Source organism: Elgaria multicarinata, chromosome 2 (genome assembly GCF_023053635.1).
Source record: "Elgaria multicarinata webbii isolate HBS135686 ecotype San Diego chromosome 2, rElgMul1.1.pri, whole genome shotgun sequence".
NCBI lineage: Eukaryota > Metazoa > Chordata > Lepidosauria > Squamata > Anguidae > Elgaria > Elgaria multicarinata.
The window spans coordinates 165,371,960-165,516,138 of record NC_086172.1 but is presented as its reverse complement, the minus strand read 5'-3'; the positions used below and the strand labels follow the sequence as shown (position 1 = coordinate 165,516,138).

The window sequence follows — 144,179 nt, the reverse complement described above, 5'->3', positions numbered from 1 at the left end:
TATTTTTTCTCTTCTCCCAGGCATTTAACAGCATTTAACAACACTAAGGTTTTTGTTTTTTTAACGGACCCCAGAACTGTTGTTTTTAAATGGATACTGTTGTTTTTATACTGTTTATGTTTTTGATGGTTTTAAATTTTGTATACTTTTTAATGTTCACTGTTTTTAACTTTTGTAAACCGCCCAGAGAGCTTCGGCTATGGGGCGGTATATAAATGTAATAAATAAATAAATAAATAAACCTACTATGAAGTGTAATAACTGTAACTCTCTCCCATCTCTTTCCCCACTCCTCCCTTTGCTATATGTAAATACTGTGTTAGCTTTGTTACCAGATATACAAAAGGTGAGTAAGGTCATATTTGCTCCTTTCCCCATGATGGGACTGCTTCCCAAACCTGTGCTGTATGGCGTGAGCCACTGGACATTGCTCCTGCCTGTGTTTTTGTGGCTGCCTGTCCTGACCCCTTCCTTTGGCTGCATAGCAAAGAGTCTTTCCCTCCCTGGCTTTTGAACCTTGTCCCAAGGACAATGACATGCACTCTCTGCCAGCATCCTGCCCAAGGAACTACATGGGTGCTATGTAGGGTGACCATATGAAAAGGAGGACAGGGCTCCTGTATCTTTAACAGTTGCATAAAAGAAGGAATTTCAGCAGGTGGCATTTATATACGTGCAGCACCTGGTGAAATCCCCATTCATCACAACAGTTAAAAGCTGCAGAAGCCCTGCCCTCCTGACCAGATACAAAAGAGGGGAAGGCTCCTGCAGCTTTTAACTGTTGTGATGAAGAGAAAATTTCCCTGGGTTCCCCATATATACAAATGACACCTGCTGAAATTCCCCTTTCTATGTAACTGTTAAAGATATAGGAGCCCTGTCCTCCTTTTCATATGGTCACCCTAGATGTTGTATCGGTTCGTCATTCTTCTCGTGGTGTGTATTGTGTTCCAAAATGGTGGTTGTGAGCAGCGTGATGGGGGCTGAACTCCCTGTTTTCAGGCATGCTTGGGAGCTACCAGTACCAGGGCTGTTGCTGCCTGAGCCACCATTGGAGTTCATGAATGTGTGCGTGTGTTTGTGTGTGGGTAATCTAACGTTGTTTTGCATGTGTTGTGATGCAGGGCTGTGTGCTTGGGTAGGTCCCTGTCAACCTGAGGTTATTGGCTTCCTCTGTGTGTAACTACCATCCTGCCACAGTTCCTGATTAGTGAGTATTGGCAGTCTTTCCAAGGACGCTGGGCATGTCTCTCGTCATTTTGACACTGTTGTTTAGTTTTCTGATTGTGTGTTCTGGTTTATTTTCTGGTTTATTTTACTGGTTGTGCCGTCCCCTACAGGGCTGAATATGTATAACAGCTTCCCCTAACCTGGGGCTCTCCAGATATTTTGGACCAACTTCCAGCCATCACGGACAGCGGTCAGGAAAGCTGGGAGTTGTAGTACAAAACATCTGGAGGGCACCAGTTTGGAGACAGCTGGTGTGTAGTCTAGGCTTCTCCAACCTGGGGTGCTCCCAATGTTTTTAGACTACAATTCCCAGCATCCCTCCAGCCAGCTAAATTCAGGTACATGCAAAGCTAGATTGCCCGTGTGTGTAACTGCTAAAACTGCCCAGTAGGTGGTGCTCGTAGAGCCAGTTTTTCAAGCTCTGCTCTGTCAGATGGCAGAATGAGTTGTTTAAGGAGGCTTAGGCAGAGCAGGTTTTTCTCAAGGAGAAATATTGCCTAGGCCGTGACTACACGAAGTCGCATTGGTGCCTCATGATCTGACATCCCGCACTTGCGCTCCTCCCTGGTAATCCCCATGGAAAGGAGCGCCAATGCAGGGTTTGAAACCTCATGGGGCCGCCACCGACCCTAGCGCCCCATTCTTCCCCCCCATTGTTTGTGGAGGGGAAAGTCGGCTCCTTGCTCCATCTTCTTTTATTTATTTTTAACTTTTTTGTTGTCATGTGCAGCCCCATTGGCCCGTGGCTCGCTGGGCCACCCCGCCACCCCCGTCCTGGTGTGCCTGTGCCTGGCTCCAGTTTTTCATTTTTAAAAAAACTTTTCATTTAATTGCGATGCTCCGCTGGTCCGCAGAGGCGGTCCAGTGGCCTTTGGCTCGCTCATCCACCCCCTCCCCATGTCCAGGCTGACAGCAACCAATCAGGCATCATCATTGGCCAGGCCACACCTCCGCTGTAACACCTGAGCAAGGCAACAGATGGCAAATGTGCACCTGCGCCCTGCTCGGAGGAAAAAGTCGGGGTAAGTCCCTGACTTCTTTAAAGTGGAGCTTTGGGGGAATACCCTGGGATGGCTCTGCAATGGCTGCTGCGTCACGTAAATGACCAGCCGCCATTGTGGATCCACCCCGGGGCTTTCCCCTCGTCAAGACAAGCCACAGTATTTCATCCTAGCATTCTAGATCCTTGGATTTGGAGAGGAGAGGACCCAACAGCAGCTGGGTTTTAGTATTTTTTTTCAATGCCCTGTGGACTGCCAATTGGAGTATGAGTTGCACCGCATGCAGAAATTCAGCTAGTGTGGCCTTATGCAGCTTGGAGATGCAGGTTTAGCTTTTCATGCAGTTTTCCAGAATGGTGATTGGCGAGGCAGAGAGGGGGAGAGAAATGTTAGTTGTACGCTGCAAAACTAAAGTAATACACACGGCCTTCTAAAAGGGCCCCCGTAAGACCATTACGTCCAGAGTCTAAATATAGAGTATAGACTAAGGCTAGAGTACTCTGATGCCAGAGCTGCCTCTTCCTGCCATTGGTGTAGCTCCCCTGATATCACAGAGATACTGATCAGCCTTGGACCAAGCAGGTGAATGCAAGGGTGGACTTCACTTGGGAGACCTTAGAATCAGAATGAAAAGGCTCACAACTTGTATTAAATGAAGGGGGCAATCCTATGCATGTTTAGATAGAGAAAACATGCATAGGATTTCATCCTAAACCAATAATAATAATAATAATAATAATAATAATAATAATAAAAAATTTATTTCTTACCTACTTCTCCCTCTGGATCGAGGCAAAGAACAACATTAAATACAATATAATACGTAAAACTAGTTAAAAGAGCATATAAAACCAATACAATATTAAAATAACAATCACAACATCTTAAAATTCTTAGGTTTAAAATTCATCTGGGTAGGCCTGCCGGAAGAGACTAGACTTTATGGCTGTCTCAAACTCAGAGAGAGCATTAAGCCAACGAATGTCTCCCGGCAGGCCATTCCACAGTCTGGGGGAGGCAAAAGAAAACGTCCTCTGAGTAACAGTTGTCAGCTTAGATATGGCTGACTGGAGTAAATTCTTCCCACAGGACCTGAGTGTGTGGGGCGGATTGTATGGGAGAAGGTGATCCCACAGGTAACCTGGACCCAAACCATGTAGGGCTTTAAAGGTAATAAACAACACTATATATTTGCCCAGAAACTAATTGGCTGCCAGTGAAGTGATTTTAAAGTTGGTGTAATATGGACACCCCTAGGTGTACTGGTTGCCATATTTTGCACTAGTTGCAGTTTCCGGACTAGGCACAAAGGTTGCCCTTTGTAGAGAGCATTGCAGAAGTTGAGCCTCAAAGTTACCAGTGCATGCACTACTATATCTTGTCCAGACACTACAGGCTTCCAATATCAAACCTGATGCCTACTTTGAGCCATTCCAGAACTTTTCAAGGGAAACCAGCACACTGAAAAAGACATCCGTTGCTCCCTGTCTGCGAATGTTACTGTCATGCTGCTTTGAGACACACGGGAGGCTTTCCACTCTCTATCTCACTCGTTGTGCTGATCTAATGCTTCCACTCTCTCTTAATTAAAATGCTCCGCAGGTATAAAACGTTGTGAAACCTGCTGTTCTATAGCCAACATTTTTGCATGCCTTACAATACAGAGGAACTCTGTACCAAGAGCAGCCCTTCCCTAACACTGAGCAAATAAAGGCTCATTTGTGCTCATATTAAACAAAGTGCTAATAGGCAGCTGTGCCGCAAGCGAGTGGTCAAGGAAACATTACCCAGTCCAGGAGCCAAAACAGGGACAAACTCCTGCAGAGGAAAGCGCCCGCCCCTCCTGGTAACCCTTCACAACAGGATTCAGTGCTTCTCTGGCAGCCCGTCGTTCTATTTAGCGATTATAGATGATAGTCATTGATACGAACCGATCAGAGAGCTTCAGCCATTGGGTGGCATAGAAACGAAACAAATAACGCACAAGACACTGAAACAAATTTCCAGAATGACACTATTTATTTATTTATTTATTTATTACATTTTTATACCGCCCAATAGCCGAAGCTCTCTGGGCAGTTTTAAACAAAAATTAAAACCATAATAAAACAACCAACAGGTTAAAAGCACAAATACAAAATACAGTATAAAAAGCACAACCAGGATAAAAACCACGCAGCAAAATTGATATAAGATTAAAATACAGAGTTAGAACAGTAAAATTTAAATTTAAGTTAAAATTAAGTGTTAAAATACTGAGAGAATAAAAAGGTCTTCAGCTGGCAACGAAAGGAGTACAGTGTAGGCGCCAGGCGGACCTCTCTGAGGAGCTCATTCCACAACAGGGGTGCCACAGCGGAGAAAGCCCTCCTCCTAGGGCTTCCTTTGGCAGGGGCTCACGGAGAAGGGCCCCTGTAGATGATCTTAAGGTCCGGGCAAGTACATATGGGAGGAGGCGTTCCTTCACTATATAAAATCCTAACCCAAGCCCAAAATACAGGACACAGCGGGGTAATTTTAGACCCTGGACTGAATGGTCTCATGGGGAGGGGGCTTTTGATAGCCATCTGTATTATTTCAGTGGTGAAGCACGCAACTAACATTTTTCTTTCCTCCCCCCGCTCTCAAACTACCATTCCATGCTTTACAACTGCTTCTGCATTCCTGATATGTTAGAATAACAAATCTGTTTGCCGACCCTGATGATGATGATAATAATAATAATAATATACTCTGAGCATTGCAGTTTTCCATTTTAAAGTCACTTAAATAATAGCTCTGTCACGAACTACATGGATAAAATGGAGTTCTGCTGTCCTGATGCCCTGATCACCTGCTGCTGTCTGGGTGTTCATTTGGGGGCCCCTCGACTTTGACTCACAATCTAGCTCTAGCTGCACCCCTGAATGTCTTGTGCCCAAACTCTCCAATATTATAAGAATGGAATTTCTCATTCTGGCCTAAGGAAGCTCAAGTTCTGTCTTTTGACAGGAACGGGAGCTAATGATTATTTACATGTTCAACTTGTACACACTCCCCTGCCTTATCCTCACAATAGCAGTGTGTGTTTATGTGTGTGTGAGAGAAATTGGCCCAAGCTCACTCAGTAAGTTTTGTGTGCATGTGGAGATTTTAATCTAGCTCTCTTAAGTCTAAGTACATTGTTGTACCTGAAACCTTCTGCATGCAAAAGATACTTAATGCCTCTACTGCTATGATGGGAACAGGGTTATTTGTTTGAACATTCTGCCAGAAGCTTTAATGCAGGAGTGGATAGGGTGACCATATGAAAAGGAGGACAGGGCTCCTGTATCTTTAACAGTTGCATAAAAAAGGGAATTTCAGCGGGTGTCATTTATATATGTGGGGAACCTGGTGAAATTCCCTCTTCTTCACAACAGTTAAAGCTGCAGGAGCTATACTAGAGTGACCAGATTTAAAAGAGGGCAGGGCACCTGCAGCTTTAACTGGTGTGATGAAGAAGAAATTCCACCAGGTTCTCCATATAGCCGGCTGAAATTCCCTGCTGAAATTCCCTTTTCAATACAACTGTTCAAGATACAGGAGCCCTGTCCTCCTTTTCATATGGTCACCCTACTTGGAGTGGACAACATGCAGCTGTCCTGACCTTAACTGCATCTCCAGCTGTGAAGGCAGCAAATCATTTTTCCAGAGCCTCCTGAAATTTTGTGCAATTGCAATAACATGTCGTACCTTTTAGCCCCTGAGTGTACTCTGTGATTTTAGACGGATTTGTTGATGTAACTGTTATGAACTCTGACTCTCTAGATGTTAGTAGATTTAATGTGTTAATGTATTTTGTATAGAGTGTGTGTTAAATGTACTGTTGTTATTGGTCAATGACCGTAATAAAATATATTTATTCAGAGCCTCCTGAAAACAGCCTCTTTCCAGGAAGCATTCCTCAACTTTCCAGCCACTGTTTTTATTGGTATTCTGTTTTAAATTGAAGACTTTTAATATGCTGTTTTAATCTTTTTATTTTTTTACTGTTTTATTCCTATGTTCATTGCTCCGTAATCTATTTTAGATATGGAGAGGTATATAAACATTGTAAATAAATAAATAAATCCTGTAGTTTGCTTCTGAATTCCAGCAGCAAATCATGATAATGGTCTAAAAAAGCCAAATTTAACTTTAAAGCAAAGTGTAGGCCTTGTTTTAAAGCGAACTGTAGCCTTTTTAGGCCAATGTTATCATTTGCTGCTGAGCTGTGGTGGCAAACCATTGCCAGTTATTTTGCTGCCCCAGCCACCAAAATTCAGCAGCAAGGATGTGGCTTCCCAGGTGTGAAACTGGCCCCTGGAGCTGCCAAAGTTGCCCACCCCGACTTTAGGGGGTTCTCTAATCATAGCGTGCTACTTTCAAGGTGGATTCCTGCATTGAGCAGGGGGTTGGACTCGATGGCCTTATAGGCCTCTTCCAACTCTACTATTCTATGATTCTATGGAGATTGGAGCCTTCAAACTACTATCAAGCCAATAAATCACATTGATTTACTGATTAATATGTCTATCACTATAGTTGTATTCTTTAAGTCTGCCTGGATTTGTTTCTTTGCCACTCGGTGGTAAACTTATCCTCATAGCAAAACAATGAGGACATTTTAAATTTGCACATATATAAGTGACAGATCGTTTGCAAATCAGAAAATGTTGCAACCCTAGCCTATAATCAGGTGAGTCCCAACTCTTGAACCTAAAGAAGAAAAGTTCTTGATCTCATAACTGCAGTAACTTAAGTTGTCTGTAGAGGGTAATATTTTGCTACTCTTGCAAGCATCTGTTTTGTTTACGCAAACAGAGAAAATACTGTAATGAATCGAAAGTTGGAACAAACGAAAGTGACTTCAAGGTTTTTGAATCGAAAGCTTTTCTTTAAAAATTGCATTCAAAGAAGAGGGAAACCCAGAAGAATGATATCACTTGCATGACAAGCTACAGCTGCTGAAATTTCCTCTTCTATACAACTATTAAGGGGGAAGGAACCCTGTCCTGTTTTTCATGTGGCCACACTACCGGTGGAGAATTTCTTATTTATCCAGATGGCTTGATATGTGGAGGATGGGTATATATTTGATCAATAAATTGGCTTGACCAAAGTTAAGGGCCTTTATAAATGAAAAGTAAGCTAAATAAAAAGAAGGAAGTATTGACTCTGAGGACAGAGAAAAAGCTAAGTAACAACTAGCACAAAGGTGCATGAAGTCAGGAAAGAATTAGGAAAGGTTGTGGCTTGCAAGCTTGCCATGCAAGATAGTACAAAGCTGAGTCATCCTGTGCTTAAGACTGGGATAAATAAACCTAGCCAGCGTGCAATTCACTTGGTGTGGACTGTTGGGTTATTTTGCCAGAACTTTTCTCCTTCTGGAACTCTGTTTGTGCTCAGAAACAAACACACATCACGCAGGTCTTACACAGCAGAGCTGGTTTATTTCCTTCAGGCTTCTGTGCAGTTCAATTCAGATCAGTTCAGATCAGCACACTGAGGCATACACAGAGAGCAGTGATCATAGAGCAGTGATCAGAGAGCAGTGATCAGTTCCATTTTACAAAGTGAGAAACTATATACAGATCTACACAATTCTTATCTACATTACATACAGCTGTGATGAGGCTAACTTAGAATCTTGGCAAGGTTCCCAGAACAGCCTCTATCTCAAGGTAATTGCCCACAGATAGACTTTCTCTGTTTAACCCTGAGATAGCCACACACACACAATTTTAATGACTAAGCAAGTATTTCTTTTCATATACTTAACAGTCCTCCTCTTGCGCATGTTGTTTAAATTGTGTTACAATCTGAGACCCAGCTTTAAAAGCATCTCTTTGTGTTTTACCATTGATACTGGTTTTGTGAATAAATCAGCCAACATCATTTCAGATGGACAATATTCAAGCTTAATCCAGCCCTTATATCTTTCACATGAGAATAACGAACATCCACATGTTTAGTTCTTGGTTTACACTTTTCAGATGTAGTCATCCTAATACATGCCTGATTATCCTCAAATATGGTTACTGGTGTCTCAATTTCCAACCTTAGATCAGCAAATAATTGTTTATACCACTCAATCTCATTACAAGCCAGAGATAAGCTGATATATTCTGCTTCTGCACTAGAGGTTGCTACACAATTTTGTTTTCTTGTAACGTTCCACCTGTCCTTTCTCATTTTGTTTTACTTTGAATACCCATTTACAGGTAATGGCTTTACGACCTTCAGGTAAAGGTACTAGCTCCCACGTTTCATTTTTTTCCATTGCTCTGATTTCCTCTGACATTGCTTCATGCCAGCCCTGAGCTTCTGTAGGTTCCATTTCCTGAATTTCCTCAAATGAAGTAGGTTCATAGGCTATTAGTAAAGCTCTATGAGAAACCTGTTTGCTTTGGTATTCATCTGAGTAATGAATTGGAGCTTTGCGTTCCCTTTCTGATCGTCTTGGCATAGTTACAGGCATAGTTTCCTCCTTTACAGTTTCTTCCCCCTCCCTCTCTTGCTGAGATTGTTCAGGAATTTCTTCTGTTTCTACAGCTTTCTGTTCTACAGGCAAACTTACATACTGTTTTGTTTCCTGCATTTGTTCATGAAAAACTACATCTCTGCTCACAATTACACTTTTGTGATATGGAGACCACAAACGATAGCCTTTTGTTTGTGTATCATATCCCAACAGTTTACATTCCAAACCTCTTTGAGCTAGCTTTCCTGGTCTGTTTTCTTTCTGAATATGAGCAAAACATTTACTTCCAAAAACCCTTACATGTGACACTCTAGGTTTTCTTTTGTAAAACATTTCATATGGGGTTTTTTCATGTACAGAGTGGTAAAGCCTGTTTAACAAATAATTTGAGGTGGACAAAGCTTCTGCCCAGAACAGATTAGACAATCCTGACTCTTTCAATAGAGCTCTTAACATGTTCTGCAAGGTTCTGTTTTTCCTTTCTGCAACTCCATTTTGAAATGGTGAATATGGAGCAGTAAGGTCATGTTGTATACCTTCATCACTGAGGAATTTTTTAAATTGGTTGCTGAGAAATTCACCTCCCCGGTCCGTTCTTAGATTAGCTATAGGTTCTTTAAATCTATTTTTACTCCACTTAACAAAGGCTTTAAACTTTCCAAAAGTTTCACTCTTCTGTTTTAACACATACACAAATCCAAATCTACTGTAATCATCAACAATAGACAAGAAAAATCTGTTTCCTCCTTGACTTGTCTCAAAAGGACCTGCAAGATCTGCATGAATTAATTCAAAAATTCTTTTTGTTGTTCTCTCACTATGTTTTGGAATGTTTGACTTATGACACTTGGTTTCACTGCATACATTACATTCTAGATAGTTAGAACATGGTTTGATTTTCACCCCTTCACACAATTCTGGAATCTTAGAAATTGTTTTATAGTTAGCATGACCAAATCTTTTATGAGTTAAATGGATACACTCTTGGTGTGGTTTGCAATTGGCTATTGTTTTTGTTGTGACTTTGCTGGCTACAACTTCATTTTTTGTACAAGTATTAATCACATACAAAGAATCTTTCATTATTCCCTGCACACACACCTTGTTTCCCTGTTTTATAGTACAATTTTCTTCAGTAAAACAAACCTCATATCCCATTTCTGTTAACTGAAACACACTTAGAAGGTTTGTTTCTAATTCTGGTACATATAAAACACTTTGTAGTTCAACTCCCAGACAATCAAAATATACATTACCCACACCACAAATCTGGATTTTTGTTCCATTTGCAAGGGTAACACACTTTTGCTTTGAAGTAGAAGTTTCCAAGGTTACAAATGAAAGTTTGTCTTTTGCCATACTTATTGAAGCCCCAGAGTCCAAAAACCAAGGATTCATTGTTTCTTTGACTCTTGCTAGAAGACACTTCTTTGTTGATTCAGCTTCATTCATGTTGTTTTCTTCTCTCCACTTTGCTGTCGACTGCTTTTTCTTCTTGTTGTTGCAATCCCGCCTTAAGTGTCTTGTGGAACCACAATTAAAGCATTTCCTTGCCTTTAATGCAGCCACCACATCAGAAGATTTATGGCTTTGTTGAAATTCAGCCACAGGAAGTTTAAGGCTCTGTTGTTTTGAAGCTTGTCTTCTTTCATAGGTTTCCAGTAGTTTTCCAGCTACATACTCGAGGGTTAAATTTTTCTCCTCTTGACTTTCCATCATGGTGACAACCGCGTCGTACGATGAATCAAGACTTGACAAAATCACATAGACTTGGTGTATAGTTGTAAACTCCATCCCTCGTGCCCTGAGTTGATTGAAGATTTCTCTCATGCTTTTCAAATGGTTTGACATAGACTCCCCTGGTTTTAGCTTCATTCCATACAGCTTCCGGGTTAGAATTATTTTACTGCCCGCTGTTTCTCTTTGATATACAGCTTGTAGCGCATTCCAGCACTCTTTTGATGTATTCAAAAACTGAATGAAGGAAATTTGAGAGTCTTCCACAGCTAATGCAATAACTGCCATTGCTTTTGCATCGTCCTTAAACCATTTAGCATTCTGTGGATCTGCTCTATCTGGTGGATCCTCTGTGACTACATACCACAGTTCAGCCTGAATCAGATACATTTGCATTTTGTAAGACCATAATGCATAGTTAGAGTCATTCAGCTTTTCCAACAATTGATGCAAACCAGACATATTAGCTCCTGCCATTTCCTCTGCTTTAGGAATTGGTATCTCACCGTCCTCCTGCTCAGAGTCCTCCTCAGAGTCAGCCGACTGAGATTTTTCCTCACTTTGCAGCACTGGCTTTAGCTTGACGTCTTCCTCCATCAACAGTTTTCTGTTTTAGCAGACTCCTGGTTCTGGTACTGCACCGTTCCCACCAAGTTCTGGTTCTTCTGCCTGGGTTAGGCTGGCGTAGGCTGGTCTAGGCTAGACTGGACTGGGCCCATAACCTTTGTTGGGTTATTTTGCCAGAACTTTTCTCCTTCTGGAACTCTGTTTGTGCTCAGAAACAAACACACATCACGCAGGTCTTACACAGCAGAGCTGGTTTATTTCCTTCAGGCTTCTGTGCAGTTCAATTCAGATCAGTTCAGATCAGCACACTGAGGCATACACAGAGAGCAGTGATCATAGAGCAGTGATCAGAGAGCAGTGATCAGTTCCATTTTACAAAGTGAGAAACTATATACAGATCTACACAATTCTTATCTACATTACATACAGCTGTGATGAGGCTAACTTAGAATCTTGGCAAGGTTCCCAGAACAGCCTCTATCTCAAGGTAATTGCCCACAGATAGACTTTCTCTGTTTAACCCTGAGATAGCCACACACACACAATTTTAATGACTAAGCAAGTATTTCTTTTCATATACTTAACATGGACAGAGGTCATTAGGAGAAAGGAGTAACAAACGAAGTAATGGGTATTATGTGAATAGGAAAGAGTAAAAGAAAGGAGTAACCAATCGCAAAATATATCATGTCGAAGTGCAAAACTTTAAAAGTAAAAGATACTGGGTGAGGTCTCTTATAAGAACATAAACAGACCCATGCTGGATGAGACCAAGGTTCCATCTTGTCCAGAATTCTGTTCACATAGTGGCCGACCAGCTGCCTGTGGGAAACCCTTAAGTAGGGCATGAATGCAATAGCAACCTTCTGCTCATGTTGCACTGTAACTGGTGTACATAAGCATCCTGTCTCTGATACCAGAGGTAGCATATAACCATCAGGACTAGTATCAACCGATAGTCTTAACCTGCATGAATCTGTCCAATCAACTTTTAAAGCCATCCAAATTGGCGGTCATCGCTACATCTTGTGGAAGTGAATTCCATAGTTTAATTAGATGCTGTGTGAAGAAGTACTTCCTTTTTTCTGAGCAGGTGCAGGAGCCCTTTCCTCTTTTCCCATGTCAGCTCTAATTTCCAATATGTGAGGCATTATACAGAGAAACTATTACACGGAACGTACATTCTTAGCAATATAACAGAACAAATGCTAGGACTTTTCTGTTAATTAACCATTATTAATTGAAATGATGTATCGTTTCCGTTGTGGCTAACTTGAGATTAATGGAGGATGGGCACGAAAGAATTAATGGCATGAAAGCATGGAGAATATACACAAATGGAGAGCAACGAAAGAATTCCATATGTTGCCTGCACTATATGCACAGGCTCCACCACTGCTTGGAGACAACAGAAACACTCATTGCAATGAAAAGAAGCCGTGCATAAACATAAGGCTTCCTCTGCTATCATCAGCTAGAAAATTGTCTTTGCTATCAAAATAATAATGCTAATACTACACATGACTCAGAGAGCAGGGAAAGCCCTATCGTGCTGGTAGCTGTGTATGTGAGACCTTTGGTTGGGTATCTTAGAAGTTTTCATGGTAAGCAAGAAAATGTGCTTAGGAGTGCAGTTTGAGGATATGGGCTGATCCCTTGGCCTCCGTAGACTTTGCTTACCTATGCCAAGGCCAGGTCGCTGACCTCTTGTGATAAATGAAGACTTGCTTAATGCTGTTAAGCAACCGGCCAAAGCAAACATGAATTTGCAATTTTCAGAGGGTGGCTGGACTAGTCAGTTGCAGCAAAATACAACCAAGAATCTTGTGACACCTTAAAGGCTAACACATTTATTCTGCCATCGTTTGCAAGTGCAGACTCTGCAACTGTGATCAGACCCCTGATCTCCTTTCTTATGGTTCTTTTCCTTTTAAACTGGACCTGGACTGGACAGCCCTTTCCTTGACTGCCACGGTCCTGCCCTTGATTTTGAGGAATGTAAAAAACAAAAAGAAATTAATCAATGTAAGTGTTTTTAAAAATATGCCCCTTGATTAACTGGGAATAAATATTTAGGACATAGTCCTATATATGTTTAGACAGGAAAATGCCCTACAACTCCCAGGATGCCCCAAACGCTATGGATAGCCGAGGCATGCTGGGAGTTGTAGGATTATTATTATTATTTTTGTCTAAACATACATAGGATTCCCCCCCCCCCAAGTGAATCAAACATCATTAAACTGACTGATTAAACACTGAATTCTCCAGGGATTCATAGTCCAAGGAAACAAAACACAAGAACAGCTTAGATAGGGTGACCATATGAAAAGGAGGACAGGGCTCCTGTATAACTGTTGCATTAAAAAGGGAATTTCAGCAGGTGTCATTTGTATATATGGAGAACCTGGTGAAATTCCCTCTTCATCACAACAGTTAAAGCTGCAGGCGCCCTGCCCTCTTTTAAATCTGGTCACTCTAGTATAGCTCCTGCAGTTTTAACAGTTGTGATGAAGAGGGAATTGCACCAGGTTCTCCATATATACAAATGACACCTGCTGAAATTCCCTTTTCTATGCAACTGTTCAAGATACAGGAGCCCTGTCCTCCTTTTCATATGGTCACCCTAGGCTGGTCGGTGCCAGAAGGTGGTGCTTGGGGAACATTGCTCGGCTCCATGGATTCACCAGTATGGGGTTCCGCAGGGTCAGTCTTGTCCCCTGTGCTGTTTAACATTTACATGAAACCATTGGGTGTGGTCATCCGGAGTTTTGGAGTGCGTTGTCATCAGCACGCTGATGACACACAGCTCTATTTCTCCTTTTCATCTTCATCAGGTGAGGCTGTGGATGTGCTGACGTGCAGCAACAATGGACTAGATGAGGGTGAATAAACTGAAACTCAAAAAACATCCCAGAAAATACTGAGATGCTATTAGTGGGTGGTTTTTTAACTGACCCCACAATAGTTGATTTAAATGGATATTGTCTGTTTTTATGCTTTTTATGGTTTTAAATTTTGTATATTTGTTTTTAATGTCCACTGTTTTAATTTTTGTAAACCAGCTTTAATTATTGTGATGAAGACAGAATGTTCACCAGGGGCTGCATGCATACAAATGACACCTGCCGAAATTCCCTTTTCTCTCCAACTGTTAAAGGTACAGGAGCCACATCCTGCTTTCCATATGGCCACCCTAAACAATTGGTACTTGGAAGAGGAAGAGGTGAGACCGGGGAAGGGGATGTGGTCTTCTGGAGAACCCTGGAGGGCCAGATTGGAAACTTGGCTGGGCCAGTTAGTCCCTTTGAACTCAACAAGGCTTATTTTTGAGTAGATGTGTATAGGATCACATTGCACATCTTTGCTACGCATGGTGAATGGGTTTACTAACAGCTACCCTCAATAAGCCAATGGGATACACATGGAATGCCCTGCAATAAATAGCAACAGAGCATGTTTGCTGCTTTTCCCTGGTACGTCTTGGGTTATGGATCACAGATGCCTCTTCTGCTTGGTTGTTTTGCTTCTATATTTATGCCAAGCCTTAGGCTCAAAGTGTTCCAGTCAGTTCAGTCTATTTTCACTAATATATATCTAATGCAACACTGGTAAGAAGCTATATTAAGATGACAGTAGGAACGCCAGGCATCTATTCTCGTAAAAGGTTATCCCTTATTTAAAAACCCACACACATCAGAGCGCTGTAAGGAACAGAGGAGATGTTCCTTGCTACAGAATACCACCCTTCCTTATCCCTAAATCAGGAGTGGGAACTTGTGGTCCTCCATATCTTGTTGGATTTCAACTCCCATCAGGCTTAGCCAGCATAGCAAATGGTCAAACATGATGTGATCTGGAACCCAACAACATCTGGAGGGCCACAGGTTGCCTACCATAGCCTGGTTCCTGGATACCTAAAGGCGGAAGCCTGCCCTTGTGAACTTCCTCATATCCAGAGATCCTCAAGAGAAATCCTGCCCTGAATATCATTATCTTCAGGCATTACGAACCTGTTTCGATGACACGCTAAGCCATGGTGGTTAAGCATTTTGAGTGAAACATTATGGGTTAGCGTGTTGTGTGAACCATGACTTAGCATGTCATGTGAACCATTCCTAACCATGTTGGCTACATAACCACAGTTTAAACACAATCACTAACCATTTGCTGCAAAAGGGTTAGTGGCCTAACCATGGCTTAGCATGTTGTCTGAATGGGCCTTCTGTTGCTATCAACACATAAGCAGGACCTTTTCAGCAGTGGAATGGTTCTTATGGAACTCCACAAAGAACCTGTTGTCCTTTCTTTCTTTGGCCCTGTTCAGAAGACATCTTAAACCACGGCTTTAACCACAGTGGTCAAGCCAGAAAGCCAGGCTGTGTTCAGAAGATACCTTAAACCATGGCTTTAACCACAGTGACTAAGGCAAAAAGCCTTATTCAATGTGGTTAAAGCTGTGGTTTATGGTGTCTTCTGAGCAGGGTCTTTCTTTCTTTCTTTCTTTCTTTCTTTCTTTCTTTCTTTGGTTTATGATAATATATAAAGCACCCTATATTCTCAAAGGTGGGGAAACCTATGACCAGAGCTCCAACTGTTGCTGGACATCAATTTCCATGAGTCCCAGTCATGGCCAATCGTCAGGGCTGATGGGCATTCTAGTACAACAACACCTGGAGCACTATAAGTTCCCCATTCCAGCATATGCAAACAGCGCTATATGAACGAATAAAGAACAGCTCTGCTGCTACTAATACATAAATAAAACACAAGAAAAGCATGATTTTTCTAGTACCTCTTCTGACCATCTTTGCCCTGCTGCAAGTAGATTCAATGGGAAAGGAATTATGCTCCTCATTCACGACAGTGGAATCTTTATGGATGCAGGACAGCTGTGGAAGAACTCCAGGTTGGTATAGATTTCGTCAGATCTCAAGACATGTTTATTCTTGGAACGTTGCTGGATAGAGTTGTTTCATGTAAAGATGGGGCAAAACATTTTTATTCTGGTGTTGTGTTTTTATTTTAATATTTTTCTTTTTTTTTTAATTTGGTTGTTCAGGAATACAATCCTATAGTCCACCGGGTGGGCCTCCAAGGAAATATAGGATATTGTGGGCCTCCCCTCCATGGGTAGAGAGGAAGTTCTGCCCACTAGAGAGGTCCTCCCTTGACCAGCAGGTCTACCCAACTGATGGTGCTCTGTGGGTAGTAAGGACAAAAAGGGTGCATGCTGAAGTGTGTCAGTGGCAGATTGGGGGACTGGATCCCAAGCCTTCTTGGGATACACCCCAGGAACAGGGGTAAAACTGTGCCATCCCAGGGGAAAAGCCCAGTAGGGCTTAAGAAGGATGCAGACACGTCAAGAAGGCTGCAGAGAAGCTGAAGCCTGTTCAGAGGAGGGCAACAAGGATGATCAGGGGTCTGGAAACAAAGCCCTATGAGGAGAGACTGAAACAACTGGGCATGTTTAGCCTGGAGAAGAGAAGATTATGGGGAGACATGACAGCACTCTTCAAATACTTGAAAGGTTGTCACACAGAGGAGGGCCAGGATCTCTTCTCGATCATCCCAGAGTGCAGGACATGGAATAATGGGCTCAAGTTACAGGAAGCCAGATTATCTCTGGACATCAGGAAAAACTTCCTGTTAGAACAGTATGACAATGGAACCAAATACCTAGGGAGGTCATGGGCTCTCCCACACTAGAGGCATTTAAAAGACAGCTGGACAGCCTTCTGTCATGTGTGCTTTAATGTGGATTCCTGCACTGAGCAGGGGTTTGGACTCGATGGCCTTATAGGCCCCTTCGAACTCTATTCTGTAATTCAAAGGACTCCTCCAGCCTTAACCTCCATAGGATTCCTCTGCTTGAGAACTTTGTACAAGCAATTTTGCAAGTCAAAAAAGAACTAATATATTTGTACATCCAATTAAAATGCACACACACCACAGATGTGGAATTGGTTTGACTCAAACCCTACTGCTTTAGATGTTTGGTGTTTTATTTCCGAGCTAGGTCCCAACCCTGCATTCTATTAGGCATGTCATGCATGCGTTCCTCTGAACCCAATACTACAGGCAAGATTGTAACGGAATAGATTGCATTCCTGGTACCGTCTCTCAGAATTTAGTAATGAAATAATATCTATTATTTATGAAGTGTCTCAACAACTAGGCATTGTACAGTAATTACATTCAAAAAGAACAGTCTGTGCTTGAAGATGTACAACTAAAAATAACAACTGTTACAGCCTTAATGGCTAACAACCTGATGTTTTAGCTATGCACACTGTGGTGTAGTGGCTAAGGTGTTGGACTGGGAGTTGGGAGATACGGGTTCTAGTCCCCACTCAGCCATGGAAGCCCACTGGGTGACTTTGGGCCAGTCACATCCTCTCAGCCCAACCTACCTCACAGGGTTGTTGTTGTGAGGATAACATGGAGAGGAGGATTATGTACGCCACCTTGGGTTCCTTGGAGGAAAAAAGCCGGGATATAAATGTAATACATAAATAAATAAATTTACTTGGAAGTGACTCTCGCTGACTTGGTTCACACAACATGCTAACCCATGATCGTTTATTTTCTGGAACAACCCATGATGGGTTAGTGTGCTATCTATGGGATATTCCTCCCCCTCATGGTGTGTTATTTCCCCCAAATAAGCCATCCTGAGAACACACGGTCTGCAGTAACGATTATTTTACCTACGGGTGTGTGTGTGTGTGTTGTCTGTCGCACAGCATGGGTTACAATCGCCTACAGAACTGCTCAGCAAGAGTGGCCCAAAATGCTGCTGCTCTTCTCCTCTCAAGTGGTCTCTATTCCTGCTGCAAAGGAAGCTGAGATACCTGCCCAGATGGGTGGAAGGACTACAGGAGGAGGACGCATGAGGGTGTGTGTGAAATAAACTACTCTGTGTAGCTTGTATGCCTGATTGTCTGATGGAAGCATAGAAGGTTGTTTGCATAACCACCTAGCCAGTGTAGCGTGGCATCCACCATGGGTTAGCATGATGTGTGAACCCAGCCACTATGTTCAGTGGCATTCACTTGCAAGTAAGCATGTATAAGATTGCAGCCTTAAGCACACAGATAGTGGCTGGGGAATGCTGGGAACTGTAGGATTTTTTCCTGTCTAAACATGCATAGGATTGTGCCTTCAGTTGCATGACTTTTTGCTGCACTGTGCTCTGTATTTCTACATCATTTCATGTCCTTCATATGACCTTAAGAACAAGATGCTTGGCTTCAATAGCTTGGGGGTGTTACCAGAGGCGGCTTTTATGGGGCCATTGCTCTGCTTCATTCACAGAAGTTCTTCTACTCATGATTCTCCTGTGTTTTCCTACTGCTTCTTCCATCTTTTTCCCTTAACACAGAAAATCCGTTAATGAGAAAAACAGGGATCAGCTGCAAAATACCTTCCGATTGCAAGTACTGGAAGCACTTACGGTTTTCTGGCCCATGCACTGTGTTTTACGTAATGAAATAGCAGAAAGTATCTCCCTTTGAACATTTTATTATATTTACATGTGAATGTAATGTGAAGGAGAATCTATTCCTTTTCAGGATCCTTGTAAGCTTGGACGTTTCATAAAGGTTGCCTGGAATGTTTTGATTCCCAGCCCACATTTTTATTTATTTATTTTTGAAAGACAAGATTCCTTTGATTCTCCAGATGTCATTTGGAATTCAGCATGTTTGGGCTGAAGCCTTTGTTAATTCCAAACTGAACAGGCTTCAGGCTCCAGGAAGCTCAAGTAACAAGAGCCCAGCAGCGTCAGCCTCTTGTTTATGTCATTGTTTCCAATTCATGTCCACAGCCTGAGTCACTGTGGAGTTTCCAAATGAATATAGCAAACACAGAGAAGCAAGAACAGAAACCATTGTTAGTGCCAATTATTGTGGCATGGTGCAGTGCAAAATTATGGTTAATGCTAACCAGGCATTTTGCCTGAATAAGCCCTTCTCACTGCAGGTTGGGTCTCCCCAAGGTAGTTAAGTCAGAGCAAACACTGGAACAAGTGGAAAGACAGACTGTGCACACAGCATGTTTGTGCACAGCATGTTTGTGCACATCACCGGCGAGGTGATGTTTGCCCTGTCCTGGACGGGGTTGCACTCTCCCTAAAGGATCGGGTCCGTAGTTTGGGGGTGCTCTTCGATCCAGAACTGTCACTTGAGGCACAGGTGAACTCAGTGGCAAAGAGCACCTTTTATCAGCTTAGGCTGATATACCAACTGCGCCCTTATCTGGACAGTGATAGCCTAGCTACAGTTATCCATGCTCTGATAACCTCTCGTTTGGATTACTGCAATGCGTTATACGTGGGGCTGCCTTTGAAAACGGTCCGGAAGCTTCAGCTGGTACAAAACAGGGCAGCCCGTTTACTAACAGGGACTGGCTGGCGAGATCACATTACGCCAGTCCTTTTACAACTTCATTGGCTGCCAGTCCAGGTCCGGGCCCGATTCAAAGTGCTGGTATTGACATTTAAAGCCCTAAACGGTTTGGGGCCAGGTTATTTGAAGGAACGCCTCCTCCCATATGTACCTACCCGGACCTTAAGATCATCTACAGGGGCCCTTCTCCGTGAGCCCCTGCCAAAGGAAGTGAGGCAGGTGGCTACTAGGAGGAGGGCTTTCTCCGCTGTGGCACCCCGGTTGTGGAATGAGCTCCCCAGAGAGGTCCGCCTGGCGCCTACACTGTACTCCTTTCGTCGCCAGCTGAAGACCTTTTTATTCACTCAGTATTTTAACACTTAATTTTAACTTAAATTTAAATTATACTGTTTTAACTTTGTATTTTAACCTTATATCAATTTTGCTGCGTGGTTTTATCCTGGTTGTGCTTTTTATATTGTATTTTGTATTTGTATTTTTAACTTGTTGGTTGTTTTATGATGATTTTAATTTTTGTGAACCGCCCAGAGAGCTTCGGCTATTGGGCGGTATAAAAATGTAATAAATAAATAAATAAATAAATAAAATAAATAAATGTTGCACCGCAGTGACTGGGAGTCCAACGGGACACTGGTGCTGTATTTCTTGAGCAGCAAAGTTACATCAATGGCCCTGTTCAGAAGACACCTTAAACCATGGCTTTAACCACGGTGAAAACCATGCCTTTTTGCCTTATTCATGTGGTTTAAGGTGTCTTCTGAACAGGGCCACAGTCTCAGGCCTTTGCTAGACCTACCTGAAAATCTGGGGGAGAGGAGAGGAGATGTCATGTTGTGAATAACACAAGATCGCACCCTCATTTACACGCAAGGTGCAACGAGCTCAAGAGAGGCATCGCACCTGCCATTTTTAATATATTTTCTTAAAGGGCTGGTTGCACACGAGCACTGGAGCGGAAAGGTAAGGGTTTTTGTTTTGCTTTTTAAAATTGATTTCCCCGCTCTCCCCCCCCAGCCCCGATGGCCGCAGCGCTCCTCAGGAATGCTGTGCCCCTTGCACGGCTCATGGCTCCACGCGAGTAATCACGCAGAGGCAGGAAAAGCTACGGAAACGGGCCTGAGACTGCGGGGAAAACTGGGCCCAGAGTGTAGGGCTTTATCCCGGGGCCAGGGAGGGATGATCCCTCCCTGATCCCGGGATCCCCTGTGCGTCATCTGGTCACACAGGGGCGATCCCGGTTATCAGCCCGGGATAACTGCTGGTCTAGCTAAGGCCTCAGACTGGCTTAATAGCCATTCCTTCTTCACAGGGAACTTTGGGAACGGTAACTCAGCGGCAATTACAGCCCAGGGAAAGCCTGTGTGAAAAGGTATGTTTTCAGGAGGCATTTAAAGGATGTTACATTTTCTGCCTCCACAACCGCATGAGGGTTTTCCAGATGGTGGGTGCCACTACAGAGAAGGCCCACAGTTGAGGTTCTTCATGGAGACATTCTGTGTGTTTGGAATGACCAGCAAGACTTTGAGGGCTGTCCTTTACTTAATGTCAACTTTGATCAATCAAATGAGTTTCAATCAATTAATTGGATTTGCATATTTTTGCATATGTCTAAATCATAGTTTCAAAGGGAGGAAAGCATATTTTCCTTTAAAAAAAAAAAGAGGTGCGCATAATGTTGCAGCAGGCACACATCTTAATAAATGACTTGACTGTTTAAAGGTTACAATCCAACTTACAATGCTTAGGATCATGCTGTAAGAATGTTTTCATAAGCGATGCTAAAAACACCATTTGGGCTGCAATCCTATATCCATTTACCTGGAAGTAACCCCCATACCACTCAATGGGATTTACTTCTGGAAAGACACACATCCAATTGAGCTGCTAGTCCTCAGTACAACACTTGTGGACACTTGCGATTGAAAGTGGAACAGAATTAGTGTTAGATCAGGTTCTATTAGTGTTAGATCAAGTTCTATGCTGGCATCCCCAGGTGCTCCTGGGGATGCTGGGATTTGTAGTCCAACACATCTGGAGGGCACCGGGTTGGGAAAGGCTGAGCTAAAATATGTAGGTTTATCTCCGAATTTCAGACAAAAGAAAAGTACACACAAAACCCCACAATAAAACTTTTTTTAAAAAGCGTCATTCGTGAGCACAGCGCATGCCATCTAATAATGAATTAGGCCCACTCCAGATTTCGAAGTGTTCGCTTTCAGACACGCCACGCAATGCTCACGAGGAATCCGGAGCACCTCCCCCCGCCCTAAGGGCACCTCGGCACGTTTCCATGGGTAGAGGTCAACCGCTATCCCCGCTCGTCCCGAGGCAGACTTCGGAACGCTTGGAGGTCACGCTCATGGATCGAGAACCTTCTCCATTGAGACTTGCAAGGGGACGCGCGCACCGATTGCCTCCTCCCACCCTACAAGAGGCGCAGGGGAGTTTTAGAGAGAAAAAGAAGGGAATGTGGATTTGGAGAGACAAGGGCGAGAGGGGGTTTAGACGCGGCTGGAATGACTGGACCCCTAAAGGGAGCGAGCCCCACACTCACCCCCTTCCTCCTCCTCCCTCCACTTCTTTCTTCTTCTTCTTCCAGACTCTCCAGCGCCCGCGCGCACACCCACCCCAAAACAAGCAGCCCAGTCCAGGCAAGTTTCTTGGAACTTTGCCTCCCTCTGACGCAAACAATGGTTCGCGAGGCCCCATCCTCTGGGCGCAACCAATGGGAAGCCGGGGGAGCCCCGGCGGAGGCCAATCACGACGCGCTGGACAGTTCCCCGGTCCTGACCGACCTTCACCAGGCGGGAGCGGGGAGGGGGATAAAAGCGCCTAGAGGAGGCAGCTGAGGTTTGGCTGCTGCTGCTGCTGCGCTGCGCGGGACTGCGCCTGCTGCCTTGGCGTCGCGCGCTCTCCCTCGCTCGCTTGCTCTGGGAAGGAGCGCCGACCTAGCCGCCCCGCGTGCGTCCGCCTTTCCTGGCGCAGAGGGAGGAGAGCGCGGGCAGCCGAGAGGCGCACGGGAACTGCTGCTGGGCGCACTCTGGGCAGAGGGCGGAGAGAAGCAGCAGCTGCGAGTCGGGCAGCGGCTCATTCATTGCAGCAGCAGCAGCAGCAGCAGCGAGGAGCCGGCGAAGCGCGTCGCAGCAGCAGCAGCAGCAGCAGCAGCAGCGAGGAGCCGCCCAGGCACAGCCGAGTCCTGCAAGGCTGCATTGGCTTGCGGCGCAGAGAGGTAAGCGGCTTCTTAGGGGCACCTCCTTTCCCCGCAACCCTCTTCCTGCTCGGCTTGGCCCGGGGTCTCCAGATGCCGCCGCCATCCTTCCCCCCGCCCCCCAGGCCCCAAACGGGCCGCTCGGTTCTTTTTAAAAGGCAACAGAGGTGGGTGGGAGGTTTAGGGTGGAGACATGTGAGGTAAGAGATTTGGGGCGTGTGAGGCAAAGCGAAGGAGATGGAGAACTGGGGAAAGAGAAGGAAGGGAAGGCGGACAGGGAGGAGGGGTCGACATAGAAGCGTGTCAGAGCAACACTGGGTTTATATTTTTAAAATGTGGGGAGGTTTGAGGGAGAAAGGGTGAACCATTGTCTTCAGGGCAGACCTGCAGAGCTGGGTGTTCTGAACTCAGAGTCCCCCATTCTCCTCTCTGGCCTAGGGATAAGGATCAGGCCTCTAACAGTCAAGAAAACCAAGATCTTGCTTAGAATGAAGAATAGCGTTGTCTGTGTGCCACTTGCAATGGGACAGGAAAGGTTTTTCAAAGAATTGGATGATAATTTTGCCTCCATCAATGAGTTTGGAGATGAGAAGGTTTAGAAATGTGGAGAGAAGAGATGTGGGGGGTGGGGTGAAAGGTCAAGCTGCCCATCAAGAAGAGCCAGGGAGCAAGGTGAAGAGATGGGCTGGGAGAGGTTAGAAGAGATTAGATTTCCAGGGAGGGGTGCTGTAAGAAGGAAGGGGGGATCTGGAAAGGGTCTGTGGGGGTGTGTGTGTCATGTATTGGCGCTTTGGGGCACTTAGTAAGGCCAAACTGGCATATGGAGAGTAGAGATTGAATGAATCCCTGCAGGGGTCAGCTATGGTGAATCAGGCTGTGTTGTGATTATCGAAAGGGACCCAGTTTGCAATTCGGACCACTTCTGCCACAGCGCCAGAATGCAACCAAATGGAGTTTGACCAGTGGTGGCTGAGAAAACATAGTTTACAACATGAGCCAGGCGTGTAAGAAGGGGCAGCCCCACAACCACCTCACAGCATGCCGCATTTTTGCATGGATCCACTCAACTAGTGTTCTCCACAGACCGACTTGGTCATGTGAGCTGAGACTCTGTTTGCAGGCAGATCTGTCCACTGATTCACTGTGACAGGTCTTCACAGCTCTTGGCCTGGCTTGGAGGAAAGAAACAGCGAGTTTGTTCCAAATGAGATGAGGAGGATTCCCATGTTTCATAATGAGCCTCCCTTGTAACTCTTCTGCCTTTGTAAAGAAGACAAAACAAAGATGAATTGTTTCACAGATTCCAGAAGGTAGCTATGTTACACCTATTGTAGCAAAAGCAACAAAGAATCTTATGGCACCCGAAAGACCAGCAGATTGATTCTGGCATAAGCTTTTGTGGAATATAGCCCACTTTATTAGATGCTTGGAGTGTTATTGAGAGTTTCAGGATTATATACTGGACATATGGGGTAGGAGAGAGTTGTAAACACTGAGATCAGAAGAGGTCAGAAGGAAATTAAATGCAGAACTTGCTGTTTCGAATTCTCTCTTCTGCCACCACAGGTACTGTATAGATTTCTGAAACTCTCCATTACTCTCCATGCATCTGATAAAGTGGGCTATGTAGTCCATGAAAGCTTATTAATATTTAAGGTGCCATAAGACTCTTGTTTTTTTTATTAATTTATTTGCTTAGCTCTTACCTTAAGAGACATTGCTCTGATATTCTCCCGAGATGGACTCAAAGGATATGGGGATGGGAACACACTTCCAAAGTTGCAGCATTGCTCAGTTAGTTGCCTGGCAAATGCATTAACCCAAAAATCCATAGAGGAGGCTCAGTGAAGAAGTCACAGTGCTGCATATAGCTGGGGATAACACAGATTTCTACTTTGCTGAATTTAAAGTTGACCTGAAATCCGGGGCTCTTAAACTTTCTGTTAAAATAGACCTAATTACAGTACTTAAAAAAAAAGTTAGCTGTGCTGGTCCACAAGAAAAAAAAATCCTAAAATCCACAGTTGGGCAATGCCTTTACTAGTCTAGGGTTAATCAAATTTACAGGAAAATGTGCAAGCTTTCAAATTCTCTAGAACTTTTCATCAGGCCAGGTAGTACAAAAAGCAGGAGCAAAGTCCAAAAAATTGGTCTTTAAACAGTTGGCGTTAAATGAGAACTTCATTGTAATTCTTGTTTAATGTTTGATCTGTTGCTTGTGCCTCCCAAGTTTGACATTCCTAACCTGCTTTTGCCTGGGTTAGATCAAAATGGAAGAGTTTAATAAGCTCCCTGTTTTTGGACAGAGTTCAGTGCGATCTAAGGCAGTCCAAGGGCATGTGCCCTTCATTCCTCCCCCAGCAACCTTCAGTCAAGGTGACGTAGGCAGCCTTGTTAATTAAATCCCCCCAAAATCTCATGCGGCATTAAGGAAAAATGTATTGGGCATATCCCTGATCACATCCAAGGAGACCTCAAGGACAGTTAATGTCCTTGATGAGCACACAGAGGTGGTCGGATTCCAGGTGTTTGGTAAGCAGCTGACTCTGCTGTTCTCAGTTTCACCTGCCTTGAGAGGAAGATGGTTTCTGTCTGGACCAGATTTAAGTTGCTTGGTTTGTTCAACACTCCCCCTTTTTTTAAAAAAAAAAAGAAAAAAGTGACAGACCAAAAAAAAGTTAATTGCTAACTGTTGTGCTGCAAATCAGGACTGGAGATTTATTTATTTTTAAAAAAGTGAAAGGATCAGGGAGAAATGTTTGGACTTCATACAGGCTACATTGGAGATATAAACAGTTATTATCTAGCTGAGCTGTGAGGCTTTACTGCTGAAGGAAGATTAGTACTGGCATTGGTTAGGCTGAGCATGGTTAGGCTGAGCATGGTTAGGCTGAGCATGGTTAGGCTGAGCATGGTGAGGTGAATCCATGGTTTTGCTGGGGGCAGCAGGAGATTGGGGCAGCAGAATTCTTTGGGAAGCGAAGGGAACTGAATGACTAATCCCCATTGAGCTGTAAAATGTTCCACTGAAAGTTGAGGGATTAGTAAGAAGGGAAGAGATGGTTGACCGGGATGCTACTCATGGTTTTTTGCTTAAAAGGGGGAGAAAAAATGGCTGGGATGAAATAGGAATGCAGGAACGTGGCAAGCTGCCACTATCCAAATAAGGCTAGTTGTCCATCCAGCCTAGCCTTCTCAAATCTGACACCCTCCAGATATCCTGGACTACAGCTCCCATGCTGGCTGGGGATGGTGGTTGTAGTCTAATATATCTGACTGGCAGAGATCTTTTCCATTAACTGCTACTTGAGATCCAAGAACCTAGGAGGATAACTAACCTTCTCAAGACAGCGGGCTTCTTTAGAAATCGTGTTGCTTCCTGCTTCTCTTGTGCAGTTGTAATGGGCTGCATTACACGAGCAGAGCGGGGCAACCACGTGGTCTATAATTGAAAACTTCCCCTCTATTCAGTGCTCATAATCTTGAATGGGACAGTGCTCTCTAGTGGATGCTTTGTAGCGCTACTTCAGCTGCACACAGTAGGAAATCCCGTGATATTTCAGCAGAATTGGGATATCCAGTTTTTCTTTACTTTTTTTAGAACGGAATAACTGGGGTAAGGTGTGAGAGATGTACAGGAGGTTGTCGTTGTCGTCAAAAGGACCCGCAAACTTCCGTGGGTGGCCAGTCACAAGTGTGCCTTATTTCACTCATGTGAAGAACCCTAGATAGTCTACAGCCCTTGTCAAAGGACACACAGAGATACTCCTGGCAAGGAGAACCCCTTTCCCCTCCTCAGATCCTCCTATGCTGGGTGAAAATACTGCTGATGAAGTCAGAGGTGAGGTCTGGAGCTGATGCCACCTTTGGCATTGCCAAGCTGTATGAACATTGTTATTTTGAGAATGCTTCTTTCTGAACCACACAAAGAGCTTCTTGGTGAAAGGAGAGACTTGGGGTGCAACTCAGCAAACACATGACTAAGTACCATTGAACTCAGCAGGGAGAATTAGGTTAGTCATGACTTAGGACCAAAGGGTACATTATAGGGGTGTTCTGTGATAAGATCTCCAGATATTTCTGTATTCGTTTTAATACAGCCATAGGAGGGCTCTGAAATTTGACTGGAGTAGTGGCACTTATGAATGGGCCCCCCTTAATCCTTTTTCACCATGTTATTTTCCGGATTTAAATTGCCCCAATCCCAAAGATGCTGTTTGCTCTGCAAGAGGTGGTGGTAAAATACCACTTAAACACTCACATTCTGTCGCTTTCTGTGCAACTGGTTGCAACTACTTATTGTGGGTTGTGTGTTTTGCATTCTGTGTGTGTCTGTGTGTTTATTATAGCCTTGTATTTAAGGTACATTGATGGCCACCTACTTGGATGGCTTTAAAAGGTGATTAGACAGATTCATGGAGGACAAGGCTATCAACTGGTCCCAATGGCGATATATTGACTCCAGTATTGGAGGCAATACACCTATGTACACCAGTTGTTGGAAAGCATGGGTAGGGGGTTGCTGTTGCACTCATGTCCTGCTTGAGGGTTCCCTGTGGGCAGGTGGTTGGCCACTGTGTGGAAAAAATATTGGACTAGATAAGACCCTTGGTCTGATCCAGCATGACTCTTATTATGTTCTTGTACTGACTTACCTAGTAGCCATAGGCAATAAGGGATGGCATACAAGTAAGTAAATGAGCTGGCAGAGGAGGGGCACAGTGCTCCAACCTTCCTTTGCCAACCCCCAGCTGCCCAGTACATTTTTTTTGCTGGCTAGAAAGTTTTGTGGGGTTATTTACAAGATTGGCTTATAAACGTTTTATTAACATTCGTATGGCACTTTTGAGCGTTCAAAGTGCTTCATGTGCATTATCGTATTGTATTGTACATCGTATCGTATTGTAAGGTACAGTAGGTCAGTATTATTATCCTCCATTTTGCAGATGGGGCAACTGAGGGCCAAGGGAAAAAATGGCTTGCCCAAAGCTACCTAGTGAGTCGATGACAGAGGCAAGATTCAAACTCAGGTCTTCCTGATTCATAGCCGTGTTTGTTTAGCTCTAGGTTACACCAGCTCTATATAACTTCAGTTGGGAGCGGAAAGGTGAAGACTAGTAAAGTGATGTGTTTGCGCAAGACTTTGAGGAGAATTGACTGATGGACAGAGCCACACAGGGCTTTGCTGAGGAGGAATGTCTGAACGTAAGGCCTGTTAATATGCTTGTGGGATTCTGGTTGTTTACAGTGGTTGTTTTCCTTTTAAAGCATTCCTGTCGCTCTTGGGTCTTCATGAAGAAGCGTTTTGGTGGCCAAGAGGGAAGAACTCCTCCTTGAAACCCTAACCCCAGCGATGCCCTGGAACGTCAAATGGCTGAACAGCTACAGCGGCCACGGCTCCCAGGCCCAGAAGCAATGCAAGAAGTCCTCCTTTGCCTTCTATCAAGCCGTGAGGGACCAGCTGCCTGTGTGGCTCTTGGAGGACATGAGGCGCATGGAGGCCTTCCACTGGCAAGAAGGGGGCACGGTCAGCACCTACTCCCCTTCTGAGGCCCTCCTCTACGCCCTGGTGCACAACCACCAGCCTTATACCCGTTACCTCCTGAGCAAATTCCCTCAGACTGCCCTGGCAATCCCCAGCCTGCACTTCAGCTGCTGCCATTCGTCAGCGCCTCACTTGGCCATGGCCGTCCGGTACAACCGCATCCACATCCTTTTAGAGATCCTGAAGGCCATCCGAGACTTCCCGGTAAGCGATCGAGCCGCCTACTTGGACCGCAGAGGGTGCAGCCGGGTGGAAGGCGGCAAGACTGCCCTCCATGTGGCCTGCGAACTGGCAAGGCCTGAGTGCTTGCTTCTGTTGCTGGGCCACGGAGCCTCGCCTTGCCTTAGTGACTGCGCCGGAAACACCCCTTTGGACCTCCTTCTGCAGCAGATCTGGGAGAGCCCAGCATCAAACCTGCGCACCAGGCTCCTCCTCCTGGACTCCCTCTTCCTCTTTATGCCGCTGGGCTTCCATTTCCCCATGAAACAGCAGCTGCTGGATGACCGACAGCAGTGGCAGGAACTTTTGGGTAAGAACAGGTTCCAGTGGCTGGCTGGCTTAGCCCCTTCCTCCCTCTTCGTCCGATCCATGCAAGTCTTAATTGGGACCATTGCGCCAGATCAGTTCCCAGAGGCCCTGGATGATCTGCCTTTGCCACACTTCCTGAAGCCTTTGGACCTGAAACTGAAGAGTTAAAAGAACCCCCAGCGCTAGGGACTTCTTCCCCCTCTCTCCACTCTGCGGTTCCTGCTTGTGTGATGAAAATAGGTTTTGACTGTTGTGCGGAGAGCCCATGTGTTTAATATATGAAATTTGCGTGGGAGAGGGAGAAGTGTTTGTTTTAATTAGAACTTGTTTTTAAAAAGACCGGCTATGGCATTGTCCTTTATTTAAATGTTGTTGGGCTAATACTTCTTCACATGGCACATAAACAGTGGCATTCGCTACCACAAGATGTAGTGATGGCCACCAATTTGGATGGATGGATGGATGATATTCTGGAGGTGACAGACTTGACCTTGGGGGAGCTGGGGGTGGCGACGGCCGACAGAAAGCTCTGGCGTGGGCTGGTCCATGAAGTCACGAAGAGTCGGAAACGACTGAACGAATAAACAACACCAAAAAAAGGGGGGTGGGTGAATTCCTGGAGGAAAAGGCTATCGATGGCTATTAGTCCTGATGGCTATATTAGGGTGACCATATGGAAAGGAGGACAGGGTTCCTGTATCGTGTATCTTGTGTGAGCAGAATGCTGAACTAGATGGACGCTTGGTCTGATCCTGCATGGCCCTTCTTCTGTTCTTACTAGGATGAAATGCCTATAGTGCATTTAGAAGAAAATATTTTGTTTTATGGTAGGATGCATAGGGTGACCATAATCAGATCTTTTGTATCTGATCATTGTACTATAGCTCCTGCTATACTAAGGTGTGTGGTTCTTCATGCAGCTACGAATAACCACATAGAAAACTATCAAAGAGGCCCACCAGTGGAGGTCTGTGGGTGTCCATAATGCTCAAAGAGTGGCAAACTGGCTAAACTACCAGCTTGAAATCTCTGTCACATGAGAATCTACAGCTGCAGAAATTCCCTCTTCTATGTATACAACTATTAAAAGCACAGGAGCCTTGTCTTCTTTTGCATCTGGCCATCCTGTCCTCATACCTGGAACTAGCAATTTGTAAAAGAGAAGACTGGACCGCAGGAGAGATCTCGTGAATGATCAGTGCAGGTTAATTGGGGGCTTCTGAAAAGTTACACTGAGAAGTCCGGCAGGCCTCCACTAACCGGAGTGCTTGTTCTCTCTCCACCACTCTGAACTTTTGTAGCAGGTTGCAAAGGGAGGAGCAGAGCTCCTGTACCTTTAATAGCTTTCTGGACAGGAGGATTTCACCAGGTGCAGGGTGTTTTTTTTTACCCCTGCATGGCAAACTGAACCTGCTGAATTTCTCTTTTCTACATAATTCTGAATGGTACTGGAGCCCGATTTCCCTTTGGAATTGATATCTGGGGTTACAAACTGTTTAATGCAACCTTCCCAAACCTGGTGTCCTCCAGATATGGTCTACTACAACCCCATCCTTAACCATGTTGAGTGGAATGATGGGAGTTGCAGTCCAACAAATCTGGCGGAAAGTGGATGTCATGGCTTCTCTGTGTTATTCAATTGGATGCATGCTTCCAAAAAATGACAAGATTCTTAGACCCTGTAATGAGCTCCACCCATTGTTGCAAAATCAGCATCGTCACAGAGTGCCTTTTTCCGACATGAAAGAAGGAAAAAGAAAGTAGTTGGCAAAAGAGAGGCAGCCTTCTGTGGAAATAGTTGCAAACAGGAAAAAAAAGCCTTGAGAAAGAGCTGTAAACCTTGAAATATGTCAGGCCATTAAAAATAGCAACAAGTGGAACCTGCAACAAAACGTTTGGAGAGCTTCTGTTCTGTTCCCCTATGCTCCCACCCAAAATATTCCATTCCCCTTCCTACCTGGTTTTCAATTTCCTACCTAACAGTCAGTCAACATTTCTTCACTACTCAGTGGTCATGGGGCTAGGTGTTTTTTTTTTCTTTCCCCAGGGGTGTGTCCGTCTGATTTAGTTCCCCCACCCCAAATTATTTTTATGCTGCTGCAAAAAGTGGAGCTCCACTGAGCCTGCTGATAGCCCTTTCTTGTGTGGGGGTGGTACCATTTTGGCCACATAAACGTTGGCACGCAGAACTGGACATTCGAAATAGAGGGAATCGTTATGATTTAAAGTCAATGTTCTACAGCAGGTTTGAATGTTTTTATCTAGTGTCCTGAATCACAGCTGAATCAGAAACAAAAGTGAATCAGCAAGATTACTTTATTTCACTTCCTTGTTAATAACCTGGATTCATCATTGCTTTATAGCAAGTGCCGGATTGCCCCATTGCTTGGAACAAGGGCTTGCTGTTCAGTCACTTCGTGTTACCTCACAAGCAACCATTTTGTTTCCTAACACTTGACAGCATGCCCATGACAGGCCTTCAGAAGTGGTCAGTGTGTTCATGCCACTTCAGTCATCCCCATTCTGGTGGCTGTGCTGCAGCGATTGGCTGACTAAATAAATAAACCCCAATTAGAGTCCATTATGAAGATGCTGTCATGCTTAATAAAGCAATGTGGGATTGCTATGCCAACCAAACTAACAGGCAGCAAGCCTGGATTCCAAAAAACGAAAAGAAAAAAAGGCAGTAGCAGGGATAAAGAAAAAGGAAAAGATCCAGTTGAGGTTTTCACCTGCAAAAAAATAAAAAATAAAAAAGCATACATGGAATTTGGTTTTAGACAGAACTCTTCAAGAGTTCGTTTAAATCCTATTTTCAATTAATTTAGCTCTGTAATATATGAAGAAGAAAGTGACTATGGTCATGTGCAGAGTGTCTTTCTTTCACCACTGAATAATCATAGCCAAGCTTTTGTAAACCGCCCAGAGAGCTTCAGCTATGGGGCGGTATATAAATGTAATAAATAAATAAATAAATAAATAAAATAAAACGCCCCAGAGGTAGAATTAGTGCAGACATTTCTGCATCCGGTGCAGACTTAATACTTTATGACTCTTTCCCCCGCCCTACTCTACCCTGTTTAATTTTTGAGCAAACTAGACAATGGCAATTCTAAAAGGCTACATTTTGGCTCTGACCCTATATGAAAGTTGAAGACATTTTGAAAATCCAGTTCCAAACAACATGGATGGAGATTGGAAGGCCGTAAATAGGTTATGGCCTATAACACTTACATCATACCCACAAGAATGTAAGAAACTCCTCCTAGACCAGACTGAAGGTCCATCAACTCCAGTCCTGGAACTGGGGCAGCTAGAACTAGTTTGTTGTCATGGATCAACACAGCTGCCTGAATCTTTGAACTGTCCTTGGGGTCAGGGCTATGGGGCTGTCATGATAAGCAAATTTGGCACTATACCAGACAAGCAGGTTTAAACAAATGTACCTGCCAACATTACAGCTAGTTAGGCCTATACACAACACCACATACACTCAGAAATGTATCCGTGGGATGGATATTGGGGTTAGCCATATGTCTTATTTTACTGAAGATTGTCTTCTATTTTAAGGGCTGCCAGACAACCATCCTCTATTTTGCAGGCATCCTCTATTTGAAAGGCAATTCAGCTTGAGTATTATAAACAGTGTTGGCCTAAAACATTTTGCTGCCTGAAGCCAAGGATAAGATAGTGCCCCCCCCCACCGCTCCATGTACAAAAGCTGATTGGACTGCCAGTTGAATCTTTCTTTGACACTGGCAATGAAACAGCATCACCCACCTCAAATGAAGGCAGATGACTAGCTGAGGAGTGCAGGGCAGGCCATGCAGCTCACAGTTCTCCCTCCTCCAATACCTTGCTGCCACCTCCCACTAGCTGTTGCCTGAGGCAACTGCCACATTCTGTCTAATGGTAGGGCCGGCCCTGAATACAAATAGCCATTTGACGGAAGAGCTGGGCGGTGAAGTTGCCCGTCAACAGCACCTGGACAGCAGACTGAGCATGGCACACAGGTGGGAAAGAGTCAGATAGGATTACGTCTGTACCAGATGTAGAAACGTCTGCACTAATTCTACCTCTGGGGAAGTTTGGCCATATTTATTCAGTGGTGAAAGAAAGACACTCTGCACATGATGCATTTCTATTTAAATTATAATAATGTCTAAATTTGCATCAATACATATATATGAACACATCCAAATATTATGCAAATTGGCATCCTTTTGGGTCCTCTTTTCTTGGTGATGCATTTCCTCTCTTTTTTCCCTTTTCTTTTTTTGTGATTCATAATGGCCACTGTGGCCTCCCACTGATGAAAGGCCTCCTTTCATCAGCAGGCAGTTTTTGATTTAGCGGACCTTCCCTTCTAACTGAACAGGGGGGAGGGGGGAGGCAATCTTTACCAGCTCCTTCTTCCTGCAGTCCTTTATATTGCCCCCCCCCCATCTACTCTGGCATAAATCAACTCATTCCCCATCCTTCTATCCCCGCTTTCCACCGGTGGGAGCTTTTTGAGAATCATTCCGCTCAGAAATCCTCTTGCCAGTGGAATAAAAATTCAGAACTCCACCCATTCTGGGGAGTTTCCCAGAAATGCTGAACACTTTGCCTCATGCCATTTGCTCCCATGACATTTTGCAATCATTTCTACACAGTCTGGGTGGGCCATCTGCCTTGGGTCGGGTCTGGCCTTGCCTTGCTGAGAAGTATTCAGGATAGCTGGTTTCAGAAAGCAGTTATCTTTCTAGGCCACAAGGTCTTGCATCAGTCTTCCCCTTCTATCATATTCTGAGCAAAACACAAACAAAAAAAGTAGAAACAGCAAAGCATTGAGATCAACAGGCAGGCACTGAGGAAAATGGATGTCACCCACAACCCAGCATGGAATCGAGATGTACTGAGGCCCATTAAAATCACCTGGGTTAAACACATTTGACTCTGCTGCATTGTTACCAACGCCAGGTTGAGGTTTTGCAGGGCCCTTGGGCAAGGCGCACTCAATGGGGACCCTCCCTCAGGGAGTCTACCTTCTCACAGCCATGGTCACCATCTGCTATTGCTCCACATTCTCTTTTTCATCACTGCTACCACTTCCTTGCTTGCCAGGCAGAGAGCAAAGGAGCAAATTGCTCCTCCTTCTCAACACTGCCATTATCTGGGCAAGAATGAGAGGCAGGTGAACAAGGAGGTTGCCATGGTGAAGAGGGGGAGCTCTTCTCATTGGGCCCCTGCGGAGTTGTGGGCCATCAGCAGGGGTCCAACCATGCCTACCCCTGATGGTGTCCAAGATCGTCACTGGTGTTCATAATTCTTGAGCAATGATTTATAGTTTTTCAAATTACCTTTTTCTAAAGCCTACTTTTCAGAATGTTGTTTTCCTTCCAGTTTTATACACTAGATGGGGCAGGATAGAGATGTAAGGGGAACTATTTTTATAATGTGGGAAGGCGAACACAGCTATCACAGTCATCGCAATGCCTGATGCACCATCCACATAGTATTCAGCATGAAATCACGCCAAATGTTAGAGCAAAAAGAATAGGATCATTTCTGACTATCATGATTATTTTAAAAAAAGAAAAGAAAAATGCTGTTTCTGAATGGACTTATTTTAAGTCAGTCTTTCTTTCCACGTACTCACAGCTGTACTTTTTGAAAATGATTCCTAGCCATTTTGCTGTCTTGGTCTCCCTCCTCCCATATCACATATGGCAGTCAGGTTTTTAAAGGTATAATAATAATTTAAAAAACAACAACCCAAAAGTGTTTGAGGAATAAAACTGAGGTTTCTTTGGTGATTTTCAAGTAGGCTGCCTGAACCTACACTGCTGTGGAATTTTGTCTTCCTTTCCAGTCTAGGGTGGCCACTTTCATATCACCCCAAAAGAGGATGTATTTGCATAAAGTTGCTCATTTATATTGCTATGTGTTTGGGAGTCAGTCTAAATTACCTCCACAGGCCCTTTATAACTCAGTGTCTCTGGGTAGAAGAGATTGAGGATTCCCTCCCCCCTCCCCACACTCACACACTGTAATTCCTAAATAGGCAACTACAAGGCCCGAAGGGTTAGGAGAAAATGAATTTGGGGGAAGGCCAAATCTGACACAAACGGAGAGCAGATTTTGTCTGGCAGAGAGAGATCTGCTGGGCATTTGAGAGGAAGCAGGGTTTGCTCAGTGTTGGGTTGTTGTAGGCCCAAACACCATGTAAATCATAAAAGAAACACAACTTCATAAAGAAACTTCATAAAAGAAACACAAGCCTCAGTGCACTCCTTCTCAGAAACTGAAGTCTGAGTGGGTGCTGAAGCCCTTGCAAGTTCACCCCTCGCAGGACTGGGGTGCAGGAGTGTGAAAATATAGATAGCTCCAAATGTAGAAACAATGACTATAATTCAAATAGAAATTCAATACCTCTCCCCATCGATGGAAAGAGTGTAACTAAATGACTTCTGTGCCAGCTCAGTCTGCTGTTCTGATACTAACTGAAGGTGGGAAACTTCAACCCCACCGCATCCTGAATAGCAGATCTCTCTTCTGTTGTTCTTTATCTGTAAACCAGACTTGAACTGGTCAAACAGAGGATGCTTTCAAATAGAGAGTTGTCCTCTGTAAATTAGGACACATGGGGGCTCTTCGCACAACACAACAGCCCACTGTGGGTTATTTAACCCATGGTGAGACTGCAGCGTGTGCAGGTATGTGCAGCTGCCATTTTGAATATGCAGCCCCTGCTTAGGTGTTGTGTTGTGCGAACCTGGCAAGCATAGGCTATATAAGGTTTAAATAACCCTCACATAACCCATGGTATGTTTTATGGTTATGTGAGGGTTGTTTAACACTCTCACAACCCATGCTCGCCATGTTCTCATGACATTATAACCCCCAAGCAGGGATTGTATATGACAACTTGGTGCCCATGGGTTATGGTGGGTTAAATAGCCCACACTAAGCTGCAGTGTGTTGGTCAAATCTGGTCCTAAACTATACCAAGCAGGATATTGCACTATGAAAGTGGTATATAAAAGCCAGGCGCCACACCAAGCAGGATATAGCAGAATGAAAGTAGTATATGGTATGTGTCAATGGCCCCTTACCACTATAAAGCAGTAGTGGGGCTCCTGCCTTTTATACAACACTTTCATACCGCTTTCATAGTGCAATATCCTGCTTGGTGTAGATTAGGCCCTGGTTATGGAGTTGTATTTGATGGTGATTTTTGGCCAGTGAAATGGACATAGCTGGTGGAATGGATTCCTCCTCTCTCCTGTAACTCTCCCCCAGATTTACTCAGAAAGGTTGGACAAAAAGCAATACATCTTGTGCATTCCATATTCACTCGGACATAATGCCTTGATGTTCTTAGGGCTTCCTGCAAAAGTTTAGTTTATTATACAGCCAGTATGTCCTAATACATCAGGCTCTAGCCTTGCAGCTGAAGATGCAGAGGCCACAACCATGCAAGAAACGAAACAGGTCTATGCATGCAACAAAAGCTCAGCCAGTTCTGTATCAGGGAGTGGCCAAGGTTACATTGGAGCTACACAGTTTGTTTGCGCATATTGAAGGTCTCCAAGGCCAGTTTTGTTCTGTTCAACTGTTGCACAGAGAAACCTATCTCGTACCGTACAAGCACAAATTGTGAAGTCATAAGGACATACTTTCTGGCAAGCCACAGTGGTTTAATAGTCACAGGAGGATAAATCCAAACCCACCCACCGACCCCACACACAAATGTTTTTTTTTAAAAAAAACATTTCATGTAATCAGTGTGTTTTAGGTTAAATAGTTATTTGTTGCTATTAATAAAAAGCCCCCTTTTCCATTTTGTAATAAATAAAAGACTATTTAGAGGGGGTGGGTCATTGTGAGTGCTACAAAGGCCAGCCAATCAACACTCTGCAGAGTTTGATTCTGTTGGAAATAGGAAAAATGGGTTGCTCCTGGGCTCAGTCCAGTTTGGAAGCATTACTGAATGTCCTCTCTGGACACATGGAGGAGCATACACATGTTCAGCAATGCACCTTTCCAAGGGACGTTTGAACTCGGTTGTAGCGTAGGGTGACCATATGAAAAGGAGGACAGGGCTCCTGTATCTTTAACAGTTGTAATGAAAAGGCAATTTTAGCAGGTGACATTTGTATATATGGGGAACCTGGGGAAATTTCCTCTTCATCACAACAGTTAAAGCTGCAGGTGCCCTGCCCTCTTTTAAATCTGGTCACTCTAGTATAGCTCCTGCAGCTTTAACTGTTGTGATGAAGAGGGAATTTCACCAGGATCTCCATATGTACAAATGACACCTGCTGAAATTCCCTTTTCTACGCAACTGTTAAAGATACAAGAGCCCTGTCCTCCTTTTCATATGGTCACCCTATTGTAGCGTGTCTTAGCAAAAGTAACCCAATGACCCCACGCCCAGGGCATGCAGGGTGCACCACCAGCGTCTCTGCTGGGAAGAATTAAGGATTTGCAGAGGGATGTCATCTTTGTACAGTGCACTGCAGCTTTATTCTGCTGGGTAGGAGGCAGCAGAGCAACAGCTGTGGGAAATCTTGAGTGAATTTAATCTGCGGCCTTTTGTTCTGGAGTCAAGAGACTCCTTCCTTGCCTCCCACTTTGGCACTGATGCGTTAGAAACAGTTGCCCAGATACCAACAAAAACCTTGTACAGTGTTTTCATGTGAGTAGGGGAGGGGGAGTGAGAAAGACTGCATTCAGCTGTAGACCTCCTTGGAGAGTGATCTCCCTTAACCTTAAATCCATGCCACCGGCCCGGCCTGAGTTGGTGCTCAGATGAAAGACTGCCAGGGAGCAATGAAAGCTTAAGGCTCAGAGGTGTTGCTTCCTTCTGTTGTCAAAGAGGACTCTCTTATAATGAGAAGAAGGGGCTCTCAGTCACCCACACATGAGGGATCTTATGGGGAACATTGATTTTTACAAGTAACGAGTAGTTGCCAAATCAAAATATGGGAAACTGAAGGCATTGCTGGCATCAACAACATGCATGTGCCTGTCTTCTTTCCACATTCTTCTGTGAGCAGAGAAAATGCAGGTGTCTAGGAATTAGGGCTGTTGCATGTTTAAAGAAATATTTTAGAACAATCCTGTGCATGTTTATTTGGAAGCAAGCCCATCTATGCTCAATGAGGCCTATCACCAGGTAAATGCACAAGGCTGCAATCCTTTGCACGTTTAGAGAGAGAAAAGGCCTACACCTCCAAGTTCACATATGCGTGGAAAACTTCAAGACAGGTTCTGAGGATGAATTCCCAGTGAATAAACATGGTTCTTTGGGCTACAAGATTGCAATCCTAAACATACTTGGTTGGAAGCAAGTCCTATTGAAATCAATGGAAATTAATTCTGGGGAAAGATAAATCCAGTCATGGCTAATTTAACTCCCACCACTTTTAAAATGAAATTTAGGAGTGATCCTATGAAAAAAGTCGTAGAACTCCCAGCATTCCTCAGCCAGCCATGCTGGGAATTGTAGGCCTTACTTCTGTCTAAACATGCATAGGATTGCACTTTTAATCAATTAAATCCGCATATATTTTTCATATGTACTAAAAGTTAATCATTCTAAAGAAAAATGTATTTTGTTTTTAGATAAAGCATTAATGATATTCTAACGCAGAAGAGGAGGCCTCTTCTAAAGAGGGCAACTGCCATCTGCAGTTTTAAAGCATTTGTATTAATAGTATGTATAGTTAAAATGTTGACTGATTAAATGAGGATCACCTTTTTAGTTTATGAAAATGCTTTTAATTCATTCATTTAATGATCAATTGATTAAACACTTCACTCCTACTAAGAATCTATGTTAATTGCTTTCAACGTAAGTCAGAAAGGAAGGGGCTGAACTTCTGAGTTATGTGATAATGTTCTTCAATATTTATTGAGCATTTATTGTTGGGTACTTTGAGGGGGAAAAACCTGTATTTTCATCTGTTTGTTTATGTTTTGTAATGTTTATATTATTTGAGTAAGCCTGGAGGGATGTTATAATATAAATGAGCAGGGTAGAGGATTGGTTTTGCTACTCTGTATTTGGCCTAAGTCAATTATCACTGCCTTGGTTACGGTTGCTATGAAGAGAAGCTTCAAACTGAGTTTGAAAATATCTAGGGGGAGAAATTAGATTTGTTTGGATTGGTCAGGTGTGTCAACAAAGGTGATTGACAGAAGTCCCATAAGGAATATAATTGGATAGGAAATTTGAAAAAGATCAGGTGGAAGTATTTTAGAGACAGTTGAAGAGTGAGAGAGTTAATGGTTTGTGACTGAAGGAAGAGTGCTCACAACTGGGAAAGGAGAAGGCCTAGTGCAGAGGGAACCCAGCTAGAAGGCCTGGATACCAGAACTTCCGTCTGAGGGAGCAGGTAGCTATGCTTTGAGGAAGCGTCAAGCAGGCAGCAGAGCCCAGCACCAGAACGTTTCAGGCAGAGCCTGACCGGAGGGAACTTCAGGAAGTAGTCCCTGAAACACAATCCTGCTAGAAGCCAGAGGCAACAGGAAGAGCTGGAGGCAATGGAAGACAGTATCTGTTCCTAGTTGTGAGGGATAGGCTGGGGTGAAATTTAGGGAACTCTGGGGGCTGTCTTCATGGCGCCCGGTTGGCACTGCCTCCCCACGGTATTCCTCTGCCAGGGTGGCGTCAGGTAATCCCGACACCGAGGAAGGAGTGTGAGGTTTCTACCGGCCATCTGGTTACTGGAGCCGCCAACCCCACCCTCTTCCTGGTGGAAGGCGATCAATTGCCGGTTGCCTTCCACTAGGGAGCACCCTGGGATTAGCCTCGGAGCAGGTTGGGGTAAGTCCCCGACTTTTTCCAATATGCACCTTCGTGAGAAAGTCCTGCAGTGGTTGCAAAGCTGTGGCTGCATCATATAACTGACACAGTGCTGCAAAGCTACATCTGCATCATATAACTGATGCAGATCTGCAACCACCGCGGGGATTTCCTTGTGTTTCAACAGCCCCAGATCTGAGAGAAAAGGTACTGAGAGCGTATCAGCTGGGGAAGACTCTTACTTAGTATGAATGGTAACCAAGGATATTTAAGTACATTTAAGTAATCTCAACCTATTATTTGAAAAATAACACTATTGTGTATATAATTCTCTTCATAAATATCTTAGTTTTGTTCATCCTGTCTCCAGTGATGATGTTAATCCTGTGCCTATGATATAGAAACCAGGCTACTGGGTTTCTAAAAACTAGGGCTGTGCTCCGCTCCATTTCAGGTCGTAGAAGCAGGAGCGGAGCAGCCTAATTCGCCTCCGCCAAAGGTGGAGCTGAATCAGGTCGGGGGAGCTGTGGATCAAGACGAAGTGAATCGAGACGAAGCGGATCGCTTCGCCGCTATCCAGAACTCCAAACACAGGTAAGGGGGGGGCCCACCTGGCGCTGCACTCCGTGCGGTGCCGGCAGCAGAGCCAGATAAGGGGGCATGGGGGAGGGGGTTTACCTGCCTCCGTTGCAGTCTGCCAGCGGCTTCAATTAAGGCCCAGGCCTCAAAGTGGAAATATGCCTTTTTCCGCTTTGAGGCCTGGGCCTCACTTGAAGCCACCGCCGGACCGCGACGGAGGCAGATAAGTGGGGGAAAGGGGGCTTACCTGGCTCCGCCTCCACCACAGTCCATGCGGCGACAGCGGTGGAGCCAGGTAAAGGGGCAGGGGGGAGGAGGGCTTACCTGCCTCTGTCACAGTCTGGCAATGGCTTCAACTGAGGGCCAGGCCTCAAGCTGGAAGAACAGGCCACGGCATGCTCTTTCGGTTTGAGGCCTGACCCTCATTTGAAGCCACGCCAGACCGCGACAGAGGTAGGTAAGTGGGGGGGGCTTATCCGCCGCCGTCGCCGCTGTGGTCTGTGTGGTGGCAGACAGCGGAGCCAGGTAAGGGGGGAGGAGGACTTATTCACCCACCCATTTTGTCCCCCCTTCCCCACTTACCAGCCTCCACTGTGGAAGCAAGTAAGTGGGAAAGGGGGGACAAAATGGGTGGGTGAATCTCAATCCGACCCTTCGGATCTCGCTCCGGGATCCGATCTGGAGCAGGTTGGGGGAGGGTCGGATCAGCCCGAACCGGTTTGGGCCTGATCCGAAAGTTCCAGATCAGGCCATGAACTGGTTCGGGGGGCTTGTGCACAGCCCTACTAAAAACTATGGAGGCTTCATCTTTGGTGGTAGCAGTTAACCACTGTTATAGTTAAGATGGCCTTGTGTCAGGAAGTTCCATAGTTCCAAGTTTTAACATTTTAAAAACAGAACAATGTTGACATAGGTATGATAAACCCACATGGGCTGCCACATTTGGTGGCACCCCTGGGATAATCTATGTGGATGTTCTTCTACCGGCACTGAGAGCTTTTTTCTTATGGATGCCTGGCACATGTATGCACATATGCACATGCAAATTTGGACATGTTCAAACCAATATTAAGCACTTTAAATAATTAACTAAAGGCCAGAGGGAACAGGAGATGCACAGGAGGTGGACAGCATCTTTAAAAGGACCTGCAAAATAAAACGTGAGTGGCCAGTAACGAGCGTGCAATAAAACACTTGTCTTTTGTCACTCACTATCTTGTCCTCATAAAATATACTATTGGGTTTTCTTGTTGTTGTTTAATTGGCAGTCATTTTGCCGCAATCAAGGGGGCAGGGCTGTGCATCTTAAACATCCTATTAAAATTCCCAAGATACTTTGCAAGGAAGAATGACCGTTAGAGTGGCATCAAAATAAAGTGTTGGCATAGTGCAGAAATATCTTCACTGTCTGTTAGGGCAAGCAACAATATCTGTATTATCGCATCTCAGTCCTTCCACCCTGCACTCTGAAGCAGGATCAGTTTTAGGGGCAGATGGCTCAAGTTACCACCTTGGGCGCCAGGCTCAGGGTGCATGTGTCATGTGCTATGCATTCAACAGCTGAAACATATAATACAAACTTTTCACCTTTGCAAATAAAGCTGGCAACTCAAACCTGCATGGCCAGCATCATGTTAACTAAAAAAACTGCAGGAAAATTTATCACATCAGTGTTCATTCAACAAATGGATTGCATGTTGAGTGGTTATGATCATTCCGAGGCATGCACATTTATTGTCTTATATGACTGGGATAAACCATGCAGGTAAATTGTGCACCAGTGTTATGAAATAAGCCACAAGGGCAATAAAAAAAAAATGAAACAGCAAAGAGTCTTTTTGCAACCTTAAAGACTAATCCCTTTGGGGACTAGAGTTCACTTCTTCAGATAAAAGCTTAGGGCATAATATATGAGTTAGTCTTTAGGGTGTCACGAGATTCTTTGTTGTTCTTGCTGCAACATACTGAGGGCAGAAGCTAAGGTTGCATGAGTGGACGTCTGCTCAGGCAGTAGGACTTCATCTCTCTCCTCCCCCTGCAGCCTTCTGAAAATCCGCCCTGGAGCACTCCCACCTCTTCAAAGCAGATTTGAAGGGTATACAGGGGCTCCAGGGTGGGTGTGGGTGGGAGAGAAGGAATTGGCCCCTCCTGTTTCAGCTGACAGAAGCAGGGCTGCCAATGGACAAACATCATTGGATGTTTTTATCTGGAATTTTTTTTAAAAATTAAATATTCAAAATGTAAACACACACAGAAGGGTGCTATTTGGTCTCTTCTCTAGAGGCAATTCTTTTTTCTTTGGGTAATATTTCTGAAACGTTTTGTGGGGAGCCCTGGCTGTTTGGATTCGAAGAAAGCTTCTGAGCATTCTGCAAACACCCAGCTCTTCAGCTTGAATCAACATGCCCTGTCCTTTTAGAGTGAAAATTGAGCTTCTCTTGCTCAGCGCAGGAACCCGAGAGCTTACTTGGCAACAAACACGACACTCTTGTATAAACACACATGCGCAACACTGATGTATAAAGTCAGTGCTCTAATTTAAAAGTCTATGGAGTCTCTCATGAGTAGTGACCATACAAATGGGAAACACCTTGTGAGTGGTCACAATTTAAGACCCAAGGAAACTATCTCTGCCCTGGTTTTACTGTCTTGGCTAGGCCTGAAGCCTCTCTGCCCACACTCTTCCCAAAGGGTGTAAAATGATTCCAGATTTTTTAGGCTATTGGGCCAATATTTGATAGTAGCATTTATTTATTTATTTCTACATTTATAGCATGCCTTTTTTCTTCCAAGGATGCCAGGGATTTACACCTAAGAAATATCTAAGTGTTGTACAAAAGCAAGTTTTCATACAGAGGACAAGATCACCTCCCTGGGAAGGCCTGTTGGAAAAGATACGTTTTCAGTAGATGGCAAAAATGCAGAAGGGTTAGCGTCTGCCTAATTTGTAGTCACAGGGTGTTCCAGAGACCTCTTTTTATGCATTTTTTTCGCTTCTTGAATGTACCTCTCGGCAGGGCAGTGTGTTTATTTGGGTGATGCCAATCTCAAAAGGATCCTGTAGGCAGCTTACAGTGTGTGTGTGTGTGTGTGTGTGTATGTATGTATGTATGTATGTATGTATGTATTTAAATTGGGCCTCTTCTACCCCCTTAGATATCTGGTTTAACTTCATAGTAGCATTTTCTCTTAGGAATGTTGTAGAAATCGACAATGGAATCAAATGAGTTTGGATTTCTATGAATCTGACTCACAGATTCCGTAGCAGAACATCTTTTCATAAGTCACATGGTTTCTGCAGACTTATGGACTGTGTTTTTGTTTTACTTTCTGGAATTTTATGCAAATTTAATTGTAGAAAAATACATACAATTTTTTTAAAAAAAACACTGGGTGGAAATGTACATTTCCGCTATAGGCTAAAGCATGAAAATGCACATTTGGGTGTGTGCGCGCATTTTAGCGGGCGGGATGTGTGCATTTTCACAAATGTAGGAAATTGGAAAAAAACCAGTTCTGTCAATAAGAGGACTGAATGAAAGGCACCAGAAAATCTGCAAAACTTGAATGAAATGGATTTTACAAAATCTGCACATCCCTGTATTCTCTCTGCTCTGCCCAAACTCCTTTCTCCTTCGGTCAATGTGGCTTCTTTTGGTTTTTTGCTTATTTGGGTGCTCTTTAGGCCCCTTCCCAATGCTACACTCTTTTCGTTATCCAAGCACAGAAACCGAGGAGTCAAAAGAAGAAGCAACGCTGACAACTACCTTGTCCAGCTTATTTATTTGTTATATTTTTATTCTGCCTTTTCTCCAAGGAGCCCAAGGTAGTGTACATGAACCTCCTCCTTTCGCTCTCCATTTTATCTTCGCAACAACCCTGTGAGGTATGTTAGGCAGAGAGTCACCCAGTGGGATTCATGGCAGAGTGGGGTCTAGAAACACTCTAACCACTACACCAGCTCTTCAGGTTGCATCTCCTGTGTTGTTGTTTTTTCTTGACTTAGGGAGGTTTGCTGTGAAGTACATTGTACAGCTGTGCCCTAGACAGCCCAGCTGGATGTGCAGCAAAGATGGACTGTAAATGGTCACCTGCAGTTTATCCATCAGTCATAGTTAAGCCATTTTTCCAAAGCTCGAGTAGCTGATATAAAACAGCAGTTATTATGTTTTTTTGACGTTATTATAGTTAATGAGACAGGATCTTTTCTTGGGCAGAACTATGCTAGATAGATATACATATATATCTCCATCCCAGGGGTCTCTATGGCTATGAGGTGGGATATAAATATAATAAATGAAATTAAAAAGCCAGAGCAACCTCAGAAAGCATACACCTGTAATTTCTGAGATAATGACTCTGCTTTGAGCTCCACCTAGATGGGCAGGGCAATCTTGGTAACGTGTGGCACTATAATTCAATTGATACAAGAGATGATGAAAGACCAGAATGCATGTAGAGTCATTGTTCTACAAATTAATATAGGAAGACCCCTATGGAACATGAAGTTAAGAGGTAGGTGAAGTAATCTATTGTTCCCTCTGTACAAGTCTGATCCGGTTGTGCTATTCTCTCATCGTTTGGTTGCAATTTCACATTTCAAGTGCTCTTCTGCAAATTATGTAGCATTAGATGGTCGAATTTTGGATTGTACACATTAGAATGCAAAGTCATAATTTTGAAGGAGCGTTCATATAAAAAGTATCTTTTACAACATCTGTGGCTGTTTAGCATAAAAAAGTGAGTTAAGGGGAGACATGATAGAAATGTACAAAATTATGGTGTGGAGAAAGTGGATAGGGAGACTTTATTCTTTCGCTCCCATTATGCTGGGACCCACAGTTCTCCCATGAAGCTGATTGGTGGGAGATTCGGGACAGATAAAAGGAAGTACTTCTTCACACAGCGAAATCACTTCCACAAGATGTAATGATGGCCACCAATTTGGATGGCTTTAAAAGGGGATTCAACAAATTCATGGAGGAGAAGGCTATCAATTCAATAGCTACTAGTCCTGATGGCTATATGCTACCACCAGTATAGAGGCAGTATATATCTCTATACCAGTTGCTGGGGAACATGGGTGGGAGGGTGATATTGCACTCATGTCCTACTTGTGGGCTTGTCACAGGCATCTGGTTGGCCACTATGTGAACAGAATACTGGACTAGATATGCCTTTAATCTGATTCAGCATGGCTCTCAAGTTCTTATCTTGCATGTAATAAAACTCAAGGGTTACAAACAAATCATTTTCTCTGATCTGCTAGTTTTCTACATGCAGGGATATGGGAGTGATTAAATTTGGTAGAACATTCCAAAATATAACTTAATCCTGCAGTCTGAAGTGGTAGAGCCTAGAATTAAGCTACATTTTACCACATTCTGTATATTATATAAAATACTTCTCAGTGAAATCTTTTAATGTGCTTACTGTGTGGGGGGTTGTTATACAGCTGACCTGCTCTGTGCTTTGCTGATCTCAGCTGGTAGCCTAATCGTTTTAGATCCATAACCTATCTTTAAGTATTTGGGGTTACTTACTTTTAAAAAACACATATTAGTACAGTGGTAGTGCTGTTTGCAATTTAGAATCATAGAATCATAGAATAGCAGAGTTGGAAGGGGCCTACAAGGCCATCGAGTCCAACCCCCTGCTCAATGCAGGAATCCACCCTAAAGCATCCCTGACAGATGCTTGTCCAGCTGCCTCTTGAATGCCTCTAGTGTGGGAGAGCCCACAACCTCCCTAGGTAGCTGATTCCATTGTCGCACTGCTCTAACAGTCAGGAAGTTTTTCCTGATGTCCAGCCGGAATCTGGCTTCCTTTAACTTGAGCCCGTTATTCCGTGTCCTGCACTCTGGGAGGATCGAGAAGAGATCCTGGCCCTCCTCTGTGTGACAACCTTTTAAGTATTTGAAGAGTGCTATCATGTCTCCCCTCAATCTTCTCTTCTCCAGGCTAAACATGCCCAGTTCTTTCAGTCTCTCTTCATAGGGCTTTGTTTCTAGACCTCTGATCATCCTGGTTGCCCTCTTCTGAACACGCTCCAGCTTGTCTGCGTCCTTCTTGAATTGTGGAGCCCAGAACTGGACGCAATACTCTAGATGAGGCCTAACCAGGGCCGAGTAGAGAGGAACCAGTACCTCACGTGATTTGGAAGCTATACTTCTATTAATGCAGCCCAAAATAGCATTTGCCTTTCTTGCAGCCATATCGCACTGTTGGCTCATATTCAGCTTGTGATCTACAACAATTCCAAGATTATTCTCGTTTGTAGTATTGCTGAGCCAAGTGTCCCCCATCTTGTAACTGTGCATTTGGTTTCTATTCCCTAAATGTAGAACTTGGCATTTATCCCTATTAAATTTCATCCTGTTGTTTTCAGCCCAGCACTCCAGCCTATCAAGATCACTTTGAAGTTTGTTTCTGTCTTCCAGGGTATTAGCTATCCCACCCAATTTTGTGTCATCTGCAAATTTGATAAGCGTTCCCTGCACCTCCTCGTCCAAATCATTAATAAAAATGTTGAAGAGCACTGGGCCCAGGACTGAGCCCTGCGGCACCCCACTCGTTGCCTCTCCCCAGTTTGAGAAGGTTCCATTGATAAGTACTCTTTGAGTCCGATTCTGTAGCCAACTGTGGATCCACCTAATAGTTGTTCCATCTAGCCCACTTTTAGCTAGTTTGTTAATCAGAATGTCATGTGGTACTTTGTCAAAAGCTTTGCTGAAGTCAAGATATATGACGTCCACAGCATTCCCACAGTCCACAAGGGAGGTTATCCAAGGTAAATACAATGTATTTACCTTGGTCAGCAGTGGCTCCTGACACACAAGTCGAAAACCAATGATCTGAGCCAGAGGCATGCAAGCTTTTGGGGACCATGGACACATCTGGCAATTTGAGAACCTGTCCGAAGTACCACTACAAAATGGCTGCCATGGGATGCATTAGGACCTACCCAAAAGACTGAGCACAAGGCAGAGCGGCACACTAAACAATTGCTTTGAATCCACAGTTTTCAGCACCAGCAGAAACCTATTTCACAGCAATCCCAAATACCAGAAAGCGGTATTTTTAGTTCATTCATTTTTTCATGTGGGAGAAGTAAGGCGTCTTGGAGGATGCCACGAAAGTTGTCCAGGGACACATTGGTGCCCATGCCACATGTACCCCCAAAACTATCCCTGTACTCAGTAGAAATACAAGAGTGATGTAGTCTGAACACCTTGAAAATGACCTTAAAGCTGAATTTGTCTTGAAAAGAGATTACAAAGCTAAATGCCCACCCCACCCCACCCCCCCACTTCATGAGAGAGTGGTTTAGTTTTGACAAATCTTATACTTGTTTCTTCTGTTTCAGGGGAAGGCAACCTAGTACCCTCCAGATGTTTTGGACAGCAGCTCCCCTAAGTCCCAGCCAGCATGACCAATGGTCAGGAATTCTGGGAGCTGTCGTCCAAGAGCTACACAAGGCATTTATTTTATGCTTCTGATTAAGAACATAAGAGGCATGCTGGGTCAGACCAAAGGTCCATCTAGTCTAGCACTCTGTTCACAGAGTGGCCAACTTTGCTTTTGTTTTTTTCATAGCAGTTCCCCGGGTTTTTTTAAGAACCGTGTAAATGGAGTAGTATTTCTGTAAGCACTGCTTCTACTGGTGTATTTGTGATATTCTGCTATAGCACAGCTCCACCTAGAGGTTAGGTAGTGGAAAAGCAGGACTGCAACAGTGGAACTAAAACAAAAGTAGACACAGCATTTAACAGCCTTGTGTAGAAAAGCTCTGTGTCACCTGGAAGGCACCCAGTTGCCTTTAACCCTCCTATTTTATTTACAATGAATTGTATCCATAAGGTTCCCTTGCTCTGACATAGGAAGGGAACCATTGGCTCCAACCCAATATCCCCATACCACTTTTCAGTTTGTGTTCTTAAGGCAGTCTGTTTCAAATGTGAACAACAGAAAAACTGACGGCACAAACAATACATCAAATAGATTTTTGAACTGTCTGTCTAAAGTGGAAATTCTACAGACCTTATGACGTTCCTTTCATAATATAACGCCAAGACAATAGACAGACATAAATTTCACATGCTGCTTCTACATAACCAGAAGTTCAAATGCTCTAATGTAGTTTTTGGGGATTTTTAAAAATCTATCTACTCAAATGATAATTGACCCCAAGGAAGGAGAGTAACTATCTGCTAGACTGATCCTTCCTTCAGCTCCAGAATTGCCAGTTCCAGAACAGCCCACCGCCCCTTTTGTGTTTAAAGATCTGATCTTTGCCTGTGACAAAAAGCCTGTTTTCCACAAGTTTATCTGGAATGTGATATACAGCCGGGCGACATTTTAAGTCATTATTAATTCACTTTATAGTTACAGTAACAACAGCATTGGCCTCATTAGCTATTAATGTGATTGCCATTATTAAACAGTGGCTATGTAAGACTGATTGTGCTCCAAGCACTAAGGTGCCATTTCTCATATTCAATCCACTGCTAAACTCTGTCTCTTCGTCCTTTGTAAACATGGTTGAAATCCACTCTTTCCTCAGTTCTCCTTCTCTTCCGATCTTGGTGCTTGCCAAATGTTCCCTATGCACACACCCATGAACAAATGAAGCCAGTTTAATTGAACATCACTAGGGTTGTTTTGTCATCCGTACACCCTGATCGCAGTCAGCATCATTGTTATACTAAGGCAGGGATGGGGAAAATGCGGCTCTCCAATCACCCAACCATGTTGGCTGGGGGGACCATCCTTGGAATAATGTGCACAGTTCTGGTCACTGAACCTAAAAAGGATATCACAGAGTTGGAAAAAGTGCAGAAAGGGGCAACTATAATGTTCAAAGGAATGGAGCAACTCCCCTATAAGGAAAGGTTATATCTGGGACTGATTAGGGTAGAAAAAAGGAGAGTAAGGGGGGCATGATAGAGGGGTACAAAATTATGCATGGTGTGGAGAAAGTGGATAGGGAGACATTTCCCCCCTCTCTCATAATACTAGAACCCGGGGTCATCCCCTGAAGCTTATTGGTGGGAGATTCTGGATAGATAAAAAGGACCTCTTTATAGAGTGTGTAGTTAAACTGGGGCACTTCATATCACTAGATGTAGCAAAGGTAACCAATCCGGATGGCTTTCAAAAGGGATTAGACAAACTCATGGAGGATAAGGCTATGGCCATGATAGCCTATGCTACTTTTGGTACTGCATGCAGTATGCCTATGTTCACCGATTGCTGGGGAACATGAGTTGGAGGGTGCTATTGCACTCATACCCCACTTGTTGACTTTTCATGGGCAGCTAGGTGGCCGCTGTATGAACGGAACGCTGGACTAGATAGACCTTGGCTTGATCCAACAGTCCAGCACTTTCTGGAGGGCCACAGGTTGCCCACCTCTGTACCAAGATGACCACAAGATAGCTAAATGTAGAAATGTGCTCCTCAGGCAGTTGTACTGCTTCCTCTGCTCCAGTTACCATATAACATTTTCTATCAACTTAAACGATATTTAAGCAGACGGGAGAGGGAAACCTGCAGCTCTCGTACCCCCCCCCCCCAATACATGTGTCTTCTTATTATACAGCTGCATTAGAAGGGAGGTATAGATGGGTCCCATACAAGGAACCACTGTGCCCTTGGGGGGTGCAGGTGTGACAGAATTTTTGGAGCATGCTCAACCTGAAGTGGTTAGATGGGCTTATTTCGAGTCTGAAATATTCAGACTCACTTTATTTCAGATTCACTTTATTTCTGTCCTTGGGCACATACTATGTAACTTGCTTTCTGAGTTAGACGGAGTAAACGGTTTCATTACTAGACATACATTAACACTTGACTATACCTGTCCTAACAAGACAGCAGTGCATTTTAGGATTTACAGTTAAAGACACCTACTTTCAATTTACTCCATTTCCCCACCCAAATAACCTCTTGTATAGCAATACCAGAAATCTTGCCCTGTTCTGTTCAATACAAATGTTTCCAACATCATGAGAGATGGTCCAACAGTTAATGTGATCTTTTTTGCTTATTTCCTTTCTTCGAAGTTTTAATCATTTTTTCATTGCAATCTCTGTAGTAATGCTACACATATTTAATTAAAACAAAACCCTGGAATTCTTTGGATTCCAGCAAAAGCTCTTGGATAGCAACAGAGTGCTGTAGCTTGTCAATCTCTCTTTGAGTACCTGGTTTAACTGAAATCCCAAGTACTCTCTATAGCTTCAGCACAAGTCCTCACAATAATAGTATCCTTATGTTAAAATCAAACAGCCAAACGTACGTTTTTTGTTTCCTTTTTAGAAAATGCTAGTTTATTGCACTTATCTGAAAGCACAACAGAAACAAAACACAAATGTACAGAAATGAAATGAAAGGTGGTAAACATTACAGATTGTTAAATGCGTCAATACAAAAAAATATCTCATTGGCTTGGAAGGGTTGTCAACACCAGTTCGTATTTATGAACAAAGCAAGGTACACCATTATATGGAATACAAGCTGCTAGCAAGCTAAGCCATGACCAAGAAGGCTTTTAAAAAAAGTGTAGTACCTATACAAAAATGTCATTTATTTCCCCCCCCAGTATTGTATTGTAATGTGAACATTTGGCCAGGAGTAGTGTAAAATAGTGCTGACCCTGGAAGTTTTCAACTTCAAAGGTTTTGTTTGTTTGTTGTTTACGACTCTGAAGTTCCACTCGGTGAGATGTTCCTCAAAACAGCCTGCTAAGCGAACTAGGTAAACTTCAGAAGCTGAGTTGGTCACAATCCAATGGTGGACTAAAAAAGGAAACTCTGAGGCCAGCTCCATATATAGACGAGGGAAGAGATCAAGCAAAACAGATCAGCTCTCAGAGGGAAACAAATATGACCTCCTAGTCACCCTAAACTGAAAGAGTAGACCGACAACTGAGCACAAATTATGCAAGTGCTGTTGCAAAACAGGTCTGTATAGTGACCCAAATTATTTCTCAATAGGCAGAGAGAATCTGTGTTCCCGGCTTGCATGAGTTCTCCCCACAAATCTAGCATAGGGCAGTTTAAGAAGGGGAAAAACCACGTCCCTTTACCTCCACCTCACATTCACCAGCTCTCTATTCCCCATGGAAGTTGGCTCATTTGCAGATTCATTAGCAGCTGTTTAAAACATTCCAAGGATGCCTCAAATAAATATATACTTAAAAAAATATTATGAGCCTAAGTTGCTGGAAGATACATTTTCTCTTATAGTTGTTTTTTAAGAAAATTAGTCTTCATGAAATATAAGCTGCAGTGCTTAGTAGATTATAAAGTATCTGTGCTGTAAACATCTCAAATATAAGACACTGCAAGATTTAGCTAATGTAGCTAAAAATTGACCATTGCGAAGACAAATCCTGACGAATACCAGGAGACTCTCTTATGGGATACATTTCTTTATTAGCACTTCCCCCCCCCCCCCCCGTTTTCATTCTAAATTATGGTACAAAAAGGAAATTTAGAGTCTGCTCTGGTTACAGGCACAGTTCAGTCAGGTTAAGTGTGGTGTTAAATGTCACCCACAAAGCCACTATTATTTTACAAGCCTGACTTACTAAATGCTCTCTTAGGTGTCTGTGGAACAAAAGCCATTAATGTCCTGATGTATGCATAAGGAGAACTAATGTTTTAGACAAGAATGGGATGAATTTAAACTCCCCAGCAATGAGTGGAATTAGCTCACCACATAGCAAAGGTTTAGTGGAGTCAAGGAAGTCACAATTAAAATTATCCTAAAAGATTTTCAACTCAACACCAAACTGCACATCAATTTGACTTTCTACTGAGAAATATCACATATTTTTGTTTTCTCTGAAGGGCAAACTAAAAGAAGCACAAGAAGAAACTTTACAAATATTTCTGCTGTTGAGAAATAGCTAATGGAATAGAAGTCCTTCCCAATGTAGACAGATATTAGTTTGCATGCTAGAGCAAAATAGCTTTGCTGCTAATGAGGTTAAATTGATACGTTATATTTCAAAATAGAACCACTACAATAATGACAAGTTCACAATTTCTTTAAGCCACGTTGCCCATCTCACCTGAGAGATACTGAAACAAGACACCTCACTACACAATTTGGGGGTTATTGGACAAGTCAAGTTTTTATATACCAAAGTGCTAATGTTGTCAAATGTCGGTGGCTTTAAAAGCCTGGCATTTGGCGTGTAACAGGATTTCCAAGCATGTTTTCTTGCTTTATTACTGTTCTACATCCTCGAGGATGTCATATTACTTCCCACTCATCTTCAAAATCATCACAGTGAAACGACATAGATGCATCGCTCTGTTTCTGTAAGGTGTGAGAATGATGGAAAGTCTTTGTGAGACGCTGAAGGAGATATCCAGAAGGACCAACTCCCCACAATTCATCTAGAGGAGTAACTGGGGGAAGAAAAGTTTACAAGATTCAATAGGGATGCTAGCAGGCAAGCTCTTAACCAAGAAACCCATCCCATTTCACGCCCAGCCATATCGGTTTGGAGTCATAGCAGACCCATTGAATCAATGGGACAAGCTTAATTCCTGTTGATTTCAATGGGTCTACTCTAAGTATGACTAAGTCTGGATCCAACCCATTGCCTCCTATCTTTTACAACAGCCTATCCCATTCTGGAGCCCTTTAGATATTGTGGACTTCAACTCCCATTTGCCCCAGCTGGCATGATCACTGGCCAGAAACGCTGGAGGCTGTTGTCCAAAACATCTGGAGGGGAACCAGGTTGAGGAAGGTTGCTTAACAACATCACCTAGATTAAAGAAATTGAAGAAACCATTTGAAACAGTAGAAGTTCATTATTCAAGATAAAGTTAGGGTGGAATGGGATTCGGTCGGCATCACTTCACATATACCCTGGTATTTGTCTCCCTTATCTGCATGTGTTTTAAGCAGCGAGTGGCAGCTGAGTTAGGGGCTGTCTAAATGTCGTCTTTGCCCCATGGTGGTTGCAACTCAGCACTGTGTAGGTCATATGGTGTAGTTGCCGATTTGTGTCACCATAGGGTAAAGAGATGAAGATGTCGGGGACTTGCCCTACTGTCCTCGCTTTGGAGCTGCATCAGGGGTGTTCCTAGGTGGAAGGCGACCTCCCATTGGTCACCAGAAGCCAGGTGAGGGCCCTGCAAGCTGAATGGCCACTGGAAACCCTGCACTGCCTTCATTGTCAGGATTACCCGATGCCACCCTGCAGCAGCAAAAGCATGGGGGGTTCTCTAAAAGTGGGGGTAACCCAGTGTTATCAAGGCAGCCCCTGGGCTCGGTTTACCAATCACCCAGAACAAGAAGTGAGTCAGCCTCTGCGCAGAAAGAGAAGGCAGATTTATACTAGGATGGTTTAGATTTTTGTCCTCTCTTCCTCCTACTCTCTAGTAAGCACATTGCAAGGCTGACTGTGGAAACCCTGTGCTCATCCAGTGTCGTCTTTAAAAATCTCTAGAAGAGAAGATTGCAGAGTTATGCTCTTGTTTAGAGTTGAGCCTTTGTGATGATAAGGAGCCAAACTGATTTTTTTAAAAGCCAGCGTTGCGCCACTTTTCAAATAACGAATTAATAGGATTCCTGCTGCAGCCCTTGTCAGACCACTGAGCTGCTATTTTAACAATGTTTTCATTTTTATATGTTTTAATCAGTTTTATGTATTTTATAGTGTTTTGTATTCTGTGTTGTTCCCTGCCTCGATCCAGAGGGAGAGGCGGGTAATAAATATACAGTATTATTATTATTATTGAACCAGCTTACCTGTCAAACAAGCAACATTCCCAGGAATCTTCTTCCAATAGTCTCCCGCAGGATTTTTGTCAGTGATGCCGTACCGCCGTGCAACATCCCCATTAGGGCAGCGCGCCCAAACAGTCCTCGTGCTTATCGCCAGCTCACATGCCTGAAGCCCTAACCCCAAAGACATGCAAAGGACAGGATTGCTCAAAGTATTCTGAAACCCATATGTACCTTGTACACATTTCCCTCTACCTTTAACTTTGCATAGAAAAAGAAACATTAAATACTTCTTTATAGGAGAAATGAACACGAGAGAGAGAGAGAGAGAGAAACTTAAGGGTAACATATACATTAGCGGTTATATTTATCATGTATATAATTTAAAGTGGGGAATGAGTTGGTCATCTCTTTTTGACTGCCTTCCCATTGACCGGTTGCCATGAAACACACTTAATTGGAAAGCTCTTGACATGCAGATTCCACAAATAACAGTTTTCGCTATAATTCAAGGTTAGAGTTTATGTATGTCCATAAATCTTTTTTATTTTTTTAATAATTAGGCTATCTTCTATAACAATGTATTATAAAGTTTTATTTTTAATTAATCATGTTTGTTCAATTATACTTGACTCTCTCTCTCTCTATATATATATATATGTCAAGAATAATTGAGTAAACATGATTAATTGCAAACTGGAGCAAAATAAAATATGTAACAAAAAACAAGTGTCTGTACGCCTTTATAAATGCAGGTGCAGACCAAAGTACAACAAAATGCCAGTAACATTGTTGTTTATTCGTTCAGTCGTTTCTGACTCTTCGTGACTTCATGGACCAGCCCACGCCAGAGCTTTCTGTCGGCTGTCGCCACCCCTAGCTCCCCCAAGGTCAAGTCTGTCACCTCCAGAATATCATCCATCCATCTTGCCCTTGGTCGGCCCCTCTTCCTTTTGCCTTCCACTTTCCCTAGCATCAGCCTCTTCTCCAGGGTATCCTGTCTTCTCATTATGTGGCCAAAGTACTTCAGTTTTGCCTTTAATACCATTCCCTCAAGTGAGCAGTCTGGCTTTATTTCCTGGAGTATGGACTGGTTTGATCTTCTTGCAGTCCAAGGGCCTTTAAGCAAATCATGAAGGGATATGTATTTTATTGTTGTAAGCTGCCTCGTGAGGGCTTCTGCCCTGAAAGGTGGCCAAGAAATGTTTTAAATAATAAAAAAAAACATGCTGTATTTTATGGTTTTAGTTTTTGTGAACATCCCAGAAAACTTCAGCTATTCGGTGGTATTGAAATGCAATAAATAAATAAATAGGCATGTACAGTTAAGACTCCTACAGTCAAAGTTTAGTTAAACCTTTAGTTAGATTTGATTTTTCTCCTCGAAGTATGTTTGTGGATTTATCCTATTTCTAAATTTATCCTGCGAAGATTAAGTTCTGTGTGAAACATGCTGGCTGTGGATGATAGGAGCTGTAGTCCAACACTTCTGCAAGGGCACCAGCTTGGGGAGGTCTGATTACTAGGCAACAGGAGTGCAAAACCTTGGGGACCAGAGGCCAAATCCAGCCCAGAAAGCCATGCCTCTTTTCCCCCAACTTGCTTTGGTGAATGGAGAAGAGAGCTTTATTTTGTAGGTAGAGAAAAGCAAAGAGTCACAGTATAGGCAAAGAGTCCTTGAAACTGTAGATAGGAAGAGTCTCAGAGAGGAGTGGGCAAGCCTGGAATGGCTACTGGGGTTGGTTGAGGAGACTGCCTGGCTCAGGAACTCCAAAATGCAGCTCAAGGAAGGGCAGATTTTTCTTCGACTATTTCTCAAAGTATCATAGATATAAGATCTTAAGAGCCCTGCTGGATCAGAACAAAGGTATCCCTGATCTAGTTTCCTGATTCCCCCACTGGCCATCTAGGTAGGGTGATCACATAAAAAGGAGGATGGGGCTCCTGTATCTTTAACTGTTGTATAGAAAAGGGAATTTTAGCAGGAGTCATCTGTTTGCATTCAGCACCTGGTGAAATTCCCTCTTCACCACAACAGTTAAAACTGCAGGAGCTATACTAGAGTGACCAGATACAAAAGAGGGTAGGGTTCCTGCAGCTTTAACTGTTGTGATGAAGAGGAAATTTCACCAGGTGCGGCATGCATACAAATGACACCTGCTGAAATCCCCTTTTCTATGCCACTGTTAAAGATACATGAGCCCTGTCCTCCTTTTCATATGGTCAGCCTACATCTAGGTGCCTCCTGGAAGCTCACGAACACAGTGCGAAGGCAATAGGCTTCTCCTGCGGTTGCTGGTATTGAGGAGAACATTGCCTCTGAACCTAGAAGTTCTGTACGGACCCAATGACTAGAAGCCACTGATAGACTAGACAAGGGTTGGGGAACTTGTGGCTTTCCAGTTGTTGGTGGGCTACAATTCCCTCCCTCCCTCACCACTGGCTATGCTTTCTAGGGCTGATGAGAGCTGCAGTGGACCCACATCTGGAAGGCCACATGTTCCCCATCCCTGGACTAGACTTATCCTCCATGAATCTGTCTAATCCCCTTTCAAGTCATCTAATCTAATGGCCATCGCCATAAGTTTGTGGCAGCAAGTTCCATAATTTAGGAGTGCACAGTGTGAAGATACTGTTCATGAGTGAGGCAGGGGGGAAGGAGAGATTTACAAAGCTGTGCATTCAAATATTGACAGAAGGTTAGCTATTAACTAAATCAGACATCAGAGAGGGACCAAGCACTGCTGGCATTTCAATGGCAACTGATGAATATACACATCAAGTATTCTCACCTGGAACCTGTTCCCAATCCGTGCCTACAGGCATCTCCTCAGTAATCCCAATGCGTACATGAACGTTCCATCTGTTGTCAATCGCCCACAGGCTCTGATCATTAGGACTCGAGTAGACACTAATCAGGTTGACTCCAACCGGCTAGAAAAAAGTTGAAGCACAACATTCTATGTTATCAAATGCCATTTGATCATCACTGACTGAAACGGGGCAAAAAAATTAAACAGGACTATTGGAGAAGTAGAGCGAAAGCTCCAAATACCCAGAGGGCTTTAAAAATAATTCAGTCTGCTCTAGAAAGTCAAAGAAACACTCCCAATATGTGGGCTAAATGGTACTTTCGCCAAAACCAAATAAGGAGTGATATTTACATAGAGCGTTTTTAAAATTTGAAACCAGAATTCAGTGCGTCAGCTTTCCACTGAACACAGGAAAATCCATCAGGCAAAGAGAAAGATGGCGAGAGTAAAATGTTTGGAAACTTCAAGTGATGCAAATTGTGGCCGTCCAGATGTTGGTGGGAGTGAGGAGGTTGGAACATGCGACACCAATCCTGCGTGAGTTGCACTGGTTACCGGTGCATCTCCAAGCCTAACTCAAAGCGCTGGTGCTAACTTTTACAGCCCTAAATGGTTTGGGGCCAGGTTATCTGAATGGCTACCTTCAGCCATATGAAGCATGGTATGCTAAGGTCAGAAATCAGAAGCGCTGTTGATTTGCCCACCACTAAGATCAGTCATGTTGGCACAGGGCCTTTTTAATGCTGACCCCTCAGTTTGGAACTCCCATCCAAATGAGTTATGAACGGCCCCTATAATACAGGACTAAAAGGTGCCCCCAAATATTTTAAATAAATAATAGGTCTTCTAGACACAGATATTCTCCTCCCTCTAACCCGCATCAAACATGTACATGGGGGAAATTATTTTTTCATGATTGCATCCTCTCAAAGGTCCCCTTCATGTTGCAATTTAAATATCTGACATGTGCAATATGTCTGAATCTCTCTCTCTCTCTCTCTCTCTCTCTCTCTCTCTCAGAAACACTCACACACACACCCTTTCTATTGGCAGGTATTTTTCTTTTTTGAGATTGGTTGTTTCTAAATTACTGCTATTTTGCAACAATAGACATTTTGTCTGGAGTAAACACACAAACAGAAAAAAAACACTCCCTGTTTGAATATCCCCTTATTCGGAAACTCCATCTGCAGTCTTTACTTAACATTTAGCGTAACATCAAGTCTTTATTTGAGTGGGCCAGGGCAATTTTACTCTACTTTTTCGCTTCTGAAATGCTGTAAAATGATGCCTTTATGTAGAGGAGGTTCAGCAAGTGAAGAATTTCTTTTAGAAACAGCTTTTAACTGCTGCTTTTATTTTTAATGATATGCTTGATGCTGCATTTTAAGATCACATTTCGCCATGTTTAGCTGCTTGGATATTTGCATCTTCTTTGGAAATTATTTCAAATTATTGTGGCTGCTTTTAAAGCATGTTTTAAAAAATTAATTTCATGTGTTGATCATTGGTTTTGTTGTATTTGTTCTTGTCGTGTATGTCGTCCTGAGAGCTTCAACTATAGGGCGACTCATACATTGAAATAATAATGATAACGGCAATAGTTTAGTATTTGGATGACTATGCCTTAGGGTCGTGGGTGGTGGGAATAGGTATCAGGTCCCTTCTGACCTCATGTGTTATAATAGTTGGGTCCTGAACCAGGACTACTGCTGCTGTTGCACACCATGGTCTGGATCCTAGACGCTAATGAAATAGGGAAGATGAGCCCTCTTCACTAAAACGCACACACAACCATTCATAAAGGAAATTCCTGCAGAATCATGAGAAGGCTTATTTGGTGTGACAACAACGGCCACGGCAAATGTCACCAAGTGCCAATCACTTGAAAGACAACTTCAGCATCGCAGCAAGAGAAACACTAGCCCTCCCTCCTGCTGCTCTTTAAGGCCAGACAGCTTTATTCTGTTCACCACCATCTTATGTGGAAGTTCATAACGTCTTATCATACTCTAGCAGATTTAGTAAGCTGGACTGATAAGAGAACAAGCATCTCTTTGCACGTAGCTAGCTCAACAGGACAAATTCACAGATGGATTTTCCAGTATATCATATCCACACATCCACTATCGTGAGTCACTGTGTGCTTCCTCTGAATTCTGAAACCCACCTAAACCCCACTGTTGCAAAGGAACTGCCTTAAACAATCAAAAATGAAATCACTTCCCGAAGTTAAGAACTCTTGGCTATCTCTTCTCGCCAGCTTCAGATCAACTATACATTGCCAGCCATGTTGTGTCTCTAAGGGTGCAAACCCTATGCATGATTAGACAGAAGAGTCCTACAACTCCCAGCATTCCCCAGTCAGTATGGCTGGTTGGAGAATGCTGGGAGTTGTAGGACCTTTTTTTCTTTCAAAACCTGCATGGGATAGTGCCCTAATACAGTCAGCCCCGCATTGCATCGGGGTGAGTGGGTGAAGACTGGTAGGCCGGGGGATTACGCCTTCCCACGCATATTATTCCCCTCCACCCTTGTAACCCCTTCCCAATGTTTTTCCCCTGACTTGGGCTCCAGAGCCATATGACCCCCACAAATCCTCCTCCTCCTGTTTCTGCCCTGCATATCGTTTCCTTCCACCACCACTTGGAAATGCAAGTTGGCCAGTAATGTGTAGGGCCAACCATACTCTTCCAACAAACTCAAGGCTGAGGGTTATGTGATTGTGTGTAGGGAAGTGAAGGCCTGGGGGGAAAAAACTGGAAAAATCCCAAGGGCCATTTTTGTTTTTGTTTGTTTGTTTCCCAAAAAATTGAACAGCTTTGGATGAGGAAATATTTTCTTTTCTAATGATTACTCGTAAGTAGGCTTTGGGAAAGGCATTTAAAACTTTGAGAATGGGGCGAAAAAACCTTCACAAACGCTAGGAAACCAGCAAATGATCAGTGTTTGGGGCAAAGAGATCAAAGTTTGAAAGCACCCTAAGAGGTCAGTTCTTTTCAGGAGGGGTAAATTTTGGGGTACCAGGATAAGTACTGAACATTTATTGAGCAGGATGGTCTTAAAAAAACAAACCCAGAGATATTTGTAAGATCTAATATTATGACAGTGGTAATCTAGAGACAAGTTCATTAGTTGCAGGGGCCGCTCACTCCTAGCTGTCATGTCTCACTCCTAGCTGTCATGTCGTAAAAAGAGGCCAAAAAGATGAAATGAGCGAGTGAAAAAGGCTGTCAAAAATGGATGGTAGAAGCAAGAAGTCTTACCCATCAGCAAACACTATTTGTAATTCCATCAACACGGCAAGACAAGGCAGCCAAATAAAGGCTGTACTGGAAATTACACGAGAAAGGAGGTCGAAGCATCATCCACCACTGAAATTTATCCTGCAATCTCATTTTACAAGGGGACGCCCTGAAGAAAATTTAGTGGGAGAAGTTCAAACATGTGCTCAGGCAGGCACATGTGTGTCCTCGTAAAACCTTTAAATGGATCCACACTCGATTCTGTTGCAAGAGGGTTCTCTCCTACGCCTACGCTGCCCCATTAAAAACATCATCAACAACAACAACAGTGACATAGCTAATATATTCCTTGACCTAAAAGGCAATTTTGGAATACTGAAACTTGATTTGTTCTTTGATTGTGGAATTTGCACAACTAGGGAGACTCAAAAGTGCACAATCTTAAGCGAGGTTAACTTAAGGAAATTTACAGAATGAAATAGTTCCATCTTCTTCTCCCCATTCACTGTATCCCACATTTTTCAGGGAAGAGGGAATCACAAGTAGCTGCAGGGGTGAGGAGGAAGGAATGGGAACCTTCCCGGGGTTATTTGATTTTGGGATTGAACCTCATATTTTTAAGATATAAGAAGAAACATCTAGAGAAACCCCAAATGCCTATATTATGGAAGTTCATTAGAGGCTAGATAAGGGGATCATCAATAACAATTAGACAGCTCATTAAAAATGAACCAGGAGCTAAATGCAATCAAAGAGTCAACAAGATAAATATAACAAGATAAATCTCTTCCCTGCCATTAAAGCCACAGATTACTTCTATTTCTAAAAGAAGAAAATATAGTAAAAGAAACTTAATTCTATCCAACACCGTATTATGGGAGGCAAGGGGAGAGAGAAAGAGAAATGACTTTTGAGATCCTCAAATGCCAGAACAGAAAACAGACTTTTTAAAACCACTGGCAGGTTTGATCAAGAGAGCAACTCCCATTAAATAAAAGAGCATTCTGACAGCTTGTTTGTAACTTTTAGAAGGGCAGAACAGGGTACATTCCCATAAACAACTGTTCAATATTTTAATTGCTCCCCATCTCTCGTTCTGCTGACCATTGTTCTCCTTTCAGCAAGCAGAATGGTAAACAGGTGGTCTGCCTTCACATGGGGAAAAAGCAAGGGTCTTCCCACAGGCTGCAGGGAGAACATGGGACACATTGATCAGTAATTATTCAGCATTTAACAACACAGATTACTACTCAGGCTCAAATTTGCTAGAGGAGGTAAGGTTTAGTTCCCCTAAAAAGCTGGAGAAAATCCAAGCTAAGCAATGTGATTTTTTACATTGCAGATTTATGATCCTTATCAATACTGACAGAAGCCATGTAACCCCTGAATTCTGGAGTGTTACGCAAGCGGCGTCACTGGAGAAGAAAATGCAGTTGCTCACAGACAAATTTTTACGACTCAGGGGTTCTGAGATAGGGCAAATTATTCGATCTGACTAGAGGGTCAATCTGTTTTACCTCATTAATGGCAGAACTGTATTTTAAGAGCAGCTCTGCCTCAGAAGCATCGGAAAAGCTCAGCTTTACCTCTCCACCCCACCTCGCCCTGCACTATTCCCTATTTTGTCTATTGCTGTGAATGTGATGCAACTTAACCTCCTGGACCAAATTAATAAGGAAGAGGACAGACAGGAAGCTTCACCACGCTCACGAAATGGCTTGTTGACAAGCCACTGATCTGTTAGCATCTGCTAATCAAAAGCTGACTTTTAGGAGGCATTTTGGTGTTTATTTTACAGGGGCAAGACAAACTTACATGCTCAAGTTTTCTTGTAAGAACCTGGCCTGATGTGCTGGAATTCTCTCAGTTTTTTTTCTTATATAACTAGGGGAGGGGGAATTCTCTGGAGGAAAAAATGCAGTCTGGTTTGTGTTTTTTTGCTCTTTGAGATCTGCTGTATTAGGTTTGTATTGTTGATGTTGGACAAGCGAGCAAGTAAGAATTCCCAGTCTGAAAATAGGGATATCCAGCAGAGAAGGGGCAACCAAGGAGTTGCTTCGGAAAAGATGATTAATGTCATTCTGCCCCCAGCTATAAGCCCTAAACAAATGTCTCCCATTCTAGGCTATATTGCATCCCTGAGTTTTGTGTTCTCTCTATTTCCAAGGACCTCAAAGTGTGAAAAGAGACTTCCTGAATGTGTGAGTGTTTGCTAGGGGAGGCATAATGTCCTCTGTTCCTTGCCCAAAGAAACATCCTATTATTTATTTGCTCCAGGAAGTGCAATGCTCATGCACTCTCCTCTAACACTAGCAAGTTGTGAAAAACAGATATGCCATCGCAGCTCCATCATGTTGTAGGGTGGTGGTAAAGCAGCATCCCTTGTTTTTCATAGACTAGGGTTCGTCCCAATACAAATAGCATTCACCACCTGATCTTTTTTACACTGCACACAGTAGAGGGTGATTCTCATCAATAGAGCCATTTTATTTTTTCTGGGCTGAGTAATATTTAAACGTTTGAGTGGAAAGCCAGTGCCTCGGATAAAGGCCATCAAGCAAGTTATCTGGTTCTGGATCGAGGGACACTCTAAAGACCAAATATGAGATCCTTGCCCTACCTGGGGATGTTGGGAAAGACAGAACATCCATTTACATGGGACAAAGGTTTGGAAACTTTGGGCAAGCTTTAAGTGGTATTATTGTTTGGAAAATGCCAGGCTTTACTTCTGTTCCTTTTCCTCACTGTCTAAAGAGAAAAAAAAAACACTTCTCCCACTGCTAAAAAAGCACCATCCCGTTCTGATAGTCACGTTGCTTCACTTGACACTTCTGTTCTTTCCCTGCGGTGGAAAAAGCCTGTACTGTGGAGTGTGACTGGCAACACCAGCTCCTTTTCCCCTAGACTCACACGTGCTGGGAAGCTACTCCGCCTTTGCTTCCGGATTTATGACCCTGAAATAAGAGAGACCCTCTTTATCGTTCACATGCTTTTTCTCACGCAGACCGATCTTTGCATTTGGGGGCGAAGGGAGGGATATCCTTTGGAGAAAGCATCCTATGAAATGTTTTTGCTTGAGTCACTGCCTGCCAGACTGCCTTCTTCTCAACGAACAACCTCTCAAAGCCTACGCCCACGTCTATTATACAGCACCGTTGTGGGCCGCTTAGTAGACTGCACATTGCCAAGACAGATCGAACATTCCCCTTCTGTTCTCTCTCTGCCCACCTCTCCAACGAGCAGCAGTTCTCTGACATGAGATAAACAGAGCTTAGCGAATGATGATGTAAGAGAACAAATTATTGCAATTGTGCTCAAAGGGTATCTTGATACTTTGTTATGGCGAGGCCGCAAAGCACTCTGTTGGGCAGAGAGGGGGTGGGGGAGAGGAAGGACAGAATCGGTATTGTTTTTTTGTGATGCGAGGGGGACCTGACAGGAAACAACCCAACTGGAATGTAGGCAGCAACTGAAAACGGAGGCTTTAGGGTAGTGTTAATTGTTTGGCTATTATTTTAATGTTCCTTTAACAATGGCATTCCTATCAGGTTGGCTTGTTTCGTGTGAGGGTTTTATTTCATGGCCTCCACATTGTCTAGAGTGATTTATTTATTTTTAATAGAAAGGAGGCTTAGAAATTTTAAAAAGAAAATAAACTAGTAAAGGACAAGTTACAAGAGATTTCACGTCAGATGTTATGAACGTTAGAAAGAACATATTGGATCAGACCAAGGGCCCATCTAGTCCAGCACTCTGTTCACAATGGCCAACCAGCTCTCAACCAGGAACCCACAAGCAGGACACAAGTGCAGCAGCACCCTCCCGCCCATGTTCCCCAGCAACTCGTGTATATAGGCTTACTGCCTCTGATACTGGAGGTTGCACTTAGCAGTCAGGACTAGTAGCCATTGATAGCCTTCTCCTCCAGGAATTTATCCAACCCCCTTTTAAAACCATCCAAATTGGTGGCCATCACCACACCTTGTGGTAGTGAATTCCATAGTTTAACTATGCGCTGTATGAAGAAGTACTTCCTCTTACCTGTTCTACATTCTCACCCTAAGCCCGCTTTGAAAACGTGTACAGAGTTTGTCCTACAGTTTATACTTACACATTTTTATTTATTTATGTTACATTTATATCTCAGGGTGGCCTATTTGAGATGCTGCCTCTCCATTTTATCCTCACAACTCTGTGAGGCAGATTAAGCTGAGTCAAAACTGGCCCAAAGTCACCCAGTGACCGAGCAGGGATTAGAACCCAGATCTCTTAAGTTCTAGTCTAACACTAATTTGCAAGAGACACGGCCCATTCCCACTTGGTCGCATAGTGAATCCTTTAAGTGTGTGTGTGTGTGTGTGTGTGTGCGCTTTCGCTTCATCCTGGCTCTGATTCCAACCACTTTTTTTTTTACTTCAAATGCAGGACATTGTCTTGACCGCAACTTTCATTCTAATATCTCAACCTTCAAATACAGAAATCACACTGCATTGTCTTTCATATCTTTCCTGACCCTCTTTGAAAGTGATTTCCAAGGTCAAGCAGAATAGTTCCCTATGTGTAACAAAATTCATTTTGATATCACAATGTTCAATGGAGTTATCAGGTTAAACATCAACAGAAACAACACAACTGCAAACAGAATGCAAACTGGATGAGGAGTTAAATTACAATCTTCACTTTGCCTGGTCAGTCAATACACAAAAAAGGGAGACTCTTTCAGACAGATTAGGGCAAATGAAATGCTCTTCTTCAATAAATCTTGGTAACTTTAGAGACTCTACTAAAGGGAAAAGAGGGAGAGGTAGCTGTGTTGACTGTAGGCAAAATTCCAAATCCATATTAGTGTAATACCAAAAAAAGATCAAACCAAAAGATCATCAAAAAATGTGAAAGCTTTTGAGGTCTACAGGTGTCTTCATCTGGCAAGAAGTTACAAAAAGCAAGTGGGGGGAAGGGGTAACCTGACTTGATGGTGAATTCACTGGCCTAGTTCAGATGACACACTGGGCTCACTGAGGACTATTTCATCAACGATGAGACCAGCATGTTGTGAGAATCGGGTTCATAGTGTTAGCATGTTCAGACTCCCAAGATGAAGTTGGGGAGGAGGCATTTGCAGATATTCAAATCAGGCTCTGCATGTCATGTGATGATTATAGGTTGGACCTGCAGCTATCCTAGGATTACTGAGAACTAGAAACTCAAAAATGTTGGTTCCCTCAAACTGGAAATACAAAACTCTGCTATTTCTCGTACGTCTTTTCATGCTGGGCGATGTACACTGGCTTGTTTTACCAGTATGTAGGTACCGATATAGAAGTATTTATTTATTTATCACATTTTTATATCATATATTATGGAAGAAGAGGGAGTTTTTAAAAAAAGAAATGGGACAATATACTTTGTGATGGAGCATTTCCCCCCAGCACAACTTTTACTCATTCACTCCTTCCCTCTCCAACTAATTTGTCAGGGTTGTACAAAGTTTGTTAAACATTTCCAGAGCCTTGAGTCCTCACTAGCTATCGCTAAACAAAAAGCACTGGGATCCTTTCATGTTGAAGGCCTGCAAATAAGTGACTGAATTAATGGAGGATCACAGTTTTACCTGGATGGGCGGCTCAATCATTATCCATGCAGGCAGCATCAAACTTGGGTTCAGAGGCTGCGTTCCAACCCGGAAGTAGATGCCGCCACAACTATCACAGGCCCAGATGTGCTGATTTCCACATGCTAAGCTTCTAAGTTTCACAGCACCTAATGAGCGAGAGAAGGAAATAGAGTTTCAGTTCAATAATCTTCTACTCTGATTGATGACACTAACTAGGTTCAAACTACACAGCTACTGTATTTTCCCTCCATGGCGCTAACAGCAATTTCGGGGGCGGGGGAGATTTTGCTGCTGGTGGGGGAGGGTTAAAACACACCTCCCACCAGTGCAGCTGCTACAGTCGAAATCAGAACCTTCCACAACACAGAGAAAAATAATAGAGGCGCCAATCGCAGATTTCCTCTATGGGCCTTGGAATCAATTACTGAAAGAGAAGATCCAATTATTGCATTTACCCACCACTCTAGATTTAAAAAGCAGAGTTGAATGAGGGAAGAATAGAGAAATGGGGTGAGAGGACCAAAAATGGAGGGAAAGTAACAGATGGAATTCCTCCAGGAGGAAGGGCTTGGAGGCCAAGACCTGACCCACGGAGGAGGTTCCTGTGGGCTCCACATTCCTGCACTATACCATGGTTTAGCATTACATCCTAATAAAGCTTGTACCTGGAATGCTCCCTAGTCCCTACTGCCTCTACCCAGACATTCCTTGAGGGTAGAGGCCTTTTGAAGGTGCACTGGAGAGCTCCTTGCCATTTGCTTCAATGGAGATGTCTCTACACCTGTACAAGAATTTACACATGTGATTCTCTCTCCACTGAAGCACATGGGAAAGGTGTGTCGGTTCAGGTTACCTTCTCAATAAAAAGAAGCTATGTGTGGTCAGGGAGTGAGATTGTGCCTTTCAAGGTGACCAAAGGTTTACACAGGGTTGTAAAACTGGTACAGGGCGTTTGCACATAAAATCCAACGCACACACATAGACCTGAACTGCATGACCAACATCTTGCATCGGCTCCACATCCCATTTGTAGACAACCACCTGGGAGAAGATCACCTGAACTGAGGGAAATGTATATGCCACAGAGCATGCATAGAAGACATCAGATCATGGGCTATGTCTACAATGCAAAACTAACATTAAAGCCAAACAAACAAAAGGAACAATCTAAAATGTTGGTTTCTGTCATTTAGCAAGTCTTCTTTATTGAAGCGTCTTAGAATTGCAATTCTACAATTGTTGCTATTAAAATAATTTTCAGAGGAATGCGGAAGGTGTTTCCATGCAATGTATTTGGACAGCAATTTTGTATAGAATTAGAGAGGCAAATTTTCACATGACCTCAAATGATCTCTTCCTGGCCATGCTTACAGACCAGGTCTATAAATACATTTTAGTGCTTAACATTCCAAATGGTACTACCAAGTAGTGGTTGCTGGATGCGTCTCTGGGATAAATATTTCAAGGTTAGCCAAGCTTTTGCTTCTAGTGCACAATGCAAGTAGGAAGCTCTTTTTCTAAAGAGGTTGTACCATCAACAAGGAATCTTTTATTTTTAGTCAAACAACAGCATCAAGACTTGGGCTGCTTTCCTTAGGACTGAAATAGAAAGTGTAAAGCTGTGAAATAACTCTGAAGTCATTAGTCAATCATACACCAACAGAGTACTTATTCCTAGAAACGTCAACCGTGTTATTTACATTTAGAAAGGTGCAGAAGAAGTTAGAGGTTATTGACCCTGATGCAACATTACTGGGTCTGGAGTTTCCATATTCTGTATTAGAAATACTTAGCGGGGCACAGGATGGGACACAATATTATACACAGATAGGATGGCCATCATGGAGTTATGCAGCACATAGTAGTATTTTGGCAAGATGCCAAACTTAAAAGATAAACAAATGCCCACATGCCAAAGTGAATCTTACTGATTAACAGAATGTTCTATGCAGTGACTGGGATATCCCGTTCCCAGATATAGTGTTCCCATTGAGAAAGGCAAGCCTAAAAGCCAACTTGTATTAAAGATGGTAAACTATGCATTTGCTTTGGGTAGATGGTGTGATGTTGCTTCACAATCTGCAGGCAAAATACCCTACAATCCACCACTCTTACAGTAGTCCATTCTTTAGGAACTTTAACAGTGAAGAAAGATAGCAATTTTAGTGCAATGTTTTCAGATATTACAAAATGGGAAGTGGCATTCTACATTAGGGAAGAGTGGAAAAACATGGAATTCCATATTTCGCCTCACTGAGACGCCTTTTGTTGCGGGATATCTTTGGATCCAAAGGACACTAGAACAGCTAACAGTAATATTGTCTTCCTATCTCCCATGCAGGGAAAAAAGGAAATTGCTTCATGTTGACTCCTTCCAGACCAATATTGTTGACAATGGCTGACAATGCAGCTCGAGGGTTTCAGACAGAATTCTTTCTTAGCCCTGTCTGGATAGACTGGGGATTGAACCGGGGACCTTCTGCATGCAAACCAGATACTCTGTCACTTAGCTACGGCTCTGTACTTCACCTCAAAAGACCTTTGAGCACCACAGTTGAGTTCTACATCTGCTCAGGGACAAGCTTGTACTACAGGCAGAGTATGGCTGTGGTCTGGAAGAAGATGCTTTCTCATACTTGTTCTGAGTCCCTTACATTGTATCCTATGCAACAGGATCAGGATGAGAATGAGCTACCAGCCTAGGACATTTCTTGATATATAGAAGCTGCTGCAACATATCCAAGAATGGTTCAGGCCTGGATAATGGCTTCGGTACCTCGCACCAAGCGGAGGGCAGGGTCTTAGTGCAATCTCAGTTATATATGATAAAGCAATAATTGTTCATGCTGTTGATATCAAATATGTTGTTGAAACTGGCATAGCTGGAGAGCAAATGGGCAGAGATATTAGACTGCATACGTGATTCCTTTTCTTGGTGTCTGGTTTCCGCCACATTCATAGCACTTTTTAAATGAAAGCCATAAAATAAGCATGACGCAGAAAATAAAGAAACCAAAGAAAATGTAAATGGAAGGAAATACTAAATCTGAAGGAGAAGAAACAAAGTACACCTTAGTTAGAAAGAAAGATAATCAGAACAGACTCATCTAGGAGAAAATGTCACGGAGAAAATTCTCTGCAATATGTCTCTTATGGTGACCGAAATAATGTTGCTACACCCCTGTGGGCCTGGGGTGAAGGCAAAACGCCAATTGAGGAAAGGGCATGAGTGCCAGCTCCTGGCCTTACGTTCTAAAAATCTCTAGAAGTGTGCCTAGGCAGAAACCGGCATGTGTGCTGACATGGAGACTGAAAAGAAGAAAATGGAGGAAATATCACAAATGCATCACTGAATCCTTCAAGGAAGAGCAGGATGGATACACACTAAATGAACGAATAGGACAATGTTTGAAAGTGGCCATATCAAAACCGGATTAAAACAAAGAGGGCGTTAAAGTATTGGAATGTTCCTGGCTTTTTCCTTTATCATTTCTTGAATTCTGCCTTTATTTTAGCACCGTTACATAAGACCTGCTTGGCTCAAAATAGCCACAGGGAAAAAAAACAACAGTCATCAGCATAATTTGACTGCTCCACCGGATTTGACATTCAGTGGCACTATTTAAAATAAAACCTTGTTACTCCTGATGGCAGAAAGCACGTTGGATCACAGTGGCTTGAGTTCTCGATGGCTCAGCTGTTGGTTTTGATCTAAATAAACATCGGGGGCTTGGAACAAGGAGTCACATATCACCTGCTCTGCATTGCTGGGTACTCATTTACATGTCCAGCACAATTTGATACCCAAAGATAGTCGCATTATGTAACTTTTTTTGAGGTGCTTTTCTCACTCCATTTTGGATTTTCCCTTTATCAAAGCTAGTGCTCATCGTTCATTCAGAGAAACAGAACTTTATGCTTGCTAGCAGACTGCCAATGCCTGTTTTGACTTTGTTTGAGAAACTTTGGAATATAACAGTGCAGCTCTAACCGAGTCAAATGTTACACTTCTGGACTCAGGATAAGTACACAAAGGACTGACTGCACAGAGCTGGAAATGTATCAGTACAATATGTGAATACTCTATTTGTTAATGTCATTTCATCACCTCTGAATTTGTTTTCCTGAGGGCGATATAAATGTTAAGGTAGAAGCCTTTTTCGGGGGGAAAGGAGTCAATTTCATTTTATTCAGACTGAGGGTCAAATTCAATTTCTGAGAAATTCATGGGGGCCACATTCCAGTGAAGGATGGAGCTCAAGGCAAAAGAAGCAGGGGTGGAAATACCAGGATATTTTAGCGTACAGCTCTAGGCCTTAGGAGAGGTGTTTCAACCCTTTACAATGGGGGGGGGGGGGGGAAATGTGCAAAAGCTGGAAAACAGCCGTCAGGGGGAACCCTAGAGGGCCGGACTTGGATATGGCCTGCAGGTTCAACAACCCTGCTGTAATCAATGGAGAATGGTGACTCTGATATCTATGGAGTAGCAAATCCACTCCGGGTTTCAGTCAGAACTCTAAAGGGGCTATGTACATTGTATAGCTCCCTTAGAGTTCTAACTAAAACCTGGAGCGGATTCGCCACCACACTGAGTTCTAACTAAAACCTGGAGCGGATTCGCCACCATACTGAGTTCTAACTAAAATCTGGAGCGTTTTTTTCTCCACTTGCTGTAACTAATAAGCATCCACAGCCAATGGCAGATAGTGCTCATTGGGGTGGAAAGCAACGCTTCCCACTTGTTCCCCCATTGAAATATTGCTGGAGTGGTGTGGGATGGTGCCATAGGGAAGTGATAACCTTGTTTCGGCCCTGACAGCATTATTTCCTGCCTGTAGGGCATCTATACAAGTATTATCTCGGAAAGCATTCCACACTTTGCTGTGCTGGCATCCTTATCCCTCCATCCCGATAACTGTCTTCCCTTAAACAAAAATTTGAGAATTAAAATGGATTGTCCACTCCTTTCTCTGGGACCAGCGTGGCAAAAAAAATTCTGCCATACCAAACAACAATACTTAGTGCTTCATCAGTAGGTTTCAAGCGTCAGAAGAGTTCTGCATTCATTCATTTATTTATTACATTTCTTTACAGCTCAATAGCTGAAGCTCTCTGGGTGGTTATACCCATCAATTATGCAGCGGAAAGGCGTCTCGCTTGTCTGCATTTAAGCTGGGAATTTCTACCACCCAGTACAAAAGAAGCCGTACCTAACTGAGCAAGGTCCAGTCTGGTCCAGTGCATCCCAGTTGGGCAATTAGGCGAAAGTGTCCTTATGAAGACTCGGCCCAGACTATCCAAGCTCCATATGGCATCCTGGCAGGCCGAATAGTATACCATTTCGCCTTCAGAGGGTAGCTGAACTGTCGAAGGATGGAACTGAGGGTTTCGATCACTGACACAAAATAGGTCCTTGTTACTTTGACACAGCCACAGAAAGCTTCCTGGGGGAAGGACAAAGGTTACATTGTAAAATCTGTTTTTCCAGAAGGCTTCAGTGTTACAAAATCATACAGTGTCTGCACATTATTTTAAAAAAGAAGTGAAAGATGCATTCCAAGATAAAGAAAACTGGTCAAATGTAACTTTTAAAACTTAACACAGTTAGTAAGTGTTAATAGTATTACTATTTCTACAATGCACATACGTTATCTTGGCAAACTTCAAAACAGCCCTGTAAGGTAGGGCGATATTATCCCCATATTCCAGATGGAAGGCTGAGGCTAAAATGGAGTTGCTTAAGAGAAGAAGAAGAGCCCAGCTAGATCAGACCAAAAATCCATTTTATGCAGCGTACTGTTTCCCTCGTTAGTTGAACAGATGCCTCTGTGATGCCCATAGGCAAGACATGAGGGAAATAGCCCTCTCCTGCTGTTGTTCTCCAGCAACTGATATTCAGGTGTACAGTGGAGGCATTCCAAAGGTATAATACAGCTGTCATGACTAGGAGCCATTATAGCCTCATGTAGGATAAGGCTATCAATGACTACTAGTCCTGGTGGCTAAGTGCTACCTCCAGTATCAGAGGCAGCAGGCCTACATACCCCAGTTGTTGGGGAACATGGGTGGGAGGGTGCTATTGCACCCGTGTTCTGCTTGGGTTCCCAATCGACAGCAGGTTAGCCACCGTGCAAACAGAATGCTGGACTAGATGGACCCTTGGTCTGATCCAGCATGGCTCTTCTTATAGCCTTGAGTGCTATTTGTTGGCAGAAAAGCATGGTACAAATCAAATAAATAAATGACAAATAAATAATAAATAGCCTTGCCCTCCATAAATCTGCCTACTCTCTTTTAAAGCTGTCTAACTTTTGGGCCATCACTACAACTTGTGGAAAAGAATTCCACAGCTTAACTATGTGCTATGTGAAGAAGCAATTCCTTTTCATTGGATGACCCCAGGTACTAGTACTTTGAGGGAGTAATCACTTTCATACATCTATACAATTCTATCATGTTCTCTGTAACTCTCCTTTTTTCTAAACTAAAAAGCTCCCAATCTTTCCTCTTAGTTGCTCCAGCCTCCTGCTTGCCTAAGAAATGTAGAGATTTCATTTCCAAGGTAAGATTTGAACTGGAGACTTCCTGGCTCACAGCCCATCCCCCTAGCTAATGTGCTACACCACCTCCGAAGTTGAGGACTTGGTTTATTTTCATGCCTAAGTATAGCATCAAATTGCTATTTCCAGCATCAACCTGGTGCCGCGCAAAATAATACAGAACAGCCATTTATTAAAAAAGAAAAAGAAGTAACAGCTCTATAGGAAAACAAAAACGCTCTTTGAGCATTTTCTGAAGTCAGAATTCCTTGACATCACAAATAACAATATCAAGGGCAAAATCCCAAACTGCTACTGCGCTCACACTCATTCTGTTGCACTGTTAGATCAATGTTCTTTTCACCCAAGGACGAGATCCAAACAGCCCTTAAGCACGACTCCACCATTCCAGCGAACATTCCAAAGAACATTGATCTAACAGCACCAGCAGTACTGACCACCATGGGGAGTTAGCGCTTTCTAAAGTAACCCCAGAAACAAGAGGCAATGTCTCTTTCCGGATCAAGACAGGCCGGTGGAGTTCCCTTCTGCAAGCTCTGCTGACCTGCCCCTTTCTGGAAATGAGCATTTCTAATTCTTTCTGATTATTTTAAGAAGCCCTAACTCTCCATTGCACTAGCATGCCCACAGTAGGATACTGCCCTAAGAGTTTAACTCAGGGGGAGGCAAAATTTACCAGCCAGCAGGTGCATTTATCAATTTCCCCAAAGAGACTCCCTTTTCTGCTCACCTCCCCCACCTCCCGTGGATCCTTTTTCTTGTCCCACTCAATGAATTACGTCTTCTCTGCTTCACCCCTATGGCATCTTTCTTTTCTGCCCCCCACCCCCACCCCCAGCATGGATTCTCTAACTAAATATAATGGTGGAAGACCAGCGTTGAATAACACTGGGTGCTGCCAAACAGTGATTTCATATGTAGGGTCAAGGAAGAGGGTGGTGCTAAACCCTAGTCCCACCTGCAAGTTTCCTTCCAAACTGCCTCCTCCTAGCTGATTCGCTCTTACTGTGGCTTACTTCTGGTACTGCTGCAGTGAGATGGCAGTTTTGGATGGAAAAGCGAAAGAAGAGCTCAGCACCCTCTTCTAGACTTCCAATGATGTGCCTTAAAATTCAGCACAATCCCCTTCTAACATGTCACATTTAGTTAGATCAGCCTTTCCCTTCAGATGTGTTCAACTGCAGCACCCAACTCAGCCAAGAACCTAAATACAAGGCAGAGTTGGGTGGGTGTGCTTTATTTTACTTTTATGAATCAAAATCAGGAGAGCAGTTAGCTTGGAGGACACCAACAGATGTGTCCGTGGGCGCATTGGTGTCCACGGGCACCATGTTGGAGACCCCAGTGATACAGCATTGAGGGGGCGCTAGCCTAACTACCATAGAAACACAAAATAGTGAAAGTTAGCTAACCAAAGTAAGCATACTTAAAGTTCAGGCAATTAATATATATTCATGCAAACTTTAAACCAGCTATGGATGGGTAAGATCAAGACTTGTCTTTTTCTCCTGCCAAGCTGAAATGCACCGTAAACTTACAAGGCAGCCCCCAAGCAAGCCAGGTTTTACCTTCTTTCGTTGGAGCTGCAGAAGCCAACACAAAAGCCCATTTTGTGCCCGAAGCAGTTCCACGAGGCACAACGTGATTCCAATATGTACCTGAAGAAAGAAGCAGAGGGAGCATAAGCATGAAAAACATACCTGCCCAATGCTCTCAACTCTGCCCCAAACTCCTTTAGTGCTCCCAAGATTTCTGATTTAAGTTACGTAACTGTTAAACTTGTATCTTGATTAGAACATGAACACTTGCAATGGATTTGGAGGGAGGTTTCCATTCACAGTGATGATTCCCAAAAAGATACTACTCAGCATCCAGTTTGAACAACTATTATTTCCCTGTAAAAGGATTGATACAACCTAGACTTTTTGTGGAGCGTTTATTTATATTTTCACCCACCCTATTCAAAGGGCTCAGGGCAGGTTACTAATTTAGCTCTGTCCTAGGTAGTAGGAGGATGTCTCACCCATCCTGATTAAACATCATGACCCAATGGGTCTTGAACCTGGACATCCAAGCCCAACATGCAAATGACTGCTCTGGTATGCAACTGAGTCTTCGAGCTTTCCACTTTCTTATGCCGCTGCTAGTTTTCAGGCCAATATAAAACACTGAAATCTTAGTTCACAGAACTGCTGATTTTTGTTCAATATGGAAACTGTTTCATGGTACTCTAATTCAGCTTCTAGACAACTCAAGCAAGACCGATTCGTAGTCCCATTTTTACAGACACAGAACTTCTCAACACTGCTCTCTGGACTCCACAGTGGTTCATGAATAAAATAAAGTATACATCTCACAACAGAAATGAATAAGCAGAATAAGCCCTAGGTAAATTCTCACCCCCAAGCGTCAATATATTTGATTCAGCATATATACAAAAGTAAACATATTCTTTATTTCAGATCCACTTAATTCTAAATTTACTTTGTAGCCCTAAGCAGATGTGCCAGTCAAGAGTCTATATTTGGGCATTCTGCTGTTACAGGATGTCCTGTAAAGGGATATATACAACCTAGACCTTTGCAGAAGTGTTTACTTATCCTTTCCCCCCACCCTATTCAAAGGGCTCAGGACAGGTTGCAACCTATCCTAATTTAGTTCTGTCCTAGGAAAGTACTGACTCACCCATCTCTCCATGAAATTTCGTGACCCATTTGCTCTACTCCCAGGCATTTGACGGCATATTTAACAAATCCTGGGATTTCTTACTGTTATTTGCTAAAATTATGTATAGATTTTGTATGTAAATGGTTTTGATATTTGATGTTGTAGTATAAGGTTTTAATCTTAGTAAACTACCCAGGGAGCTTTGGCTGTTGGGCAGTACAGAAACATAATGAACAAACAAATGAATTATTATTATTATTTATTTATTTATTTATATAGCACCATCAATGTACATGGTGCTGTACAGATTACACAGTAAATAGCAAGACCCTGCCGCATAGGCTTACAATCTAATAAAGTTGTAGTAAACAATAAGGAGGGAAAGAGAATGCAAACAGGCACAGGGAAGTGTAAAATGGTCTTGGGATCAGAGCAGAAGATTTTATTTATTTATTTATTACATTTTTTTACCACCCAATAGCCGAAGCTCTCTGGGCGGTTAAAGGCAGGTCTGTCATTCCCTCTCCCTCTCCCAGTTCCTTCAAGTGAAGTCACCATGCAAGCGTTTCCCTTTCAGAAAGTTGGAGCAACACACATTCCTGACCTCAGAAGTCAAAGAAAACATCTGCGCAACCTCTGGAAGTTGCTAAGTCTATCACCTTGAAACTATCCAGCTGCAACAGAGATAGCTCCTGCCTGCAAGGTTTTGGGGTTTTTTTCCTAACTTTCGCTGGTTTCAGTCTCTCCTGTCTACAGTATATAAGCAAACACAAAGATGAGATTATTGTGGACAGGTTCCGATATAGACTACACAAAGTTTCACACAATCTGCCATGCTGACAAATGTGTGTGAAACTTGCACTGAATTGCCTTCTTGGACTTCTTGGCTGCTAGAAGGAGATCTTATTTTCCTGAATTTATGCATGAATTTATTTGATTTGTTATGCTCTTGACAAAGGCTAGAGATCATACTTGCTGAGAGATCACAGAAATGTTATTATTATTATTATTATTATTATTATTATTATTATTTATTTATATAGCCCCATCAATGCACATGGTGCTGTACAGAGTAAAACAGTAAATAGCAAGGCCCTGCCGCATAGGCTTACATTCTAATAAAATCGTAGTAAAGCAATAAGGAGGGGAAGAGAATGGAAACAGGCACTGGGTAGGGTAAACAGGCACAGGGTAAGGTAAAACTAACAGTATAACAGTATAACTAACAGTCTAAAGTCTGAGCAACATCAAGTTTTAAAAGCTTTAGGAAAAAGAAAAGTTTTTAGCTGAGCTTTAAAAGCTGTGATTGAAGTTGTAGATCTCAAATGTTCTGGGAGAGCGTTCCAGGCGTAAGGGGCAGCAGAAGAGAATGGACGAAGCCGAGCAAGGGAAGTAGAGACCCTTGGGCAGGTGAGAAACATGGCATCAGAGGAGCGAAGAGCACGAGCGGGGCAATAGTTTGAGATGAGAGAGGAGAGATAGGGCGGAGCTAGACCGTGGAAAGCTTTGAAGGTCAACAGGAGAAGTTTATATTGGATTCTGAAGTGTATTGGAAGCCAATTAAGAGATTTCAGAAGTGGAGTAACATGGTCAGAGCGGCGAGCCAAGAAGATGATCTTAGCGGCAGAGTGGTGGACAGAAACCAACGGACTGATGTGAGAAGAAGGAAGGCCAGAGAGAAGAAGGTTGCAGTAGTCCAACCGAGAAATAACCAGTGCATGAACAAGCGTCCCCAGGAGAACGACCCAACTTCATTTTTATTTTCAAACTTCACGATACCGTTTTAACCTTCAGTCAAGACAGGATGCAGTTATAACTTAGCATAAAGTGATGGCAAATTGGTCTAGGATGGGTTTGGCTGGGGCTCCCAGCTCCCTGACTTGAGGAAAGGAAGCATTTCTAGAGCTGACAGAGGAGCTGCTCAGTTCCCTGGACCTGGTCCCACGCAAGCCCTGTTAAAGCAATCGGCTGTTGAGTAAGTCTTGCTGAAACTCCACTGGGAGCTTTATTCAATCTTGCTCAAGCAGCCACTGAAATAAGCAGCTGTGATCAGAGTAGAGCTTTCACTGGCCGATGACTATTTCATTTCAGTGCAGCCCACACGGGAGAATCTCACGGTAGACTGCACCTCAGATAAGAAATCTCCTCTGGTTGTAGTGTTTTTTAGAATATGCCAATTTGTAACAGTTAATCAGATATATATTTTTATCCCCCAGTTTCGTAACGACAGGAGGGAACGTTAAGTCCCCCGCTCTTTCTGACGTATCCAAGATAGATGCATAGGAGATTTATAGAAGCCAATATTTTTGGTAAAACAATTACTATTAGGTTAAATTCTTGGGCTCCATGTGGGGACAGTATTAACAGGTTTTGGCAACCAATACAGAAGTTTCTGTCTCTGTTTTATAGGTCCTATTGGAAGTCCTGTATTTGGGGCAATAACTTCTTTTTTAAAAATATATAGTTTAAACTTTTCCCACTGATGAAGACCATGTCGGTTGAAACACATTTGGGATAACTTTATATTGTAATTTTAAAGCATATACATTTGTTCAATGATTAAATATATATTTTCTACGGATATATGATTCCATTCAGTATGCATAGCTCCATTTCTATTTCAGAATATTGTTTTATATTAGTTTCCTTAAACCCCTTTGTTTTTCGAACTGATTTTGGTTTAAGATAACACTTCTTCACTATATTGGTGTAGTTCTGTGATGACAGGCAGGATAGCAGAAACCAAGAATTCAGAAGCTGAAAGGCAGCAAATGTAATCCAGACAGAGGTTCATAGCCATTCACTGCAGTTATTAGCTATGGAACGATTTGCTTGGTTCTTTGTATAAGTGGCGAACAGATCTCAGATATATGTGAAACCCACCTGAACATGATACCTGGGGAGGGGGTGGAGAGAAGATTCACGAACACTGAGTGTTGAAAACCCAAATTCTTCAACCAGAACTCGTTATAGAAAACTAATACAGACACACACACACACACACACACACATCACCCCCCCAAATTTAATTTTGAGATATTAAGGCAGAAAAGGATCATATTGGTTAGAACATGGGCATTGCGATATGTAGAAAAAGAGTGTATAAATCCCAAAAATAGTTTATGTAGGAAAAAAACTCACCATGTGGCCTCTGGGGAAGGTGAAGAAAGTTAGTAGCATCCCCACTGCCCAATAGACGGCATACCCAGATATTCAAATCGTGCCCCGAGGCTACACATTCAATTTAAGAAAAGAAAGCTAGGACATTAAAAAAACCACACCTCACAAAGCCTCCAGTCATGACAAATAAAACTGTGAACGGCAGCGAGATTGTGACCATGCAGTTTTCTAGGCAGCTTGACTACTAGACTTCAATGAGAGTCGGATTAATCACTTTCAACTGTAGAATTTAGCCCTCCAGCTAAACCATCAACGCGGTTTCGCTGCTGCCATCTCCACGGTTCTGAACACAAAGGAAGGACAATTCATACACGGCTTCCAAACCCGGAAAAGGGAAGGGGATGATTCCTGACATGATCCCTCAGGCAATCAAAGGAACAAATTCTTGAAAGGCCTAACAAACCACCCCAAGAGAGCTGGTCCAACCTCGGATCATATGTTGGGAACTCAAAGGCAACATGGTCAAGGCTTAAACAAGATCATGGGGAAAGGTATACCCTCAAATACCCTCAAAAGGTCCTTCAATGATGACAAGACACACAATCCACAGCAAATGAGAGTTCAAGTCTATGAAAACCCTCACAGCACTTGTCATGGCAAGTTCTTGGTAATCCAAAGTTCCACTTAGGAGGGAGCATGTGCAGAGTGTCCCCAAGTCTCAGACGATGATGGATCCAACCAGGGAGATTTTCCAGGAATGCAGAGCAGAAGTTCCTAGCAAAGGCTCCTCGCCTTTGCACCAGCTTAAACAGGGAGGCGTAGGCCTCTTCCAGACTACTTGACAGACAGGGGCTTTGGCCTTTCAGAAATGCTCCCGTCCAAACAGGGCATCGCTGCTCAGCCCACCAAGATGGCGCTTCACTCTGGACGACCCTTCTGCAAGCCCCCACCCTTTCTCTATCAATTTCTCACAGACAGCTTCTCTACCAAGGCTGAGGCAAGCAGGTGGCTTGCAAGGTGTACAGGCACTCCCACAACTCTGCTCTGAGAACACTGACAGAGACCAATTCACACAGATTGTAACATTCCAGAGGCTGACCAGGCCCCAAAGCCTTCCAGGCTACTTCTAATTAAATCTTAGCTAAAAAGTACAAGACTCCATAACCGTGCCTTAACTATCCCTGACGAGATGTCTTTCCAGAAAAGGATAAGACAGAGATACCAATAAAGATTTAAAGCAGCCCTCTGGATTCATTCTTGAGGATGGTCTGAAGGTACATGATGGGGCAGCTTTGCTCAAGTTCAGCAAGTCTGGGCCCAGTGGGTGCCCAGAGGGGAGACTGCTTGGCAACGGCTCTGTATGCTGCCTTGAGCTCCCTGGAGGAATGGTGGAACGAAAGTGTAATTAATGATAAATTCTATAACATGGGTAGCAAATCTGCAACTTGGGCAGCAGGGATTTATGACATGCCAGGAAAGTAGCAACATGCCTGGCTGTGATATAGACAAGGGATGGAGAAGGTGTGGCCTTCCAGATGCTGTTGGACTGCAACATCTGGAGGGCCACATGTTCCCCATCCCTGATACAGAGTCAAGTTGTGTACTCCTTTCCAAGTTCCCCACGCGAGCTGCCTCCTCCTCCCCAGAACAGAGGGGGGAAACGCTAAAGTACAGGATGATGTAGGGCTTACATAGGCACAGCAGTGTACCCTGCAACAGCACGAATGTGCAAGACTTTGACCATTGCTATATCATAATAATGCAACTGCAGCTGGCCAAGTCTGCTTCTGGGAATGTTCTACATTAAACTGCAACGATCAGAGTCACATCCATGTGCTGCTGGCTTTGCCATTACAAGCAAGAAAAACGCACCTACCTACGAGGCTTCCTTTAGCTACGTGAAACTCGTTCTTTCCAGAGGAGATCCAGACGCCGCTGCTGCTGACCGCAAGGAGGCTCGGCTGACACTGAAGCTGCTGTGACCAGAAAGCTGTGCGGAGTTTGTCGGCTACCTTCTCAACCGGGGCCTGGGCTACTGTGGCTACTGTCTGGGTAGCCTGGATTATGGTCTGGAAAAGGCTGCTCTGGTCAAACACGACATAATCGGTAATGCTTACCTGCGGGGGTGAGGGAGATATACAAAAGAACATTACAACCTCCCTGGCTAAATCAGACCAAGGGTCCATCCAGCATGGCAGTGAGACCTCCACCCTCCACAGCCTCTGAAGACACAAAAGGAGGAAAACACCACAGATATGATGTTAACCAATGTCAAGCCCTTTCCTAAGTCTCATTGATTTCAATATGAGAGATTATTCTGCAAGAATTAACTCTCCAATTGAGAGCAATGGGACTTTTAAGTCGTTTCTAATGTTTGCAGGTAATTGACTACTTTTGACTACTGGCAAAAAAAGAAAAGATGGGGGGAGTGGTGGCATTGTAAGACGTTTGGGAAATAATGAGTCCCCCAAGCTTTGCACGTTGTTGTTTGAGTTTGATGCTTCAGAATGAGAGACACGGGAAAGAAACAACAGTGAGCAACTTGGCATGCTGACAATAAAATTCAGTGGCTCTGAAATATCCTAGGAAAGGATCATAGAATCATATCATAGAATAGTGGAGTTGGAAGGGGTCTACAAGGCCATCGAGTCCAACCCCCTGCTCAATGCAGGAATCCACCCTAAAGCATCCCTGACAGATGGCTGTCCAGCTGCCTCTTGAAGGCCTCTAGTGTGGGAGAGCCCACAACCTCCCTAGGCAATTGGTTCCATTGTCGGACTGCTCTAACAGTCAGGAAGTTTTTCCTGATGTCCAGCCAGAATAGGGCTTCCTTTAACTTGAGCCCGTTATTCCGTGTCCTGCATTCTGGGAGGATCGAGAAGAGATCCTGGCCCTTCTCTGTGTGACAACCTTCCAAGTATTTGAAGAGTGCTATCATGTCTCCCCTCAATCTTCTCTTCTCCAGGCTAAACGTGCCCAGTTCTTTCAGTTTCTCCTCACAGGGCTTTGTTTCCAGACCCCCTGATCATCCTTGTTGCCCTCTTCTGAACACACTCCATGTGTAGATTAGTGTGTAGATTAATGAGTAAAAGCAAAGAGGCACCACAATTCCCTGGATGGGAACTTCATCTAGACCAGCCTTCCACAACCTGGGGCGCTCCAGTTGTGTTGGACTACAACTCCCAGAATGCCCCAGCCAGCTCTGCTGGCTGGGGCATTCTGGGAGGTGCAGTCCAACACATCTAGAGCGCTCCAGGTTGAGGAAGGCTGATCTAGACAGAACTGGATGGACAGTGGTTGTCCAGGGCCTCATACAGAGGTCTTCCCCAGTGAGATCGTTTGGCTGGGAATGAAACTGGACCTTTATGCATGCGAAACATGCGCTTTACCCACAAGCTAAAGCCCCTCTGCATTTACCGAGAACAGAATACGGAATGCCTACTTGCCACCAGTGGTTATCGTCCCCTTGCGGCTTCTTTGAAACGACACCTGCTCTGAACCACAGATTCCCATGGATGTCCAAAACCCAAATGGTCTGTTGGTCTCCAAGAGTGACACACACCGGTTCCAGAGCTTGCATTTCACTGCAAAAACAAACAAAATCCATTTATGCACAGGCATATCCCCTGCTCCCCTCAAAGATACAGTCTGTACTATGCCAAGCTAACTTTCCCCATCTATTTATTTCCAGCTCAATAACCTAAAATCAGAACAGCTCAGGGCCATTTGATCGTTTTAGCCACTGGATGTGATTCAGCTTTTTCAACGCGGTCCCACTGAAAGAAATTGAATTGTTTTCAATGGGATATAGTTAGACCTAACGATCGCTCCACCATGCACGCCACTGGCTGCCTCGAAGTTTTGTAAGCAGACAGTACAAACCACGTACAAAGAATAAGCTAAAATAAATGTTATTTATTACATAACTATTTGACCGAAAAGCTATGGGTACAATCGGCTGTACAAATCTTCAATAATGAAGAGTATGCATGCAAATCTGCTCAATTTGTATAATTTATACAGGCAGCAAAGTTCAGCTTTTCTTGGGGCCAAATTTGTATTTGTCTGGTCACAAGACTTTGAACTATTTATTTATTTTAGCGTAGAGTAGACACACAGCCCTGATTATTACAGTGTAAATTAAAGCAGTAACTGTCCATTTTAAGGTGGGCACACAAGCTTATCCCAAGCCTGTGCAATATTAAATGGGAACTGGGATGCCTTCCTGCCTTACTCCAGTAATGAATCGATACTTTCTCCTTCTCTGCAGAGTACTTTTTCTGTCATTTCACAGGTCAATGAAAGCTACCACCCAGATGAGGAAATCGGCCAACTCACGTGATGAAATGTGCTCTCTAAACATGTGCAAGTCTAAACTAAGATGATGACAAAAATCCAATCGTTGCGAAATCGAGAACTCTTACAGAACAGACCAACTTGATTCAACGTTGCTTACCTGATGATGTCGCATTTCCACTGCTCCCCTTCAGGGCAGAAGCTGCTCACACCCTCACGGTAGAGAAGCGCCCGCTGCTCAGTCAATGCCCAGACAACGTTATTTCTGGCTGTAACCTGCGATAGCGGATACGGACACTCCACCTTTACTGCTCTGGCACAGGGACGATCCACACTCAGGCCTTCAAGTAAAATACAGAGCAGCAATTAAGTGCATTGCCTCCATTTTTGCTCATACAATTTTGAGGTTCATTTTTTGCTTAGCATTTTTATCCACTTTCTATAGAGGTTGGGACTTAATTTGGGGTACCATGGCTGTGCTTTTAGCTTGCGGCTTGCTCCTTAACACATTTCCCTGCGTCCTGCAATAACACTGGGTTCAATACAAGCCAGTTTTTATTTAAACTGCTTGCTTTTCCATTTCTGCGCATTCATTCACAAGACTCTTTGAAGACTAATCCAATAACATAGAACCACCAAGTAAAAAAGATGCATTTGTAGTTGCCATTAATAAGTAAAGTGCTACGGTGGGATCTATTACTGCTTTGGACAGAGTTAAAAATGTGGTTCCTGAAAGGAGCACATTATTCTTAAATGAAGAGTCCTAGAGTTGCTTGTTGAGATTTCTTCTTCTGGGCAGGTATATACCAGGACTCTATAAGCTCATTGAATTTAATTAATTTGGACATATACAGGCCTTTTTAAAGAGGAAGGCATTCTTCTGCATAAAAAGAAAACTCAGCAGACAGCTATTGCTCATATTAGCAGGATAACAGGCTTCCCTCCATAGAGGGGATGGAGAGTTTCTCTATTTTTGATATCTGCTCTATTCTTTTGGCCAGACTTCCCCAACCCGGTCCTCTCCAGATGTGTAGGACCAAAACTCCCAGTATTCCCCAGCCAGCATGGCAAATAGTCAGGGCTGCTGGGAGTTGTAGTCCACCATATCTGGAGAGCACCAGGTTGAGGCAAAACTGCTTTAGGCCATGGTCTGTGGCAGTGTAGGCTAGTGGCTCCAATGTCAGTGGGGCGGTAGATCTGCTCCTGGTTTCAGTCAGAACTCTAAAGGAGCTATCCAAGAGTTATGTCCAGCTCAATAGCCGCCAGTCGCCGCTGATCCATGGGCTGGAAGTATTTTTCCCACACAAACTCAGGATGGCAACAAGTAGCAAGCCCTACATGATTAACAGAGCACACTTGCACTGGCACAGCAAGGGCATGATATTAAAGCATGAACCAAACATAAAACTGTGGGCAACCATTTCTCCAGAGCCTCCAGGGGGTCAGATGAAAATTTCCCAAGGGTCCTCTGGGGACTCCTTTATGGTAAAAACCTGTTATAGCCCAGTGTACCTGTCACCCAAGACAAGGTTTATGCTCTCAGGTGCAAGAGTCCATTGGGAAAGGATTAGTTGTCCAAGCATGAAACATATTTCATAATTTCATCATAATACACTGCATGAGAGTTGTGGTAAAAGCAGAGCAGTAACTAAACCCCACATTTTGCAAATAAATCAAGCTACTTCTTTTGTAAGATTTCCATACTAAGGCCTTCTGGAAGAGCACGGGAGGTGTCGTTGGGGGTTGTAAGGGAAAGGAGGGAATTGGAGAACATTTCATTATTTACTTATTTTATTTATTGCATTTTTATACCGCCCAACAGCCGAAGCTCCCTGGGCGGTTCACAAAAACTAAAACCATTCAAAGTATAAAACACAGTATAAAAACATGATATAAAATACACATTAAAAACTGATTAAAAACATACCATACATGATTAAAACATCTTGAAAACATTATAAAATTCCACTGGATAGGCCTGCCGGAATAGATCAGTCTTTATTGCTTTTTTAAATTCTAAAAGACTGTCAAGTTGATGAATCTCCTCCAGCAGGCCATTCCACAGTCTGGGAGCAGCAGAAGAAAAGGTCCTCTGGGTAACCGTTGTTAATCTAGTTTTTGCTAGCCGAAGTAGATTCTTCCCAGAGGACCTGAGTGTGCAGGGCAGATTGTACAGGAGAAGGCGATCCCGCAGGTAGCCTGGACCCAAACCACGTAGGGCTTTAAAGGTGATAACCAACACTTTGTACTTCACCTGGAAGCTAATCAGCAGACAGTGAACAGATTTTAAAACTGGTGTAATGTGGTTGCTGCTCCGACTCCTCCAGCGGGAGCCTCCACTGGAAGAGAGTCCTTTTTTGTATGGAAGACGTTCCTCCATCTGCAAAAGCATGGATCCAAGCCAATAATCCCCCAAAAGAATTTAAACTGAGACTGTCCAAATGCAATTTAAGGTAAACAAGATCCAGAGATTGTCATGTTCTCATTTCTTATAACAATCACTAGAATGGTGCTTCCCCTCCCCACAAAAAAACTTTCTACTACCTTGAGAGAACACTTTTAGTATTAATATGTCTGTTGAAGAACCTCCAGCAGGTTTAATGCATTCCATTAACCATTTTGTGGTTAAGCAGCGTGGTTTAGTGTTGTCTGAACCAGGCCAAAGTAATTTGCGGGGGAAACGACATCACTCTAACGTAAGAATAACCGCTTTGCATGTGGAAGATCCCAGGGTTCCTCCCCGCCATCTCCAGGTAGGGCTAGGAAAGAAAGAATCCTGCCTGAAACCCTGGGGAACCGCTGCCAGTCAGTGTCAACAGCACTGGGCTAGTTGGACCACTGGTCTGACTCAGCATAAGGTCGCTTTCTAAGTTCCTAACGTAGGTACCTGTTTGCAGATACAGATCTCCATTCGTTCGAATAATCCAGGCAGTGTCATCACTCAAAGATACAAAAGCCGATTCGGGTAAAGCTTCGTACCAGTGACGTTTCCCTTTTATTGTTACTTTTCCACAGGCAAAGGCTTTATTGGTTTTTTGTTCAACTTTCCAGAGAAGAGTCCCTGCAGAAGGAGCCTCAGATTAATAAGAAGAGTCACATTTAGTGCAAGGTAACACCGCTCTGCATTTTTACACAATCCAATTGTGTTCCTTAGCTGGGTTATTCGAATTTGTAAAGTCTGAAAGGCCTCTTAAGTTACGTATTTTCATTGACGTTTCTCTGTCTGAACATTCTCTCCACTCCCCAAACCTCCATCCACACAGAACATGAGAATGTCAAAGCTACCTTTTCCACAGGATGGCTTAGTTCAGACATGTTGCTCAACTGTGGTTTTAGAACTCCACAGTGGAATTTTTCCACCACCGTTGAGAAATGTGTTGTCTGATGGGAAAACACCATCCCATGGCGTTTTTGGGGAAAACGCTCCATGCTGAATATCCATGCTGTGCAGAGGAGAGTTCCTGCACAACCGTTGTGTGGTGGGCTCCGTGGAGTTTTCCATTGCGTTGAGTTGACTTTTCCCTCTGGCAAGAGCGGCGAAAGGAAGGAGTGTTGCTCTTGGAGAGCTGCCAGGATTGTTGTTTTCACAGCAATGGCTGATGGGATACCATCGGGAGGACCGGGGGAAGAGAGAGGGCGGAGGAACTGTCAATCAAATGTTGCAATGGATTTTACTCCACTCCACGGTAGCCCACAGTCACACAATGGTAGAGATAGAACATGTTGTGTGTAGGGAGTACCCCCTAGAAACTCAACGGCTGAGTGGAGTTTTCACACTGCGTTGACTAATGCGTTGTCTGAACTGTGCCTATGCTTCGTTTCTGTGTGCAGAAAGCAGGAGAGGGAATACCTCCTGGAGGAGCATTCAAACAAGTAACTTAACCACCCATCAGCAGCCTGAGTTGGTACAATCCAGGAAAGGGTTTTGACAAAAGGCAGCTTGAAACCCTTCCATCAGGGGGGTAGCACCTCAGGCTCACCTGGGGGTCAAATCTGGCTAACCAAGCTTCTACAGGTGGCCCCACCCCATTTCCCCTGACCGTTTGATGGTTTCCTGGCTTCTGTGCATTCTCACCACCACCACCACCAAATTCTAAAAGTCTTAGTTACAGGCCATAACAGTTTTAAGCTAAAATATCTGGCTATTTTTGTACTTTCCCCCTGTCCTGTTCACCCTTAGCCCCCCCACTCCCAATAGTATGAGGCCTCCGAGAGCTTATCCAAAATGGAATCCACCTATTGGGGTGAAAGAAGTTCAACGCTTTTGCCCTCCATCTTCAGACTACTGTGGTTTTTATTTTATTTTTTGGGTACTAATGCCCAGACCAAAGAACATTTTGGGCTCCAGAGGCCTGCACCAAGCGTCAGGTTTATGGTGAAATTCATCTGTTCTGTTTTCAAGCTTTGTGAACTGCTCATAATTACATCAGGGGTCAGGCACCGACCTTATCTGCTGTAAGAATGAGCTCCATATGTAAGAGGAATAAATGTGCGATTTTACCAAATAAAGAAGAATACTGAGGAGCCACGTAAACCTGCTTATTTTTTCCTAAACAAGTAGAAGGCAAAAAAGACACTGGAACCCTCACCAACCTGAAGGAGAGGCTGCCACCTGCTGGACATTATCTTCAAACTTCTGCCAACGCAGACCAGCACTAGGTAAAGCACTACAGTACAGGCCGCCTTTGTAATCCAGGCACCAAATGTATTTATCGGAGACAACCAGGCTCAGTATTCCATAGCCAGGACCTGCGTAGCCCATCCAGCTCTCTGCAAACTGAAGACTGGAGAGTTAGAATAGGGTACGGTACCTTCATTGGCATAAGAACGCTGTAGTCACAGAAGGGAAGTGTTGTTGTTTTTACTGCATTTCTCTAAAAGCATCTTTCGTTGCTTGGTTGACCAGATGAAGGTCAAGAGTAACCAACTCTTACTAGACTCTAGCAATAGGTTTTCCATGTTTATGCCCCATGTGAATTTCTCCAGCTTTGTCACCAGCCCCGACACCTTTTTCAATAGTCATGCATTACACAAAAGGTTTCTGGAGAACCTCATGGCCAGGGAACTGCCATAACCCCCCCCCCCCTTTTATGGCTCCATTTTGAAGCCACAGAAAAGAGTTTTATGGCTCCGTTTGATGCCTCCAACAGAATTCTGAAAATCTCAATTTCAGAGCAAGTTTCGTACGCTGATGAAAGCCAGATAAAGTCATACATCTTTTCTGGTAAAGGTTCAAACACAAAAATGGATTTCTGTAAAAAATTTCACTAGCCAGGAAAAGGGGACAGTGCCTCTTCACAACACTGTGTATCCAAAAATCACCACCTCCTTCATATCTTTGATTTCCAATGTCCCAGACAGGTCTTCCCAATTCATTACCCTACTCTGTAACAAAAAAAACCAAAATGAAATATATTTCACTTGTTGGACCTGGGATTTCTGTTTGCAGATTTATTTATCTTTTTAAATGCAGCTCTTGGTGAGCCAACACTCAGCTGGGATGCAAGCAGACCACTCAGCGGCTCACGTAAGACTGGCTCCGACATCCTAGACAATGTGTTTCCTCTAAATGTTGTAATAAAACATGTGCAGGACCTGGAGAAGCACAAGCAGAACTCTGTGCATGCACTGGGGCTTTCCTTCCTCTCTTCTCCTTCTGGAACCCTTGCACCGTCCTCCAGAGGACGCTCCTGAGGGTTGCAGAGGACACTTAGGTACAGTGTGGCTGTGGTGCTGGGTGTGCGTGCAGCAGTGGGCGAACTGATGGAAAAGAACGGGGCTAAGGTGAGTGCAAGATCCTCCCACTCACGCTAGGGACCCTCTGGTACGTGTTGCAACTGTGTGTTCAAGAACATACCTGGTCGGACTTTAAAAGCACTCCCTCTTCTATGTTTGTTCTGACTTTATCCTGGGGAGGTAGGCAGACTCCCATTTCTGCCACACTAGTCTCTGAAGAGGAGTAAGGCAAGCTGTGCCCATAGATATCCTCTTCATCACTTGACGCAGATCTCTCAGCTCCAGTGTCATGGGTGCTGCTTATCAATGCGCTGGCAGGGTTCGTGCTGGTTTCAGCTTTGAATGTCCCCCAGAAATCCTGCCCAGGTAACGCACTCTCTTGAAGACATGCCTCTTCTCTGGAAAGGGCAGGAGGAGAAACAGTGAGATTGGAGGGGATCGGGTCCATTAGAAGTTCCTGTGGCTCCTGCTTTGTGTGGGTCTCTACACCCACATCCTGGCCAAGTGATTCCCCAGCACTAGAGGCCGTTCCCACATTTACAGACATCCCTTTCTCAGGGCTTGTCTCTTCCACAGAATCTGAAGTACCCAGAAGAACCAATTTATCTAAGGTGTCGTCCGTTTTACAGGGGGGAGGAAACTCTTCGTCTTGGGACGGCTGCGTTGAGCTGGCTTCAGTTCGCCCAGACAGAAGGCTCCAGATCGGCTCAATGTCGGCACTCCCCACTTTGTCTTCTGTGAGAAGCGAGGGGGAACCGGACGTCAAGGAGTCCACGGTAGACGACCCGCCCACTTCGCTCTCCCCATTAGAAAACTTCAGCAGCTCAGGCGCACTGTCATTGTCCTCTGGCGTGAGAGCAGCTACCGACTCGGGAGACTGAAGAACACTGAACGTTTCAGAGCCATTTTCTTCACGCAACACGTGTTGGGATTCTGCACTGAATACGCTTTCCTGGTCTGCAGAACTCGTGCTTAAGCGGTCCACGATGCTGCCCGCCAGGCCAGAATTAACGGAGAGGGAATCTGCATATAAGGACTGAGGGCTCTCAGCGAAGCCTTGCTGCTCATAACATGGTGAGCTTTCCAGAGAGCTGGGAATTCTCCTGGTTCCATTTTCTAAGTTCACACAAGGTGGTAGTTGGTGGGGGGAGAGGTTGGGGGAAGAAAGGGAAAACGTTTGTTAATTGAGGGACTACAATTTTGAAAACAAGGAGCAATTCTATTGTTGAAGCCACAGTTAATCTTTACTTCACACACACACACACACACACACAAATTTTGTGCAGCCTTCCCACAACCTGGTGTTCTCCATGTTTTGGACTTCAATTCTCATCAACCCCAGCCAACATGGGTATGCTGGGAGTTGTAGTCTAAAACATCTGGAAGGTATCAGGTTTGGAAAGGCTGATAGAAAGTATCCATTTACTGTCTAATTTAACTGGAGATGTTCTCCAGGGTCCAGGGCAGAGGTTTTCCCCGGCCCGGCTACTTGGAAGTCTTTTTAACTGGAGATGCCAGGCATCGAACCAGGGACCTTTGATACAGAGAGTATGTGCTCTACCATTGAGCAATGATACTCCCAATCATGTGAGTGCAAGCTTAACTGGTGTGCGGTAGTAGCTATTAGTGTGCCTTGTAGTGGCTAAGAGGCTGAGCTACGAACCAGGAAAGCCGTGGTTTGAACTACACCTCTGCTATAGCGTCACCACGGGGTCATACTAAAGCCATACTCTCTCAGCCCCCGTCCACCTCCCCTCATCTGCAATATGGAAAACAAGAAGACCTACCTACCTTACAGGGTTGTTGTACAAATTGCAACAAGATAATGTATGTGAAGTACCCTGAATGCTCTAAAGGGCGATATAAATGTTAATGATACTAATAATGTTATTTATTTTCAGCAGTGAAACATGATATTTACCTACTCAGGCTACTGAATTCTATGCCTGAAGACTGCAGCTTGGAATCTTTATATCTTTTCGACCTGGCAACATTTATCTAGTGTAAATAGGTACCAAACTCTCTGAATAAGCCACAGGCGACAGGCTGGACTCATGCATCGAGAGGCACAGAAAACTGGCTAAATATGGCAATCAAAAAGAGCAAGCCACCTAAAGCTAATCAATTAAGCTAGTTTTGGGACCAAAAAAAAAAAAGTCAATCCAGTTTTACTGATGTAAGAAAAACTAATATTATTTCACCGTGGCCTTCGTGTGATGTGATTACTGTTGTTGCTCTGCTATTGCCATTGCTGCTGGTTTTATTTTTGACTTGTTTTTCTTTTTCTTGATATTTTATTGTATTTACATTTTTATTGCTTTTAATATTTTAACATTTTTATGTATTTTATTGCTGTATGTTGCCTCGGGAGGGCTTCTGCCCTGAAAAATGGCCAAGAAATGTTTTAAAGAAATTAATAAAAATAACACTGTTTGAATCAAAGTAGTCTTACCAACGTAAGCCAAGATCCAAAGAACGGCTGCATTTTGTAGAGTACCCATGCAAGAAAACCAACAACCTCTCTCACTCTTTTTTCATTACAAAGAGATACATGAATCCAATTTAACAAGCAGAAATTAACCAGAGACCGAACTTGTTTCATTCAATATTCTATTATCTATGTTATATTGTTTTGGACCTGAGCGCATTGTTACAGACTACACGCCAAAAAGATGACGTTGTAAGTGTGTTAGAACAGGTTTTGCTAACTATTTACCTGGTCTTTTCTTCTTCTTCTTTTTCACTTTGATGGGTTTGACAATGAATTCCTGATTAAAATCTTCAGAGCTAATCAGACTGAACCGCTGTGAAGAAACCTGACCTTCTCTCTGAACTTCTGATGAGGTTTGATCGCTGCTGGTCAAGAAACTAGAGCCACTGTCCACAGAATTCATGGAGCTGCTCCTACTTCTTGGTTCATTTGGTAATGAGTAGCCTCTTCTTCTCGGGTCAGTGCTCAAGTCCCCCAGTCCATCGAAGCTCTGAGAGCGAATTTTCTCTGCAAGTAGTGTTACTTCCAGGTCAGTTCTACCTACGGAGCCATTTTTATCACCACGAGTTTGGGCTGAAGGGAATTTGGGGTTTACTTCTGGAGAAGGATTAGAGGGCAGAGATACAACTACTGAGTGTGGGCTCTGCAATTTTGGACTCAGGTCAGGTGACGGGCTCATCAATTTTGAATCCGTATCTGAAATTGAACACATGAAATGACAAAGATTAGATAGCAATTACCTGCTCTTAATGCAAAAGTAAATGACTAAGGGGGGACGTGATAGTGGACTATAAAATTATGAATGGGGCGGAATGATTGGATAATTTCCCCCCTCTCTCATAAGAACGTGGGAAAACTCTGCGACGGGCAGCAGATTCAGGAAAGACAAAAGAACTTCCTCTCCTAACACATAATGAATTCGTGGAATTTGCTGCTGTAAAATGCGGTGATCCAACAAATTTTAAAGAATACAGAACTTTGTGAGAGACTGGTCCATCAGTAGCTGTTAGCGACAACAGCCAAACAGAGGCTCTGTATCTGGAGGCATTCGTCTACACGTCAGATGCTGGGGAACAAACATCTGAGGAAGGGTATTGTCCTTCATGCATTACTTCTAGGTGTATCACTGAACCTTTGGTGCAATCCATGGGGCTCTTAGCATCCACATGACATTCAAAGGAAAGGGCCGCTCAAGCACATGCGTTCCTGGGATCAATACGACAGTAACAAGAAACGAACTGGGTAAAAGGCTAACGTTGAAAAACCCGTCTCTCGTTAAAAGTAAGCACGCCTTCTCTAGTGTTACACAATCGGGCAGAACGGCCAGGTTCGTTTGAATCATGTTGCGCTACTTAATTTTTTTTCTTTTTAAAAGCTGAGCTTTATTATTTCCGAAAAACTGCTCTGGCCTAAGCCAGGATTAATTCATAGCGGCGACACCTGGGTGAGATCTTGCATGAGTGCCAAGCAATGAACAGAACCACTTCGACGTCAGCATGAGACTGGCTCTGCTACTTTGTCTCAATGGGGGCCGTTGTCCATTTGTCAAGAAACATCTGGCTGTAGGGAGAAACGCGTCAACCACTAAGAGCTGCCTTTGTTCTTAGCTCCCAGACTTATCCTGACATGCTGCACCAGATCATTAGGATTAGCAACCTGTGACAGTGACAAGATGGTCCCAAGGTTTGTCTCCAAACACCTGGTATTGGGCTTCCAACAGAGAGTCCGCTACTAGACAAGATGGCTCAAAATACAATCAATAAACCTCCAAGAATTTATCTCGCCCAACCTACCCCAACCTGGTGTCCTCCAGATGCATTGGACTGCAACTCCCATCACTCCTAGCCAGCATGGCCACGGGAGTTGAAGTCCAACACATCCATCACCATTGGCTCTGCTGGCTAGATCTGATGAGAGCTGCAGTCCAACAACATCTGGAGGGCCACACGTTCCCCACCTCTGCTACAGGCTGAGAACGCCCTTAAATCTGCTCCCTATTTGCTTCATTGCTTAGCTTAGGAGCATTCGGCCATCACAAAGCATTCCCACTCATGCAAGGGGAGGTCTCAACCTTGCCCCATCCTCAGTCGCAGTTTCCTCCGCTGCAGGCCATTCGGAGTGGATTTCTGGGAAGTGCAAGGGTCTGCAGCAGGGCAAGATGGCACAAAAGCACACCCAGCAATACCCAAGCCACACACACACATCCTCAAAATTGATTGAGAATTATGACTTACAAGCAGGCAACTGCAGTAATACAAACCCCCCCATACGGGTCGCCAACCTTTCTGGGTTGGTGGACACATTTGGAATTTTGAGACTCTCATGAATTCTCTCACAAAATGGTTACCATGGGGCTGGCTTGGCCATTCATAAAATGGCGGCCATGGTGGGCAGGGCCAGTCACAAACATTCATTTCCCAAAAGGCAATCTGGTGAGACTAAAAGAAAAAATAATCTGCCCAAGAACCTAATTATGAGGCAGAGGAGGGATTCAAGCAGCAAAACACAAAACCACTTTTTTGAACCCAAATAGTGTTCCAGTTTTTTAAATAAAAACTTAATAAAATAAAAAGCAGGCTAGGGCAAAGAGGCTGGCAGGCACCAAGAGAGGTGTCCGCAGACACACTGGTGTTCATAAGAGCCATGTTGGAGACCTAAGTTCCCATGCCAATCTGATCCAATTCATTGCACACAGAAGGCAGCAGTAAGACTGATCTGTTTGCTAATGGTGAACTGAACACTACACATGGATGAAGGAGTCAACAGGTCAACTGCATCCACTCAAAAGAATACAAGAACACCCACTGCACACATCAATCACTTAACATATGCTATAAAACTTAGTATGCTAATGTATGCCAACCTATTGACCCCAATCCTTCAGGTCTGCTTGAGATCCTAATGATATCCCTGTCCCCCTTTAAGAGGAAAATCTCATTTTCGGTACAGGACACAGACACAATATCACCAGATCCTTCCAAGCTGCCAATCATAGTCTGCGAAAACAAGGAAAAGTTAAAGATAAGCTACAAATGTGCCAAGAAGCTCTTTAGAATGCAAACAACACTTCAGTTCTTTTCGTATTTTTGGCAAGCAATGCTATACAATCAAAACAAGGAGCTAAATGACACTATTGAAAGAAAGAAAGTATGCAGGCATCATTCATATAAAGCTTGGGACAGAAATGGGTTATAAAATGTTTTATAATTTAACTCTGTTGCGATAGTATTCAACTTTTGTTGGCATGAGAAATGTAAAATCAGATTCCTTTCAAAGACACTTTCAAGTCCCAAAGTAGCATAGAAGTTGGCAGGAGCCCTTAAGCTAAAAAAGGGGAAAGAATACAACCGTATGCTGTTAAATGAGACAATGTAAGTAAGGCCCAGCAAGTTAAAGCCCCATAAAGTTTTAATTGATGTATAAATTGTGAAAACTATTATTCATATACTAATATGTAAAACTGGTGGCCGCATTAACTTCCTTTTCACAGGTACATAGAGCAAAACATCTCGTTTGTTTTCTTCTCACGCCCGTAGAAAGCACAAATAATTAACGTTAAGCTCTGAAGAGAGCCCTAGAAGTGTCATCTTGGTACACTCTACATAGCCCACGGATGCAATCCCAGAGGCTGTGGGCATCATTTCAAGATCAAATCACCCAGTAAAGAAGTCATAGCAGAACTGATCAAAAGCAGCTATTAAACACATGCCCAATTATTTTGGTGAGGAATCCAAATGAACCACACACTCTTTCATGGATCCAGAGCTGTGTCCACGCTCTCATGCGGGCTGGAATTTTGAACCACAGTGGCTATTTACCATGCTATTACACATTTTAGATTTAAGACAAGCATTAACATAACTGGCTCAGAAATTTGGGAAAGAATCTGGAAACCCTCCCTGAATATAGAGATGTGAAGGTCTGGGAACAATCCAGGAAAATATGGGGGTGTTTTCTGGCACTGTCTTGGGCAACCAACAGGCCAGCCCTGTTTGAATGGAGAGTGCATCTCAGAACATGCAGCAGAAACCCCCTGCAAGATGCAGGAGTTTCCACAAGTCGATGTTTATCACAAACAATTATGTGCTATAAAGTATATCTTAAAATCAAGCCACGAAAACAGTGGGTTGGATCCAGGATCTGCCTTCCGTGAGATCTGCTTGCGGAAGGTCCCCATGCCTGATTTGGGGGGTCTCTCTTTCCACTACCACCACCACAGCTCACTCCATTCAGCAGGGACTCTTAAATATCTTTGTAACATTTTCAGGGGACTGGAGGAGCTACTGGGGGGGGGGGGGGAAGTGGGGACATACATTTCCATCAGCGCAGTTGATCCAGAGTAAATCTGGATCCCACCCAGTAAGTCGCAAAGAAAAAACCTTTGTAAAGAACAGTTAGTCTAACTGTTGGTCTTTATATTACTAATCACATAACTATTCCAAAAAAACAGCTGATTGACCTGGATTTGAAATGCTATAGTTCAAACACAGCTGTACTGGTTTCACTTACCTGGTTTATTGTGTCTAATAAATAAATGCTATATTCATTCCAGCTCAGCACCCAACCTTCCTGGAAAAAGCAGGAAATGAGTCCAAGTTGCCTCTCCGGGAAATTAGAGCTGCTCTTGTTTAAGGGTTCCACTCGAGGATACAATTCAAAAGGCTTCATTCCAGCAGCAAATACATCTTTCAAAATAAATGTGGCTTGAACAATTCCATGGACATCCGATTTCCAAAGGCGGATCCCAGGCCTCGCAGCAAACAGTGTTAGATCACTTTGCTTACACAACCCAGGGATAAAACACGCTCCAAGTTTACCAGTACTAAAATTGAAAAGCAAAAGAATGATCAAACCATGTAATTACAGTTAGGGGAGTAAAGACAACCAATCCTAAAACTATTTACTCTCATAGTGTAAATGGAAAAAGCTTTAAAAACAACATCCAAGTAAAGAGATGGTTGTTGTGCTACAAATAAATTAGAATCAAAGAATCATAGAGGAGTAGAGTTGGAAGGGGGCGTTAAGGCCATTGAGTCCAACACCCTGCTCAATGCAAGAATCCACCTTAAAGCATCCCTGGCAGATGGCTGTCCAGCTGCATCTTTAAGGCCTCTAGTGTGGGAGAGCCCACAACCTCCCTAGGTCACTGGTTCCATTGTCATACCGCTCTAACCATCAGGAAGTTTTCCTGATGTCCAGCTGGAATCTGGCTTCCTGTAACTTGAACCCATTATTCTGTGTCCTACACTCTGGGAGGATCAAGAAGAGATCCTGGCCCTCCTCTGTGTGACAACCTTTTAAGTATTTGAAGAGTGCTGTCATGTCTCCCCTCAATCTTCTCTTCTCCAGGCTAAACATGCCCAGTTCTTTCAGTCTCTCTTCATAGGGCTTTGTTTCCAGACCCCTGGTCATCCTCGTAGCCCTCCTCTGAACATGCTCCAGCTTGCAGCAATTTTGTTATAGATGATATGCAATACGTGAGAATGAAAAACATGGCATGGAATCCAAAGGACTGTGCATGTGCTGTGCATACATGCACCGTGCAGCCTCTGCCCCAGTTCCTGCTGCAACCCCTTCTTTCCACCCTACAAGTAGCTCCCAAGGATCAGAAGAATCTCTGAAGCAGAGTGTGATGCACAAAGGGGATGTGTGGAATTGGCTACTGCATCACGTACATAGGGGGAGCACTTCTGCTTGCAGTTAGTTTAGATCTTTGCCAAATGTTTTAAAGAATAAGAAAAATAAAATAAAGAGCGAACATTTTCAATCCTGGAGACATAAAATATTATGAAGAGGGATTTGCAAAGTTGGCATACATACTTTTGCTTATTTTGCAGAAGTTATTCTGCTTCTAAAACTTTGGATTTGCTAACTATTTTGGGGTTTAGGGACAACAAATATACAGAGGGAGATAAATGAATGAACATGGAAATTTGATTTAGCCTATATGCTTAGAGCGCACAGGAGAATAACCAAGAGGCAGGATAGGGTGCAATTCAGGATACTAACATCCTATCCCTTGACAGCTGGACGTTTTTTTAATATTTTTAGTTAAATATAGTTAACAATTCACTTCATAAGAATTAAATAAAAACATAAACAATACATTAAATAAACCAGTAATTTAAATTATCTATTTTGAATAATTCATTAGACATTTCAGAGAAGGACAGTTGTCTATAAAATATTTGAAGAGAATTACATTGAGTTACATTAGCTGTCCAAACCACATCTATATGAATTTGAAACTAAGATATTTGCCTGGACCAAAATTTAGTGGAGTTACTTTTTTCTGGGTTGGGTTCCAACTTGCTTGACAGACTTTTGTTCCGTATAAAAAAGGAGACTTCGCTGTAAAGTGGAGACCAGCAACACTTTCTGGTTATAATCTAGCTGCACAACTGAAGATGGTTCTTCCAGTACCAAACTGGAGTGGCAAAGACCCTGGAAAAGGCATAACATGAATATTGAACACTATCACTTTTGAAGTTAAGAATTTGTCTACATTTACATTTACTAAGGGATTTGTATTAACTGGGGTTAAAGTTGATTTAACCATCTGATAGGCACCCACCAAAATTTATTTCACATAGTCCATGTCAGACTATTTTGAAGAAAGCCAATTTTCCATCTCAGCCAGGAGATTGCCTTGAGTAAAAGCCTCAAGGCTGAAAATCTGGCAATATCCAAGGGCAAATATTGACCCCTACAGCTGAACAGAGATGTGAACCCAGGTCTCCCAGGTACACTACCACCACTCACAGGGGTTTGAGTAAATATATGCTTTGGAGAAAATGTAACAATTACAAATCATGGTGTGTGTGTGTGTGTGTGTGTGTGTGTGTGTGTGTGTGTGAGAGAGAGAGAGAGAGAGAGAGAGAGAGAGAGAGAGAGAGAAACAGCTCCTCAATAAATGCTGTATCACTAGAGGATGCTGTCAGTGGGCCCGAATTTTATATGTCAACTCCCCTAAATATGTGCTTTGTGGAAAGCTGGCTCGGTCATCTCTATTATCTGAGGCACTTGCCTCCAAGACTGAACTTTTCCTCCCAGACTCATAGTACTAGAACCCAGATAGGAAATTCAGGACAAACAAAAGAAAGTGCTTCTTCAAACAGAACATAAATTGTGGAATTCACTTCCTCGAAATGTGGTGATGACGAGCAAATGTGATGGTCTTTAAAAGGAATTAGATAAATTAGTGGAGGAAAAGACAATCAATGGCTACAAATCATGATGGCTGCATACTACCTTGAGGATCAGAGGCAACATTCTGGGGGACTTGAACGGACGAGTGCTATTGTGTTCATGTCCTGCTTGTGGGCTTCCCATTGGCCACTGTGGGAAGTAGGATGCAGGGCTAGACAGGCTTTTGTTCTGATCCAGCACAGCTCTCACGTCCTTTTTTAATCCAAGAAGAAGAAGAAAACTGTTTCTCCAGTATGAGAAGTTCAGGAAACTGTGTTCTAGACAAATTTACCTGATCTAGATCCAAAGCAGAATAGACTATTTTTCCTTTGTCATCGCCAGAGAATAATTTCATTCCATTAGGACTCCATGCCAAGGCTGTGATGCTACTTTTGTGGAAACCAGACACATTAAACCTACGAAGCTGCAAAGAAAAACACCACGTGAACACAGAAAAGGAACTGGGGGGGGGAAGAAGGGGAAGATATACGCTGGACTGATTCATGGATCTCAGCACTTCTCTCTCTTAGCCAAGTGACTGCATTTGAGCACACATCAGGAATTTCACAGAAGCACGTTTCCAGACAAGTATATCCTGTGGAATTCATGGTTTCAAGGGGGAAAAAAACAAAAGAAAGCCCCATATGTGATTCTGTAACACATTTGCAAGGTGTTCATTAAGTACAGATTTTCTTGGCTGTCATAACTAAGGAATTGCACAATTAATAGGAACCAAACAATTTGCTGCATGAAGAACATCACAGGTTTTAACAAAATTTGCCTCTTACTTGTTTGTTTCTCCCAGGCAATGAAGAGACAAGCTGAAAAACAGCAATCTTGCCCGAAGCGGTTCCAACGGCAACAAGATCATCAAAGCAGCTCAGAAGTTTCACGACAGTAATAGATTCATTTTTCCCCTGATCAAACAAGAGCAAAAAGGTAATTGTAAAATTCAGAAATCAAGTTTATTTGTAACAACCTGAAGGAGACCTTTGTATCACATGTGTCTTCTCCCCAATCCCCTGACTTTCAGATTCTCAGAGGAGGATCTGCTCCATATTACCCCAGTGCTTAAAATCCAAATTCGCAGGGACTTGGAGCAGAGCCTTCTACATGGTGGCTCCCTCACTGTGAATCTTGCTGCCAAAGAAGGCTCAGCTGGCCAGCTCCTTGGGAACTTTCCAAAAGCCATTGAAGGCTTTCTTACCCTAGGAGGGCCCTTGGACTAGGAAGAAGCCCTCTCCCTAATGACCACCAGCCTCACTTTTCTTTGTGGGAACACACTGGAGCAGGACCTCTAAAGAGGAACTCACGGTTTGGCTGGGTATATATGAAGGCTATCTTTCAGGTACCCTGGTCCCAAGCCATTAAGGCCTTTAGAAGCAGCACTTTAAATGAGGGCCAAAAGCCCCAGAAACATTCAGAGAAAATAAAGCCACACTGTTAATTAGGAAGTGTTTGTCCATACCTCAAAATTGTATTTTTTCATCTGGTTTAAGTGCCTGCAGTACAGATACAGCATTCCAATACTGCTGCCGACAGCAATGTAGTCCCCATTGGTGTCGAGCGCGGTGAGGTATACCACAATAGAACGAAATCCCTTTTGGATCTTTGTGGGAATGGCATTGAGAAGGTAGTACAAGGGGCAGAACTCCCTGAAGGTCAACGATGGTGTCACCGATGCCATGGTAAACATCTATATTTATATATTACCTATGGGCTGGGAAAGATAACTTTCATAAAATCTTGCAGTCCATGAAAAAAACATGAGCAATTTTTGTTAAGGGCTACGCTTACCGCATCACAGATTTGGAACTAGTTAGCCAACCATAATGTTTATGCAACATTATGCTTCCCATCACCCAAGAAAGAAAAATACTGATATAGAGAGAGGGTGGGGGGAGAGCGAGAGAGAAGGCCAATTTATGACAGAGAAGATACAAAGCAAATGTTTAATCTGGCTCTGCTTTTCCAACAGTAGATATATTGGCTTTGCTTGGATATAGCTTAGCATCAGGTGAATGAACCTTGGGCTATTTGGGTTGGCTCCAACAGAACCCCTGCGCTGACTCCCCAGGCCTGCCAGAGGTGGTGGCACACACACAAGTCCCATCAGCAGCAGTGCCGGCGCATGCCCGGACCCAGCTGCTGACAGCCACAACGTAGCCCTTGGATGTTTAAGCACCGAAACGAGCAGAAACACTTGTTCCTGGAAGGGAAACGACCTGCCCTTCCAGAAACAAGTGTTTCCGCTTGTTTTGGGCACTTGGCCACAGAAGTGCTACATCCCAACCACCACCAGCAGAGCCTGTGCATGTGCCGTGCTGGTGGGGCTGGCTGCATGTGCGCGGGTGGTGGTAGGCCTGGGACGTCAGCATAGGGGTCCTATTGGATGCAACCCATTAACTCACTCCCCTCCATTTTTAAGTAACCACAGTTTTGTGTCAACTCCTAACCCAGACAAACCGGTTAGTCTTAACTATGGTTTACTGAAAGAAGCCAACTTCAAATTGCAGTTTATTTTTTATTTATTTTATTTATTTATTACATTTTTATACCGCCCAATATGAAGTTGGCTTGTTTCAATAACCCATAGTTAAGTCTAGCCACATTCGGACATAATGCTAAATGGTGGTTAAATGAAAAAAGAAGTGAAGTTTTTGATCTTCTCACACCCCCAACAGCAGAGGGGGAAGTGCATCCACTCAAGGCTCGTGTACATAACATTAAACCATAGTTTAGTATGTTGTCCAAACCAGGCTGTTGAATTGTGGAAATCAGTGAAGATTAATGTGCAAGATTCTAGTTTTTCCAACTGAAGGTTAACATAAGTCTGGACTGTCCCAGCAGAATTTAGGATCCCCATATCCTGAAACCACAGATTGTTTTTAATTCCAATATTCCTGCTCAAGAGAAAGAGGCTGGTCAAAAGTCATGGAAGCGCCTGATCCAAGAGCCGTTTCACACATAACAGTTGCCTACATGGATATCCAGGGCTCCACAAATCACTTCACCACTTTGCCCATACACTTTGTAAATCACAAGAGGCTGCAAAAGCAAGGTCTGTCTCCTCTTCCGTTGGCTTTGCAGAAGAAGCACACAAGATCTCTTCTAATTCTGTTTTCTGAAAAGGCCATTCAGGGAGTGAAACAAGGCCCAGGCCTTCCTCTTGGTATTCTAGCACACATACAGGACTTCAGGCAGGTGTGGGATCTTCCTTAACTCCCAGTAAAGTTTCACGAGACCCTCTTGCATCTCCCCCTCAATGACTGTGGTGGTGAAGTTCCAATGTAGTGGCTAAGAATGTGAGCTGGGAAGTCGCTGGTTCAAATCTTGACTCAGGCTCACATTCACTAAGTGTCCTAAGGCAGGAGTGGGTAGAAAGTATATCTCCAGATGTTTGGGACTTCAACTCCCTGCATTCCTGACCACCGGCAATGCTGGCAGGGGCTTCTGGGAGTTTAAATATAAAACATCTGAAGTTCTACCTTCTGCTCATCCCTGCCATAAGACAAGTCACTATTCTTTCTGCCTCAGCTTCTCATATGGCAAAATGGGGGTAATGTGACTGGCCTACCTCACAGAGTTGATTCAAGGGTTACTTAGCTAATATATATGAAGTGCCTTAAAAACTTGAGATGTCCTTTGTAAATGCTAAGAACTGATTTTAGATAACCACAGACACACTTATTTGGATTCATGATGCCATTATTAGTTTTGTCAACCCACACAATAGCTTTGGTCCAGTTGTACACCAGACTGCTGTCTTCTTATTAGACAAGCTGAGGATCTAACAAACTATGTCCCAAATTAGCAATCCTGTTTATTCAAGCGAATGGCAATGCCTGCACAAAGATGCTCTGCTGCACAGAAAATTATGCAGAATTAATGTCTATGCAAAAGTCCGAGGCCATAGCAATAAGAGCCACATCAAGCAACTGAGCCAGCTAGGAGACATTTAAAATTGCTGAGTTATAAAGAAAGTGAAAGATAAATTCCCAATAAGCATGGTCCCTCGCTGACATCTATATACACCTGAGGGCCTCTTCCTGAATTTTCAAGAGTGCAGAAAACAACGGACAACCTGTGTGCAATTTATGATGGGCAACTGATGTCCCACAGGAAAATATAGAGGATTTGGCAACAGAGTTAGGCCACCATTAAAAGCCACTGTGAATGTTCTGCTGATCAATTTCAAACTCTGTCATGTGACAGCCAACTTGCACAACCAGGAATGCAAGCACTCAAGTTCTTGATTATAAAACTTAAAAATGAGTTTTTAGTCCCTTTCTGTTTTAGGAGCTCAAACATCGTTGGAACCACCTGTCATAAACCAACCAATCAGATGAGCTTGCAGAAAATCTATTGTAATGAATTAATTAAACTACCTCACATACCTGTTGTAAGAGTTACAAGATAATGTACATGAAATGCTTTGAACATTCTAAATGTTATAGTTGTAAAGATGGGATCATTGTAAAAACAACAAGAACACTGAACTAACATGTTGGGAAGCATATACACACCTCTTCTTCCAAACATGCATTTTCCCAACATGAATATTAATTCCATTTCAGAACATAAAGCAAGGATCTGTGTGCACTCACTCTGCTGTCTTCTATCAAAGAATCCTATGGCTTTAAGGGGCCAGAAATTCATCGCATCCAAACCATCTCTCTAGCAGCAAATATATTAGGAAATGTTAGGCATTATCCTTTCATAGAAGTAGCAGTAGAGAAAGGAAAGACTTAACATAAAGAAGCCACGAGAAACACTCTTGGCAAGAGAGAATTAACTGTGATTGTAAACAAGCAAACAAAAAAGCGGATCTCCAAATTTACATTTTCCAAAAGCATGGATCAAACTTTAATAAAATATAAGGAATTTCTCCAAAGAAGAATTCAACAAGCACCTTGTGAAAGAAGTAAACAGCTAGAGTACAAAGGGCTGTGAGGCATTTGACGTCTGGAGCCAAAAGCAGCCTCCACCCAACTTCCTGCCTTTATTAAAGGCAGCCATTTCCAATAGATCTAAAATAAGAAGCTATGCCCAAAGATGAGAAATTTGCCACTTCCTTATCTACACAGATTCTGGAGGGAGAAGGCCCCTGGAGTCTATTTTTGCCTCAGGTCTCCATTAGCTGATAATGATGGATACTGCAATATTACCGTATTTCTTCGATTCTAAGACGCACTTTTTTCCCCATATAAGCATCTCTAAAAACGGGGTGCGTCTTAGAATCGCAGGTGTGATTATTATTCTTAGAATCAAAGCTTTTTTCTGTTGTTGGTACTGAAATTAGTGTGCGTCCTACAATCGATGGTGTCTTACAATCGAAGAAATACGGTAAGTCTGTGAAGTGGGTGGGTGGGAGTGCATTTTTCCACTTTAATGCTTGAAGAAGGAAGGTCCAGCATTTGTGATTTGCTTTTTGAAATTAACACTGCAATCCTATGCATGTGTAGTCAGAAATAAGTGCCAGTTTTCAATGGAGCTTACCCTCAGGTAAGTGGACATAGGACTGCAGACCAATGGTGCAATCCTCTGCTTGTTTAGACAGAAAAAAAGACCTACAACCCCTATTATGCCAGTGTAAACATGCATGGAATTGCACTTTGAATGTGTTTTAAAACTGTACATCATCTGTGATTCTGAACATGCACGCCCATTTCACGAACTCCGAATTTTCAAAGAAGTGTTGTTTTCTGTGCGTGCCAATGGATGGGCTTTTACAAGATAGGGATAGATATAGTAAGTTAACCGACAATATGCAGCTTGGCTTTACCAAGGCTGGTTGGAATTTAGCCTCGACCCGTTGTTTCCAATGCCAGGGCCCTGAAAACACGCGACATACAAGAGCTCTCCTGAGTCTGTGCAGAGTGTTTATCACATCCAATAGCAACTTTAGAAGCCCTGAAGTAGCCAGGCCTACCAGATAGTCTTGGACCACCCCCCCCCCCCACACCCCTACCTCTGTAACCCTCTCTAGTTTTGGAAGTTAACTACCGGAGGGTGGGGTGGAATAAACCTGACAACTCCTTTTCCCTAACCGAAAACGGAGAGCGGAGTGGAGGCTGCGGGGCGGGATCTCTCTAGAGGCACCAACCCAACAACCTCAGCAACGCGTTGCGATGGCGAAGCGGAGGCTCCCCTGCCGCAGGGCTAGGCCGCAAGCGCTCTACTCACCTCGGTAGGGGCCGCGCGGGGCCTTCATGGCTTGCTGGGCTAACCGCTCGTCCCCAGGCCCGGCGGCGCTGGGAAGGGAAGAGCCGCGCTGCGCGGCCTCCAGGCGGCAGCGGCGGGACGGCTGAGCTGGGCGGGGCCGGACGTGAGCACACTTCCGAGGGGAGCGGCCTAACCTGAGGTCGCCTTTTGCTGCGGAGACCCGGCAAGGATGGCCGGTAAGTGTTGCCAGGGGCGGCGGCGGCGGGAGCCTAGGCCAAATCCCTCTGCTATTAGAAACGAGGCGAGGCAGGGTTTCTTACCACAGCATAGGCTACGGTGCTTAGTGATGACTAACTGAAGTCCCCTTCATTTCAACGCGTCTACTCTAGGGTGACCATATGAAAAGGAGGACAGGGCTCTTGTATCTTTAACAGTTGCATAGAAAAGGGGAATTTCAGCAGGTGTCATTTGAATATATGGAGAACCTGGTGAAATTCCCTCTTCATCACAATAGTTAAAGGTGCAGGAGCTATACTAGTGACCAGATTTCAAGGAAGGCAGGGCACCTGCAGCTTTAACTGATGAAGAAGAAATTTCACCAGGCTCTGCATATATACAAATGACACCTGCTGAAATTTCCTTTTCAATACAACTTTTAAAGATACAAGAGCCCTGTCCTCCTTTTCATATGGTCACCCTAGTCTGCTCTTAAGTTAGGGTGACCATATGAAAAGGAGGACAGGGCTTCTGTATCTTTAACAGTTGTACTGAAAGGGGAATTTCAGCAGGTGTTATTTGTATGCATGCAGCACCTGGTAGAATTCCCTCTGCGTTACAGCAGTTAAAGCTGCAAGAGCTATACTAGTTTGACCAGATTTAAAAGAGGGCAGGGTACCTGCAGCTTTAACTGTTGTGATGAAGAGGAAATTTCACCAGGTTCTTCATGACACCTGCTGAAATTCTTTTCAATACAATTGTTAAAGATACAGGATCCCTGTCACCCTACTTTAGTTAGATTCTCCCCCATACCACCACCACATCCTTGTACTCTTCCCAAAGGTAAAGGTGGCCCTTTGCTGCTTTCGATACATCTTTGTAGCGATTTACTCGTGGCTGTAAAGGAAGGAACAGGAGATAGACATTCCTCCATTTGTGGCGCTTAGGGCGCAATCTTATGTGCGTTTAGACAGGGAAAAAAGCCCTACAACGTTGTAGGACTTTCCCCCCTTGTCTAAACATGCATAAGATTGCACACTTATAGAGGTTTTGGGGGACGGGGGACGGGAAGAGACGAGTGGGCAGGGGGAGACATGACAGAACTTTATAAAATCATGCCTGACGTAAAGAAAATGAATAGAGGACTTCTCTCCCGTGCCCCGTTTCTTTCTCACGTATTTGTTTTGTTTAAACCATTTGTAATCCGCTTTTCAGCTGGAATGTCATAATACTAGGATGGGGGGCATGGCTCACCCAATTAAACAAATTATTTGACAAATTTATCTCAGACGTCTTGAGTTCTTCTTAGGACGTGAAATTATAGAATCCACTGTGAACCGCCTTCTGTGAACTGCATTCTAAAAAATTACATTGAATACAAATTCCAAAATTAATACAAGTCTTTACACATAAAATAAGTAAATAAAACAAATAAACTTCTGTTTAGTCAAAGGAGCTGTGAGAAATTAGAACTCTGATAAAATGGTAGATCTTATTTTGATAACACCTGCTAAAAATTTTGCAGTCACCTGCTTATTTTGGTCTGCAAGAAGAAAAGACACAGAAGCAATAATTGGCCACCCTGGAATAGATAACAGTAGTGGATTGATCACTTCTTTCCTCAAGTCACTGTAAAAAGTACAAAATAATAATACATGAGCTACTGTTTCGATACTGCCATCTCCACATGGGCAAATGCGGTTCGATTTTCATCAAAATGACGTAGTAGGTTGAGGAATTAAAGGATGGTATCTTCTCTTCTGCCCTTCCTCTCAGTAAGTAGCACTGTTAACACTTGCAAGTTGGATACAATACTGCAGTACACTATTACATTATTAGCAAGTTTTATATATGTGCAGGTCCGTAAAATTTCGTATTCAAGGTTGCTTACTTCTTGAGTTGGACTGTTTCAAGCTTGTGTATGTATGGGCAAGCTCTAAAATCCCATTATGCAGAACACAGTGCTTCAGGTTTTGTCTGCAGCTCTTAAACCTCAGGTGTGCAGGAAGTTCAAGGAAGAGTCACCAACATGTGAGATAAAAACCAAAAGTGTTTCTCTTTAATAGGACTCTGGCCTTTAGCTATTATGGTTAAGATGGTTTTATTGTATGTGTTTGACTAGCTAAAGGTTCAACACCAAGGACACCTGCATTATCAGTCAGTGCAAGAAAAATAAAAGATAATGTAGCAGACTGGCATAATTTAATGATGAAGTGGGAGACCCTGAATGATAATGGATTTACTACTGCTACCAAAATCGTGAACATCAAAATTGCCAAAGAGTAAGTATATTGAAGGAGCTTGCCTATGGTCCCTGAGCAAAGTTCATTTTTAAAATGAAAAGGGTTTTTAAAAATGCACATGGTAATAGATTTAAAAACCCTGCCTTCCATTACACACTAACCAAAGATGGTATAGGCAACAAGAAATACACAGCTGCAAGAGGTGTGGGGTGGATATATTTTTCATCCATACTGAAGGATATTTTTCTTTAGGTTTAAAGACCGCAAGTTGGAAATAGAATATGATAACATTGCCTCCGAGCCTGGAAGACTGTCACTTGACCACAATGTTGAATTGGAAGAGTGTTGTACAGAATTACTTGGGATCTTCAAAAATATGGTACTCCTCTTATTATGAACTTCTATATTGAAAAAAACAACCCTTCCTATTCCCACTGATCTACTAGATCAGTGGAAATGCAGCCCTTTCAGCTCGAGGCCTGCATTCTATTTCAAAGAAGCTTCTGGGGGCTGCATTTCAGTGATAATTTATTTATTTATTAAATTTATATACCGCCCCATAGCCGAAGCTCTCCGGGTGGTTTACAAAGCAGGTTTGACAGCAAAGGGTGGGGACGGGGATGCAGAAATACAAGCATATTTAACTTAACACTCTTACTTACAGTAACTATGTCTTAGGAAAGGCATTTCAACTTTTTAGAATGGGGAAAAAAACTGCACAAAACTAAGAAACGACCAAATGATCATTTGTTGGAGATGTGATGATGGGGTCATCTGGGTAATCCTGGAAGGCCAGATTTCACGTACTAGGACTGGATTTGTCCTGAGGTTCTGCACCCCTGTTCTAGATCAAGAGACCATACCAGGTAGATAATCCAGTTATCTTTTCAGTATCTATTTTTACAATTTTATTCAAGACAACATCCATCCACAGGAGGGCAAGAAGTCATCAAGAATATAAATCAGATTTAAAATTAATTTCTACCGGCAGGTCACTTCAAAGTGCCAAAAGGGAGAATTAAAGCCATACTTAGGGAGTAATCGTATGCATGTTTAGACACAGAAAGGCCTACAACTCCTAGCATTTCCATCAGCCATGCTGGGAGTTGTAGGCCTTTTTTCCTGTCTAAATGTGTATAGGATTGTGCCCTTAAAGTCTGTTGTGAAAAATGTCCTTTGAGAACATTCAGTTCGTTACTAATTGTTCATCCTAACTAGTGGTCTGGTCTAACATCAGTCTTTGAATCATTTCCCCTAGTTCTGAAGTTTTTGCTTCTGCAAGTGGTGACCAAATAGCACACAGATGATATTTTTTTTATATTGTATTGTGTATTTGTGCTTTTAACCTGTTGGTTGTCTTACTATGATTTTAATTTTTGTGAACCGCCCAGAGAGCTTCAGCTATTGGGCGGTATAGAATGTAATAAATAAAAATAAATTACATTTAAGTTAGAGTACTAGCTTCTTAAATAAAAAAAACCCTAAATGTATGCTTATCTTAAACTTTGTTAGGCAAAAATACATCAGAAAATGGAAAAACTGTGTTCAACAACTAAAGGGATCTGTGACTTAGAAACCTACCATCATGGAGAACATAAGACACCATTCTTCCACACATGGCCTACTCCCTATTTCTGTAAGTGAACTCTTTTTTGAAATTATGCTTATTTCTTTCCACTGAGAAAAGTTTATTTGAAAATGATACATCAAAATACGTTCATTAGCTTATATTGGTTCAATATGGCTTTCTATAGGAGGAACTATGGCTTGAATAGGACTCTCTTGAGGAGAATGCTTCACGTTAACACACAATTACAATTCCCAGGATTCTATATAAGTAAACCAGAGTAGATGTGTCTTAATGCTTGTACCTGGGTTTTAGTTGACCCATGGAACTTGGGTATTGGTGTATAGAAGTGTCTTAACATTATGTAATACTAGAAAGCTGTGGCTTGAAAAGTATAGGCAAGTAATCTGGGTAATGTTCCAAATATGAAATATAAAAGGAAGAGTTGCAGAGCTGCTTCATTTCTGTTTTTTCTATTTCAGATGAAGTTTCTGTCAAGCTCTTAGACATGTACTCAAAGGAACTAAAACTTAAGCAAACCATTGTGCAAGAGATTGCTCATACTACTGACCAAGATCTCATGATGGTTTATTTATCATCATGGTTGTATCAACCCTATATTGAGGATACCAACAAAGTACTGCTAGAAAGTATGTTGTTGGAAACGGGACACAGATTGGTCTAAACTCTCTCATTGCTTGAATTCATCTTTATCAACCTGAAGTCTGCCATTAAAACACTTGGATGGAACTGAAGTAGCAGAAATGACAGTGTTACTACATGTTGACTATTTATACATATATATTTTTGTATTTACTGACAGCTTTGTTGAATTTTTTTTAAGTGTACATACCTTCCCCTTTTGGTCTAGTAGGCCTATTAGGGGGCTTAAACTAATAGAATGAATGCAATTCTAAAACAACTTAATTAACTTTGCTATCTTTAAAAATCTTGATTCATAGTGTTTAGCATCTGATCAAACTCTCTACATTTTCTTTTAACTCTGAAGTTTTACATCATGAGGAATATATCTAAAACTAAGGATTTTTGTTTGGAAAGTAAATGTTTATTAATATTCTGTGTAAGGTTGGGATGGCTGAATCTGTTAACTTCAGTTTGGCTTAGTTTAATTTACCCAATCATGAGTTCATTTTGGCCCATTTCTACATCAGCTTGAATGCAGTAAGAAAGTAAGCACAAACTCTCACATAGTTTTCATTTTTGTACGCAACTTCCCATGTATGCAGATTTTTCAACTGATTTTTACCCTAACATAATGCATTTTGTGCATATTTGAGATGCGAATTGCGTTGCAAAATTCTGAAAATACAGATTTTTGGTTGCACAAGACGCTTCCAGTTTTAAGTTCTGCATGCCACATTTGTGTTTGGGAAGTGCAAATCATGTAAGCGTGTGTACGAATTTAGACTGAACCAATCTTTTCTCCATTCCTAATGTAAGGTAGCTGTGGTGACGATGGGTATACAACTCTTTTAGACAGCTGTATTTGGATACTCTAACAATGTTAAGGGAAAGATTATGAATATAGGGGACTGTGACCCCATTCCCCCACACTGGGCAAAGGTCTGAAGAGGGAGCCAGCTGTACCCACATTCATGAAGGATTCTCCATGCGTTTGCAGCAGGGTCCTGGTTCTGTGGAGCTACACAGGTGTGCCATGGTGGGACAGGGCTTCAAGGCATGGTCCTGTTCTCATGCTGCGTGGCTAATGTCTGAAGGGGGCTTCAGTCCCATCTGATTCCAGTATCATGACATGCTTGCAGGTGCTACTGTCTTCCATGCTACTGCCACTTGGCAAGTAATCAGACCCAAATGATAGAAAGTACAGACCTTACTAGTGTCATGTCACTATACCAATAAGTGACTCCTACAGTGTAAACAAGAAATGGGTGGTTATTCTTGAGGGCAAAATGAGAAAGCCAGCAAGTGCCCCAAAATTAAAGAGAAGAATCAGAATTTCTCATTTTAATAGGCTACTCATTTAACACATTGTATGTTTTCAAGGCACATGTTCAACAGGCATAGTGGTACCCAAGAAAAATAAGCAGCTCCTGCTGAAATCCAGCTGGAGCAGGAGATGGACATGTAAGCTGCACAAGACAGAGAGAAAGAGACAGGAGGAACAAAGTTCTACAAATAGTCCACACAGGAGAAGAAATCCTTTTTCAGCAACGGAGCTGCTAGAACTATTTTCTTTTTAAGGCACTTGTGGATATTGGATAACTATACACTTGCACCCAGTAAGCAAATGCTACAATTCTTGCTCAGGTTTGGCCCACAGCCACATACTTTTCTAGAACTGCTGTTATTGTTCTTTAATAACATAATCCTATACATGTATAACCAGAAGTCAATCCAAATGATTTCAATTGTATTGACTCCCTGCAGCTTTCATCAGCTGAACCACCACATTGAAACAGGTGCTGTAGGGTGGTTGTTGGATTCATCTGTTGGGATTTTTTGAGGCCACACATTTTTGGTAGATGTCTCTACTTCCAAGCACAACAGAATAAAGCTACCACAAACTGGCAAAGGTCATAGAACAGCAAGTTACGGTTGGGTGTAAACATCATAATTTACATTTACAAGTAAGAATAGGGTACATCCATCCCCTAAAATGGGAAACTAAATTTGAAGCTGGCTTTGAACAAGCCATTTGTGAATGTCTTACACATTAAATTTAATTCATGTTTAAATAAACCACTCATAACTGGCTAATACAGCTCCATCTGAAGTCTGTGTTTACCATCTTTGAACATTTGCTGTGTTCAAAGCCTTAAAATGACCAAGGCAAACCAAGATGTCAAGGGCTACATGATATGGTTTGCACATAGCAGCAGCAACAGTGGGTTAATTAACCTACAGTTTGCTGGGGTTGTATCCCATTTCCACGTTACATATGCAACCTCCTATCACCCAGATTGCAGGCTGTTGTATAACATGCAAACCAACCCAAAGTTAACGTACAATTAGTTGTTAAGTTAACTTTGGGTTGTTTAACCCATGAACAAACCAAGGTGTCCAGGTTCTCATGAAATGCAACAACAACCTTTGATTGGTCTGTTTAGCTGTTGATTACACAAAATGGAAGCAGTTTGTGGGTGACATACAACCTGGAATATTTAATTAACCCTTAATTTCCTGTCATTTTATGGGAACAGATCGTATGTGTAGCACCTTAAAGCCAACCTGCCTATCCTTCCATTTCAGAAAATGGCTCAAAGATACTTTATTCTCTCCAAAAGTGCATTTTTCAAATTGAAGGCCATTACTACTAATTTGTGGAAACACAGGTATTTATAGAACACTATTCTTTAAACTTAACAAGGATTTTACAGATGAAAAGTTAACATTAAAAATATCCAATAGAAAAATCCAGATAGCTCTCTATCTAATAGTTTACTTAGTCAAAATGTAGTGCAACGTATTTGGCTAATAAATTCATCCTAAGGGACAATTTGGTAAACAGTGCAGGTTATTAGGAATTTTGTTCCAACTTCCATACTTACTCTTCAAAATTGTTAGCTGTAATACTAATTACAGCCAAGCTAACAGAAGTAATAATAAATTAACACTGAGTAAGAAAAACATTTCAAGAAGTCTTTTAAAGAATGCCTCTATACATGTTCTTATAAGTGGCTTAATTTCACTAAGCATATTATCTTTACTTTCATTATGAGCTTGCAGTACTGCTAAGTGATACAATTTCCAAAGAACATGTATGGATCTCTAAAATAGTACCATCAATTTTTTTTATGTTACAATTCAGTTTGAGAGACAACAGGATAGCAACACCAGGTTGAGGCGAAGCTGAATGATTTTGTGTCCCTACATTAGAATTCCTGACACTCATCCATAATCCCAAACATTACTATTTCCCCCATTAACCACAATCTCCAGTTTTCATTGTCCAGTATACTATTCTATCCCACAAATAAATTCAATCACTTTTTAATGGACCGGCAAAGATTTTTCTAAGCTTTTATATGAAAAGCTCTCCAGCTGAGACCCAAATGTCTGACCTATTCCCATAGTGTTGGAGAAGATTTTGTGTCACTCAAGAACTCTTAGGGTGTTCAACAGTTTTGTCAAGTTATTTTCTTTTCCCTGATCTTGACGTTTTTCACCATCATTTTCTTCATGCTCTGACCAGGTAGGATTCTGACAACATTTTTCCGAAGCTAGGGGTTTATAGAACTCAAGATTCATTTTGCTGTATTCCAACTTAAGTTTCCTTGTATGAGCTCTTCTTGTAAACTTCCTTCGCCAATAGTTGACAATGTTTCACCTTGTGAGGTTAGGCAGTCTGCTGTACTTGAAGTTTGCAAGCTCTCAAGACTCACTTGTGTGCAATTGTGTAAATCCAGAGCTAGTCTATCATTTGCCACTTCTATTTCAAGAGATTCATGTTGCTCCTTTCCCCATATTATATTTCCACAGCAAGTATTTGCTGCACAGCTGCACTCTAGAATAAAACATTAATTCAAATGAACAAAAAAACCACAATTTACATGTATCTTTAATAGCAGGCAAACTGGAATGTATTTTTGTTACAAAACATGCCTAAATGACATTGGCATCATTATCCACATACGATTTGTTTTAAAACTGTTTAACTCTGAAACTAAGCATTAAATAATATTGTAGGACAAATTTATGTCTACCAAAGCTTCTAATCTGGCAACACATGAAAAACATGCTGGCCAGCAATGCTGCATTGAACACTTAATGTACACCTGTCATGGAACAGAACAGCCTTGGGCTTGAGCTCCATCACAACATGGCCTCACTGAGTAGCTTTCAGTACATCTCCAGCTTAGTTTCAAGTCTATGAAGTGGAAAGTATCTATGTCATACTGCAGAAGCAGAAAGTGCTTATGTGCATGTAAGAGGGAGAGGGCGGTGATCAATTCAGTACTACACTGAATCCTGCTCTGGAAGGTCCCTAGTTTTTTAGGAATGGCTTTTTAGCAGTGTAAGGACCTGTAGATAGGGAGCGAGAGCTACAATGTGGGCTCAATCTTCAATACCTGGATAGGCAAGATTAACCACTAATTTTCTACTTTGTTTTAGAACTAGTATAAAAATAGATACTTGAGTTACAACTGGTTATATCACATTCCACTGCCATCCTAGAAATCTACAGAATGATGCAGCTAGTTTTGCATGCCTGAGCTTGTGTTTCTCAAACAAGCCTCCCTGATACCACACTGCAAATTGCTTTGAAACTGAAGCAGCTTTCAAATGCAGTTTGCTCAGGCTGATGCTATGTCCAGTGTTAGGTAGCTCTTGAGGCCACAAGGCAGCTTACTACTCACACCTAACCTATCTCACAGCAGGCTCTCTCTGGGCTCCTCTCCCTCATCTGCACTGTGATGTGGTGGCAGCTCTTCCCCTTCTTCCCTTTCAAAGGGAAGGTGGCCATGGGGGAGGGTAGAAGAGAGAGTCAATGGTAGCTCCTAACTATTATTGTGGCACACTTCTGCAAGCCAACAACCCACAATGACTAAAAGTAGGCTGAGGACAGGTGGCAGCTAGGAACAGCAACCATTCACCTGCCCTTTTCCTCTCAGCAATTATTTCTACTGGCAGCAATGACAAGCAGCAGATGCCACATCTTGCCCACTGGCTGGCCCAGGAAGAGGAGACACCACCAGTGGCAGCTGCACAGATAAAGTGGCATGCTTAATAAGGTAGCCTCAACAAGGGTCATCTTGCCAAGTCCCAAGCTGAAGCTAGCCCTGTTTGTCAGTACTGATGTGGCCTCCATGTTTAAGGCCCGAGACAACTGCCTCCTTCCCCCTGCAGCCTGGAAAAGAGATGTACTTTAAAAAAGCATATGCAGCAACATAGCAGGGAACAGTAACACAGTGCCAGAGAAGACATTTCATTTTCAAATGGTAGATGCAAGTACAGCTTTGCCTGCTCTTAAACAAAGACTTCCCTAGTTGAAGGCAGAAGGTCATGAGAAGATGACGAGGTCATTTGTGACTTCGTTAAGCTTCTGTGGCCAGTTATCCACATTCAAAGGCTAGTCATGAAGCAAAAAGTAGCTGACACTGTTACAGGGTAACTTGCCCAATTATGGGCATTAGGGAGGAAGGTTTTGGGCATATTTTTATTCTTCCAATCATGCATCTTACATCAGGCCAAATGAAGGCATTGCAAGTCCAGAGGTCATATGTTTAAAATTGGAGGAAGAAAGGTTGACGACCTGGTGAATATGTACAAAAATCACATCAGTAGGACAGGAATTATGACTACATCAGCAAAAACAAGTTTTAAAGCAGCTTATAGAATTAGGTCACAAAGACATAGATCATTGTTGTGAGAAATAAAGCTTGCTGGGTGACCTGTAGCCAGTCATGCCTTCACAGCCTAACACCAAAGTAGCATAAATAGTAGCAAATATGAAATTCTTACATAACCAGAAGCTTCTTTCTGCCCCCACCCCACCCACCCCTATCAACCTCAACAATAGTAATAGACCTATACTACCCTCCCAGCTTTATAACTATTTGCCTGTCATTTTATCTTCAGTATCAAATGGAGATGTTAAAACTCAAATACCACCTTCATACGTAGGACTTATTTCCTTTATTCCGCTATCATTTGAGTAATCGATATTCACATTCTCCAACAAATTTTCCACTCTAGTCTTCTTTGCAAATGGCAACATTTCACTTGAACTCTATTGATAGAGAATGGGGGGGGGAATCAACTCATCTGATCTATATATTGTAAATAATGTAAATAATGAAATAAATCAAATAAATATTTCTCTAATATCGTATTATTTACTACTGACATTTATATACCACTTTATCTGCTAAAAAGCCATCAAGTTAGAACAATAAAAATATCCAACCATTAAAAACAAGAACATTCAAAACATTAAAAATCATAGGAATTAGATACACAATAATTCTTCCTAAGAACTTTGGAGTAATATTAAAAACTAAAAAGTTACAACATTTCAGAAAACATTCTGCTGCATAGTCTCATTTGGCAGTATTTTGCTGCCAAAACATTGCCAATCCAAAAGGAATCAAGTTAATGTCATTTACTAAAGGTATACAGTTTGCTTTAACCTAGTTGTAATAAATGTTGCAAAGTAAACACCACACAATTCAAATTTTGGGATGAAGAATGTAAGTAATTTTCAGCCCAGCCATGGCACAGGTGAGGCATATACTGAAGACAAGACATATCCATGCAAAATAAAGAACACCAGAAAGGTTGGTATGCTGCTAAGATCTGTATGTTAATATGGCAAAATTCACACATACCTCAGGTACTCGTTTCTGTCCTGAAATTTCTGTAAATACATGCCCACCAGTAGTTTTAATACACCCAGGAGAAGAGTCTGCTTGAGTCTTTTGTACTGCAAAAGAACTCTTTGTAATTCCTAGTGATTCAGCAAGCTATAAAAGAGAAGACAGAGGAATAGAATTCACTAGGAAGCCTCAATGGAAATGACAAGGGGAAATGCTGCCCAGTAAACCGCCCGGACCACTTCGGCTATGGGGCGGTATATAAATGTAATGTAATAAATAAATAAATAAATACCAGGGAAAACCTAAGTATTATTACAGCAATCTCTCTCTCTCTCCCTCTCCCTCCCTAGCTTACTTTTTTATTTTTCCTAAGTGGCTGGGTATGCTTCAGAACAAAGCAATGGGCTGCAGCCACTTGCCATTTTCATTTCCTAATAATCTCTCTCACATTATGTGAGAACCAGAGACATTCTTAAAAACAAAGATGGCTGACTCTTTGCAGCATCCCAGCAAACCAATTTAAAATTTTTTTTACAGTACGTAAAAAAAAACCACCTTTACAAATTAAGAGCAGGGAGCCTAGCAGGTGCAAGGAAGGTATCCACAGACACACTGGTGCTCATGGGGACCCCAGACTTATATTGTGAGATATTGATACATCAGTAGTACCTGCTTTCCTTATTCCACAAATGGTCACCCGGGAATGCTCTGCTTGCAGCAGATAAAACTTCGAATGTTTTTTTTAAGTAGGTGGAGAAATATATACCAACAATCATTGTTGTGTTTACTTCTTTGAAATCATGAGGCAGGGCAAGACTGGAGAATATGTGGCCTCCAGATGTTGTTGGATTCTGATTCTCAGCAGCCTGGCCAGTTGTGAGGAATGATGGGAGCTGTAGTTCAACAACATCTGGAGGGCCACACATTCCCCCATACCTGCAGTAAGCTATACTATTCAGAATAGAAGAGCAAATATAAAGTAACAGCTATTTAATCAGAAATCTCTGCTTATCAATTAATCTTCACTTTCCTTCTTTTATTTATAAATTTAAATTCATATCCTGCCTTTCCACCAAAACCGGTGCTGAAGTCAGCTAACAATAATAAAACAGAGATTAAACACAAATTTATTTTTAAGCCAGTGTGTTGCTTGATATCACAGATACATAATTTGGCTGACCGAATCTGACTAACAAAGACAACAAATGCAATTGCCCAGCATATTACCTTGGGGTCTTTTATTTCCAAAGGCTCCTTCAATTCAGGACTGCTGAAATAGTCTTGGCACATTTTCTTTATTATAGCATGTAGCTCTTCAAATTCCCGGTATATATCTGGAAGGAGCACTTTTGCTGGACATTTTTTCCCTACCTGTTCAAAAACAAAAGCTAAATAAATAGAAGTATGTTCACAAATCACAAGCTCCAAGCTTCATTCAAGCCCATTATCATGGAAATAGAGCAGGTGATCATACACATGGTTCCTTACCAAGATTAACTGCAGAAAGCACCTTTTAAAACTCTCGCTGTAAGTCCCACACTGGTCCTCCATCCTGTCACAAATGTTTTATGTCTCCTATCGCTTGACAACACTGACTAGGCTGTACTTATAGGAGCAGAGGTATCAGTCCCCTTAACTACCACTGGCTTAAGTTGCTCTTATATTACACAGGGACTGACCAAGTAGGCACCAGAATTTTAAAATGCAAAACGATAGTCTGAATTCTAAGATCCATAAACTTACATTAAATTAAAAAGCATAAATGCTGCCTATATGCTGTGGTTTTGTGTATGACACCTTATGAATTCATAATGAAAGCTTTGGAGTCTTTGAAGGGAAGACACTGGTCAAGAACAGATGGCAATTGCTGTTCCTCAGGCAAGAAAAATTTTAATGGGGTAGCTGGAGTGAAATAAGAAATAATGCTTTCCCCTTAAACTATTATTTACAGCAGGGTGGGGAAAGTGATGCACCTCACTTTTTCAGTTCCTTCTTGTAATTCCCTATGGTCCTGGTTGATCTGGCATCACCCACTTTTTGTTCATGCCAACATGGGAGAATCAGCTTTAAGGAGATTGTCTACAGGTGACAAAATGTGCATAAATCTTCTTGAGAATTCAAGGTCTATCATTAAACTTGCCTTCATCAGTAGGAAATCAAATACAGTAACAAGTGTTGTAAAGCGTGGAACAGCCAGCTCCATGAAATCTTCATTGCGACATTGCTGAATCAGCTATTAAAGACCATAATAATTTCTTTAGAGAAGCCATAAAGTCACATTGCTAAAACGCCAACTCTAAATACATGAAGATTAGGAGAGAAAGAAGAATGCATGAAACCTGTGCAATTTGTTGTAAGACAGATAAATCACACTGAGAAATGCCAATAATAAAAATTAGTTCTCATCCTCATTGCAGTAAAAAAAAAATCCCAAAAAGATATATTAAACAGCCACCTCACACAAGATTCTTCCTACTCTGAGGAAGTAGAAAGTAATGTATAACACATGTACACCATCACATATAAAGCTCACACAAGTGGACCATTTTGCCATGGCAAAATATGTTAAGAATTCACTCCAAGTTTTCAGAAGGGCCAAATCCCCACCCTCTCTACCATGCCAAAGGCTAGTTACCAAGTAGAATCTTAGCTGGCACATTCTCAGACCAAGGTAAAATAATAAGGCTATCACCTGATCAATTAAGTCAATTAATTGTGTGAGTTTTAAATTACATTTGCATAAATTTATACAAGAACCACCAAAGGTTTTGCTGAAATAATCATGCATGTGTGTGTGTGTGTGTTGCAGCAGGCACGCTTAGAAACATTCCCTCCTGTAAGTGGAGGGGAAATGCCTCTAAGATGGTGCTTTAATACTTACGTTAAAAATAATTTTACAAAAGCATGTTGCCAAACTCCAGGGGCCTTTTCAGACTATCACAGGGTTTGAGCTGATTAACTGACTAAAGTTGCATTATTAGACAAATAAGCATCAATAATTGTGAAAAAGAATCATACCTCTTTTACATTAGCTTTCCTTCTAAATACATTGTGGTGCTCTGCTGACATATTAAGAGACTTGGAAGGGAACTGACCAGGCCTGCTAAACGTTCCAGAATACCTTGATCTTTTACACATCTTTGGTCGGCCACGCCTTCTTGGTCGCTTGGGTCTTCCATGACCAGAGTGGAGTAAATGGGTATTTTGTTGTTCTGCAGACTTTCTATCTTCTGCAGATGTATCAGACTAAAACAAAATTCATATTGGTCCTTTAAAACTGTTGCCTTTATGTACTGATTTTTCAGTCTGTATCCCAGTAGTCCATGAACCTGGAAAACCATCAAAAAAGCACACACACTTCCCACAACTCACCTCCAGACAAGTAAGATGGCAAGTTCCTTTTCTCAAACCACACTGTGCCATCAATATCACTGCCTCATGAGTTGAGTTTTCTGTCAAACTAAGTGGTGCTGTTTTAAGATATTTTGATGCAGACCCCGCCTGCTTCCACCCACTTTTTATTTATTTAGATTTTTTTTATTCCCCTGCCACTGAATGGGCGCTTGAGGAAATGTAGAATAAAAACAATACTGTGGAATGGGAAATAGCATGGATACTAGGGCAACAATGAGGCCAAATGACAAGGCCTCAGATATGGAACTCCTAGCCTTCTCCACCCTTGCAACCGCCAAGCAGCAGTTTTCATTTGCTACTTCTAAACAAACCTCAAGCTGGTTCCAGTAGATGAATAGGAGAAAGCAAGGGAAACTAGCAAAACGTTTGCACCCTACCAAAGATATCTAGCAATCAAGACCAATAACTAAAAGTATTTTAAAGCCTTTTGAGTCATTCTACATGTAACAATTACTTGTAACATCATATGCAATTAAGATTGCACAAAGTATAGATAATTAAAATGTCTGTATAGTGTGGTTTTAGAGTTCCCATTACAGATAAGAAATTGCCTTTATACTAGATTAGTTATTAAATAGTTATGGTGGAATCCAATTAAGCAGTTCAGCAGAACTGCTTCCATCAGCAGAACTAGGAGGGTGATTTCCCCTCTCCCCTGCTGCTCACCTTTCAATTCTGCTACAAAGGGTTGGGAGACCCTCCAGAGCAAGTGCTGTTGTATGACCAGACTTCCGCTCATACCATCCAAATCTGTCACCAGTGACCTCCAGCCAAAGCAAGTTCTCCCTTCACAATGCAGGGACAGAATGGTTCTCATTCTCCTTTCTAGCCTTGAAGAGCTGCTGGGTTTTTAGGATTAAAAGAGAAATGAAGAGACCAGCATGCAGCTTCAACAGCCCAGTTCTTCAAATACATGCCTCTGTCACAGAGCTCTCTTTCTCTGAGGTTATGATGCGAGATGCTGCTTGTACCGGAAATAATGAGAGGGGAAATGAGCAGAATAATCTGTAAAGATAGATTCCACTTAAATCCCTGAAGGTTCATTACAAAGAAAAAATATATTACATTTCGCACAATGCCCATAGGTGGATTTCCCCCAATTCTATTGTTAATACATTTTTATTAAACAGGCAGTAATTAGTAGTGGTAAAAAAAAAAAGTCTAATGGGTACTTTCACCACTTACCTTCCCAGTATACTCCAGCAGTGGCATCCCATTTACAGAAGATGGTGAAAGTTCTTGCTGCCCATGGTCTGGATTAAGTTTATAGTGCCGTGCTAATCCTCCTTTTCCTATGTAGGATTTTTCACAACGTTGACATTTAAACAATTTTGGCCTCAGATCATAATTCAAAGGATCAAATAATGAACACACTTCCTTCTCCTCACCACCTTCATCATCTTCCAAATTTAGCTCAGAATAGTCATCAGAATCAGACTTGTGGCAGTCAGCCAAGTCTTCAGTTTTAATGAATTTGTAATCCTTAGCTTTATATTTTGGAGGTCGTGAAATCCGTCCAGAACGGGTTTTCACCTTGAGGGATTTTTTAACCTTTTGCTCTTCTTGCTTCTTCTCTTGGTTTATTAATGAGTTTGCTGAACAAGCTGAAACCAGAGCAACATTTGGAGAATCTGCTGCAGCTACAGATTTGTTTTTCTGTCCGTGTAGTAGTCCATGTGTTGTTAGCTTACCTACAGATACTTGTCCAAGGGGATGTAAAGGGCGCTGCAGAAGTAGCTGAACTGTAGGTTCAGAAGAATTACATAAGAAAAATTGCTGTGACCCAGTTCCTGCAACTGGCTTTAACTGAATAATTTGGGGATTGATGACATTGAGTCCTAAAATCCTGGAATTCTTCACAGCTGTCTGAGCCACGGTAACATTTTTAGACAGAACTGTTGCAGGAGATAGTGCTGACCTTTCTTTCCCTTTTTTCTGTTCAGACTCTACTTGAACACAGATAGCTTCCAATTGCTTTAAGAAGAAAAAAAGCAAGACTGTTTAAACACAAAGTTTTCACACACTATGCATCACATTTTACATATCTCATGTTATATATCACAGTTTATGTATCCATTGTATGCATTCCATTTTAGGTGAATGGGCTCCACTGGTGTGTTCATGGGCTCCAGCTATGGAGTGTCAGGGGTCACAAAAATCATGATTTAAGTCCTTCTGGAGACTGAGCAAAGAGGCCCTTGCAGAGCAGAGACAGCAACTGTAGCGTCAGCAGTTCCAACATCCTGAGGAACAACAACTTGAAATAGCAAGCTTATGGGGCACTGAACCACATAGAATAAGACAGTTTACTGATTTGTGACTCAATGTCTCAAGGGCAGGACAATAACAGGAAGCATATATGGGGTGATTGATTGGAAACAAATGGATATAAAGTGCCCTGAAATCAGGAGCCTGCATTACATTGAACTGAACTATCATGTTCTTTGTAAGTAATAATGCACCAAAATACGTGGTATTTTATGGCGTTTCGTAAGTCGAAGAAACAACCCTTGTCTCCAAGAGTTTACAATCTAAAAAAATTGACTGCCAGTGTCTTGGGATGATGGGAGGGGCATCTGGAGGGCATCAAGTTTTGAATGGCGATTGCTCAATATTGTTTTTAGATATGTTGTCTTTGTGTATATTCTTTGCGTGATTTATGTAAATGGTTATTTTAATGTTTTTACTGTAATTTAATGTTTAATGTTTTTAATCTTTGTAAACTGCCCAAAGAACCTGTTATGGGGTGGTATATAAATGTAATAAATAATAATTGAGCCAAGGACCTTATGAAAAAGATGAGTTTCCAATAGGGATCAAATGGAGATGAAGAGAAGCCATATAGTGTTAGCTGCAAGCTGATATTTGTCCTTGGCAAGTACTTTGCTAGTTAAGTTTGCAATTGTCAGTGGAGAGAACAGTTAGGTGATGCATTCTGAATAGTTAGGATTCTCTTCAATTTTGAATGACATTTTGAAGAAGACTTACTTCTCAAGTGCTCAGAAGATTGCAGCCTTAAGAGCACAATCTTAAAGGATTGCTCAGTTGAGATCAGGGTGGTCTGTCTATTCCATGCCCTGCCAGCTGGTGCAGTGATAGGAGAAAGCCTCCTTTTCTTTCCATTTTCAGCTAAACAAGCTTCTCAACCTACTTTGTTGTTGGTGCGATGGGTGACGGAGAGGCTTTAAAATCCTGCAGATTTTGGTCTCATTCTCTCCCACTGTCAAGCTAATTTTCTCCCTCCCCAGGTTCTTCCAACAGTGCTGTTGCAACTTTAGAAGAGCAGCTTTCCTTGGCGGGGGGAAGAATCGGATCTCAGACAATTCACTGGGTTCCCACATGTGCTGTGAAGGACTTACTGCCACTTAATGCCAACCTTAATATGGTGCCCAAGCACTCATGAAATCAATGGGTTATGTGGGGAAGCCAGTGTGGTGTAGTGCTTAGAATGTTGTATTAGGACTGTGGAGACCTGAGTTCTACCCCAGACTCGGCTATGAAGCTCACTGTGTGACTTTTATTGCTGATCTTCCTGACAGGGTTGATGTGGGGGGGGGAATGGAGTGGAAGATCAAGTACACCACCTTGGGATCAATAAGATAGAAATATAATAAATAATAACTACATAAACTTGTTCTCTGGGAAGACTGCTGCCTTGTAGCAGTGCCTGCTTGATTCTACTTATGCATCTGCTTGTGGGTTGTATCCAAAGTTAGTCCTACTTCGAATAGACCCATTGAATGGCACTTATATTAGTCATGAATTACTTAAGTCCCATTCATTTTAATGGGTCTAGGAGGAGCTAACACTGGACCTTAGTAACCTTGTATGTTTGTACATACAACAAATATTACCAACACATAATGGTAAGTCTCTGCTGCTCTATCGCATTCAAAGGAGACTAAGGAGAGTAGAGCTGTTCCCTACAACTATTTACCACCAAGGAAAGTGGAGGAAATCATATAAAGCTATTACTTGAATTAAGTATGACCCCATCCCGCCCTTCCAATCTAACGGAAAACCCCAAACAGTCTGGCAGGCTTATACCTTGGGCGGAAGGAGCCTGGTGGGGGCAACAGGCGCCGCGGCAGATTTGCCCTGCTGGAGGGCGACCCGCTGGGCCACGCTCTGCAGCTGCTGAGCCGCGTTGTGCAGGATACTAGACAGCGGCGGCAGGGGCCCCGAAGGCGAGGCGGAAGCCGCCAAGCTGAAGCCTTCACCCAGGGTAGGACGAGGCGGAGGCGGCGCCAAGGTGTTGTTGTCCTGGGCTGGCGACGGAAAAGCCCCATTCCGCTGCGAGGTTACAGCAGCCTCGGCGTCACCCCTCCCCGCCTCATTTCCAAGGGGTGGAGGAGGCGTCTCGTCCAGCAGCTTTCTCGGGCCTTCTCCGGCCACAACCCCCGGCGGTTCCTCTAGCTCCCTGCAGCCGACTTCAGTCACCAGCGTGGACAGGCTCTCCTCGGGCTGTCGGTATAAAAGCGTCTCAGAAGAAGCGGCCGCCTGGACCTGAGCAACAGCTTCCATCCTCTCGGAAGCCGCCATCTTGTAATCGTGTGAGGGGTGGGGGAGGTTGCTCAAACCAATCCTAACTATGCGCACGCGCGAGCGGTTCAAAAGCCAGCCACGCTGGACCAATAGAAATGCGTCGCCGCCACCGCCGTGATACGTCATTAGAGAAGGAAAATCATCACGGTGAAAAACGACATGGGACAAATTATTTGAAAACGCGTTCTGTAATTGTACGGAATCCCGCCTCCTCTTCGAATTCGTGCCTTATGGCCTATGCGCCGCTGCTGTTTGGTTTCGCAGCAGCTCTTAAAGGCAAACTCAACTCAGTCCGGATTTCGGGCAAATGCAAATGAAAGCAGGAATGGATTATAGAAGCGGAGCTTTTTTTTTTGCATTGTGAAGAGGCATCTTCTTTTTAAAAAAATATTTTTTTTAATTGGCAAGATAAAAACACCACTCGGTCGCAACGAGATGAAATGGGGTTGAAAAATCTTGATAATTCTGACTTGACTTAGCTTCCGTAGCGAGCAGTTACTGATGCCTGCAGAGAGATATAAAGTCAAGTTTTTTTTTTATTCAACAGTGGAGCGAAAGTTTCCTTTTTGTTTTGTTATTGCGAGGGTAATTTAATTTTTAAGTCCAGCCTTTTTTGCTAGGATCTTAAACATGCCATTATTCATATATAACACAATTTTTTCTTGTTTCTTGTATAAACGTAGTTGTATGGATTATTTGTTGTACGATAGAGTAACAAATATTCGCTTGAGAAGCAAAATACTCGCTTGTGGCCCGTACGGGGATCGAACCCGCGACCTTGGCGTTATTAGCACCACGCTCTAACCAACTGAGCTAACCGGCCACATAGTTAAGGTGCTCGCCCTCGCGTTGTTTCTGCTAATCACACAGGCTAAATTTTGGCTATTTAAGTACATAGAAACAGGAATTATCTTTCTGTTATACATTTCACTGCTTTAAATCACAAATTTATATTTCACTGTCAATCTAAGCAGCGCAGGTTCAATATGATCTCTCTGAGAAGAGTGTGAAACGGTTATTAATTGCAATGATCAAAAAAGGAGAAGAAATCAAGTATACTTTTAGTAACCTGTACCTCAATTAATGCATGTCTGTCAAATGACCATATCTAGACAGCATCATACGCCACCATACTGTTGTGTTGGTTTTTTTTTAATATGTATAGCTGGGGAACGATAAGGATGAATTGTGCGCACAGTTGAATTGATTTTCACAGCTGGAGACAGCCCCGAAGATTGGATTTTTAAAACCCCATTACACAGAATCTACATTTTCTCAATATGTGCAGCAGTTGTCGAGATCTAGCAAATTGGAACATAATGCTGGGGCAACAATTCACAGCGAAGTGACTATGATATTCTTACAGCCCCGATTCTGCAAATGGGACAATTCATGCAAGAGCAATTCAACACCAGCATGTAAATTTTGTAAAGGTCACTGTAGCTAATTTGCAGTACTGTCATTTTTTATTTATATAGACGTTTTTTCGCAGGAACTTGGTTTTTTCTCCATCTGGAAAATATAGTAGTCATCCTCTCCCAAAATCTACTACTAAACCAAAGTACTTACATTGAAACTAATATACAGTGTGCTCAAATACATGTTTATATCCCACTGACTACAATGTGATGGAATGCTCCCTAATTTAGGATTTTAATGTCAATCTTATAGGATGTCAATACTAGTGACCCCATTTGTCTTGAATGATGTCCTATGAACTTTCAACAATTTATTTCCAAATAAGTGATTTGGATAACAGCTTGGATCTGAACACAGGAAAGAGTTTAAATGAATCATGGACTATAGTTCTGGTTCAGTGAATGTGGGGCTTTGTTAGTTGTCTGTCCTTAGGGCCGGCAATCCTATACCCATTTTCCTGGGAGTAAATGTAATTAAATTCAATGCGGATTACTTCTAAGTATGCACAGGATTGCAGTTTTAAGTTGCCGTTACTGGTGTAGTGGAGCCTAGGCTCACAAGGTTGGATTTATTTATTTACTGTAATTTTAAAGTGCCCAATAACCAAGACTTCTGGTTGGGATATAATGCATAAAAAATGTACAGTACAAATGGGTTGTTGTTGGGTGTGTGTGTTTTTTAAAAAACACCAGAATAAAAACAGCAGTGAAGACTAAAACCATTACAAAATCATAAAGCCAGATTAAAACCAGCAGCTGAATAGAGTACTAAAAACAATTCTTAAAATGCTTTGGAGAATAAAAAGGTCATCTGGCACTGAAACCAGCATAATGTAGACACCAGGCAAGTCTCTTTGGAGTGCGCATTCCACAAATTGGATGCCACCACTGCAAAGGCACTCTTTCATGTAGCCACCTGCCTCAGAGCACCAGGATTTTTTAATTAGCAGGGTCATCTGCTACCACTCTGTTCCCTATGTGCTTTGGATTTTCTCAGCAACAATATAGTTTTTCAAACTATTGCAATGCAAAGTATTTTGAGAATACTGTCTTGAATGGGTAATAGGCCTATTAGCTTTACAAAAGACCTACAAAAAACATATATAAATCTACATTTTTGGAGTCTCCTAAACACTATGGAACTGTCATGATGAGCTCCTGCAGATGAAAAATTACCACTACACCATTGGTTGCATTTACCTTGGAGTTAGCCCCATACATTGAACAAAGTTCCAAGTAAACAGGCACAAGATTGAAATTAGGCTACACTCTTATGCACAGTTACATGGGAGTAAGTTCCACTGAACACAATCGGTTTTCCATCAGTACACATGCATTGGATTGCATTGTCAGCTTCTTGACACAAAAATCATTTGCACACTCTATTGTTTAAGGATTTACTTCAGTTCTTGCATACTGGGGTGAAAAAACCCAACTTCAAGTATAGGCTGATAGGATCTGAGCTATTGGTGACCAACCAAGGATTGTGGCAGACAGCTCAATGAAAATGTCAACCCAGTGTGCGACTGATTATATATATGGCACATTTCTTAATAGGCATAATTTGAAAAGGAATTGAGAATACAAATGCCAAGATCAGACTACCTTTATACAGATCTATGGTGTGACCACTCTTGGAAGGCTGTGTACAGTTCTGCTCATCATACTTAAAAAAAAAAGATATTGCGGAACTGGAAAAAGTGCAGAAAAGGGCAACTAAAATGGAAAAAAGGAGGGTAAGGGGAGACATGATAGAGGTGTACAAATTATGCATGGTGTGGAGAATGTGGATAGGAAGACATTTTTCTCCCTCTCTCAAAATTCTAGAACCCTGAAGCTGATTGGTGGGACGAGGTTCAAGGAATGAAGTTCTTTACAAGGAATCTTAGTAGATGACCACTAACCTGGATGGTTTAAAAGAGGGTTGGATAAATTACTACTAGTCCTGATGGCTATGTGCTACCTCCAGTATCAGAGGCAGTAAGCCTATATTCACCAGTTGCTGGGGCACATGGGCAGGAGGTGCTGTTGCATTCGTGTCCTGCTTTAGGGTTAAGGGCACAGGACTTAACGTCTTTAGAGAATTGTATCCAATGTGAGTCCTACTTAGAGTAGACCCATTGAAATGAATGGGGCTTAAGTTAGACTAACATTGGATGCAATCCATTGGATACCACCCAGAAGAAAGTCCACTGAAGGCGCTGGGCTGATTTCCAGGCGAACGCGCACATCCCGGCAGCCAGTGTCAGAAAGTAGAGCCGACGCCTTCCCACCAAGAATTAAGACGCTGCGCACAAACAAAAGGACCAGAGAAGCGGTGGTTTCCTAGGGAGTCAAGTGATACCTGCGCCTGCGCACGGAGGGGAAAAAGGTTGGGGATGAGGAAGAGGAGCGGGCCGAGCGCACGCATGCGCGGCTAGAGAGCCCGCAAACATGAAGACCGCCCTATGCTTGCCGCAGTCAATGGGAGAGGGCGGAGGTGAGCCACTGCGCTTGCGTCGCTCGTTCAGGGCGGGGCGGGGCTGACACGGTCGTGCTCCCGGGTTGAGGAGTTGACGCTCTGGGGTTGCCAGGGTGACGGGGATACAACATGGCGCGCTGACAGAGTTCTGCGGTGGGGAGGGGGTCTGGCGCTTCGGAGAGGACCCGCGTCCTCGGCCCCCTCCCCCTCGCTCGGCCCCCGAGGGAACCCGCGGGCAAAGCGAGCGGAGAATGAACAGTAAGGGAGGGGGCGGACGGGGGGTGGAGGGGCAGCCCAGGATGTGGCTCCAAGGGAGGGGAGGGGAGGGGAGGGGAGGGGGAGGGGGAGGGAGATAGTATCCCGCTTTTCAGTTTATTTGGCTTGGGTGGAGAGCGAGGGTGTCGTAGAAAATAAAGAGAAGAGGAGGGGAGTTTGGGGCGTGGAGAAGGGGCGCCGTCCTTTTCTATTCCCATGCAAAATGTTCTTGATAACATCTTTTGGGGAGTATAGAGCCAGGATATGCAGTTCAGCAATGGGAATTAAGACGCAAGGAGAGCGGGGTTAAGGACTTGCCCTGTCCCAGCTTGGGGGTCCCAGATGTGTTGAATTGCAACTCTTTATCGTCTCCAGCCTACTGGCTGGGGATTATGGGAGTTACAGTTCGGCACATCTGAAGGACACCAGGTTGGGGAAGGTTGCCCTATTCTCTTGCCCCTTCCTCCTCCTCCTCCTCTGCTCCCCCACAAATGATAATTTATTGTAAGGCTGCTTCTGCATCTCCCTTGCACCCACCCCAACGCAGCAGCCCTTCAAGAACTTTGAGGTTCCTGCAAGGGAGAGTGAGCTTTAGAGATTAAAGAGCTTGGATCCTGGCTCTGGTAGGGAAAGGCTGCCTTCTCCTCCTCCAAAAAGTGGTGGAAGAGCGTGAGTTTGAGAGGGAACCCAGGATACGGTGTTAAAATATCCAAAGGACCGCTGAAGAAAGAGGAGTTGAGGCTTTTATTCATGTTATACAGCAGCCTGCATTTCTCTGTCTTTGGTTATCGCCCTGCGAAAAGTAATCTCTTTCCATTTCATTATAAGGTTGCTTCCAGATGAGACTTCTGTTGTGCAGTCGCCCTGCCTTGTTTAGGGAATTTTACAAAGGCTCCAGGGATGCTTTCAGATGGAGGGTTTCTGATGTTAGTAATCCAAAGGCAATGTAATTTTCCCATATTGGATTTTCCATGGTTGGAAGCAGCTGGAACAAACTGGACGGCTACAAGTGGAAGATGCTGCTGCCTGGACATCTTCCCCACCCCTCAGTAAAGTTTGAATGAGGCAGGGTGATGGCTCATTAAAAGCCTTGGCTGAAAGCACCTTGGATGGTGTTGGATGTTTCTGGACTGCAGGTTAATCTCTTTCAGCCTGAGGGCTGAATTTCATTTCAGAGAAACTGGGGGGAGGTGGGCATTCCAGTGGTGCCTGAAGCCAAGGGGAAAAGAGTAGGCCCAAAATACCAGCACATTTTGGCTTAAAGCTCTTACTGCCAGTAACTAAGCCTTAGTAGAGGCATTTCAACCTTTTTAGAATGGGGGATGACTAAAGGAGCATAGCTGTCTGGGGAACCCCAGGCCAGTTTGGGGGCCTGGGGCTGAGATTCTGCACCCCTGTTCTAGATGGAGGGTTCCTAGCTCTACCAATCCAAAGGCATTATGCAGCTATTGTCTTTTCTCCATTTATGGCTTATTTTTCTGTTAACAGTAGGAAAAAGCAGAGTGCTACAAATTTATGATGTCATCAGGACCTCCTATAGAATTCCGTAAATGAGGCAGTGTTGCACAATAAGTCTTGCCTGGAAGCAGCCATCATCTTTCATTTATAACTCTCTCATGTTTTTCCACTGCTGCTTCCGATCTCTTTCTTAGTAGGGAAAAAAGGAAGGAAAGATGGAAGAGTTGGATTATTATTATTATTATTATTATTTATTTATTTATATAGCACCATCAATGTACATGGTGCTGTACAGAGTAAAACAGTAAATAGCAAGATAATGTCTTTTGATTGGTAGTGCCAGGAGTCTTCTGTTTGGAAGCATCCTTATTAAGGTTTAGTGGTCCTGCAACCAGGGTGTGTGTTTGGTTACAGGTATTTGGCATGTTATCTTCAGTTCTCACTATGCTGGTTTGGTTACTCATCAGTTATTTTTTTCTCCAGCCAAGTGTGTTTGGACACCGAGCATATTCTCAATTTGAGGCTTCTGGTGAATTTTATAACATACGCTATGAAAGCTTATGCCATGGTAAATATTAAGATTGTAGTCCATCCTAAACACACTTCCAAAAGTCTGATTTTATGCAGAAACACCATTTGATGGGTCTTTACTCACAGGTGTTCTGACTTTATACTGTTAGTTTTACCCTACCCTGTTAGGGTGACCATATGAAAAGGAGGACAGGGCTCCTGTATCTTTAACAGTAATGTAGAAAAGGGAATTTCAGCAGGTGTCAATGGAAGAGGGTGAAATTCCCTCTTCATCACAACAGTTAAAGCTGCAGAAGCCCTGCCCTCTTTTGTATCTGGCCACTCTACTATAGCTAGTGTAGCTTTAACTGCTGTGATGAAGAGGGAATTTCACCCACTTCAATTGACACCTGCCGCAATTCCCTTTTCTACATTACTGTTAAAGATACAGGAGCCCTGTCCTCCTTTTCATATGGTCACCCTATACCCTGTGCCTGTTTGCATTCTCTTCCCCTCCTTATTGTTTAATTATGATTTTATTAGAATGTAAGCCTATGCGGCAGAGTCTTGCTATTTACTGTTTTACTCTGTACAGCACCATGTACATTGATGGTGCTATATAAATAAATAATAATAATAATAAAGGTGTAAAGATGTGCAAGCGTACTGGGGTATAGTTCCCCTTCAAATCAGTGGAATTGTAAAGGAAACATCTCTATTTTCATGGTGCCATTTTTTAACTGCTTATCAACAGCATCATGAATATGTAGCTCTAAAGTAGGAGCATAGAGTTTGGTAATTTTGGAGGAGCCTAGATCAATGAGAGCACATAAGGTCCCTGGTATAGTTTTCAGCGTCTCCACTTATTAAATCTTGAGTAGCAAGGCTGGGAAAGAGCTCTGCTTAAGTTCTTGCTAGGCGGTGGATAATACCAAGCTAAATAGATAAATGGTCGTCGTTACCTTGGACTCCTCATTTTTATTAGTCTGTTCTATTGTGTGAACTAACAAGGATCAGCACGGGCAATGGCCCAGTTCCAATGTGCTTTGCAGCTATTCAGCCTGTGGCCCAGACATACCTGACACACCCATTTTTCTTAGCATGTTTAAATACTAGAGCACATTTTGTCTTCCGCATGTTCAGATTCCCTACTCTACAATGGATCTGAATGTTTTAGAGGTGTAAGTATTTGTTTTAAACAGTAGTTCTAATTGGAATGCATTGGCCCATAACTGTATGCCATTTGAAGACCTTTAAACTACTGTTTAAAGGTCTTCAAATGGCATACAGTTATGGGCCAATGCACGCCCTGGGTTGCAGAAACCTGCAGGTGCCTTTTCTAAGTTTCCAGTTCAGGGGCACTCTGTGCTTTCCTCATCCCTCCCCAGTGGGACTGGGGGGAAATGGCAGTAGTATGGAATCATGGGTGGGTCTTCAGTCATAATTGGGGAGTGGGAGGGGGGGAGAGGAAGAGACACATACGTAATTGTTCCTGACCCAAAAGCCTCCCTGATAGAGAGGAAGTCTGGGCACCTGACATCCTGTGGGGGAGCTGGAGAGCTATATGAAAGGTGTTGGGGGCATTGTGATGGAGCAGTGCAGCAGTTGCAAGATAAAGTCCACGTGAGAAGATAGGAGATGGAATGGGCACAATATCTGGAATGCTAAGAGTGTGCATGTGTCATGCTGAAGGGAAAGTATGATGCTGGTTAAGCATCCACCAGTGTGAAGATGCTATTTCCAACTGCAGCCTACATCACGTTGGTTTAAAAATAGGAGTTCAAAAACACACTAGAAAAGGCCGTGGTCTAATGTTTTATGACGAGGCTTTTTACACATGACCAGTCAAATGCCTCCAAAAATTAGCCACACTGGTTGCTGTATGTAATTGAGCTGGTCTGCCTTTTATGTTCTCTCTGACCTTTTCTGCCCATTTTGACTGGCCTAAAAGGCCATACAATAATATAAGAGCACACGGTGTTCTTAAATTTCTGAAAAGTGAAGCCTTGCTTGAATAGGAGATTGCCTGGAAATCCATAAAAGCCACTCCAAGTCTGTATAATAAATATATGCTTAGGTGGGCATAATCCCCACTTGGAGGAAGGGAGGGTTGTGCCGTCACATAAATATGCAGGATAAATTCATGTAATTGCTTTCTTACCACATGGTGTGAATCTACAGGTGTGGATTTCTTCCCCACCCCCGCTTTTTTAAAAAAAATATGAGTGCAAGAGAAACATGACATCAACAAAGTGTATGTCTCTCCTGGCATAGGATAGCTCACTGTTTTGTAAACAGACGCTTGATGTTTGGATAGAAATACAGAATTCGGGAGCTCTACACCTTGCTTGTTTGAGCTGCACTATAAACAAGCCCACAAATGGATGTTTCCTCCAGTATCAAAGAATGATAAAGTAGAAAGAGATCTGCTTCTTCAATTACGAAATTATGAAGCAGTATAATTGTTTACAAAGAGTCATATTGAAACACTGTATGGATTAATAGTACAATAACATCAGAAAGAACTTTTTTCTTTACAGCTAGCCACAGTCTGAAGAAGTTAATTGTCACAAGAAGTTAGCCAGTGGAGGATTCTAGAAGCATTTGCTGTAGAGGTGATATGTATGGGGGAAGACTAAGCCAAATTAGAAAGCAGAGACAATTAGACATAAAGTTAGCATTGATTTAGTCTGCAGAGACTTAACTCCAATGAAGAATAGCTATGTAATGTCACATTAAAAAATAATAATGTCACATTTGCATCAAACTCTCCAAATTAGAAGCCAGAGCATTAGGAGATTACAGATGTTGCTACAGTTATAACTGCCCAGCTATAACTGCCCTACATTTTATGGGAGGATTCCTGTGAGTGTAAAAATAGCCCAGTTCAATGACTGAACAGGCTTTAATGTAAACACAACAGTGGTGATATTTTCCCTTGACTGATTTTTTTTCCTGGTGCTGTGCACAACAAACTCAAGATTTCTGAAAAGCAAATTGACACATGATTAACATTTTCATTCCATAAATTACCATAGAGGAAAACAAATATCATACAGTTTAATAAGAATCAGCGCTAGAGTGAATCAATGAAAATCCTCCAGGACTTATTTCAGCGGACGCAAATCTCAAGCAAGATGGAATTTCTCACATAACTGTCAATAATAAGAGCTATACTTCCATAATATTTATGCAATGTAGAGGGATATAACCTTAGTGGGAGATAAAGTGATAATAAGAGTTGGTTGGAAGGGTTTGCTTTATCATAATTCTGGACAGGGAACAACATTGCTGTTTGAATAAATAAGCTATATTTACTAATATGTCTTATGAAGCAGAATTTATCCTAAGGAATGTAAGCGTGCCATCTATACTGAAACCTACTTTTCTTTTTAAATATTGACCTTTTTAGAATACAAAACAATTGGTAAAATTGGTGAGGGGACATTTTCTGATGTTCTGAAGGTTCAGAGTCTAAAAGATGGACAACATTATGCATGTAAACAAATGAAACAGCATTTTGAAAGGTAGGTCTAGCTGCCTGTTGAATTTATAGATATTTTTACTTAACTTCAATGTCTAAACATATTGTTTAATCTTCATTATCAAGATTAGATTTAAAAATAAATTATGAATATTTACAAATGCAATGTTAAAAAAATGGATGCCTTGAAAGAGGAAGTATAACATTTTCAATCACTAAATTTCTTGATAATGGATTTGACTAACTTCAGTATTGAAGCTTGTCCGTCTTCATCCTTATGAACAATAAACATGGTATGTTAGAGACCATCACCTCCTGCACAAATCTCTCTGTGTGTAAGCCTGTGCCCTCCAGGTCTTTTGGGATTATAGATTGTTAGCACAATTCATTCCACAGAATGTACAAAACAACATAAAAATGTCAGGCAGGTTTACTCTTTTGGGGCCAGGGGTAATTTATGCAAAATTACAATCTACACATTGTAGCCTAATCTTTTCCACTTTTTAAACTGCATTTTAGTATCGACCATGTGAACAATCTGAGAGAAATACAAGCTTTACGGCGACTGAATCCGCACCCTAATATCCTTACACTGCATGAAGTGATTTTGTAAGTGTTGCATGATTTCTTTCCCTTTCTGGACTTTGAATATTCTTTATGTGGAGGTGCTCAACCACTATTTAATTTGCCAGGCAAGTCTTAAACCAAATACAATTATTTTGAGGCGAGAGCCTTCCTATTTTTAGTTCAGTTTTATGTATTTTATATTTGTTGTTGTTCCTCGCCTTGATCCAGACGGAGAGGCGGGTAAGAAATTATTATTATTATTATTATTATTATTATTATTATTATTATTATATTCTATAGAATTATGAGATTCTGCCTTGTCTTGAACCCCTTCTCTCAGGGTGGTAGCTTGTGTTGGGAAATGGGGATGCCTGAGCTACTAATCTCTTCAGCTTGTAAGGGCTGAGTAATATACCTCACTGGCTCTGTTCAGACACCATGCTAAACCATGATGGTTAAGCATCTTGAGCTAAATATTATGGCTTAGTGTGTCATGTGAACCATTCCTGACCATGGTGGCTACATAACCATGGTTTAAACATGTTCACTAACCCCTTGCTGCAAAAGGGTTAGTGGCCTAACCATGGCTTAGTGTGTTGTCTGAACAGGCCCATCATCTCCATTGATGAATCTATGCATTCCACTGGTCTATGAATCTATGTAAACACATTTTAAAAAACAAATGGGTTTAATTCTGTCTTCATCAGTGGTCTCTGGTTGTATATATGATGGCAAAATGTCCACACCACTAATACAGGACTCAAGAATTGAAGCCCTTAGGAAGCATGCAATTTAATATATGGAAGATGATCTTATGGCACTTACCCAATGGAGGCCTACAGCTTGTTAGGATTAAAAAACAACAATGTACTGACTTCATCAATGTATTCTGCTGCCTTGAAGTAATCCTTCATTCTCTCTCATAAATTCAGATTATTTTAATGCTATAGACTTAAATTCCTTATATACTTTTGCAGAACTTCACTTCCTGTGCTAGTTACAATTTCCATGATTAGCTACTCCTGGAATGAAAATTTTGTTATGCAGTTGTTAAAGCCTTTTATACTTTACAAAATTTGAGAAAACACTGTAATATCACTGGTTCTTCCTAGCTCCAAACAGGACTCTCTAATGTACAGGGTCTAACTCTTCTTTGGTCCAAGCCAAATTGAATTCCCTATGGAGAAGGGCTATAACCCAACGGTAGAAAGATGCAGGAGGTCCCAGGTTCAGTCTCTGACATCTCCAATTAAAGGTTCTTGAGTAAGGAAAGACCCCATAGAGAGCCACTGCCTGTCAAAGTAGATAATACCGAACTAGATGGACTTATAGTCTGATACAGTATAAGGTGACAAACGTTCAAATTGTAAATGATAATTTAAGAAACATTTCTGCTGATGACAGTTCTAAATGTCACATCCTGTTGTTGTCGGTAAACTAAGTTTGATAGCAGAGGTCATAGCACTCACGTTGTTGCTCTAGAAAGAGTAAGCACTGGTTTTAACTAAGCTATTGTATTTTCAAATGAATTTTAATATATATGGAGGGCTACAGATGGGTCTTAACTCTGCTTCATTTTACTGCATTTTCAGTTCATTTTCCACTAATTTAAATGCTTTCATTTAAAACCCCTGAAACTAAAAACAACAAGAACTACTATGTAAACTAATACTGTAATAGTAAATTCAACCATTTTGTGTATGAGAATATCTCCCTTCCCCCAAAATAATTATACAAGTTACTTCTCTGCTTTCTTCCATGTAGTTAAATTAAAACAAATTGTTTTCTTTAGTGACAAGAAAGCTGGTGCTGTTGCATTAATATGTGAGCTTATGGACATGAACATTTATGAACTGATCAAAGGTATGTAGATTATACCAACAGAGGAAAAAGATTTTTTTCAGGTGCCATTTATTCATGCATGCAAAAATCCAGACATATGTTTAGTCTGACCAAAAAAGATTAAGTAGAGCATTGCTAAAATCCTGTAGCTGTGTAGTTTTTCTGCAAGCTACAGAAAAAACTTGCAGAGACATACACAATACCTTGTTCTGAAAGTAGATGCTTTCCTTTGCAGTATGTGAAGATAGAGAAAGGATATGAAATACAGAGATGATATCTTTATAGAATTACAGATACTGAAGGAAAATGCCTGTCTGGAGGTGCTGGAAAGGAAGGGGCAGGTTGAAAGAAAAGCACAAAAAAGGAACAGAAATCAATAAGTAATTGCATCAAATCTGTTTTGTGGGGGAACCTGTGGCCCTCCAGCTGTTGCAAGTTGTAGTTCAACATCTGGAAAGCTCAAGGTTCTTCATACTGTGCTATGTGGTGAGGTTCCTCTTGCTATGGAAGGCAATAGCCTATATTATGGTTGTTTACTGTTAACTGAACATTTGTTCAGTTCTACTAGGCATCATAATGTTACAAAACGATCTACTGTATATGTCAATCAGGTGCATTCATACCTGTGCTCTCAAGCAGTTGCAGTTTCCTCTCACTGTAACCTGGGCAATACAATACATATCTTCTATCATGTTCACGCACCTAATGCTGCAGGGAGTAAATTATTCTTGCTCACTTCAGTGTGTCCAGGCTGCCGGAGATCAAGAACTACACCGCTGAAGCAAAGCACTGCTATATTGGGGTGGGGTGGAGATTAAAAGAGCACATCCACAGATAAGGCAAAACTGCTGATTGGATTTTAAACCATGAAAAAGATCTTCCCCAGTATACCCACACACTATATACCTGCCTTCCTCAAGCTGGTGCCCTCCAGATGTTTTGGACATCAACTCCCACCACTCCCAGTCAGCATGACCAGTTGTCAGGAATCCTGGGACTTGTAGTCCAAAACATCTGGGGAAGGCTGATATATAACCTATTATTGATGTTCAAACAGCAGCAGGAGCCTCCCCCAAACTCCTGCCCTGTTATAATACAATAGAGAAAGTACTCTTTGGAGGAGCAAAGCCGTGTACCATATCAAGGCACTGCCAAAAAAGCCAAGGGCAAAGGTGTAGAAAAAAATGATGTTTAATATACAAGATCTCCGATATATTTTGGACCCTCATGTCCTTCTTCAGGGTACTGTGTTAGAATGCAATGGGTATCATTTCCTCCATACCCTGCCTTTCCTATGCTAACAAAGTTTCTAGGTGGTGGGATATAAAGCAGGGCCTCCAAAGAGGCCCATAATGTATGAGGACCATATTGGAGGTAGTGGTCTGCCAGATATCCTGGCCCTGAGTGCTTTAGGGCTTTATAGAGAAGAAACAGCACCATGAATTGGGCCAGGAAATTAATCAATTGATAAATGATCTGAAATGCACTGTATGTTGAGCACATCAGAAAGCATCCTGCCCGCTGCGTTCTGCACCTGAACTCTCTTCAAGGGCAGCCCCATGTAGAGCATGCTGCAGTAATTTCTCTGGAAGTGATTCAAGGCTTGTATTACTGTGGGCAGATCTGTCTTCTCTGGGAAGGGGTGCAGCTGACCCACTACCTGAAGCTCTGTAAAGGCACTTCTGGCCACAGCAGCCGTCTAGACATCCAGGAAAACACAGATGCTGCCATAGTTCGTAAGCAGAACATTAGTTAACTGACCGAAGTGACTGCAAGCTCTCCATCTTAACGTGACCTTTGTATAAAACTTTCATTTCACTGTTCCAAATTCCAGGGAGGAAAAAACCGTTGCCTGAAAAGAGAATAATGAGTTATATGTACCAGTTATGCAAGTCTCTTGATCACATGCACAGGTAGGACAGATTCTTTTTGCAAATGTAGTTTATTTAATTGGGATGAGATCTGGGGAGTCCCAAAGTCACACCCAAGGCGCTGCAATGTGAAGGCACTGGGGCTAATGATTTTCCCTTCCAGCTGTGGTTTTCTCACACCACATCAGTGCTTTACTGGAGTTCATCCTGACCTTCAGGGATGACTTTTCGGGAGGAGTTCGAGGAGTTGTGTTGGGAATTGGGGAGGGGACTGAAAGTCCTTAATGCATGTTGGGCTTTCCGCATCCCAAGTCTTAGTGTATAAATACTTATTTTCTCCTGATGCAGGAATGGAATATTTCACAGAGATGTAAAACCAGAAAACATATTAATAAAGGTAAGAAGTCTCATTGTAGTATGAAAACATGAAGCTTCCATTCCGAAACTCTTATGAATAGTGGTATTTAATTGATTCAAAACCATTGGGACTATTGCTTGTTCTAGGACTGGGGTTTAGAAGTGCATTTTGCTCCTAAAGGGAAAAAATGCACTGTGCATTTCTGATAAGTAAATGTTAGGTGCTTGATTTAGCTATATAGCATTATCCATATTCCTTTTCCAACCAGTTAATGAACAACTATTTTCTGCCAACATTAGCAAAATGCAGCCAGCCAACTTTTATAACCAGGTCAGTCTTCTTAAACTGTTTTCTCTGCAGGTGACTCTCTGAAGCATTAGTGCTCAAGCCTATACATTTTTACATCTTCCAAAGTCCACATGCACTGTACACACAATGGCAATGGGCCATTGAAGTCCTAAGTATTTTTTTAAAAATGGGTCTGATTCCCCTCTGCTCTCAAACACCTGAAATAGACACTTAAGGATTGCTTAATTTAGGCTGGAAGTGGCTAGTTTATTTTTCTTAGAAGTTTTAGAATTTATTTGAATGACTTCTCATTTGAGATGTACAATTTATCTTATTGCAGCAGGATCTCCTGAAACTAGGGGATTTTGGATCCTGTAGGAGTATACATTCCAAACAGCCATATACAGAATATATATCCACACGGTGGTACAGGGCCCCTGAATGTCTTCTCACAGATGGCTACTACAGTTACAAAATGGACATGTGGAGTGCTGGCTGCGTCTTTTATGAAATTGCAAGGTACATTATTTATCTAGAAAGAATTGAAAGCCTGACTGGTTTAAAAACATATAGAAACTCACATCAAAGGGCAGGCTGGGGCAGAAGGGATGAGATGGTCACGGAAGCAATCCAAATACTGCAGAAAAACTGGAGAGAGGCTGAAGTTTGGTGGTAGAGCACATGCTTTGCATTGAGACTGTTCCAGATTCGAGTTCTGGCATCATTAGTCCTGGGGAAGACCTCAAATACTTCAGAGAGCTGTTGCCAGTCAGTAAACAGTACTGAGCTAGATGGACCTATCTGACTCCATAAGGCAGCTTCATCATATGCTTGGCACTTTTGTTGTTAAACAGCATGCTCTTCCCTGGTATGGGAATCTAATTCTGTAACTGAGGAGTCTGTGATGCAGTATAGGGTGGCTTCAGACCAGGGTATGGTCTGAAGTCATATGATGCAGCAACCTTGCTGAAACTAAGCCTAACTGGGTTTAGTCGGGGGCAGGGCCTGGATAAGATAACCATGGAGGAACCTTGGATACATTACCTTTACTTCTATGGAAGAAAAGAGGGATTCAAATTAATGTAACAGCCAACAGTTCTAATGTGCAAGTTTAATTGGTCAGGGGTGGGCAGACTTAAGGATTGATTTTTATTGATTTTTTACTAGATCTCTGAAGTGAAAAATAGTGACTCGAGGGTGGACATAGACAAACAATTAAGGTGTCTGAGCACATGATCAGGACATATCAAAAACAATCTCCTGGTTCTCTCCCCACCCTCAAGGGGTGGACTTTTTCTAATGTTTGACCATTGGGAGTCAGAAAGCCTTGCCAATCTGCAAACCAACCAGAGAACTCATAATAGATCCAGATTTATCTTCTGTCCGTCTCGGCTCTGGATTGTGGTCCTTAGCACCAAATGGTCCATCACTGGCTGATAAAGCTTTTGTATACTTAAGTAACTATGGTCTGAATTGTTATTGTCCACACTCACTCACTCACACGTTCCCATACCGAAGGAGCAAAATATGGGGTGTGTGTAGGGAGACTAATCATAGCATTGTTCTCTTCTTGTTAGTGCTTATTTCTCTTTATTCCCCTCAGTATTTGAGGTAAAAAAGAAAAAAAAGATGAGTACCAACAGCAGTGTTGTTTAACAGTGGTAGGTAGACAATACTGTAAGAAAACAAGCTCATCCACTGGAGTCTAGTCTAATTTTCAGCACCGCCAATTCCATTCCTCATTTTGTTTCCAGTTTCCACCCACTCTTTCCTGGATCTAATGAACTGGACCAAATATCGAAAATTCATGACGTTGTAGGTACGCCCCCTAAGAAGATTCTTAATAAGTTCAAGCAGTAAGTACATTTTACATTTTGAGATTAGTAGTGCATCCATCTGTGATTCAAGTTTGAATAATTCATCTTCTTCTTACTATTATTATTATGTATTTATATAGCACCATCAATGTACATGGTGCTGTACAGATTACACAGTAAATAGCAAGACCCTGCCGCATAGGCTTACAATCTAATAAAGTTGTAGTAAACAATAAGGAGGGAAAGAGAATGCAAACAGGCACCGGGTAGGGTGAAGCTAACAGTATAGAGTCAGAACAAACTCAATATTTAAAAGCTATAGGGAAAAGAAAAGTTTTTAGCTGAGTGCTAAAAGCAGACTGCTTATGCTTGATATCAAGAAGCCTGAGTTTACTAGTCCATCCCTAAAATAAAGAGAATAGACTAACAAATTTAGTCTGCTCTTAGCCTTAAGTGTCTGCTTAAGGCTCTGAGTCTTGCAAGGATGGGTCTAGAAGCAGCTTCCAGTTGCTCAGCGGTAGAACATGCATGCATGAGGTTGTATCCAGTTAATTTCTCTTGCTGATGATATGTCTTCCGTCAGTGGAACAAGAAGGGTTGATTCCCTCTCCCCTTGCATACCCTGAAAATCTGTTCTGGAGAGTTCGGGGGCTCCTTAGAGCAATTCAGCTGGGGGACATAGAGGGGCTTTTTTCTCCTAAGAATGCTGCGTATATGTACTGAATCCAAGACAAGACAACAACCTAGGTAGTTTCCCTTCCCTCTTCCTCTACAGCAGGGATGAGCAACCTGTGGCCTGTCAGATGTAGTTGGACTGCTGAATTGGTTATGCTGGTTAAGAGTAATGGGTGTTGCAGTCCAACAACATCTGGAGGGCCACAAGTTACCCCCACCCCATCCCTGGAACCTGTAATGTTTAAGATACTCCTCCTACAAAGGTCTTTTATGCCCTGCTGCTTCAGGTCTGGTTAGCGGGTTGTGATTGCATAGCTTATGGGTCTTACATCTCCTCAATTCTGAAGCACTTTTGTTCATGAATGGCATAGCTGGGTTCTTCTATGTCTACCAAGCCCCCACAGCACCTTTCCTCTGCTTGACAGTAGGTGATGGAAAGTTAACGAGCACATTGGTTCCTCACTCTTCCATGCATATTTAGCCTCACCCAGAATACTCTTTGAAGGGAATATGTTGATTATAGCTTGCCTTTTCTGAATCAAAAGAAAGCCATGTTCTGGCAGTTGTCACCTTGATGAGTTCAGACAGAAAATGTTTAAACCACTTGGGGTGGTTTAGGTTTGGGGACTGTCAGATGAAGAGCAAGAACTTTGAAGCTTCTTTAGACCAATCTCTTCTGAAATCCCCTCCCTCCCCCAGTGAGGTTGCTGTTCTGAGTCTGTTGACAGAAATGCATTTTCTCTCATTGGATTAATGCAGGTCAAGAGTGATGAGCTTTGATTTTCCCATCAGAAAAGGGAAAGGAATCTCTCCATTTATGCCTAGTTTGTCCAATAAGAGCTTAACACTTATGTATGCTATGATACAATATGATCCTGATGACAGAATCTGTGCCCACGAAGCACTACAGCACCCTTACTTCAGAGACTTGAGGTAAGGAAGCACTCAGTGTTGCTTGACCATGAACTGAATAAATGAGTTGGAAACCACGGACTTAAAATCAGTGGGCTGAGGATGATAGGACCTTTAGCCCAATACAGTGGGGGACCCCAGATTGGGGAAGGCTGGTCTATAGTATCAAGCGTTAAACCAGGAGGAGGGCCTTCTCTGCTGTGGCACCCCAACTGTGGAATGAGCTCTCGAAGGAGGTTCACCTGGATTATTCTCTCAGTATTTTAACAGTCTATAAATTAATTTTAACTTTGCTGTTATAAATCTGTATTTTAAATTTGTATTTCTGCCCTGCAGCTGATTTTATCCTGGTTGCGTTTTTATATTATATTTTATATCATGTTTTTATACTGTTGTTTTATACTTTGGTTTTAATTTTTGTAAACTGCCCAGAGAGCTTTGGCTATTGGGTGATATAAAAATGCAATAAATAAATAAATAGGCTAATACCTAGATTTTCATCCCAGGCGCTGGGCAATTAACAGCTGTGTTTTAAGTCACTGTTTAGTATAGCTGGCATTCCTATGGTGACTTGACTCTCCAGTTGACACAATTGAATTTCAAATCTTATGTGGGATTTTGTCTGGCTTTGCATTGAACAGGTTGGCAGAGAAACAAACTTTGACCATGCGCAGAAAAATGAGATTAGTAGAAAACCCATTAGAAAGAGAATCTCTCAGCTTGCGGCGTATTTCAAAGGAGGATCAAAGGCAGGTAATCTTTAAATCAAAGACTAAGTAATAAACCCATTTAAGTAGTGCCATTTTGACTCTCTAACGGAACAGCCCTGTGTCAAACTTGATAATTTGATTAATAGTCCCTGACAGATGAAACATACTTCGGGATTCTTGCATCAAAAAGTTCCAGGGCTCGTATGGATTTTTGTATCCATACATTGTCCAGCTAAGTGAGAAATGCAGGTTCAAGAAGTCTTTGTATGTATCCTGTATGCCATGATTACAGACTGTAGCAAAACACAGTATGTGATCACAAAATAAAGCTCTGCCGGAATGGGTAATTCACACATCTTTTCCTATAAGCACAATCCAATTTGGGTCCATACTCATGTAGTCAATGTTCATTGGTCATAAAACTATGAAGGATCTAGCTCTGTCACCTGCAGGGCTGGGCCTAATTTCAAAAGCAACCCAAGCAACCTTGAGCAATATTTTTAAGGGCACCTCAACGTCATCTGTTCACTAGGTCCCAAACAGAATTTTGTGCAGTTCAGGCCAAAAAAATGAGTCACAAGCTAGGAACAGACAACTACTAATATCAGTACAGCTTTTCTAGGATCACTTCAGATGGAAAAATCAGATGAACAACCAAAGTTACATTCAGATCAATGTTAAACTGCCCCCTTCCCCCCAATTGATATTCTTAAGGCACCAGATTTACCAATACCAAACCCCTTGACTTTATCCAATTTGGTGTAAAAAAAAAATCTAACTGCTGATCTTTGTCTGACTTATGGAAAGGTATTCCAATTATTGCTCTGAGAAATGAGTTGCTTTTTAATATACCACCAACAGAGCAAGTTAAAAAAGTTAGATGGTACCATTTTAAGGATTAGTTGAAATGCTTGGTTCTCAACATTACAGCAATGAAGAATGCAAACCTCTATCTACCTTCAACATGCCTGTGCCTTTCTTCAGTGCACAGGCAAGAATTAACAAGGATCATTATATTTCGATACCCATATTGACATAGTTGACACAATTTCTGTGTTTTCCTTCCTGCATTGATCTAAGTACATGTGAAGTCTTCCTTCCATGTGTTTGTTTCTTGTTGACACACCTCTCAGGAAGAATCATTTGAGTGGAACTGTTTTTATGTACACGGATCAATGTGGGAGGAACGGTAGACGTGGCCACAACCAAACCGACACAAATACATATAACAAGAGATCAAACCCTTACATTTAACCTGGAGAACAGACAATTCTTTACGAAAATTGAACTTGTATTTTTATTTTAAAAGAACTTTCTTAGGCGAGCCCAGGAGAATCCACTGGGACATCATGGACTTCCCTATGCGGTACAGTTGCCAAAACTGACAGTTCCTGCAGTAACCAACTTGACTTCTTACTCTAATCCTACATTTCAGTCAGTTTTTACCCTCCCAGCAACCAACAGACAAGTCCAGGTGTTGCAGCCTATAACATATTTTGGGACACATTGCAAGGTAATTCTGCCTTGCTTATCAGATTACATACAACTTTATACAGGTAGATTACAGCGCATTTTAACTTCTGTTGTCTCATCAACAGTCTGAAAAGCAGAATGAATTTAAGTCTCCTGTGAAGCAGTACCACTTGCCTGCTCTGGAAAGAAGAGGCGGAGGATATTGATGGACAAAGACTCCCCTGTGCTCTTCATAGTCTTAAAAAGGTACACCAACGGCAATAGTGCCTTATTTCCTCAAATGCTGCAGCAAGAAGCTACAATAATCTGTTTCTTTGGGACTTAACTTTTTTTTAAAAAAAGAGCTAACTATGTAAGCACCATTTTCGTAACTCAGAATGCACTTCAATTTATTTTTAAGTTCACAATACACAAAAAATTGTTTTCTTTTAAGTGGATCATATATTTCACTGTGCTGCACTGGTAGGAATGGAATTGTTACAATTTTATATTAAATGCTATGTTGTGTTTATTTATGACATGTAAAACTGAATTTGTGTATTTTTTTTGTATACGTGAAAGTAGAGAGATAATCAAAATCAAACTTTGATAGTCATTGCTAGTTTCAAAATATGTCTGGTTAGTATCTTCGGGAGTGTTATAATACCTGATTTGAATGTAATCTAGTTTAAAAGATGTGTTTCATGAATTTACTTATGTAAATAGGCAGATTATTTCTGCATGGATTATTCATGACAAGATGAAGTCAATCTTTCTGTTGCTCTCAAACGTTTTCCTATAGTATGGAAGTTTGAACAATGTAAGCGTCTTTCGACCGAAGTACAATTTGGCACAGTAGTTTCACAATGTGCATTTGTGCTAGAAGAACCAATATTATTTGCAAGTATCTTGGGGTGGAGTGAGTTGTCTCCTCCAAGGACATGATTTTTAAAATTTGTCTTTCACAGTTACCAGTAAAGATAAAATAGGATTTTTAGGATCATTTTATTACAAGATTGAGTTTGAAAAGGTAGCCTCAAAGTTAACTACTCTCTCCTCTTACAAAAAGGAAATCCATTCCCACAACAC

The 144,179-nt window shown here is 42.6% G+C and overlaps 5 protein-coding genes and 1 non-coding gene across 9 annotated transcripts; 3 read left to right on the top strand and 3 right to left on the bottom strand.

The window, feature by feature from the left end:
- Positions 1-22,459: 22,459 nt before the first annotated feature.
- On the top strand, positions 22,460-29,048 carry ANKRD9 (ankyrin repeat domain 9). The gene is made up of 2 exons (XM_063118073.1): positions 22,460-22,656; positions 27,904-29,048. The coding sequence occupies exon 2, from the start codon at positions 27,989-27,991 to the stop codon at positions 28,874-28,876; it is 888 nt and encodes a 295-aa protein (XP_062974143.1). The 5' UTR covers positions 22,460-22,656; positions 27,904-27,988; the 3' UTR covers positions 28,877-29,048.
- Positions 29,049-50,383: 21,335 nt separating this feature from the next.
- TECPR2 (tectonin beta-propeller repeat containing 2) lies at positions 50,384-103,829 on the bottom strand. Of its 2 annotated transcripts, none has more exons than XM_063118070.1 (20): positions 103,751-103,829; positions 99,033-99,284; positions 98,353-98,481; positions 97,857-97,988; positions 96,663-96,820; positions 94,886-95,198; positions 93,240-93,372; positions 90,602-91,072; positions 88,007-89,001; positions 86,743-86,926; positions 85,037-85,210; positions 82,310-82,490; positions 81,296-81,437; positions 79,730-79,970; positions 73,635-73,724; positions 70,717-70,950; positions 65,504-65,652; positions 56,627-56,768; positions 53,859-54,008; positions 50,384-52,504 (listed from the first exon to the last, which is right to left on the bottom strand). In XM_063118070.1, exons 2-20 carry the CDS (start codon positions 99,258-99,260, stop codon positions 52,347-52,349), a joined length of 4,404 nt encoding a protein of 1,467 aa, XP_062974140.1. In that variant the 5' UTR covers positions 99,261-99,284; positions 103,751-103,829; the 3' UTR covers positions 50,384-52,346. The 2 variants fall into 2 exon arrangements, with proteins under 2 accessions (XP_062974140.1, XP_062974139.1); XM_063118069.1 differs by lacking the exon at positions 103,751-103,829 and adding an exon at positions 102,172-102,288.
- A 94-nt stretch (positions 103,830-103,923) lies between these two features.
- Positions 103,924-108,603, top strand: CINP (cyclin dependent kinase 2 interacting protein). The gene is made up of 5 exons (XM_063118074.1): positions 103,924-103,965; positions 106,068-106,227; positions 106,441-106,567; positions 107,701-107,824; positions 108,238-108,603. The coding sequence occupies exons 1-5, from the start codon at positions 103,959-103,961 to the stop codon at positions 108,438-108,440; spliced, it is 621 nt and encodes a 206-aa protein (XP_062974144.1). The 5' UTR covers positions 103,924-103,958; the 3' UTR covers positions 108,441-108,603.
- Positions 108,604-109,702: 1,099 nt separating this feature from the next.
- Positions 109,703-123,009, bottom strand: ZNF839 (zinc finger protein 839). Its single transcript, XM_063118491.1, has 8 exons — positions 122,515-123,009; positions 119,653-120,441; positions 118,072-118,299; positions 117,190-117,286; positions 116,281-116,420; positions 115,066-115,200; positions 114,350-114,467; positions 109,703-112,241 (listed from the first exon to the last, which is right to left on the bottom strand). The coding sequence occupies exons 1-8, from the start codon at positions 123,007-123,009 to the stop codon at positions 111,982-111,984; spliced, it is 2,262 nt and encodes a 753-aa protein (XP_062974561.1). The 3' UTR covers positions 109,703-111,981.
- A 752-nt stretch (positions 123,010-123,761) lies between these two features.
- Positions 123,762-123,835, bottom strand: TRNAI-AAU (transfer RNA isoleucine (anticodon AAU)). The gene has a single exon. It is a non-coding gene; the product is annotated as a tRNA-Ile (tRNA).
- Positions 123,836-127,093: 3,258 nt separating this feature from the next.
- On the top strand, positions 127,094-143,656 carry MOK (MOK protein kinase). 3 transcript variants are annotated; one of them, XM_063147656.1, is made up of 12 exons: positions 127,094-127,149; positions 132,527-132,641; positions 133,118-133,207; positions 134,958-135,028; positions 136,842-136,920; positions 137,227-137,275; positions 137,865-138,043; positions 139,279-139,380; positions 140,776-140,949; positions 141,570-141,681; positions 142,948-143,151; positions 143,237-143,656. In XM_063147656.1, the coding sequence occupies exons 1-12, from the start codon at positions 127,143-127,145 to the stop codon at positions 143,315-143,317; spliced, it is 1,263 nt and encodes a 420-aa protein (XP_063003726.1). In that variant the 5' UTR covers positions 127,094-127,142; the 3' UTR covers positions 143,318-143,656. The 3 variants fall into 3 exon arrangements, with proteins under 3 accessions (XP_063003726.1, XP_063003727.1, XP_063003728.1); XM_063147657.1 differs by lacking the exon at positions 133,118-133,207; XM_063147658.1 differs by lacking the exon at positions 142,948-143,151.
- Positions 143,657-144,179: the final 523 nt, after the last annotated feature.

Bases quoted from the DNA above. Each gene is read 5' to 3' on its own strand.
- CINP (XM_063118074.1), top strand. The intron at 106,568-107,700 runs GTACTCCTCTTA...AAACTTTGTTAG, and splicing joins TTGGGATCTTCAAAAATATG to GCAAAAATACATCAGAAAAT. The intron at 107,825-108,237 runs GTAAGTGAACTC...TTTCTATTTCAG, and splicing joins ATGGCCTACTCCCTATTTCT to ATGAAGTTTCTGTCAAGCTC.
- MOK (XM_063147656.1), top strand. The intron at 133,208-134,957 runs GTAAGTGTTGCA...TGTTTTCTTTAG, and splicing joins ACACTGCATGAAGTGATTTT to TGACAAGAAAGCTGGTGCTG. The intron at 137,276-137,864 runs GTAAGAAGTCTC...ATCTTATTGCAG, and splicing joins CAGAAAACATATTAATAAAG to CAGGATCTCCTGAAACTAGG.
- ZNF839 (XM_063118491.1), bottom strand. From the start codon at position 123,009: ATGGCGGCTTCCGAGAGGATGGAAGCTGTTGCTCAGGTCCAGGCGGCC. The intron at 115,201-116,280 runs GTAATATGCTGG...TCTCTTTTATAG, and splicing joins TGGAAATAAAAGACCCCAAG to CTTGCTGAATCACTAGGAAT. The intron at 114,468-115,065 runs GTATGTGTGAAT...CTCTATCAATAG, and splicing joins GACAGAAACGAGTACCTGAG to AGTTCAAGTGAAATGTTGCC.
- TECPR2 (XM_063118070.1), bottom strand. From the start codon at position 99,260: ATGTTTACCATGGCATCGGTGACACCATCGTTGACCTTCAGGGAGTTC. The intron at 86,927-88,006 runs GTATGTTCTTGA...TCCAGTCTTCAG, and splicing joins TGCTTTTAAAGTCCGACCAG to TTTGCAGAGAGCTGGATGGG. The intron at 65,653-70,716 runs GTACGGCTTCTT...CTCGCTCATTAG, and splicing joins ACTGGACCTTGCTCAGTTAG to GTGCTGTGAAACTTAGAAGC.
- ANKRD9 (XM_063118073.1), top strand. From the start codon at position 27,989: ATGCCCTGGAACGTCAAATGGCTGAACAGCTACAGCGGCCACGGCTCC.